This window comes from Sitophilus oryzae, unplaced genomic scaffold (assembly GCF_002938485.1).
Source record: "Sitophilus oryzae breed Bouriz unplaced genomic scaffold, Soryzae_2.0 scaffold_1840_pilon_pilon, whole genome shotgun sequence".
Taxonomy (NCBI): domain Eukaryota; kingdom Metazoa; phylum Arthropoda; class Insecta; order Coleoptera; family Curculionidae; genus Sitophilus; species Sitophilus oryzae.
This window is the reverse complement of record NW_022146547.1, coordinates 110,652-213,161: the sequence shown is the minus strand read 5'-3', so window position 1 is coordinate 213,161 and position 102,510 is coordinate 110,652. Positions and strand designations below refer to the sequence as shown.

The following is a 102,510-nucleotide window of genomic DNA, read 5'->3' as shown; positions in this document are numbered from 1 at the left end:
GCAGAATATGCAGCCGAAGTTTCCGGAATACAGTTTGGACCACCCTGTATTTGCTATAGTTAGTATCAGAGTAAGTAAATCGACGAGTAGCGACAGTCCCGTTTTCAATTTTCTTTGCGGCTGCGCGAAATAAGTAGGTTATGTGTCATATGAAGAAGTTGCCACTGTTGCCATTTATCAAATATCTCTATATACTTTATTTCAAGTATACCTCAGGCAACGAATCGTTTTTTTAATTATTTATTAGCTGTAAGATATTTTATACATTCAAATTTAGAAATAAGGATAAAACAAAACAAAAAAATATGTATAAAACTTTAATTAATTCCACTTCAAATTATGAGCAGTGTATACCATGTTTATAGGACCACTTCATAAGTTGAGCAGTTAAATACGTAGTCTATCTGTCAAACACGTCAAAAGAGAGAAAGAAAATTTGGTCCCACCACATCAAAAGAGCCGACGGTTTCTGTCGCTACTCGGCGATCTACTTACTCTGTTAGTATAATGAAAATTGTATGTAAAAAAAGTTATAATCAATATTATTACAAATATCTTTTAAGAGCAGAAGTAGAATGAGTATCATCGCGACCTTAAAGATCTATTGTGTCCCCCTTCCTTGAGTTATAACTCATCACAGTCGTTACTCATCATACATGGGGAGTTTCCTGTTGTAGAGGGGACGGGGTATTTCCCATCCTCCTCTGACAACTGTTCATCCTCCGAAGAGTGGACATCCACCTCCTACGAGGGTATACACCCTTCCACGCTTGGGGTTGCGCCCTCCGTGCTTGTCTCCGGCTTCGGTACCCTTGAGGTATCCATTTTCTCCACACAGTCGATTAAAAAAAATAATTTATGGCGTTTTGCACCTAGGCACCTACCTTTGGTGTGGTATTAAGAAAAAAAAACTAGAAATAATATTTTTATTGAGTTCTGGTGCTCCGTATAAATAACCGATGCGGAAAATAATTTACAAATAAACAAAAGTACATAATCAATATCACGTTTGAAAACAATACTTAATAAAAAAGAAAGAGCACAAAGAACAAAAATGCGCGACGCTTAACTGGTATGTAGTTTAACAACCAATGCTAATAAAAATACTATATACGATATCTCAATATATATATACGCATACTGATTCCTAGTAACCTATATTTCATTACAAGTAATTAAAAGTACATTTTATCATAATATAAACTCTCAAATATACACAATTTTGATTTAAAAACGTCTTTTTCAATAAAAATCCGAACTTAAAGAACACGTTTATTTCACTGTGCACACATATTTTTTATTTTAAAACTGTGTTCTATGCAGTCTATGTCTGACCATAATGTACGCACCTCCTTAAACAGCTGAAACAATAAGAATTATAAGACAGTCCAACGACTTTAAATAACACTGAAAATATTTTTCAATAATATTTATCTATTTTTTATCATTAACACATTTACACAAAGTGTACTTGGATCAAGTCAACTAGATGAGAGCCATTCTTTGAGCCCAGCTCAACTAGAGTTGCCATTTTAATATACTTACGCTGTTTTATCAAAGCTTCTTAGTATCCAAGTAAGTTGCCAGCCACCTACAGTTATATGGAAGCATCCGAGTGTACTTGATCCAAATACAGGGTGTCCCAGAAAAAAGTGCAAGTATTTTAAGGGGTGGTAGATCTCGATAAAAGAAACATATTTTCTCTTTATCGTTTTTGAAATAAGTCCAAAATAACGGAATTATTTTACTTTGAAAATTTCCATTTTTTTGCTAAAATTTAAGAACCACTGGATCTTTTCTGGATTTTCTTTCTTGTAAATTTAATCTAATACCTATGTTGCCATATTATCAAGAAATTATGTTTTTTAACTAAAAACTAAAAAAAATTCCGAATATTATTTTTTCTGCGAAAAAAACCTCATAGGTGTGTTTCTGGGGTTGAACTATACTACCAGTTAAAATACTTGCACTTATTTCTGGGACACCCTGTATATTTCTTCTATTATCTAGTAATTCTTATAACATAATTCTTACCTGATTAAGCCAATTTTCGTCGGCTAAAAGTTCGTTTAATATACAAGTGGTATCCTTGGTCGGCTCCGACGTACGTTTCTCGCCGACCCGCTTTGCACATTCTATATACATAAGGTATTTCTGATGAATAACCTTGTTGGCAAGCTCTACGCGACTTGCACATATTCTACACAAAAAGAAGTCCTAAAACAAGAATATATTTCTGCATATACGTCAAACATGAACATTTCTAAAAAAAAACAATCGAAATATATAAAACTAGAACGTTGAACAAACTATAGATGTAAATTCCAATTCTGAACTTTTATCTTCGACTTTATTCAATATCTTGTCACCTAATCCAACTTTTTAATAATTTTTTAAGCTTGATTTTTCGTGCATCCGTTGTCCGACGATACGATAAGATATTACTTTTATTGGTTGCATTTAAGACTTCGATTGGTTAGAAAATTACGCAGTTTTTAAATTTATTACATTTTCATGCCTCCGTTCATCGGATATACGATTTGCTTGTGATTGGTGTCATTTTACATTTTCATTTCCATAACGATTTCGCTGTTTTACTTATAGTCTAAGACCTAGAAACGTTTTCGAGAGAGAATTTTAGGAAAGCTGATTCTTTTATAAGATCTTTTGCTATGCTCTCCTGAACACAGTGCGGACCGTCTGGCTGCCGTTAGACGTTGCGTTCACTACTGCGCATCATATCTGTAGTAAACATCAGTTCACTACTGCGCATCACAAATTCGCCCTGTATTTACGGAACTAAGGAGGCTAGGACAAACCCATGTGTAGTATATTTAGTTTCATATAAAAGTAGCTAAGTAATGTGAAAATCGCATCATTGTATCTCTACTCGTAAACGAGAAATCCCACAAAACACACGAAAATGGGATACCCTGTACAGATGTGATGCGCAGTAGTCTACCGGCAGTCAGACGGCCCGCACTTCGGTGAGTGAATGAAAAGTATCGTGAAAACTACACACATAGCCAAAATTATTGCATATAACGATATTTTTATTTTATTTTGGACCTAATATGATTCTTTTTATTTTTTTTTGGACATATTGGCTTACTACACGACTAACTAATATAAAATTAAAAATCTAAGTGCAACTAGGCTGTTATTACAATTTTATTTCATAATGAGTGAAAATCAACAAAAACAAATTTCATTTTAAAGAGAAAATATTGAAAACAATTTTAATTATTTCTCGCAACTAATAGTCTGTATTGCCTCCTCGAGCCTCAATGCAAGCGGGGAGACGACGTGGCATGCTCTCAATTAAGTTGTCCAGAAGATGTTGAGGAATGGCTTTCCATGTTTCGCGCGCAGCAATTTTCAATTCATTTAAGGTACGGGGGGGGGATCATTCCTTTTGGCAATATGGCGTTTTAGCATGTCCCAAGCATGCTCGATAACATTCATGTCTGGAGACATCGGTGGCCACCACAGTTTTCTTATACTCTCTTCCTCATAAAATTCGCGAATCGCTTAAGTGCGATGGGGAGGAGCATTATCGTCGCATAATTTTATACTGTAAATTAAGCTTCGGAACTCGTAGAGGCCTCCTTAAATGTAATCCTCTGACACGGAGTCTTCTTGCTTTTATACTCTCTTCCTCATAAAATTCGCGAATCGCTTAAGTGCGATGGGGAGGAGCATTATCGTCCATGTAAACAAATTCATCCCCCACTGCCCCTCAAAATGCGTCCATTTCAATAGGCTCTAAAATATCTCTAAGATATGAGGCACCTATCATTGTGCCATCAATAAAACAAGAGGAGTTCGAGCTCCGTGCTGCCCATACCATAATGCTTCCCCCTTGAAACGGGACACGGGGTTGAGCTGCATTCAAGCGTGCTCGTCTTCCAGATGCTCTCCAGACAGGTCGTCGCGAGTCTGACACTAGGCCTATTCTTGTTTCATCATTAAACATGACGAAATTCCAATTAGGTCCATTTGCTCTCATCTCCTCATCCCATTGTAGTCGCGTAATTTTATACTGTAAATTAAGCTTCGGAACTCGTAGAGGCCTCCTTAAATGTAATCCTCTGACATGGAGTCTTCTTGCTTTGGTCTTTCTTGAAACATTTACTCCTTCAAGGCGAGCTAACTCATTTTTAATAGCAGTACTAGAAAGCAGGGGATTGCGTCGTTTAATTAGGAATATTTGACGATCTTGCACAGCAGTAGTAATTATCTTTCATCTTTCTATCTCTTCCAAGCCGGTTTGTAGCCTCGTTTGTCTTCCTGAATTTTTTTAATATTCGCGAAACATCGCTTTGGTTAACTCCTACAATTTTAGCTATTGCAACTTGCCGGTAGCTCTGCTGAGACAGTTTTACTATTCTGACTATATTAAACTGTGAAATAATGTTTCTAGACATTTTAAGGCCAAAACAATGGTCAAATTTCTTCTGAAACCCAAGAGACTACAAATCGAAATGTGCAAGAATTTGTAATAATATTGGGTCTGAACGATAAACATTGTTTACTATATCCATTTTGACAAAAAAAAATTATTACAGATTATCAAAGTTATGTATAAAAAAAGATTCTTTAAATTCCTTTCTGTATATTTTTAAACAATATATGCAATAATTTTAGCCATGTGACCAATCAGAGCGCCGTCGGACCATCGTATCAAAGGATAACGGACGCATGAAAATCAAGCTTTATTAAGCCATAAAATAATATCTATTATATCTAGCTAAATAACTAGAAAAACTGTAGTTAACGCAACTGTTGTTGCATACCTTTTCGTTTATGGCATTGGGATCCGGCTGGCAACCCTCCAACGTGGTTGCGTTGTAGGGCTGGCCATACATAATCACTCGAACGGCAACGTTGCTCTTTCCGCAAGCCGAGCAACTCCGAGTCTGGCCGTCGGACGGGCCGATTTCTCGGAGCACGTTGAAGCAGGGCCACGTACACACCGCGGCCTGCAAGTTGGACGGCCACACGAGTAGATTTAGCAATTTCTGCTTTTTGCTATCCGTGATTTCGTCTATCGTTTGGACGTTGCTCAAGAAGTACTCATCTAGAAAATAAACGTATATCTGTTAGCTTCCTTATAGCTATATAGGGTAGAGGTAAGAAGAACCATATCTTATGGGACTATCTAATAGAAGGCGCTGGTTCTCTGAACTGTTGAAAAGCTGCTATAATTATTGTTCATTATTTCAGTTTAAAAAAGGTATGTGTTTTTTCTGTATTCCGGAAACTTCGGCAACATATTCCGCAGATAAAAATAAGTAAAAAAGTTTGTATAAATGTTGTCCTAAAATGCTTAGTTTCGAAGATACAGGGTGTAGAGTTTCATTTTTATTTCGATTTTTTCAAAATAATTTCTGAAGTAACGTCAATATCTGGATGAAAATTGGTGTCTGGGAATTTTTTGACATGAGAAATTTGATTTTGATGTCAATAGGACTCTTACTTGTAGAGGGCGCCAGCCAAATATTTTTAACTGGTTTTAAGAGAATAACTTATCGTCCGTACCTGTATAAAACTACTGCGTGAAAAAATATACATTTGCGTGATTTTTTACGTAAAAAATGTCTCTTGGTAAAAATCGCTACGAGCAATGGTTCTCGAGATATTTGGAATCGAAATTATCAATTTTGCGAAAAAAATTATGACTAATTTAAAAAAATAAAAAGTTCTTAAATTTAACATTTCAGTCAAATAACTATCTACTCAACATATGTTTATTTTTTGTCAATATCGACTATCGAAAAAAATTTAAATATCTTGAGAATGGTTGAATGTAGCGATTTTTACAAAGACATTTTTTACATAGAAAATCACAAAATGTATATTTTTTCACTCAGTAGTTTCATATAGGTACAGACAAAAAAATAGTTATTACTCTTCAAAACAGTTAAAACACACGTAGGTGGTGCCCCGTACAAAATTAAACGCGTAACATTGACATTAAAATCTAATTTCTCATGTCAAAAAGCTCCCAGACACCAAATTTCATCCAAATATGAATTAAAAATAAAACTTCTACACCCTGTATCTCTAAAATTAAGCATTTTAGGACATACATTTATACGAACTTTTTTACTTATTTTTATCTGCAGAATATGCTACTAGAGTTTCCGGAATACAGTTCGGACCACCCTGTATAGTAGACGTATACAACACCATACTTAATAGTAATCTACAACGATTAAAAAATCTACAGGGAATAAAATTAATTTAAGTATTTATCTTTGTAGAAATTTAAAATTCTTGCTCTCCAAGCACTATAAACAAATTTCCGAAAACCGAAAAAGTTAGTTAAGTTATCTAATATTTTCCGAAAACTGTCAAGAAAAATATAAAATTTTCAACATTTTTTTTAGCAAAAAACCTTCTGGTTTTGAACTATACTACCAGTTAAAATACTTATAACTTTGTTTACCTTTTTCCTGGAATATTTCTTGTAAGAAATTGCTGTCGAGTGCCTGTGAGATCAGGGTCTGTATATACACTTCAAAATTGTCCTGATAACTTTCGTACTGCTTGACGAACTGTTCATGAACTTTCGGATCGATTATCGTCATCTCTTCTTTTAGGAATTCAACGACAGTTTCTAACTGACTCTGAGACTTGTATTTCACCGGGACAGATACATATTGCTTTTTATTTTCACTAGTCCATGATGTATACTATAATAAAATTATTATAAGTTCAATAAACAAAAAAAAGTATAATAATATACCGTAGAAATGTTCCTATAAAGCGTAACGCCGTTTTGTTCAAACGGTTCATATCTTTGCAAGAGAGTTTTTCCATCCACTCGCCAGATTGCTGGCCAGTCATGCACCAGTTCAGATTTGATAGCAACAAACTCGCCAGTCTAAAAATATCGTTATAAACAAACGTTATTAGTATCTACAAAAAAAAATAACTACTGCCTGTTCAGCGACTGTTCAACGCTACGTCATCATTACTTGTCAAATACCTAGATCGTATATACTTACGTGGATAAATCAACGCTATAAGTTTAGCATTAAAAAATATGTCTCCAACATCACATGCCATTTTCAAACCTTCTTTATTGCACTTATGAAACGTTCAATAGGTTTGTCTTTTCCGAGGACCTTACTTTGCGCATGCGCTTTAAAAGTAGCCACGTATTTCCAATATAATCATAATTTTATATGGTTTAGAGAGTACAATACTTGTTATTGAAACCAACTTTTCATTGTCATAATCATATATCAATCTTATTTCCATTGTGTAACGACGCTGGTTTTTTGCGTTTTTTATTTTAAAAATTGTATTAACAACTCTTTTATCGACCGCTTTTATATAAAGGTTCCCGAATTATCTTTTCATAGACAAGTAAAGTATTCAATTGTTCTTTTATTTATATTAAACCACATGGATACTTTCTGGTTATATTTCCTAAAAATATTGATATTTGTATGGAGTGTCTAAATGTATTTTTTATATAATTTAATTTTTGTTACAGTAAACATTCAATTTATTGTTCAAATATAAGCATTTTACAAATTAAATTTTTAAAATTAATGTTCAAATTTAGCGCGTAGACGATAGGCCCTCGACAAGGATAGATAGAGTAGAAGCACAGCGTGTGCAACAAAAAAGAAGATAAATGGAAGTTGTTATGTTTGCGACAGTTTCCGTAGTGATTTACTTATCCACGTAAGTATATATGATCTAGAGTCAAATATGCGTTTTAGGGTGTGTCTGAGATCAGTTCATATTTAGAAAATTTTAAGTACGTTCCGAAATTTTTAATTGAGCGAGTTCCGTTTTTATTAAAATGTTAGGGCATTATTTTAACTGTCTTTAAATTTACATCTTAACCGCCTATACCAGTTTTTTTCAGGTAAATTGTAACTATTTTATAAATAAACTTATGAAAAAAAAATGAGATTCTATGCAATAATTTGATACTTTAGAAGTTCAAAATGTCTAAAATAATTAAATATACAGGATGTTCCTTAATGACATGCTAATATTTAAGGAGACGATTCTTGAACCTATTCTAAGAAAAAAAAAACCTCATATGAATATATGCCCTAAACAGCTTAACTTTTTAGATACAGGGTGGTAAAAACCAAACCAAAGCAAAAAAAATGTTTCATTTCTTAATTTCCTTCCAGCCGACGCAGAAATTATTTCCACATAACAGCCACCGCATCATATTTTCAGCGATTTGACCCTGAAATAAACTGACTTTAATTTTTTAAGCAAAAACTATGCGTCGCGTCGGACGAAAAAGTCAAGAGACAAAAAATGTTTAGAAATGAATGGAGATTTTGAAAATAATTTTTATTTTAAGAGAAGCTGAGAGAGTTCGACAATATATGACGTGACGCTGAACGATTGTTGAACATTCTATATAATTTTTACTTTGAAAGGATTGTCATCAATAGCCGTGGAAAAGCTGTTTTGCATCGAGGCCGCTATGTTATCCTCTAACGTGGGTACCGCTTGTTTATTCTTGTGATTCGACTTCTTTTTGCTGTGATGTTCCACGGGCATCGGTCCCAGACCATCTGCGTCATTAATACCTGCCCCCTGAGCCGCGGCCGCTATCAGGTTCTTCATGGATTTTTTGTTTTTGGTACCTCCTTGAAAAATAAAGTTCCCTTGTATGAAAAAATTTAATAAACATAGGTTTGGTGCATTTCAGTGTTGATTTCAACAAATTTCGACCGCAGCGTTTCAACGACAAAAATCAGAAATGATCAGTATATAGTTCACGCAGCCGTCATGTTGATCGCATTAAAATAATATTGAAATCGTCGTTTTGTCATAATATTTAAGTATTTTAGTTTTTTGCTGGTGTAGGTATTGAGACTATAAAATACTCAGGTACGAGGTTTGTGCGATGTAAAGGTGTTTCGGGTAGTAAAAAATATGTGAAAAAGAATTCGAACTAGGCGTCGTGTTGTGTTGTGACAATTTCAAATGTTAATAAAATCGCCTAAAAAAATGGTAACGCGTAAATGAGAGCGTAATTAAGGAATTGTTAGGTGCAATAACATTCAATAACTTTCCCGGATATTCAGCTCTCCCGAAACAACATTTTATAGCTTTATAGTTTCTCACACCGATTTGATCAATAGTAATAATGGATTCAAGCAGTTCGACGAAACAAGTGAGTAAACAAAGTGCTCATTACATAATCAAAAAATTAAATAGACATATACTATGAGAGGATAAAATATAATTTGCAATATTAATGGTATACTTTTTTTAATCAACTAAAAAATATTTTATGAACATCTTCAAAAATTATAATTATGTATATTTAAAAAATTTCGTTATAACCGAAATAGTCCCAATTATGCTCCACTAGCAAAACCGGTGATTAAAACCATGCTCGCTACCGTAGTTGAACTCATCTAAAAAGTTTTTTTAACTGGAATAATAAATTATAATATAAGTTAGATCTTCTAAAGATATCATAATATTTATTTTTTATTTCTATTTTTAGAATTTTCACAAATTATACTTCATAACACTTTTAGAACAATTAAATAATAAGTTTTTCGTATAATACTCGCTATTTAAACCTGTGTATTTGTAAGTACGAGTTGTTTGCGATATTCTCCGATGGTGGCAGCACCGGCGGAGAATGCACCAAGCCTGTAACTAAGCCGACATACCTGGTCGCCCTCTGCTTTTTTTCTTCATAGGTAGCAAGTCTTCTTCGTCGACGCTGGCAGCTGGGGTCCAGGCCGGATCGGAGTCTTCCGAGTCCTGGAATTCGGGCGGTTCTTCGGGCTCGTTTTCGTCCTTGATGATGTCGGACAGGTTGTTCTTCCCTTTCGCGGCCCGCTTAGTTTGTTCGCGTTTAGGTACGTCTTCTAATTTTACTGAAAAAAAAAAATAAAATCTACATATATAAAATGCTAATGTTTATCTGTGTCGTCTCTACTGAAGTAACGGCTTGCTCTAAAAAGTTGCTTTTTATTGCTTACTAAAAGATAGCTAATTGGCTCTTCTAAAAACTGCCATCGCCGGATTTTTTGTTTTTCATTTAATTAAAAAAAAAATAAAAAGTATTTTTTTCCTTACGTCGCGTCGCGTCGTGGCGGATGCGCCAGGCTTCAGCTATTAAGTTTGAAATGGCTTAGAAATTATAAATTTTATATTAAAAATCACTAATCAGTTTTAACAATAAGCTGAACCGACTTGTAACAAATAATGCTGATGCGAGATTGATAATATACAGGGTGGTCCGATCTGTATTCCGGAAACTTCGACAGCATATTCTGCAGATAAAAATAGGTAGGTAATAATAGTATGTCCTAAAATGCTTAGTTTCGGAGATACAGGACGTAGAAGTTTCATTTTTATTTTCGATTTTTTCCAAATAATTTATGAAGTAACGTAGTATATTTAGACGAAAATTGATGTCTGGGAGTTTTTTGACATGAGAAATTTGATTTTGATGTCAATGTGACTCCTACTTGCAGAGGACGCCACCTATATATTTTTTCACTGGTTTGAAGAGTAATAACTTTTCGTCCGTACCTGTATAAAACTACTGAGTGAAAAAATATACATTTACGACGTTTTTTACGTAAAAAAGATCTCTTGGTAAAAATCGCTACGAGTAATGGTTCTCAAGACATTTGGAATCGAAATTATCAATACCTTAATAATATAGATAATTTTAAAGTATGGGGACTCATGTTATGTATGTGGATATCATTATTGTATTCAATTATTGTAGGTTAAGAAGATTCAGAAATCACACTTTCATATGAGCTTTTAAATTGAAACTCTGCGAGGGACTGATACTATATTGGCGAAATTGGGTAGTGCAGATACGTAAATATTACACTTACTTTAACTGTATCTACAGGAAGAAATGATGTAGATTATCATCGCAATATACAACTTCAGGGAACCAGACCTCAAATGCTAATGCCTCAAATGTTTCGTGCTACTTTAACATAAGAAAAATCTACTGCAGGCGGGAATAGAAATATTCAACTCTGAACAATCATTGACCATAAACCATGATTCTTGGTTTTCATCATCACTGATATAAATTAAATATGTTGACTAACAGTTTAATAACTATTCAGTCTAATGACTAAAATCAAATAAAAAATTGAAATGTTTTTGTGTCAACCAAAGTTTAACAGAAATTGTTTTTGTGAAACATCATTTTTTCACAGAAAAATTGATGATTAAATTAAAAAATAAAAATTTCCCAAATTTATAATTTCAGTCAAATAACTATCTACTCAACGTGTTTATTTTTCTGTCAATAATGACATGTATTGACTATTTTCATTCTTAATATCTTCAGAACAGTTGCTCGTAGCGATTTTTACCAAGACAAATTTTTTACATAAAAAGTCACGGAAATGTATATTTTTTCACTCAGTAGTTTTATACAGGTACGGATGAAAAGTTATTACCCTTCAAAAAATTAACACACATGTATGTGGCACCCCCTACAAACAGGAGTCATATTGACATCAAAATCAAATCATGTCAAAAAAACTCCTCATCCACATATTGACATTACTTGAAATTATTTAGAAAAAAAAAACGAAATAAAAGTGAAACTTCTACACCCTGTATCTCCGAAACTAAGCATTTTAGGGCATATATTTATACAAACTTTTGTACTTATTTTTAACTGCAGAATATGTTGCCGAAGTTTCTCGAATACAGTTTGGACCACCCTGTAAAAAGTGTAATATTTATTACAGCACCTAGTGGCTATATCTGAAATGTCCTATTACAGTTGTAATTGATAGTCCATGAATAAAGATAGTCGTCTGACAAACTTTAATCCAACAGTAGGTTATTTTATTGCTACGCTGGTATTTATCTTTTTATGATATCTTTATAAATTATAGCTTATATGTTATTCTGATGTATAAGCTATATTATTGCAAAGTTTCATTAAAATACATTCAGTAGTTTTTGCTTGAAAGAGAAACTAAAATGTACACACCAATTCATACATCCACACATTCAAACAAACTTTCGTCTTTATAATATGTATCAGATTAATAATCTTACCTTTAGGCTTTCTCTCTTTGCCTTCTTTTGGCACCTTTTCTCTCTCTAATATTTTCTGCCTCTTCCTCTCCGTTGGTCCGACAGCTTTAGGAGGCCTGCTCTGTTTCTGTTTTCTCTCTATCCTTTCTCGCTCCTTTTCTTTGCTTGAACTGATAAAAATCACACTTAAAAATATATTCTATCGACAATAAAGTAGTTAGTCACCTTTCTTTCACGATAGGTTCCATGGGTTTCTGACTTTGCTTTCGAGGTCCAAAGAAATCGTCCTCCGAACTAAATCCGTCATCCGAACTGTCAAAGGAATCCTTTTTTCTCTCTTTTGGAAGAGGAAAATACCTGGAAAATACGGGTATTATTGGGAAACCCTATATTTCTGATATAGCTTTAGTTTAAGAGTCGATTTTACTAGTCCGAAAAAGTAGCAAAATAAGCGTTCGGCTTTTAACGTTTTATGTCAAACTGGCTAGGTATTCTTACACAAATGAAGAAGGAAATTAAAGATAAAGGATTATACTATATCTGTATTGTCTAAAAATGTGTTTTTAGAAAACTTTTTTATTTTTAAGATTTTGATTGTCAAACATCAACCAAATGTTCCTTAGGTTTGGACTAAATTTTCTCGAAAAAGAGACATAATTTAAAATACCGTTACAATACGGACATAGATTGAAGTTTTGTGATTATAGTGATATGTAATTTATATGGTTTTGTAACAAATTGCTCGCTATTTTATGACAAATGCTGAAGCTCTGCAAACCCTAATCGAGCCTTAATCAAAGCACGTATGATTGGAATTTTGGGTGCGGCTTAACACGACAGGATCGGGCTAAGCCTAAAAACTACATAAACTACATTAGATGTAGTTAATGTAGTTTATGTAGAGGGTGTAGTTTATGTAACATATGTATGTAACTTTCAAATATCAAAGGTTTGAGGTGAGGCGATAATAACTTGAAGCTTTAGAAAACACATAATGTATTTAAGAAAACAGAAGAAATATGGCTTTAAATATAACCATTCACATCATATTATTTAGACTCCTCATACAAAGCAAAATTATTCATATCAATAGGTAGTTTATTAACGTAGTTAATAAAAGGGAATAGACGTAGTTTTTGAAGAAAAACTACACGTAGTTAATCAGGTAAATTACGTCTTAATTAACTACTTCCGAACCCTGCCTAGTTATTGTTTTTTTCTCACCTTGGATCGTCTTGCGGATCGCCGCTGGTCGTTAATCTAGTGACACCTGGCGGTGGTCCGGTCAAGTTAGGTAGGACGGTACCCCCCGTAGCCGCGCCGTTGGTATCGGGGGGGCCAACGGCAGCCGCCCCTCCAGGTTGTGGAGGGGGTTTTAGATTGGCGTCTTCCGTTGGCCGTCGCGTCCAAGTGTTCGTTGATTGTTTCCTGCCAGGTCCTCCTGTAATTCAGATCAAAATTAGGATGTAAAGCACTTTCGTAATTTAGTAAAATTAGTCAAAAAGAGAGCGATCTTCATTTCCAAGCCAATACCGACGCTCTTTTTAGGGTTCCGTACCCAAAGGGTAAAAACGGGAACCCTATTACTAAGACTTCGCTGTCCGTCCGTCACAAAGGTCTATCTTATGAACCATTATAGCTAGACAGTGGAAATTTTTACAGATATGTTGTCGCTATAAGAACAAATACTAAAAACAGAATTAAATAAATGTTTATAAATAAAAAAGTACTTTCACTAAACATTATCTTTTTAGTAAGAATTTTACATAGAATCTTTCAAGTCCTCGGTGGCCGCGTGGTTAAACCGTTAGGACTTTACGCTGCTATGATATTGGAGCCGTAGTAAGGCAGGTTCGAATCCTAATCAAGGCGACTTTTTTTAATCTTTTTTTTTTAATTTTTACATATCTATTTTTACTTTTTACATATTTATTATTTATTAATACAATTTTTAGTAATGTGTTTCATTTTTTTTTAAATTACTTATACGCGCATTCAAAATTTCAGCTAAATCAAAGGCTAAATCGGAAAAAACCTTTATAATAATATAGTGTCTAATGTTGTATAGATAATGAATGGTACGGAACCCTTCGTGCGCGAGTCCGACTCGCACTTGACCAATTTTTTTTTTCTGGCACTTGACCCAGTTTTTTAAAATGTTTAAATGGGAAAACAAACAAACCTATCGTTTTTTTCTTAAACATCTCTTAAAAGATCCAAACTTCAAAATAAAAAAAAGTTTCAATATCTAAAGTAGTTTTTGAGTTATCGCGTTATGTGTTAAAAAAAGTTGAGTTTTTAAATTATCGCGATTACTGACGTTTTCTCGTTATAAAAAAAATGAACACCCTAACGATATCCTTATAATTCCATTTCAGATGCTCAGAAACATATCTAATGATTTTATCTAGTCGATCTTTTCGAAAAAAATTATTTTAAAAATAAGCGGTTTGCGATCGTAATTTTACTCTGCTTGATAGGGAAGGCGTACCGGAAAATGTCGCAACGCTGCAACAGCACACCGTCGCATTTCTCTCACTCTGACTTAATAAGATCCCTATGCGATTTACTTCCACACATGTAAATTAAATACCGACCCAAAAGTAAAAGTTGCCAGCACGGTATGACAGTTGCAGTTGATTATCACTTTGATTTAAGGTGATTTTTGTAATTGTTTGTTGCCTTCTCTCGTTGAACAGGGTTTAAATATACTGTTTAATCTATATATTGTGTTTTATAATATTCTAAATATTACTTATTACCTCGCATCACAGGCGGCGGGGATGTATCCCTTTCCCCTTGGAGAAACTTAAGATAACTGCTCATAAATCCAGCCCCAGGCCCACTAACTTTATCCAGTGGTTTAGGAGGTGTGGCAACAGCGGGCTTGTTATGCATATTCAAATGATTCATCGGCCTTGGCGTATCTGGAAAAAAATGAAATTAAGCTCCTTGTATTATTATTAGTACAATAAAATACTACTATCAAAGTAGAAGAAAAAAATACACAATAAAGGGATACCTATATTTGATATCAATTAAACTTTTAGTTATGTAATCAATAGCCAAGTTCGGTAATCACATCCAGATGTCGACGGATTTTTTGTCACGTGATCACAGATTGGATGGAGTAACCTGAAATTACCGAACGGTTTGGAATGTTCGGATAGCTAAGGGAAAAGTGACAAGTTTGAAATCCCAATTCCCAATTGAAATCTTTCAACGTTCAAAGACAAAAGGACCAGTAATTTATTTTTTGAGTTTTGTACGTGGTTTTGCATTAAGCAACAAAATAGACAATTTAAAACTTGACATCAACTTGGAAATTTAACCTCACTAACAAATTAATCTGTTTGCTCCGTCAAAATTCTCCGAGCAAAAAGATCACCGTCCGATTGCTCCGATTTTATTTACCGAACGGTTGAGATTTACTTCCCCTATATCTGGATGTCATAAACGAACGATCGAGATCGATCCGAGCGGTCGGACGTGAATACCGAACGCGCCTAATGGCGCGATTTTTAAATTCATTGTTGCCAACAATGGAAATATTTGGCGCCAGGCTGACTAACTGGAATTTAAAATTCGCGCTGGGGATTCAAGTGGTAGCTCTGCTGTAAAAAATGTCATATTGTCAATCGCCATATTTATTTATTTACTTCCTGACATTGTCATTCGTTTTGATACTTTAGTTATTATATTTTTAGCTATTTATATTATTAGATTTGTATTACGAGTTTTTGGTTTAAATAGTGTTGTGATACTTTAAGCTTAAAAATGTTTACTAGCAGACCTTGCAGTCGAACATTGTTCTTTTTAGAACCTCTTTTAATGCGAAGTGCACAAGACAGCTTAATAACTGTAAAAAACTCATTGCAATTTTATTAGAATATGTTGAACGGGAAAGCGGTAGTAATGGCCCTTTAGGTTCCTTAAGTGCTGTTAAGAAGGTAAGTTTTGTTGATGTAAATAATAACTGTGTATATATTTATAATTAATTTATTTTTGTTTCCTAAAATATTTTGATTAAAAGAAAATATATAAAAGTGGACAAAGCTGTGCCGGTCAAGCATTAATATGTATTTAAAACTTTTACCTCCAGATAGAAAATTAAGTTCTTCTTCGATATTAGGCACCACCACTTTCGGCTGATCATCTGGTTGCTGATACTGTTGCGGCGGTTGCTGTTGCTGTTGTTGCTGCTGCTGCTGCTGTTGTTGTTGTTGAACAGAGGCATGTTGCTGGGCAGCCTGGTCATTATAATTGGTCAGAGGAGTTAATTCTACAGAGGACGAAAATTCGCTGGGATGATTCGCAAGGTGGAACGGCGCAAAATAGGGCAGTGGCGGCGGCGGGTGATGACCGTGAGGATGAGGAACCTTAAAACAATTGCGATTAAGCAAAAATCGGCTACGTTACATAACTTTGAAGTGCCTACCATCAGCCCTTGATGCTGCTGATGCAAGGCAGCCTGCGTGCTGAATATTTTCGACGAAGGGGGGGCCAGATTCCAACGATCGAATTCGAAATAAACGCCGTTCTGTTGCTGCTGGTTAGCCCCTGAACTGTGAGCTGGAGGAGGCACACGATCTTAAAATATATAACGATAAGCATATTCAATAAATCTTTGATTATGAAACACGGAGATACGGAATTCACATTAGCAATTTGAGTCCAACAAATAAATGTCTCTCCAAGTATGCACAATACGATAAAAAAATGGCGTCAAAGACGTCTAATAATGTTGGCTATGTTATTACTCTTGTTTATTTATGAATATAATAAAATATAATATAATAAAAAAAATGACTACAACTCTCCCAACAATATTTTTCTCTACTCACTTGCTGGAACGTGTACGTCTGCCGGCGGAGCTTTTTCTACACTTTTTCTCCTTTTAATGGGCGGTTTGGGCACTTCTTGCTTGATCTCAGGTTGCGGCACCTGACAACTTTGTTGCTGCTGCAAATTTTTAACAATACTCATTGGATCCCCTCGACAGCTGGATAAGTCTTGTAACGTTACCTATTAAAGATAATTTAGTAATATACCCCTTAAATTGTTTCCATTTCACTAGTTCGAAAAAGTAGCAAAATAAGCGTTCGGCATTTAACGTTTTATGTAAAACTGGCTAGGTATTTTTACACAAATGAAGAAGGAAATTAAAGATAAAGGATTATACTATATCCGTATTGTAGCACATTTTTAGACAAGTTCTTTATTTTTAAGATTTTGATGGTCAAACATCAACAAAATATTCCTTATGTTTGGAATAAATTTTCTCGAAAATAAAGACAATTTAAAGTTCCTTTACAATACGGAAATAAATTGAAGTTTTGTGATTACAGTGATATATAATTTATATGGTTTTGTAACAAGTTGCTCGCTATTTTATGAAAAATGCTTAAGCTCTGCAAACCTTAATCAAGCCTTAATAATTAAAGCACGTGTGTTTGTAATTTTAGGTGTGGCTTAACATGACAGGATCGGGCTAAGCCTTAGAGTTCGAACTCACTGACGACAAGGTCGCAACGACCTGGCCGTCGGTTGGCCGGATGTATTGCGTTTATAGCTGCGGCCAGATGAACGACCAGTTTCAACAGAGTTGTCAGATCTAACGATTTTGTGCGTTTTACCAATTAGAAAATATTGTTTCAGAAATGTTAAAATATCCGAGTTAACTAAAAAGCGAAGTTGCTATTCATGAGCTTATTAAATGTTCGAATATTAAATAATGCATTTAAAATTTTCTTGGATTTTTCGTTAATAAATACTGGTGTGGTAAATGGAGTAAGTAAAATCTCCAACGCCGACTACACGATAACGTCGTTATTTCCATGTTTTTCAAATCCGCGATGCCTGCTATTCCATCAGTCGTTTCAGGATGTAGAATTCCTACGTCTATGTAATTTAATATGTGTAGAGTGAAGACAAAAACAGTATTGTTCCTAAAGGTGCGTCCAGACTTTAGCATTTTAGCCCGAACGAACCGAGGGCGCACGAACAAGCAGAACATATAGGCCGAACAAAAAGCATTGTGTACGCGCGACGGACAAAAAGAGAGATATTCTGTTTCTTTTTTCTACTGATATGGACTTCTACTGATGGATGGACTCTTATCGACTTTAGAAGTAATCATATTGGAGACATCGTAAAAAAAGGTCGTCAGACACTAGCTCTAAATATAAGCAGGTAGAAACTTTAGCTTCCAGTTATTTCAATGTTTACAATATATATTCCTCTTTTTTATTGTTACTGAGAATCTACAACAGTAAATACTTCTATTTTTATGAATGTTTAAGTTGCTTTTACTCATTTTTTTAAAATAATGTACCTAGTAGAAATATGCCTAATGGACCCTGTTTGAAAAGCGTTAAATTAAAAACATATAATATTTAAAATACAGTTATCCTCCTTGCACATGACTACAATACAACTAAAAAAACTAATTTAATAAAAAAAACAAGTGGTTGTAAAAACTTTAAATATGATTTTTTTTAATTTTTTACATTGAAACTCGAAGGTATAATAACAGGTATAATACCAAATACCAACCATAAATAGAGCATGTCATATAAAAATGTTTTGCATTTTTACTAGAATCGACCCTTGATAAAAAAAAGGGACTAGATTTAAGTTTCCCTTTGATCCAGTCTGTATACTATTTCTTTGGATTTTCTGCACGTGTGCAAAAACTACACTAAAACACTATATCTTATAGAAAATAAAATATGTTGCGTTGAATTTGAGGGATTTCATCTGAAAAATTATTTATTTGGAAGAAAATTGGTAACAAGCGGCAGAAAATAATAAATATTTTAGTGCAGTCTACTGGTCGCAATGACCAACCGACGCGACGCGACGACTAGGGGCGCTATTCTGTACAATCGTCGGTATCGATAAGTTACCGACAGCTATCGGTACGTATTTGTATATAGTAAACATGTGTTGATTGTTGTTGTCATAGTTACCGATCGGCCCTATGGCAGATATCGCAAATTTGTACCGACGACTCTCGGTATCTCTACCGTGAGGTTAACAAGGGCATGGTAGAGATACCGATTTTCGTCGGTACAAATTTGCGATATCTGCCATAGGGCCGATCGGTAACTATGTAAACAACGATTAACACATTTTTACTATATACAAATACGTATCGAGAGCTGTCGTAACTTACCGATACAGACGATTGTCGATGCCGTGTACAGAATAGCGCCCCAGGACGTTAGTGTGCGCTGTATCATTTGATTTAATGGTCTTAGATGTAGCAGCGGCCTGGCTGGTGCGACTTGGTCGTCAGTGTGTTCGAGCTCTTGGGCAGATTTCTAAAATATAATATATATCTCCTTTGGCCACAGTTTACAGCGTAATAAACTCTGAAGGAAACGTAAAATCACCTGATGGCCACTATTCGAATCGAAATATTGCTGCCTTTGCCCCTCGCCCTGCCTGGAACTAATCTCAATCGAAGTATTCGAATTGCTATACGTAGTCTGAGTATTGGATTGTCCGCTTTGAAACTTTCTTTGCTGTTGCTGATTCTGCCGATCGTCCCAACACTGCTAAGTAGAAAAAAATTAGATAAACTATTTAGTCTTGGCACACGTACATACTTGAGTAGGTTGAGCAGCTTGAGGTCCGTGTTCGTAACGTTCTGGAAAGTTTTTCTCGGAATTCAAAGCTCGCGTAATGACAGATGGATATGCTACATTTCCCCCTGCTTGTGAATTAGGACGTGGTACTGATACATCTAAAGGTGATGGCGGTGCAACCTGAAAAAAATATTTAATTATAATCAAATCGATTGTAAAAAAAACGACGTCAAAAACGGCTGGGCAATAACTATCGATGAAAATTTTGCCGAGGTTAAGCCCTTGACGCCATTACTTGGCCAGTACTCCTCTTTATTGTTTTGATAGCGCTTACTGTCAGTTGGCCTTAAGAAGCTCCTTATTTAGTTTTATATCGACGCCTAGAGATTGACCTCACCAAAATTATCATTGATTGTCGTTCCCCAGCCGTCTTTGACGCTGAATTTTTTCGATCATATGATAGTTATGTATTTTAGTAAAGAAATATTTATTTTTCTTGATTATAAGTGAACGAAAATCTATATTTGATATCAATTAAACTTTTAGTTACGTAATAGAAGGCGGGATTTTTAAATTCATTGTTACCAATCATAAGATATACTCGGCGCAGGGCTGACTAACTTTAATTTAAGTTTCGCCTTGGGGATTCAGGTGGTAGCTCTGCTGTAAAAAAGGTCAAGTTGTCGCATTTATTTATTTATTTCCTGACACTGTCGTTCGTTTTGACACTTTAGATTTGTATTACGAGTTTTTGGTTTAAATAAATAGTGTTGTGATACTTTAAGCTTAAAAATGTTTAGTAGCAGACCTTGCAGTCGAACACTGTTCTTTTTAGAACCTCTTTTAGTGTGAAGTGTACAAGATAGCTTAAGAGCATTAAAAAATTCATTGCAACATTATTAGAATATTTTGAAAGGGAAAGGGGTAGTGAATGCCCCTTTATGAACATTTAAGTGCTGTTGAGAAGGTGAGTTTTGTTGATGTAAATAATAACTGTTTATAGATAATTAATTTATTTTTGTTTCCTAAAATATTTTGATTAAAAGAAAATATGTAAAAGTGGGCAACGCTGTGCCGGTCAGGCTTAATCACGTGACTAAAAGTTTATTAAAAAAAAATCTAAGGATAGACTACAACTTAAAAATACTAACCTGTTGACTGCTTGAGTTCTGTTGAGGTGATGACATTGAATTCATGGGACTATTATACATAGGATATGCCGGGCTCTGAGCGTGGCCTAGAGGAGATGCTTGGGAATGTGCTTGCAAAGGACTGGGCCTTCTTGGTACCACCACATTACTACAATCCGCGCCATTTGAACTAGAAGAAAACATTTATAAAATATGTAATAAAAATTACAAGTCTCTTTCTTATTACCTTGTTTGATAGTCGGGACCGCTCTTAGGCCGTTGGAAATCTTCCGAATTAGGCGCTTGGGCCTGCTGTTGCTGGTAATGTCTGTAATTATGCTGAAAATGAGCCGCCCGTTTGCCAGAGGCGTTGCTTCCAGAGTAGTTCAAACGGCCCGGCGTGTCCATAATTGAAAAACTGATAGGCGACGATTGACTCTGAGTTTCCTCGGTACTTCTACAATAATTATAAGTTATTTGTAAAAACTAAAAATGCTTTTAGCCGAAAAAAAAATTAACCTTTGTTGTTGTTCCCGTTGGTTTCCAAGTTCGGAATATATTTTCGTTTGGGCCTTGGTTTGAATCTGAGGAGCATTTTGTTGCTTGACCGGGGGAGATGTAAACGGTTTTTCCACGGCACGCGCAGGGTTGGGCGAACTGCAAAATATTCATGAAAATCAACAGAACCAGGGTCGGGTAGGTAGAAAATTTTATATTTTCTACACGTAGAAAATTAATTTTCTACGCCAACTAATTTTCTACATTTTTTACATGTCCAGACGTAGAATGGATTCTAGTTTATAAAATACCTTAAAAAAGACCGATTGGGGGCCTGCGGTACTCGATACTCTTTAGTTGTCGAGGGAGATGAGACAATACAAGACTGCTGAAGGTTGGAAGTGTTGGTGGAAGCGAATGTTTTCGACGTGGCGCTTTCCGACAGCGTTACTGGCACCTAGAAAATCACAAAACCCGCATTTATTAAAAAGCCTCAAAAAAACTGATACTACCTGAAAAAATACATTAGAATTTGGTTGAGAAGAGTTAGATTTTATTGGTGCTGTAGTTACTTGTGGGCTACGGGACCTATTGACAGCGCTCTCTTTAGAACTGACAGCTAATTGCGAATTAATATGGTTATTTATGGATTGCTGAGCCGCCGCAAAATGCGCGTTGATATTTTCGTAAGCCACCTAAAAAAAAGATAAAAAACCTATCTACCTATGAGACGAAACTTTCAATTTTGAATTATGAAAAGTTAGGTACCTAAAAACTAGTTTATAGCTATCGTTAGATAAATAATAACAAAGTTTCAGCACATCTAACTCATCCTAACTCAAAAAAACAAGTAGAGCTAGATGAAAAACTTACGGCTTTACTAGTGGAGGAAGTGGCAACCACACTCTCATGGGGCAAGATACCAAACGGACCATTGGGCTGCCACGTTGAGCCTCCTTGATCGAAAAAAGCTTGAGCTTGGGGGTGGAATTCGCCCGACTCACCCGCTTGCTTCGAAGCTGCCGCTTGAGCTAATGCCCTATGTTGAGTTACCTACAGAAAAAAAATTAAGGTAAATAAATAAATAAATAAATGCCTTTATTGTCAAAAAATCTTACAATTTGTAGACAAAGGTAAAGTAAACAAACAAAGTAAGCAAACAAACAAACAAAAGAGAATACAAAACATTATACAAATGACATTGTCCTTATTCTTTAAAATAAACATCATAATAAACATTTATAAATGTTTACAATGTCAAAGAATAAAAAAAAATAAAAATAAGATTCAAAAATATTTAGTAAGTTTATAGTAAATATGAATGAACTCATATAGTAATAGCAAACATTAGACCAGTGTTTACAAGATCAAATTCGATTGTCAAAATATAAGTCATTTGCGGCGTAGAAAGCCTTGTCTAGTAAAAAAGATTTCAATGCTTTGCGAAATAAAGAAAATGATGTTATGGATTTGATTTCAAATGGCAAGTGATTGTACATTTTTTTCGAGTTGTATAATATTGAACTTTTAACTAACTCTGAGCGTGGGGTAGGTAGATAAAGATCTTGCTCCGCGTTCCTGAGTGGATAAATGTGAGATGGCCTTTCTTGAAAAGCTGATACATGCTTACGTATTAAGCCCCGTTCTCAGAACAACGTCGTGTCAGTTTGACATTTCAAACAACCAATGGGAGCTGTACTAAATTTAAAATTGACAGCTGTTTCAATTTTGTACAAATCTGATTGGTTCTTTTGTCGTGTCGCTGGCGACAGTCGCAGTTCTGAGAACAGGGGTTTAGGCAAACGGATTCAAATATAAATAAGGAAGGAAGACTTAATATTTTTAATTTTTTAAAAAAGTCCTGGCAATGAGTTCTGCTGTTTGTCCCAGTGAATATCGAACAGATCTCTTCTGAAGCTTAAAAATGCGGTCAAATTGAGTCGCACAACACGTACCCCAGAATGGAAGGGTATATCTGAGATGCGACTCAATAAGTGTATAATAAACAGTTCTAGTCACTGACAAGTTAAGCTCCTTAGAAACAGATCTTAATGCAAAACAGGCAGAGCTTAATTTTTTCGACAAAGCGTCGATATGCATGTCCCATTTCAGAGAATTGTCTACAACAAGCCCTAAGAATTTTACAGAGTTCAATGGTGGTGTTTAAGCTCTGCGACTATTCAGTTATGCATGCATTCTGCGAGTACTAAGCAGTTCTAAGTCCCAATAAATACTGTGCATTTCAAGAAAATGTGATGACATTTCAAATTTGCGGCTAGTTTTTTTTTCTTGATTATAAGCTTTGAATAAGAAGACTAAGGAAGGAGCATAATGCTATCCATGTATTCATGCATGGTGGGCGGAAAAAGCGCCATAAAAGCACTCTAGGGTGGGTATCCTTGACAGTTCTGTTTGGAGATTCATTTGACACATTTGAATTTGATTTGAAATTTTGTGGATTTTTCAGTCTTTACGGAGCTTATTTTATATTATTTATTATTTATTCTACTACTGATAGTTGTATAAAGGTAGTAATTCTAGATGGAAATTGTGGCAGAACTTAAATTAACAGTGACACTATCGCAATTTATCGAAAAAGACTCTAAAATAGTTACTAAAATAGGTTGTGTAGCGTGGCGGTAGATCTCGGCAAAAATTGAGTGAAATAATAGTAAGTGACTATATAATATACATACGTGTAGTAAACCGATCATTTATGAAATTCACTTAAATTAACTAAATTATATATTTTTCTTGCATTTTAGCTTTTATTTATTACTTGTCAAAGATTAGATGTCAAAGAATTTAGATACGTTAGAATTTTAGAATTATTAAATTAGAAAAAAAAATTCTAGATAAGCTAATTTGACTTACCTGCTTCAGTAGCGTATCGGATGTTTGTGGTAATAAATACTTATTATAACTTATCTATTTTTATTAGAATTATATATTTTTATAACAATTTTAATAACTACCAACATTTATTCACAACGTAAAATAAAACAACAAATTATTGAGTCTACCCTACATCATAGTTTTACATTTTTTAAATAAAATTAGAACGACACTGATAAACCGGAATTTAAGTCGGCCATATTTGAGGCCCATCGCGGTGTACCTAAGATTTTTAATATGCTCCTTCCTTATTCTTCTTATTCAAAGATTATAAGGTTAATGTTAGGTTTGTTATTGCTATCTTGTGAGTTTAATTTAAATTTTATTTACTGAAACCAGTAATAATTATTGTGAAAAAGTGGCATTAAAAATTTAAAAACGTGTGTGAACTGTGAATTGCAAAAACCATCGTGGATCGTGGCATAACGTCGGTTTCCAATGTTTCATAGGTATTTCATACATGTCCTTATATAAAATAAAGTTTCTTGTATGCAACACACTGTATTTTAATTAGCGATGGGAACAATCGAATGAATTAGACTATCGAATGGTTAATGAATGAATGATTTCAACTATCGAATGGTTTTATTCGAATAAAATCATTCATTCATTTGTATACTAAAGCATATGTGACAACCTCGCCGTGCGACTAAATGGTTATCGTTGAGCCACGACTATCGACTGCTTTTGATAAATGAAATTTAGTATTGTTTGATTTTTGTATGCGTCAGTGCATAGTTCTTCCATATTTTTATAACTTCGCCGTATAAATACTGTGCTATTTTTACGTTTATTAAAATAGTTAAAATACTAAAATAGTAGTTATTTTTTAATTTTATTTATTGACGATTGTGTGCATGTGCAGGTGGTCAAATTTTTTCCGAAAATTTGTGTGGTTTTCCGTAGTCCGATCTTTCAATTATTTAATTTTATATGGTATATGGTCTATTTTTTAATGGGAAATTTTGAGAAGTAGCAATTTTTAAGAGAGATGAGATGAACTTACAATTAATTTTAAAAATGCATATTTGTATTTTAGATGTTTTAATAATATGAATTAGTTGAACTTAATAATCATATTTAAGAAATGTGGTTAAGTAAATGGTTATCGAACTCAAACTATGGGGTGAGAAAATTAAAATAAAACTTTTACACGCGCCAATTTTAAAAAAAAGTTAACGATGTTTGTATTTTGTTTATGCTAATTCTCTTACATGTAGTTTTTTGCGAAGAAATATTTCATTTATTTTTTAAAGTAAATGCCAGTAAAAGTAAATATAATTTTTAAATAGAAATATAAACCACCTAATATAAATAATTTTGATTTCTAATTTTTTATTTATATTTTCGTTCCATTACACTGCATGCTTAGAAAATTATTAAATGTTTATATTTCATGATTTTAAAATTTGTTGTTAATATAACAAATTAGTTCTGTAATTATTATTATTTAATAAACCAACGTTGCCAAAAAATTTAGAGACTATTATTTTTAAATAGGATCTAATATAAATAATTTTGACATCTAATTTGTTGTTTATATTTTGCTACTACTTAAAAAAATATTTATATTAAATCATTTTAAATTTTGTTGTTAATAGGTATAACAAATTATTACTGTTATTATTATTTATTAAACCAGTCTTTGCTTAAAAACATTAAAAATCATTTTCTTACATCCAAAATAACAAGTATTATTGTAGTGTAACAACAGAATATTAATAAAAAAAATTCAGAATATATAGACATACTATCCCTAACTAACTAAAGCCAAACAATAATATTCTTTGCTAATATCAACTAATAGCAAAATATGGCAACAGCGCCCTTCATAATGTATTTTCTGTGTAAATACTAGCACCTCAATAAAAAAAATAATGTGTCCTTATCTATATCTGACTCCGCAAAAAATCAAAGATGCCGGCTTCTTTCATAGCATTGCCACCGACCGCTGTCTGGTTTCTCGGAAAGAAACCTACGTCGCCGGGCGACAACTAAAATTCAGTTAATATTTTATTATAATCGATCCTGACGAATAAATGAATTTCATAAATGAATGAATTTTATAAATGAATGGTTTTTGCTGCCGAATTACTAGAATACAATATTTCAAGACAGATGACGGATCTATTCGATAATTTTTATTCGAATAGTTTTCAACGAATGTTTTCTTACTAACCATCGAATTATTCGAGTGAATTACAACTATCGAATGTTTCGATAGTATTCATTCGATAGTTCCCACTACTAATTTTAATTACAAAATTAAAAAAAAATAATAATAAATTTGGATAAATAATATTTGGCGATATAATTCCGGAAAAAGCCGAACGGCTCCGAAATTTTCAAAAGCTTTGGGTCGCGACCGTTGCAAGAATAGCGCCAAATAGTGTCTATATTGTCCTTATGGGCACTTTCCAATCTAAACTTGTTTCATTTATTTATGGTCCAACCCCCGACTGTAATATAAGATCTGAGTTGATAAAACAATGGTTTTTCCCATTACCTGTGCAACATAATGCGACTTGGCTCCACTAGCCGCCACGGCTCCATGAAAGAGCGGCGTAAATACAGTCTCATAGCCTCCAACGGATGGAGACAGAAACCCTCCCGGTAGAACGGCGGTCGGAGGCGCAGGGGGTGCTGCTGAGGCTGTTGTGGTGGCGGAAGCGGCGGCCGCCGCAGCAGCAGCAGCCGCGGCCAAAGAGTGGTGTTCCCCCGCGGCGGCCTGCACGGCCAACCGATTATAGGAGGTGTACCAAGGGCCTACTGGGTCCATTGGATAACTGGTCGAGAAAGCGATGACGGCCTAATAGGTGTGGTGGTGGGTTCAGTTGGCGCTTGCCCATCCCATCTGAAAATATATCATATATTTAAGATGAGGTTATGCAACTGAAAACCATTAAAAACTTTTATTAAACCAGTTACACATAAAAGTATTAGTTTTTTTCATTTTAACGCCTAGCATAAACAAGTGGCTTTACTCCTTGTCAAATCCTTTGTTCTTTTTCTGCCACTTTATATGACCTTGTTCTCGCGTCCCGTGACCACTGACCTAGCTGTATATATAGTCTAGGTCTATAACTAGACAAAGTATAGTCGTGGCACTCGCCATAGTTTCAGAGATGTATTTGGGAAAATATGAGTTCACAACAAAATAAAATAAAAAAAATGATCATCGAGTAAAAATTTGCTTGAAAACAGAATATTTTCACATTTCATGTAAGTAACAATTCTTCTGTATCTGAAAATCTTCTGATGGGAAGAAATGCGGAGAAAATATTAAATGACATATTTTTATATTATTATCTATTTCAAAGATTTTCTACAATTTTTTTTTAGTTTAAAACAAGTTTAACTTTAACATTAATGTGTTTGATTTGTAGTAATATATTGGTTAGGTGATTTTCACTGGATACCTAACTAATACATTTAACAACACATCGTACTAAATATTAAAATATCATATTTAAACTTCAATAATTGCTAATAAACATTACAGAAATTTCAAAAGAGATAAGAAGCAAGAACAATAAGAAATAGCATCACTACTTTCTCACGTTATAAAAGAATAATTTTTTAGTTATTGTTACCGAGTCCCGAAGGTACCGAAAGAACCGGGAATTAATAATTTCGAGTTCCGGTTCTTTGATATCCCAAAAGTTGCTCGATATATAATTACAAAGTACCTATTACTTTTTATATTATATGGAGTAAAAATGTACTTTATGTGCCTCCCTGTAACGTCGGACTAGTTTTACCCTGGTCCATTAAACGTACAGCCTCATAAAAAAAAGATAATTTTACTCCTAATAAAACAATACACTATTGTTCAAAAATAGTCGAGAATGACTATTAAACATCGTCGAATGAATATTATCTAATGTCAAAGTGTAAAATACTTATTAATGACTGGATATGTCAGTAGAAATTTAGAAAGAACTAGAAGATAAATTGGTGAAGGCAAAAGTTATCTTCATTACCACACAGCTGTTTCAAAAAAGATATAAAACAGCATATTTTCTGACAACGATTATAGATTCTCGGGAATGAAGATATAGTCAGAAGAACCTAGTTCTGTACTAGAGTTTGCGAATGGAATGTATTCGAACAGCGAATTTTTGTCACCGGTATATAAATTTCAAAATAAATCACTGCTGTTTAGGGATCAGTCCAACATTTTAATTGATGAATAGATATGAAGTAGGTAGGTATATGTGTTATGCAAATAATTTTTTACATAGTTTTATAACATTTACAATTATTTTTCGATTTATTAAAAGCATTTTAACGTTACAATAGCAAGTGTAACATTTTATTTGATGAATAGATATAGGGTATATCTGTTATAGAAATATTTTTATAGTTTTCTAGGACATATTTTTGTCAGTTGTTTCAGTTACCTTTTTTTTATTTAAATTGCATGATTAAAATAAAAAAAATCACTTGATTTAAATCATGCCAATCCTGCTCGCATGGCAGTGACAATTGTGTCTGTCCTTTTAATGTACATTCAAATAATTATTGTATTTTCTGTTATTTTTTTGGATATCTGTCAAAATCTTCCCTGATTCATGGAACAGACTTTTTTCAGGGTCTTGGCTTAATCACTCGGACCAAGAGGATACAACCTTACCAAAAACCTGAATCCTACAATCGCAGAAACAGGCCAAAGGGATGCGTGGCTTGATAGAAAACAAGCCCCTGCTGGTCTCAATCATCTTTATGCACCAGGAGACACCCCGTTGTATATACTTCTTAGTTCTACATGCAAGGCTCTGTAGAAGTGCACCGACTAAGTGGGAACACTATGAGATTAAGTATAAAAACAGAAAAACACCACTTGTGAAGCTGTGAAGAAACCTCATCACTGGGAATATCAACGCAAGTTCAAAGAGACCAATCCCAATCGAATACCTTGTTGTGTGCGTAATTAGATCTATACTATTTATTTAATACTCTGTTCAACAAGGAAATATAATTTTGACAAACAGTATCCAACAAAACACAGAAAATCACCTTACTACAACTATAATAACAAATATAGAACACCAGAGAAGAAATATACAACACCTTTTACAGCAAAAAATTTTCTACTTTCTATTAATATTATTTGAATGGCACATCTATACATAGATAAAAGAAAATAATCTACTATTCATCTATATAATATTATATTTGAAGTCTATCAAATTGAAACAAAAATTGATTGTTATATGACAGCAATTATAAACATAAGAAATCTAACCTAAGAAAAAACTGTCTAAAAATAAAATATAGATAAATTGTCAACTTTAAACTGGAAATGACTATAATGTTTACCTTAAAATCTTGATGTATATTATGCCAAAATAATATTATCAATAGAAATGTGTGAAATTATCCCTTAAATGTATATTTAGCCTTTGGCAGCGACAGGTCGACGGTTTTGAAACGTAAAACCGGTTTTTAACAATGAATTGATGACTTACCACCCCCGAAAAAGCTCATGAGATATTGAGAAAATAATAGAGATGATTTACTAGAGTTTTGTTATTATACTACTCTCTAGCTGCCTTCAATCTCGATAAAATCGTAATAATTACAAGCTACTATATGAAAATTATTTCGGGTAACCTTGAACACTCTTATTACATCAATACTGGCTTATCCTTTTGTTTTCAGGTCCCTTTTGAGTTAACCATAAAATTAACAAATGCTAAAGGCATAATGTAAGTTCAGACTCAACTATTCATGTTACGTGAGAAAATTTTCACTGAAAAACTACCGAAATTAATCATACAAACAATGTTTTGAGCTAAGAAAAATCAGACCAATCGTGACCTCTGGCATGGTAGAAACGCGGATCCACTTCAAAACAAGTCTTCTCCAAAAAGATTGGTCGTTTAAAAACGTCCTAATTAATGCAAAATGTTTATTTTGTTTACAGGTGAACAACATACTCACTTCTCATTTGAAAAAGAAGTTATAATAACAGTTCTTTTATTCGGAAATTTATAAATATGGCTCCATGAATCCTATGGAGAATGTCTCATTCACGAGTTTTTTAGGCACTTTATCGTCATTAAAACACACATTTAAGGCCGATATTATTTACGGCGAAGATTTATTATCGACAGTTCAAAATTCTATGCGATTTTTTAGAAAAGAAACACTCCATGGAACGAATTTCAACTCGAATTTCTAAAACACTTCGTTCACAAACTTTCAGACGCCATTTTAAAATTTTACTAACAATAGCAGGCGCCATCTTTTGGCGACTGCGTTTTTTGGCGGGGAAATCAAATTAAATTAAAAGGCTCGAAACAAAAATACCAATATAATTAGTGTTTTTTAAATGATTTGATATTTCATCCTATTTAAAAGGAACGCGTACGTGTTTTTGTACGTTTTTAGATTCAGGTGAGATAAAACAAAAAACAGAAATCAAATATTTTATTATACATAATAGGATAAATATAATTTTAATACACCTACTAAAAACATAAATAAAGTATTTGTTAAAAATATATCAGCTCCGTCAAAAATAAATGTTAATAGATGCCAATTTTACATTTATAATATGCTATACATATGCCTTCAAAATACACCAACTTTATAATTATTATTCACAGAATATCTAAACAATTAATATTGTTTTGAAACTTTTAAATACATATATCTAACATATCTATAACACTTATCATTGATAATATAGATATGTTTTCGACATTTTTTTTTGAAAATTTTTGTATAAAACTTTCACTTGGCTAGAAAATGATCTCCATAAAAAATCTATGATTTATACAGTCTGTCCAGCCAGTCTGAATAAAGACTGGACAGATTTTGACAGATGACATCAAAAAAATTACAGAAAATACGATTATTGAATCATTTATTTGAGAAACCCTATAAGTGAGTGTGGAGACCTGAAATTGACATGAATTGGAGTGGACACAATGTATACAGGGTGGTCAGAACTGTTTTGATCCGTTTGTGGTCAGAACGGAAACTTCAGCAGCATATTCTGCAGATGAAAATAAGTAAAAAAAGTTCGTATAAATGTACGTCCTAAAATTCTTAGTTTCTGAGATACAGGGTGTATAAGTTTCATTTTCATTTCAATTTTTTTCAAATAATTTCTGAAGTAACCTCAATATTTGGATGAAAATTGGTGTCCGGAAGTTTTTTGATATGAGAAATTTGATTTTTATGTCAATATGACTCCTACTTGTAGAGGGCGCCACCTACATATTTTTAACTGCTTTGAAGGGTAATAATTTTTCGTTCGTACCTGTAAAAAACTACTGAACAAAAAAATATACATTTACGACATTTTTTACGCAAAAAAGGTGTCTTGGTAAAAATCGCTACGAGTTTTGGTTCTCCAGATATTTGGAATCTAAATTATTAATATTCTGTCATCATTGACATAAATTAAACATGTTGACTAAATAGTTATTAGACTGAAATCATATATTTGAAACGTTTTTGTGCCAAAAGTTTAACAAAAACTGTTTTATCATAATTTTTTCCAAGAAAATTTTATGATTAATTTAAAAAAAAATAAAGTTCCCAAATTTATCATTTCAATCAAATAACTATCTACTCAACGCGTGTTTATTTTTTGTCAATAATGACATGTATTGACTATTTCCATTCTAAATATCTTGAGAACGGTTGCTCGTAGCAATTTTTACCAAATAATATATTTTGCGTAAAAAATCCAAAAAAATCACGAAAATGTATATTTTATCACTCGGTAGTTTTATACGGGTAAGGACGAAAAGTTATTACTCTTCAAAACAGTTAAAACACATGTAGGTAGCGCCCCGTACAAATAAGAGTCATATTGACATCAAAATCAAATTTCTCATGTTAAAAAACTCCGAGACACCAATTTTCATCCAAATATTGACGTTACTTCAGAAATTATTTGGAAAAAACTTATTTCTATCTGCAGAATATGTTGCCGAAGTTTCAGGAATACAATTCGGACCACCCTGTATAGAGTACTTACTCTAAAAACACAATATATTTTTGTTTCTTCATTACAGGATTTTGTTAACATTCATAACATTTTTTTGAAAACGAAATACTTGATTTTACAATGGGACTATTTTAATGCCCCGGAGGAATATGAGAGGGGAGACCACAAAACACATATACAGAGAGGGGGAGACGCTACTACAGTGGCGGCTCGTGACCCGTGTAACTGGGTAGGCGACAAAATTTTAGTTGTGTCTATTTGCCCCCACCTTTAAATTTCGGATCCGCAAGAGATACAATGATTAAAATTTTCCTTGAGCTAATGTAAATTAATCCACTTAAATGTATGTACGTATGTTGTAGTAAACTTACACCTCGCAAATCCGTAACCTAATTTTTATTTTTCTACGGATAATTTTGTAGTAAGTGAATTTGGCTGCGTTAAGGACCTGCGCATTGTTTATGCTACCTGTGAAATGTTACTCCAGTGAGTTTCTTCGAGACGATACCTTTCCTGCACCTACAATTGCGTACAGCACATGATACCATGGGTTTTAAGTTTTTTTTTAATAGAAAACACTCAAATTATCAATGTAAAACATTAAATTTTAATAAAAATGGACCAATGACACAAACGTATTCTACAAAATGGCTGGCTTTTCTCCCCAGCTGTAGCGCCTCCCTTGGCTTATTCCTCCGTGGCAAAATTGGTATAAACATCCAAAAACATATCCAATATATTAATCTATTTGTTTTACTAGAATATTAGGGAATAAACATTTCACATAATTTCTCTACCTGTCACATAATTTCTCTACCTGTCACATAATTTCTCTACCTGTGTCTTTAGAGCTTTCAGAATATAAAGTGTGCCAAATGAGCTATACAGGGTGAGTCTTAAATAAGTGCAAATATTTTCAGGGCCGGTAGATCTCGATAAAAGAAACATATTTTCTCTTTACCATTTTCAAATAACTCCAAAATAACCGAGTTATTTAAGTTTGAAAATTTTTAGTGCCGTAACCATAGAGATAAGCTGTAACTATGGTAATATCAGAGAAAGAGAATAACGGCCTACGGATGCCTACCGTCGAGTCGTCCGCTGTTGGCACGTATACGTAAACGTAAAGAATCTTTTACGTGTATAAAAAATAAAAAATATAAGAAATGCGCATGCGTACGTAAACGTTTACGTGTTTTTAGTCTGTGCCGTTGTTCTCTATTAAGAAATTATAACGTGGGAAAATTTGCGGTGAACAGGCAGTTCTAAAAAGTTTTCGAAAAAATACAGGGAAATTTCATCATTTTTTTGCGAAAAAACCTCATAGACGTGTTCCTGGGGTCGATAATAATAGAAAGAAAATTAGTAACCTAACCTCAGTTTTTGCGTATGGATTAGTAAAGAGGATTTTTGTAATTTACCGCCAGTTTTTTACATGACATACCGGGTGCGTCTCGAAAGTGGCTCACCTCTATAACTTTTTTTTCAGATAAAAAAAAACGAGATTTGGTATGTTAGTGTATGACATAAATTAGGATTTATTGACGTATTCAATTGTTATTGGTCACTTCCTGTTTCACCGGAAATGACTACAACTTTTGATTTTTAAATGACAACCTCGGTATATTTATATTTTATTCGATAGAAAATGACACTCTGAGGGTGCAGCCACACTATCCTAAAAACGGCGTATCGGCGTAACGGCGTAATGACCTTGAATAGATTTCCAGTAATTCTATTGGCTGAAACATTCTGTCAGAAATTTTATCTGTCAAATTCATCTGTCAAAAATTTCAGCCAATAGAATTACTGGAAATCGATTCAAGGTCGTTACGCCGTTTTTAGGATAGTGTGGCTGCACCCTGAATAGAATGACATGACATATGTCAACTTTTTCACATTTTCGCTTAAAAACAAATCGCATTTTAAATTTCAATCTAGAGTGTCATGTCCGTGTTAAAAACACTATTTTTTAATCAAGGGGCTTTGGAAAAATAGTTTTGATTGTCTATTGTTTTTCGTATCTTGTCCTGGCCAGTTAAAAGATGCCGAAATCGTATTTTTAATCATATCTCAATTTTTTCAAATGGAACGACGGTGGCTCATTAGAATATCTAGAAAAGGCATTTTTTTACGAATAATTTTGTACCACACACTTGGTATTTCGAGTGTTATTTTCTATCGAATATCTATCGAAGTAAAAAATACCGTTATAGGGGTGAGCCACTTTTGAGACGCACCCGGTATATCAAAATGTGTGTTTGTGTTGCAAACTTTTTCGTACACCCTTTATGCAATGAAACAAAAAATAAAATATTATCCACTATAAATAAAAAAATATATCCTTTGGGTCTAATATACATAATATGATAACTTAAATACACTAAAATACTAGAAAAAAGAAAACTAAAAAAAAATAAAATAGGAATAATGTAAAAATTCAAATAGGAATATCATACTATAATACACACAATAAACTAATTTTGGTTTGAAACAAGGCAAGTAATATATTTGGCAAAATTTATCTGTTAGTCTTCATAGCAAAAACTTAAAAATGTTTCTCCAAAAACGAGTATTTGTACTAATATCTTAAACTAAAAATGTAAAAAACAATAACTGAAATTCAATAAAAACGAATAAAAATTTGATCGCTATTTACAAAATATACATAGAGTTTCTTAAAAAAATAGATATATCTTCAATTTTTAAAACTTAACTTAATAATATCAAAAAATGGTAAGAAATTGAACATCTAGACTAGAAAAAAAGCTAGAGTAACTAAATCACAATAACAAAAAATTAAATAAGATATATCAAGGTATTTAAAATTCTAAATTTGTATGGCCCAATTTGTTTGACTTATCTGATCCTTTAATAACTTTTTTCATACGCATTTAGCTACCTATGATTTGTTCATACATACAGGGTGGCGCACCTTATTCGCCTCGGTTGATTATACGAAAACGGAAAGATGTAGAAACATAATTTTTTATGGGTATATGTAGAGAGGCAATGCGCATAATTTAAAATTATTTTCAAATGTACAGGGTGTGTCAGAACTAAGATCCATACCAAAGTTATATTTTTTCTTATGAAACACACCCGGTATTTTATTTCATTTTTGGATTCTTGGACATAAAATAAGGCATTTATTATAAGGGTTTAATACGTTTAAAAGCTTTGGTTTTTTAGATATTTAAAGATATTTAAATATGCATGCTATAATAAAAAAGTTTGTCAACACCCTGTTAATTACTTTTCAGAGTGAATTCTAGTGCTGACTTTAAAGCCAGGGAAATCACAACTTTACTAAAAAAATGTATTGCTTCCTTAAATGTATACAGAGGTATCAAAAATTGCTGGTCTATTTTAAATATTTATTTTACATAAAAACTTTGTTATTTCAAATACAACACCCCGTATTTTTTAAAATAAATTGAAGCAGATTTAAATGCTCTTTTAAACTATATTAGAGTTTCCTATACCTATCTAGCTCAGATTTTGAATAAAAAGCGATTTTTCAATAAAATGGCAATCAAGATGGTTGGTGTCGCCATGGCAATTTGCTAGTGACAGTTAGTAGCTATTTTCAAAATCGACATTAGTTTATAGACTTTATTTAAATTTATAACAGAGTTTACTTTTATTCAATTTACCTACAATAGTTTAATAAGTATTTATTATTTTATCAAGAAAAATAAAGAAGTAGTTCTTTTTTATTTATATTACGATGACTTGTAGATATATTGGATTTTCAATAAAAGAACCAATTAAGGCAAATTAATTTTCTTCATTTCCAATGACAGGTTTCTGCCTAATATTCATATACCACACTACCAGCTCTGCGAAATAGGAAAAGTTGTTTTTCAAAGGAACGCTTGAGCACAAACCCTTCACTAACAAGCAATAATTGTCCTCACAAAATAAAATCACTAGTAACATATCCATTCTTTCCGTCAGCAGATACTGCTTCATTTTTCTTGATAAAATAATAAATACTTACTTAATAACCTTATTGTAGATAAATTAAATAAAAATAACTTGTTATAAATTTAAAAAAAAAAAATAGTCCATAAACTAATGTCGATTTTGAAAATAGCTACTAAGTGTCACTAGAAAATTGCCATGGCGACACCAGCCATCTTGATTACAATTTTATTGAAAAATCGCTTTTTATTCAAAATTTAAGCCAAGTAAGTATAGGAAACTCTAATATAGTTTGAAAGAGCATTTAAATCTGCTTCGACTTATTTAAAAAAATACAGAGTGTTGCATTTGAAATAACGAAGTTTTTATGTAAAATAAATATTTAAAATAGACCAACAATTTTTGATACCCCTGTATACATTTGAGGAAGCAATCAAGTTTATTAGTAAAGTTTATTTCTCTGGCTTGAAAGTCAGCACAAAAATGAATTCTGAAAAGTAATGTACGAGATGTTGACAAACTTTTTTATTATAGCATGCATATTTAAATATCTTTAAATACCTCAAAAACCAAAGCTTTTAAACATATTAAACCCTTATAATAAAAGCCTTATTTTATGCTCAAGAATCCAAAAATGAAATAAAATACCGGGTGTTCCATAAGAAAAAATATAACTTTTGTATGGGTCTTAGTTCTGACACACCCTGTACATTTCAAAATAGTTTTAAATTGTGCACATTGCCTTCCCACATGTACCCATAAAATATTTTGTTTCTACATCTTTGCGTTTTCGTATAATCAACCGAGGCGGATGAGGTGCGCCACCCTGTATATTATTACTCTACTTAATTCTTTTCAGACTATTTTAGCTGATAGTACCAAACAATTTGGGATTAAAAAAAATGGTAAAATTTGGAATCGCTGTCAGCGCCATGATATTTATTGTTTAATTATGATTGGAAGCAGAAGGTATGCCATGGGTAACTGAGTTCTCTAAGACGACGTCCAGTTCGTCTAAAGGCCACAGAATTTGGGTTAAAAAAGTCAATAGGCCTCTTTCTCTTAAGAATGAATTATCCTCGTACATTTCTTGAGTTACCCTACTCGAAGACATGGGTACCAGCATTCTGTGAAGGAGGTGCTCCCTAAAAGTACATAAAAATTTATTGTTCTTAAACTAATAAAATAGCCATTTATAAATCAATACAAGTAACACATTAAAAATAAAAGATATAATAACAATTTAACAAAAGCAATACCAGATACATATCAGTTTCCTATTAAAGTGCAATAGAAGTTTCTAGATAATTACAATATCTAGATCAGAGATTTTTTGCACGTCATTGTTTCACAACGAGATCTATTGATTAAAAATATTTTTAATATGGCGGCACTTCCGGAAATATCGAATGTCGACAGCAACTTCTTATTTTAAACGGGCACCCCCAGTTTTATATCATATTTGAATTCTCTAGAAAATTTTATGAATTTTTATATTAAACATATAAAGGCCACAGAATTTGTTCATCTAACATCTATATCTAACATTAACCGTTTTTGAGAAAAAAAATATTTAAATTTTTGGCGGAAAAAAACTGCCTGTCAAAAAAAATTGTATAGTCTAAACGTCAAATTTAGTGATTATCACAGCCACTGTGACATAAAGAGAAGACATGTGTCTATCTATTTCAAATATTTTCGATTTTTGAAAGAAATCAGTACATGTATATTATTTCGTATATTTTTCATTTTATTGATTTTATGAAAAGCACTGTTCATTAAAATGTTGTATCCTATGTTATAGGGCTTGTTTCTCTCCACAATTTCCTGTTTCACAATGTACCGTTTGTGTCCAGGAAGGGTTCATAGTTTCATAGTTGTCGATTTTCGAAAGAAATCAGTACATGTATATTATTTCGTATATTTTTCATTTTATTGATTTTATGGAAAGCACTGTTCATTAAAATGTTGTATCCTATGTTATAGGGTTTATTTCTCTCCACAATTTCCTGTTTCACAATGTACCGTTTGTGTCCAGGAAGGGTTCATAGTTTCATAGTTGTCGATTTTCGAAAGAAATCAGTACATGTATATTAATTCGTAATTTTTCATTTTATTGATTTTATGGAAAGTACCGTTCATTAAAATGTTGTATCCTATGTTATAGGGCTTGTTTCTCTCCACAATTTCATGTTTCACAATGTACCGTTTGTGTCCAGGAAGGGTTCATAGTTTTATAGTTGTCGATTTTCGAAAGAAATCAGTACATGTATATTATTTCGTATATTTTTCATTTTATGGAAAGCACTGTTCATTAAAATTTTGTATCCTATGTTATAGGGCTTGTTTCTCTCTACAATTTCCTGTCTCACAATGTACCGTTTGTGTCGGGGAAGGGATCATAGTTTCATAGTTGTCGAAAATTTTAAATATTTTTTTCTCAAAATGGGTTAATGTTAGGTATAGTGTTTGATACCAAAATTCATAAAATTTTACAAGGAATTTAAGTATGTACCATTTAAAATATACTGCATTGGATTTGATTAAAATATACAAGAATGGAGTTATTTGTTGTAGCTGAAAATGAAAAAGACAAAACAATATTAAATTCAATTTACCGATCTGGGAGGATTCTAAATTATTGTTTTATTATCTATGGATTTTTAAAAATAGATATTTTCAGTGGCTAAGTCTTACCTGACGCCTAAACAAATAAAAAGCTGGAATTTCCCATCCTTTCCCAAATTTTTACTGGAATGCTTGATTTCATCGATTAGATGACAATAACATCTCCAAACGGCTACCGTTTCCTGATGATTCTTCTCCAACGACGTGGTTCTGGTTTCCGATAATTCGTCTATCAATTCTTGTTCAAACTGGTCTTTAACGCGAACTACAAGACTTGTATTAATATATTTTGTTTTCTAGAAATATTCGAGTAAAATACCGAAATAATCCCACAGGTAATTTTTTCCCATGAATAATCTGGCAGACTTAAAACCCAACAGAAAGATGTTTTCGAGGCAATGGACCAGACCACCTTCACCACAGAGTAATGCTGCGAGAGTTGTGTGTCTTTCGGAGTTTCTCGTGTATTTCCATTTTACAATGTTATTAACACAATCACCTAAAGAGAAAAAATAATTATTTTAGTACTATTATATCTGTGTTACATGAAATCATGTATTGTAAGGAAGAAAATTAACATCAAACAATATTAAACTGCATGATTACTAATAATTAATAATTTAATTCGGTTACCAGACGTGTAAGTACTACCACAGATCATACAGATTATAAACTTTGTTTTTTCTTTATAGTTTTTCGTGGTTCCAATTTTCGGAATCGGGCACTAGTTAGGATACTAGTTTGCGCACATAGCACGCCCACTTATGGCCTCTAAAACTGTGCTCAGCGCCTGACCGGCACAGTTTTTAGAGAGATATCGGAAAACCGAATAGCGTCATGCAGTATTTACGCGTACCTTATCATGGTTACGATATGCGCGAGTCAATTTTTAACGCAACACCCACTAATAACGTTACCGCCTGACATAATTTGCGGATCAATTATATCAAGCGCTATTTCTAAATAACATTCAAAAATTGCTTAAATGGGCATGTGCGGGTACATTTGACAACCGGGGGCGGCCGGCGAGCGGCGAGATCTTTAATTTTAGGTTATGTTTGAATTGTTTTGAATTATTACTTTAGTTTTATTAGGTAATTTGATATTTAAGTAGCTGGGATAAGTTTTAATTAAATAAATATGACCCAAAATATGGATTCCACCTCTTCCATTATTAAATAACCTATAAAGAGGCTTAGGTTTACAGCAGATGACGACTTTGCCCTTCTAAGAGAAATTGTTGCTTGTTGCCCTAAACCCACTGTCAGACGTTGAACAATGAAGCACTGGAAATAAGCACTTTAGCCCTTTGGTTTTAAAATACCTAGTAAACAAAACAATTTCAAAGTTTTAAATTCAAAGTTAGGTTAAGTTTAAATAGCGGACGTGACGAGAACAGAATTCTTTCCGATCTGATAACTATAAATGAAGAGAGTTAATACCACCTCACGTAAAGGAAATAACACCTGACCTTATTAACGTCCATGCACGCTATTCGGTTTAGCGATATCTCTCTATTACGCTGTTTATTGTTATTTTACGCGAGTTTATTTTTGCGCACAGGAAATTTTACTCGTTTGCACATCGTCATAAAAAACAATTTTCGTACCACGAATTAGGGATAAGATTTTTATCTGTATACATATAGTCAGGGTTGGCATGATTTAAATCGTGATTTAAATCAAGTGATTTTTTAATTTTAATCAGGCGATTTAAATCAAAAAATCAACTTTTTTAAAACTTTACAATAAATCGAAAAATAACTGTAAAAGTTATAAAAACTATAAAAAATATTTCTATAACATATATACCCTATATCTATTCGTTAAATAAAATGTTATAAAACTATATAAAAAATGATTTGTATAACACATATACCTACTACATATCTATTCATCAATTAAAATGTTGGACCGATTTTTGAAGTAATTTCGTGTGAATCCATTAGACTTCTAACCTCTGATGGGCAGAGATTTATTTTGAAATTTATGTACAAGTGACAAAAAAATGCTGTTCGAATACATTTCATTCGCAACCTCTAGTGCAGAAAAGGGTTCTTTTGATGTTAGACTATATGTTCAAATCGTTGTCAGAAAATATGCTGTTTTATATTTCTTTATTTTACACTTTGACAATAGATAATATTAATTTGATTCTCGACTTAAGACTATTTCCGAACAATAGTGTATTGTGTAAGGAGTAAAAATTAAAAATTATACTTTTTTGACGAGGTTGTACGTTTGACGGACCAGCGTAAACAGAGAGGCACAAAAGTACATTTTTACTCTGAGTAGAATATACTGTATTTTAACAAATTAAACATTACAAATAATATTTTGATCAATTTCAAACGTTGCAAATAATATAAAAAGTAATGCCTTATAAGTAATCGAGTAACAATTGTACACTCGTTGAAACTGACGCTTAATATCAGTTTAATAATATATTTTTGTACTTTTGTGCTTAGGCGTAAAAGTGCTTTACTTTTATGCCTAGACGTTGAAATGACAAAAATTAATACTCTTGTGGCATTTCAAAAAAAAATCCTTTTGATCTGATGCGAGCGACTTTTTTTGCGGAATATATTGGTGACCGATGAGAGAAAATGACACGCGACGTAGAATTGTTAATGTTGTCAGTATTGGGCAGAGTTATAAAGATTTAGCCATTTAGGATAGGACTTTAATTGGAATTAAGTCCTAATTATTTGGAAATCCGATTTAAATGTTTTCTATTAAAATCAAAAAAATCTGATTTAAATCAAAAAAATCTGATTTAAATTAAAAAAATCTGATTCTTTTATTTTTTTTAAAAAATCATGATTTTTTCCAACCCTGCATATAGTATACCTAATCTGTGGTACTACTATAAATCATACCAAATAAATTCTGGTCGCAACGACATGGCCTTCGCGTCGGCTAGCCGGATACATTGCGTACATAGGTGCGGCCAGATGAACGACCAGTTTCGGCAGGGCTGTCAGATCTAACGATTTTTTACGTTTTACTAATTAGAAAATATTAGAAAAAATTTACAAGAAATGTTAAAATATCCGAGTTAACTAAAAAGCAAAGTTCCTATTCATGAGCTTATTAAATGTTTTAATATCAAACAAAGTAATGTTTCTTCAAAGCCATACCGAGCGAAAATTACAAAAGAGCTACGATATACGGAGACAAAACCGAATAGAATATTTTTGAAGCAATTTAGCCCGTCTGGCCGTCACAGAGTGTTGCATCAGATATAAAAATAATAAATAAACACATTATATCAATAAAGGACAAAAATAGTATTGTTCATAAAAATTGAAAACAAATGATTTATTTATGACTTATTTATTACAAAAAAAACATAAATATTTAATTTTTTAACTCTATTTCTCGGTATTTGTGTTAGTACAGGGTAGTGAATTAGTCCTAGTAAAAATATAGTCTAATGGGCCCTGTTTGAAAAACATTAAATTAAATATAATATTTAAAATACAGTTGTCCCCCTTGTACATGACTACAACAACTAAAAAAACCAATTTAATCAAAAAATAACAAGTGGTTGTAGAAAAACTTTAAATATGATTTTTTTATTTTTTAACATCGAAACTCGAAGGTATAATAACATGTATCATACCAACCATAGAGTATGTCATATAAAATATGTTTTGAATTTTTACTAGAATCGACCCTTGATAAAAAAGGGACTAGATTTAAGTTTCCCTTTGATCCAGTCTGTATACTATTTCTTTGGATTTTCTGCACGTGTGCAAAAACTACACTAAAACACTATATCTTATAGAAAATAAAATATTTTGCGTTGAATTTGAGGGATTCCATCTGAAAAATTATTAATTTGGAAGAAAACCGGCAACAAGAGGCGGAAAATAATAATATCTTAGTGCAGTCTACTGGTCGCAACGACCAGCCAACGGCCAGGTCGTTCGTGTGCGTTGAATCATTTGATTTAATGCTTTTAGAGGTAGCAGCGGCCTGGGGCGCTATTCTGTACACGGCATCGACAATCGTCGGTATCGGTAAGTTACGACAGCTCTCGATACGTATTTGTATATAGTAAAAATGTGTTAATTGTTGTTGTCATAGTTACCGATCGGCCCTATGACAGATATCGCAAATTCGTACCGACGAGCGACGAGGATCGGTATCTCTACCGTGCCCTTGTTAACGTCACGGTAGAGATACCGATAGTTGTCGGTACAAATTTGCTATATGTCCTATTAATGACAGCTAAAACTATGATAACAACAATCAACACGACGCTCATTGGCCGTACGTACCGATAGCTGTCGGTAACTTACCGATACCGACGATTGTACAGAATAGCGCCCCTGGCCGGTGCGACCTGGCCGTCGCGTCAGTGTGTTCGAGCTCTTAAGGGACATAAAGGTCCATTACTACCCTTTTCCCGTTCAAAATATTCTAAAAAGCTTGAGTTTTTTTCAACGGCTATTAAGTTATCTTATACACTTCGCACTAAAAGAGGCTCTAAAAAGAACAATATTCGACTGCAAGGTCTGATAGTAAAAACATTTAAGCTTAAAATATCACAACACAATTCATTCAAACCAAAAACTCGTAATACAAAACTAAAGTATCAAAACGAATAAAAATGCCAGGAAATAAATAAATAAATGTGGCAACCTGACATTTTTTACCGCTACCACCTGAATTTCCAGCGGGAAATTTAAATTTCAGTTAGTCAGCCAGGCGCCGAATATGTCCAGGGTTGGCAACAATGAATTTAATCATTGCGCCCTCTATGACGTCACTAAAACTTTATTTGGTATCGCTTATAGGAAAAGAAGTTACTAAATATTAATCATTGGTTACATAATTCTGTTTTTTAGGGTTCCGTACCCAAAGGGTAAAAACGGGAACCCTATTACTAAGACCGTCTGTCCGTCCGTCTGTCACAAAGGTCTATCTTATGAACCGTTATAGCTAGACAGTTGAAATTTTTACAGATAATGTATCTACATATGTTGCCGCTATAAGAACAAATACTAGAAACAGAATTAAATAAATGTATATAATTAAAAAAGTACCGTATGATCGAAAAAAAATGGCGTCCAGTTGGCTGGGAAATGACGATCGATGACATTTCCCATATAAATTTACATATAAAATGACAGCGATCTTCATTTCATAGCCATCGCTGACGCCGTTTTTTCTCGATCATACGGTACTTTCATTAAACATTATCTTTTAAGTAAGAATTTTACATAGAATCTTTCAAGTCCTCGGTGGCCGCGTGGTTAAAGCGTTAGGACTTTACGCTGCTATGACGTTGGAGCCGTAGTAAGGCAGGTTCGAATCCTAGTCAAGGCGACTTTTTTTAATCGTTTTTTTTTATTTTTACATATTTATTTTTACTTTTTACATATTTATTATTGATTAATACAATTTTTAGTAATGTGTTTCTTATTTTTTTTTTAATTACTTATACGCGCATTCAAAATTTCCAGCTAAATCGGAAAAAAAGTTTATAATAATATTATTATAGTGGTCTAATGTTGTATAGATAATGAATGGCACAGAACCCTTCGTGCGCGAGTCCGACTCGCACTTGACCAATTTTTGTACTTTAAATGGCGCTAAACAAAAAATTAATTTACAATTTTTTTTTGTGATGCCACAAAAATTATGTTTCGGTTTTTCAAAATGTTGGCACACCGAGCTCAAAAAAGGTTCGTCATCACTGGTCTAGTACTCACCTAACATGCACTGTAATTCGGATACTTTAAAATCTTGTTTGGGCGAAGGTGCGGGTGATCTTGATCTTGGTGTACTCCTGCCTAAGCTGCCGATTGGTCGATTCTCATCCTCATCTTTTCTAAAAGACATCAAACTGCCCACTAAAAGTCTCTCTGTCGAACCATCATCTATGCCTCGACCTAACCATCTACCGCAAGTAAACCTAAAAGAATGTTTCAGAAAATTATATTCAAAAAACTTGATAATATGCACCTCTGGTTGAAATCATCTCATATAAATATACCATTAAAGCCTAATATTTTATATACCGGGTGCGTCTCAAAAGTGGCTCACCCTATAACTTTTTTATTTTAGCAGATAAAGAAACGAGATTTGCTATATTACTATATGACATAAATTAGGATCGATTGACGTATTCAATTCTTTTCGGCCACTTCCTGTTTCACCGGAATTGACTACAACTTTTGATTTTTAAAATGTTCAAATTAAAGATTGTCACAAATCTAAGGGCACAGAATAAATTTTAATAACAAAATTATAATGAAAGAAGCAGGGTTGGCATGATTTAAATCATGATTTAAATCGTGATTTAAATCAAGTGATTTTTTAAATTTAAATCATGTGATTTAAATCAAAAATCAACTTTTTTAAAACTTTACAATAAATTGAAAAATAACTGTAAAAGTTATAAAAATGTGTCCTAGAAAACTATAAAAAATATTTCTATAACATATATACCCTATATCTATTCATTAAATAAAATGTTACACTTGCTATTTTAACGTTTAAATACGTTGAATAAATCTAGAATAATTGTAAATGTTATAAAACTATATAAAAAATGATTTGTATAACACATATACCTATTACATATCTATTCGTCAATTAAAATGTTGGACCGATTTTTGAAGTAATCACGATTAGACTTCTAAAGGACAGGGATTTATTTTGAAATTTATGTATACAAGTGACAAAAAAATGCTGTTCGAATACATTTCATTCGCAACCTCTAGTGCAGAAAAAGGTTCTTTTGATGTTAGACTATGTCTTCAAATTGTTGTCAGAAAATATGCTGTTTTATATCTTTTTATTTTACACTTTGATAATGGATAATACTAATTTCATTCTCAACTTAAGACTATTTCCGAACAATAGTGTATTGTGTAAGGAGTAAAAATTATACTTTTTTGACAAGGTTGTACGTTTGGCGCATGATACAAAAGGGGGGCACAAAAGTACTTTTTTACTCCGAGTAGAATATACTATATTTTTACAAATTAAACATTACAAATAATTTTTTAATCAATTTCAAACGTTGCAAATAATATAAAAAGTAATGCCTTGTAAATAATTGAGTAACAGTTTGTACACTCGTTAAAATTAACGCTTACTCTCAGTTTAATGATATATTTTTGTACTTTTGTGCTTAGGCGTAAAAGTGCTTTACTTTTACGCCTAGGCGTTGAAATGACAAAAATTAATACTCTTGATCTTAAATCCTTTTGATCTGAAGCGAGGGACTTTTTTTGCGGAATATATTTGTGACCGATCTGGGAAAATAACACGCGCCGTAGAATTGTTGATGTTATCAGTATTGGGCAGAGTTATGAAGATTTAGCCATTTAGGATAGGACTCTAATTGGAATTAAGTCCTAATTTTTAATTTTTCAAAAAAATAAAAAAAAACTGATTTAAATAAAAAAATCTGATTTTTTATAATTTTTTTTAAGAAATCATGATTTTTTCCAACCGTGGAAAGAAGCGACAGCTTCTAAAAGAAAAATAAAAAAGGCTTTTTAATACAATCTAATAAAAATAAATGTATTGCTCATGCATCTGTAGATGTTAGTAATGTATGGCAATAGCTTCTTTGATTTTATAGAACATAAATAAACATAACATACGTAAAAATTAAAAATAATCATACAGAAAGTTTGGGGCTTTTTGGTTTTACCTTATTAAGTAATTGTTATCAGGTAGTAATTGTTAATTTTGAAGTTTAACTTGATATAATGTCATTTCATAGATAAATGCAACAAGTTTAGATTGGAAAGCCCGTAAAAATTTTGGGTCGCGAAATTATTTTGGGTCGCGACCGTTATACGCGATCTGGCGCTGCTATAGCGGTCGCTAAGAACAACGGCAAACAAAAACAGAAATAATTTTCTCTTGTCAAAGTCAGAATCTTCAAAAATCATAATAATCATAGATAAATGCAACAAGTTTAGATTGGAAAGCCCGTAAAAATTTTAGGTCGCGAAATTATTTCGGGTCGCGACCGTTATACGCGATCTGGCGCTGCTATAGCGGTCGCTAAGAACAACGGCAAACAAAAACAGAAATAATTTTCTCTTGTCAAAGTCAGAATCTTCAAAAATCATAATAATCTTTCAAAATCTAAACCGCTCTCATTAAAGAAATTCCGAAAAATGTTTATAGCGTTCATTTTCAAAGTAATTATTGCTATCTTGTGAGTTTAATTCAAGTTTTATTTACTCCAACCGGTGATAATTGTGAAAAAGTGGCATTAAAAACTTAAAAAGCTGTGCTGTGAACTGTGAACTGCAAAAATCATCGTGGATCGTGGCATAACGTCGGTTTCCAATGTTTCATAGGTATTTCATACATGCGTCCTTATATAAAATAAAGTTTCTTGTATGCAACACACTGTCCTTTATTTTAAAATTAAACGAAAATAATAATAAATTTGAATAAACAATATTTGGCGATATAATTCCGGAAAAAGCCGAACCGCTCCGAAATTTTCTAAAGTTTTGGGTCGCGATCGTTGCAAAAATAGCGCCAAATAGTGTTTACATTGTCCTTATGGGCACTTTCCAATCTAAACTTGTTTCATTTATCTATGTGTCATTTTAACAGAACGTCAACGGTTTTTGTAGACGTATCTGTTTTAAAAAACTAAAGTGTTCTCGATTAGTTGAATTTAAATATTTTAAATAGTTTTTTTTCTTTATTCTTTGTATTTTTTTTGCTTCCGACGACGGAAAGAGATAAACTTTCCGAAACGTTAAGCATTTTTTTGTTATTACAGTTGAGGGTTGGAACCTTTGGTGTTACACAGCAAAATAAAACACTGAATCACCACAATACACCGAAACACTTTTACTTTTACACTGGACGCGCGTTTCGCTAACCATGTTAGCATCACGCATTAGCGAAACGCGCGTCCAGTGTAAAAGTAAAAGTGTTTTGGTGTATTGTGGTGATTTAGTGTTTTATTTTGATTTTTTTGTTCGTCAGGCAAATTTGTATTGTTTGTATCTGTAAACAAAATTGTTATTTGTATCTGTAAACCTAACTTCTGACAAGTAGTTTCCGTTTGGATTAACGCAGAAGTGTTTACAAAAAATAACTATTTTATTTTGTAGATTTTCTTGCAGTGGCGAAATATCCATATAGGATTTTTTGGAGAGATGAATCCGCCACATAGGTATAGACATTTTTTACTTACTTATAGGTGTGTCCTGTAATATCGTTCCTAACCAATATATAATCCACCATAAGTTTCGTGTATAGTCCGGAATTATCGTGACCTATTCTCAACGTAGTCAAAACTCCAATATTTCGATGCCTGCATTCGAAGTCATAGGTATTCTTCGGCACTGCGATCCTCTGAGTTTCCGACAAAGTTCCAGATAGTACCACCCAAACATTGGCAGAAGTATAAGCCCCTTTCTTATTGGTAATGATGACAATCCTGTACGGTACTACCGTCGTAGGGTAGGTACTGGTAAAACAGAAATAATCGACGGCATTCAAAGAGAGCAAGTGGTACAAAAATTGTTCTTTCTCTTCTTCGCAACGTAAAAAAGCGGAGCGTTTGTAAAGGTCTTTTAGGAGTTGTTGGTCGGTGAGCAAAGTTCTGAAATGTCGCGACAGTAGTTTTTTCTCGAGAACCAATCGGACCCAGGCCCTGGCAAAGCCGATGCCCGTCTTGACTTCGGGCATCGATTGCACGTTGGCAATATCGAAAAATATGGTGTTGGATAGGCTGGGTAACTCTGACTTTGATCCCGGGCTGGGCCAACTGTCTAGGCTCGTTGATAACCGAGAAACGTCTGAAAAAAAGTATATTTGCCAATCGATGTTGTCCAGTGTGTCCCATTTTCGTGTTCTTTACGAAATATTTCTGGAAATATTTCGTAAAACATTTCTGGAAATAGTACAATAAATATAAGTCCGTGTTATAAAAATTAGTTCCCACGTTTCCTGAAAATCACGGCGGGTCTCGATCTATTTCAGGAAACGTGGGAAACTAATTTTTGGGTTCCGTACCCAAAGGGTAAAAACGGGAACCCTATTACTAAGACTTCGCTGTCCGTCCGTTCGTCTGTCACAAAGCTCTATCTTATGAACCGTTATAGCTAGACAGTTGAAATTTTTAAAGATAATGTATCTATGTTGCCGCTATAAGAACAAATACTAAAAACAGAATTAAATAAATGTTTATAAATAAAAAAGTACTTTCACTTGTAACCCCTAAAAGATTCAAGGCAAAATTTATGTAGTTTGGCGAAGACGCTGGGAAATACCGAAAATAAGAAAATAATAAGGAAGCCACGCTAGAGTTTTGGGGGTTAGGTTAGATTGGTTTTGGCGCTGATACGCATAGAGTCTTTTGTATTTTTCTAATAAAAATTGATAAAATTTAGGTGGTGAAGTTTGAATTTTGTGTATTCTTACACACTAAACATTATCTTTTAAGTAAGAATTTTACATAGAATCTTTCAAGTCCTCGGTGGCCTCGTGGTTAAAGAGTTAGGACTTTACGCTGCTATGACGTTGGAGCCGTAGTGAGGCATTTTTCTCTGTACCACGGCAGTAAGGCAGGTTCGAATTCTAGTCAAGGCGACTTTTTTTTAATCGTTTTTTTTTTATTTTTACATATTTATTTTTACTTTTTACATATTTATTATTGATTAATACAATTTTTAGTAATGGGTTTCTTCATTTTTTTTAAGTTACTTATATGCGCATTCAAAATTTCAGCTAAATCGGAAAAAAAGTTTATAATAATATAGTGTCTAATGTTGTATAGATAATGAATGGTACGGAACCCTTTGTGCGCGAGTCTGTATGGCACTTGACCAATTTTTTTATAACACGGACTTATATTTATATTTATTGTACTATTTTGTAAAATAGCACGTGCAATCAAGGTCAAACCTGAGATGGCTTCAGGAAGATAAGTAAACATGGAAAACCTGATATGAAAACAGTTACCGATGGTAAATTAAATTGGCTATTCCTCGAAGGTTACACAAGAATATTTACTTTTAATCATTGTCTAATATTATTAATTACAATATAGGAAAAAAATATAAAACAGTGACTAACTAGCAGTCTACCAATTATCGCTTTATAATCCACGGTATTGCGCCTCATGAACAAAATATAGACAAAATTTTTGACTATATTATTATATAAAAAATTGTCTAATTATTTACTATTTCTGGTTATGGTAAAGTAACATTTATACTGTAGTCTGCAGCAAAGTTTAGTTTACGAATTTGGTTTGGTTTTTCTAGTTTTAATTGTCTAAATCCCTGCCTAATAAATACTAGTTGAATGAATTTATATCAAACCATGCTGGGTGCTAATAAAAGTATCGTTTACAGGTTTCTCTTAAGAACAATAAAAGAACAAAATTTGCTTTTAAATAATTTCCGTGGACCATACTTTTGTTTACATCAGGTCGATTAATAATTTTCCCAAGCGGATATATTGATAATGTTACCAGTATTACTCATCAAGCAATACTACTCTTATATTAATCAATTAAGGCCGTAAACAAACATATTGTCAATGTGTATGTGGCTCCATCTGTCGGAGAAGCGAGCAACTAAAACCGCAATAGAATGTACTAGTAGATGGCGGACCCGTCCCGATAATTTTGGATTGTTCGCGAAACACTGACCACAGCTATATAAAAGGAGCGCTTACGACAGTTGGACAGTCTGAAGATAGTCTGAAGTTTGATAATACCGCGAAATACCGTTAGAATAATAGTAGTTGCATAAATTGTGTTGTTAATAGTATAAGTTGTGTGTACAGAGTGAGACAAATAAATTCGTTAAGTATTTTATCGTGAGTTTAAATAGTGGACCCACGGAATCCGTAACAATATCATATACAATTTTATATACTAATTCATTATAATAAAATTAAAAAATCATAAAAATATTGTAATTATATTCCTGCAGTTTAAGTGAAAAGTTTTGTTCCTAAATATCTACTATACATATAATAAACGCCTGTTCAAATATTAATTTTGTAGAATACATATCAATATAATATAAAACGAGATGTAATTAACGAAATATCATTGTAACAGCTATTTTAGAAACGTCTAGGATTACTTATTTCACTGAGATTTATGAAAAAAAATCCTTTGCCTCGGGTACAGATACCGCCACGTTTTGGAAATAGCTCAAAACAAAACAAGATTGAACGAGGCAATAAAAAACGCCCAAAAAAATCCCCCCATGCCCTTCTCATGAGTAATTTTCAGGCGCTTTTAAGAATCGAAAGTAGGTCGAGGCAAACCGAAGTGGGTTAAGACAACTGGAAATAAATCGAAATTGGGCGACGAAATGCGACTTTGACATGTTTCGAACAGTTTTTCGCATAGTGTAGGGGCTGGTTTATATTTTATAGGCAATCATTTTTTTACCTGCCGTTAAATAATTGTTGTCCTTTTTGTTCATGTCCTGATATTTTTCCTGGTAAATTAACAAGTGCGACCACAAAGCCGACTTTCCTCGTTTTTTCTGCAGACCGTGCGACCACACGCGCTCCAAAAAATCACACAGAGCTGCCACCAAAGTATTTTCTTCGACAGCACCAAAACTGTCCGACGAGAGATTACTAGATAATGTCACACCTTCGGCACCCAGTTTAGCTAGAAGCATGCGCTTTGTTTTCGCCTTACAATCCTAAAAACACATAAAATAAATTGCACAAATAAACAATTATTATATTATAAAAAAATTGGCGCCGGGAGACACGTATAGCCGCCCATACTAAAATATGTTAATAAAAATTTAGTAGGCAGTTCTTTTTGTTTCGTAAGTAAAGGAATTTTTCCAATTTTGGTCGGCGGTTATTTCCCCTAACCGCCACCTGGGGTCGCGTCCGATGGGAGTTTGGAGTTCCCCACACGGATTTTCTCAAAAACGGACTAAGGAAACACGGAATATCTCAAAAACTGCGACTTTGACTGATTTTGATGTTATTACAAATTTTGTTGCAAATATTATTCCTAATCTTAAATTGAAAACTGCGTTTCGCTAGCTACTGTAATTTTGGAGTTACGACTTTTTTAAATTTTAAACCCCCTCCCATACCCCCTTACCAACCCCCCACACCCACCAAAAACTAATGGTCAGATTCTCGGGTGCCACAGTATTTTTGTGCCAAATTTGGTTAAAATCGGTTTAGCGGTTTTTGAGTTATCGTGTTACGGATAGACGGACAGACAGACAGACAGACACCATAAAAATATTTTGTATTTAGGTCATTTATGTTATGACCCAAATAATTCATTTTGAGTGAAATAAAAAAAAACCTTTTTTTTTGTCGATCTTAATAGCAACCTATTGGTATGGTCGGCTAAAAAGTAGTAGTCGTTTATATTATTACTAGAGATGTGTAGTTTGTGAACCGATTATTTCCAATGAACTATTCCGACCCCGGAATGAAAGGAATTAGTTCCCGGTTTCTCAAAGAACTAGTTCCTCAGGACCTATTACGAGATCAAGACTGTGACCGATATAAATAACATGCGACAGCGACGGATCAGCCAGCGCGATCGTAGCTCGAGGCAGGAGTGGGGAGTGCCAGGCGTATATTACCGGATCCGGACCTAGAGGAACTAAATATGGTAATCGAAAACAATTTCCGATGCACGTGATCAATTTTGAGTGACAAGCGATGGCGACAGCGCTGCCAGATTGTGATGGATTTATGAGATGAATCTTAATTTAAAAGTGGCTTTGTTTTATAGTTTATTTCACTAATTACAAATTGGCAAAAACTAGTCCATTATGAAGATTATTCTAAGCGTCATTATGTGTTATTTATTTATTTATTGGTGTACATTTTATAACGCCATAGGTAGTAATAACAAGTAAGAGGACGCTATTAATGCACAAACTAATAATCACAGAATTTAATAAAAACTATGGGCTCTAACTCACTGACGACCAGGTCGCAACGACCTGGCTGTCGGCTGGCCGGATGTATTGCGTTTATAGCTGCGGCCAGATGAACGACCAGTTTCAACAGAGTTGTCAGATCTAACGATTTTTTACGTTTTACCAATTAGAAAATATTGTTTCAGAAAGAATTAAGTTTCAAAAATGTTAAAATATCCGAGTTAACTAAAAAGCGAAGTTGCTATTCATGAGCTTATTAAATGTTCTAATATTAAATAATGCATTTAAAATATTCTTGGATTTTTCGTTAATAAATACTGGTGTGGTATATAAATGGAGTAAGTAAAATCTCCAACCCCGACTATAGGATAACGTCGTTATTTCCATGTTTTTCAAATCCTGATGATTCCATCAGTCGTTTCATAACAGAATATTCTACATCCTACGTCTATGAAATTTAATATGTCGTGTAGAGTGAGACATGTAACTCGTGAGATTTTCAGCATTATATCAATAAAGGACAAAAACAGTATTGTTCCTAAAGGCGCGTCCAGACTTTGGCATTTTAGCCCGAACGAACCGAGCGCGCAGGAACAAGCAGAACAAATAGGTCGAACAAAAAGCATTGTGTACGCGCGACCGACAAAAAGGGAGATATTCTGTTTCTTTTTTCTACTGATATGGACTTCTACTGATGGCTCTTATCGACTTTAGAAGTAAACATATTAGGGCCATCGTAAAAAAAATCGTCAGACACTGGCTCTAAATATAAGCAGGTAGAAAGTTTAGCTTCCAGTTATTTCAATGTTTACAATATAAATTCGTCTTTTTTATTAAATATTTCTATTTTTATGAATGTTTAAGTTACTTTTACTCTTAATTTTTTTTCAAATAATGTACCTAGTAGAAATATAGTCTGATGAACCCTGTTTGAAAAACGTTAAATTAAATATAATATTTAAAATACAGTTGTCCTCCTTGTACAGGGTGGGTCAAATTCGACGCTTTTAAATGGAAACACCCTTTTCTATAGGTGATAGACAAAAACTAATATCGGTGTCTGGAGCTCAATTTTTGTCAAAAACATGATGGTGAAGACCGTGTATCGATGTCTGTTACCGTTTCGGAGTTACGGGGTGTTTTTCAAAAATATGCATTTTTAACAAATCGCTGTAACTTTTTTACTATGGAAAATTTTGTATTTTTATGAAAACATTTCCAAAGCACCTTTTTACGCAGAATTTAATGGTTTAAGTATAATTTTTTTAAAATTAATAATTTAAGAATTATCAATAGAAAATTTGTTTTTTTATATGGGACACCCTGTATATTTTTAATTTATCGAAAAGAATTTAAAATTACCTTTCCAAAAATATAACACACTTGATATTTTGCTCGATTCCTCTTCGAGATATAGAGTATATAAAAATTCGCCCGCTTTAAATAAGTAGGCTTTGAACGGTACCGGCTGTAATGCAAAAAAAATCTAGCTGTGAGCATCAATTAAAAGGAAAATAATATTTGCTATGAGAGATACAGAGTTTTATAACAATTTAAAATATATTTAACCAACATCAACACATTTAAACTATATCTAATAACAATAAAAATAAATAGCAAACCGCAAACCAAGACATGAGATTTTGCTACAGGTGTTCGACATATCGACCGTCTTCTGTTATGGACAGACGAGGCAGTTTTAAAACACTTCTCGCGGAATTCATTAACACAGTGGTGGTGAAAGATACCCTCTCATAACTGCTAAGTATTTCTAATTCTTGTGTAGATTATACGGAAGAATAAGGAACCTTTATTCTTCCGCAAATATATCCATAGGATTAGATCCATGGGCACTAAGTCAGGTGACCTCGACGGTCAACGGCTGGGATCTTGGTTAGCTATTCAATTATTCTTGAAATTGGCTGCAAAAATTTGCTGATAACTTCAGCGTTCTTAGGCGGTGCGTCGTCTTGCTGATATAAAGAAATATGTTTTCCAGTTCCATTAAGGGCATATCATCAATGAGGGGTCCAAAGCCTACTAGTTAAAAGTGGCGAACTTTTAAAAATTCTGTATTTTGAAGGGGATTATAACAAAATATCAAGTGTGCTATATTTTTGGAAAGGTAATTTTAAATTCTTTTCAGTTAATTAAAAATATAGAGGGTGTCTCAAATAAAAAATCAATTTTTCTGTTGGTAACTCTTAAATTATTAATTTTAAAAAAATTATACTTAAGCCATTAAATTCTACGTAAAAAGGTGCTTTGGAAATGTTTTCATAGAAATACAAAATTTTCCATAGCAAAAAAGTTATAGCGATTTGTTAAAAATGCACATTTTTGAAAAAAAAACCGTAATTCCGAAACGGTAACAGATATTGATGTGCGGTTTTCACCATCATGTTTTTGATGAAAATTGAGCTTCAGACACCGATATTAGTTGTCGTCTATCTCCTATAGAAAAGTCTATCTCCTACACATTTAAAAGTGTCGAATTTGACCCACCCTGTATATGACTATGCATACAACTAAAAAAATAATTTAATAAAAAAAACAAGTGGTTGTAGAAAAACTTTAAATATGATTTTTTTATTTTTTAACATTGTAACTCGAATGTATAGTAACAGGTATCATACCAACCATAAATAGAGTATGTCAGATAAAAATGTTTTAAATTTTTACTAGAATCGACCCTTGATAAAAAAGGGACTAGATTTAAGTTTCCCTTTGATCCAGTCTGTATACTATTTCTTTAGATTTTCTGCACGTGTGCAAAAACTACACTAAAACACTATATCATATAGAAAATAAAATATTGTGCGTTGATTTTGAGCAACCGGCAACAAGCGGCAGAAAATTATAATATTTTAGTGGAGTCTACTGGTCGCAACGACCAACGGACGGCCAGGACGTTAGTGTGCGCGGTATCATTTGATTTGGTTTGATGATAGTTTCACCCCCTTAGAATTCGAGTTTCGAAAAATCCCTTCTTATCGAACCTCTGCACCCTAAAGTCAATCTGTTTTCCAAAAATCAGTTTTTTACGTCAAGCGCTTTAAGCATGATCGTGATTAATCAATGACCAGATTTTTCGAAACACCCTGTATACATTTTTTAAAAATCTTAAAATATGGCAAAAAACAAAATAAAATATACGTGTTTAAGCGTTTTTTCGGAAACTTGATCGTTTTTTAAATAAAAAAATATTGTAATATTTGAGGGGTGGTTTCACCCTCTTGGAACTGGAATTTCGAAAAATCCCTTCTTATCGAACCTCTACACCTTAGAATCAACCTGCATGCGAAAATTGAGCTTCTTACGTTGAGTGGTTTGAGCAGGATCATGATTAATCAGTATGTCAGTCACTTAAGGATTTTATATATTATAGTATAGATTATCGATCGTTATTCATAAGCCAACTAAGGCGCAATTTTTTTTCAATCAGACGGTATTATAATTACAATCAAAAGTTATTTATGCTGATTTAGATTTTTTCAGAAAGTAGTATTTGTTTCCTAATTTCATTGTACCGGGTGGTCAACTAAGAATGGACGCCGGCTGTATCTCAGAAACTACTTATCGTACAACTTTGGGTAAAAAATTCTAATATGTAAATCGATCAAGAGAAATCGCTGGAAATTATTTTCAAATTCGAAAAATGTCCGCTAGAGGGCGTTTCTCTGATAGCCAATCAGAAAACAGAGGTTTTCTCAAAAATATGCAGGTGAACAGGTATTTTAAATATTACTATTGTAATCATCGAGAAATTTGTAATTTTTTTGATATAGAGTATTTTGCTCTATCTCATAAAATAAAGTGGTGGGGGGAGTTTAAATTTGCTTTTATTAAAATAAGGATAACTCTGTGGGGTGTTTGGGTTACCCGATTTAAACAAACTAGGGCTCGTTTAAAAGAGCTTTTCTTTCTTAATGATCTCCAGTATAAATTTTGTTTCCATAATTTTTTTCGTGGTAGCTACAGGGCGCTGTTTGACATCATAACAGATATTGCGCTTTTGCACAAAAAAATTAAATAGGAGGCTATATTTCTCTTTGCGCAGTTAAATAGAGCACAAAATTTCCAAAATATCAGCGCAAACCACAACTTTCTATCTTCTCTCTAACCGGAGATAATAAGAGAACAAATTATGTTAGGCTGCCGCTTAGGATTATATAGTCTAAAAATTATAGTAGTAGGCTAGGAAACAAACAGAGGTAACTTGGTTACGTCAAAATATCAAAACATGAATTTCATTTTAATATCATTTAAGTGTTATTTATCCATGTTCGTTCTTGATTCGACCCCATAAATTAAAACCCAGGCATATTGAATCCGATGACCTAGTTGGCCATGGAAATATGCCGCTCCAGCATCTCTATCTACTAAAGTAAGTGGTATCCAAGAAGCCCTACACATTCATAGCAAAATAAGCGGCACAACTGCACCAACTACATCAACTACACCAACTGCATTCATGCTGATAAAATTGCAACAAATGCAATTTCATCATGATGAATCCCCTAACAAAATTGTCAATTCATTTCTTAGAAATTATGGATAGTTCATTTCATTCAGACAATTAAAAAGGTCCAATCATTCGCCGTCCTAGAAATCCTGCCTAAACATTTACCGACCAACGGTCTTGGTGCTGAACTACTTGCACCGTTATTTGGACCAGTAGTGCATATTGTTAAGATTCGCACCTTCGGCTTCGGTGCTATATGAAAGGTGATCCAAATGACATAAACGTTATGATATAATAATAAGTAACACAAAACAACAGGTAAAACACGAAAACAAGTGAAATCAAGGACTAACTTGGATTAATACTAACTAAAATTAAACTAACCTGTAATGACGTTACATTAAATAAACTCCTAGTTTTCGGCCATACGAAATTCGGCCGTTTTCTGTTAAAAGCAATACGGCGCGGCGGCACAAAATTCCTAGAAATTTTATTAAAATTATTGATTGTCCGACTTTCGGACATTTTAATTTGAGAACTACCTACTACCTACGTATAATTAACAAAGAAATTCGTAAAAATTATATGGATGGATGATAATGTTACATAAACACGTTTAAATATTTATGACGTCAATTTTTTTTTAAGAAAACGCCCGAAATTCGCATGCATGAAAACTGAACTTAAACGTTTTGATATTTTGACATAACTAATTAACCTCTTTTTGTTTCTTAGCCTACTACTATAATTTTAAGACTATATAATCCTAAGCGGCAACCTAACATGATTTGTTCTCTTATTATCTCCGGTTAGAGAGAAGATAGAAAGTTGCGGTTTGCGCTAATATTTTGGAAATGTTGTGCTCTATTTAACTGTGCAAAGAGAAATATAGCCTCCTATTTATTTTTTTTATGAAAAAGCGCAATATCTGTTATGATGTCAAACAGCGCCCTTTAGCTACCACGAAGAAAATTATGGAAACAAAATTTATACTGGAGATCATTAAGGAAGAAAAGCGCTTTTAAACGAGCCCTAGTTTGTTTAAATCGGGCAACCCAAACCACAGAGTTATCCTTATTTTAATAAAAACGAATTTAAACTTCCCCCAACATTTTATTTTATGAGGTAGAGCAAAATACTCTATATCAAAAAAATTACAAATTTCTCGATGATTACAATAGTAATATTTAAAATACCTGTTCACCTGCATATTTTGGAGAAAAACCCTGTTTTCTGATTGAGTATCAGAAAAACGCCCTCTAGCGGACATTTTTCGAAATTGAAAATAATTTCCAGCGATTTCTCTTGGTCGATTTACTCTGTAGAATTTTTTTCCCAAAGTTATACGATAAGTAGTTTCTGAGATACAGCTCTCCTATTTTTTAAAGATTCTATTAACTACGATTGACTACAAACTTCAACAAACCATAAAAAGTATACAATAAACTGAGAAAATTAAACTTATTATTATTATTTTATATACATTAGTTGACCATAGATAAGGAAATAGATTAAGGCTGACTTATCTCAGCCTAAATATTTACCGCTGAGCGGCTGACTGTTGCTGTTCGTCAGAATAGACCGTTTAGGGAAATCGCTTACTCAGCCACTCAGCCGCTGACCGTCCCTGAACGCGCACAATGTTAGTCGGGACCTATTGTGAACTAAAGATCTAGTTCAAGGAACTACTCCACTGGAGGAACTAGAATTCCTACCTCTAATTATTACTTACCGCTAGTAACTTTTCTACGAATGTCCAATTGGCTTGAGCAAGCAAAGCAGGCGACACATCTTGCTTGTTTTGCGCTTTTACATTTCTATCTAAGGTAGGGATGGGCGGCTTCCCGAACGTGTAACCCTTCTTCAGCTCTCTCGCCCTAGGAATGCTCCCCTTACTAACAACCGGAGTCTTATTCAAGACATCCTTGTTCAACACCGGAAACTGCCGACTTAGGTTCGGCCTGACGTTCATTATTTCCCTCGGCAACTGGGACTCGAAATCCGGATGATGGAACCTGCGTTCCAGGAGTTTTTGAGTGTCGTGAATGATAGTGCACGGTTCGTAGGTGACCGATCTTAATAAATTTTCACCTCCGTAACGTTGTCTTAGAAATTTGATTCTGTTGTCGAATATGAGGAGGTTATTGTCCAGTTCGCCCCACTGGGATAGAATTTTGTTGTCTATTAACGTGGCGAACATTTGAGATTCCAGAAACCTCCAGAGGAACAAGCGATCTTGCTCGGGTTGATCGGACAAAAACGAAGCTTTGTCGAAATTCTGCATTTCGTCTCTATTATTAAACCAGTCTTCTTTGTTCTAAACGAAAAAAAAATCGATAAATATGTTGATACATACAGGGTGTCCTAATATTCTGTGGATATTAGAGTGGGTCAAGTGGTACTTTGAAAAAAAAAGCTTGGTAGACACCTCAAAAAAATTCTCTCCTTGTTTGAATGTCATACTTGGAGAGAATTTTTTTGAAGTGTCTTCCAACCTTTTTTTTAGAGTATAAAATAAAAAAAAAATAGTAAATTTTTTTAAACCACCCTAGTGGACATAAAACTACTACGTATTTTTGGAATCGAAATAATTTTGGACACAATTTACCTCTATTACCACATTGCACAGTGGTTCCCCTTAATTAGCTGCGCGGTCATTACTGTTAGATATCTAGATATAGCTTGACTGTACTTATTTTAATAGAAATTGATAACAAATGTTAAATAAATTTATATAAAAACTTAATGTAATATGTATTAAAAAAATTCGGCCCAGTTCGTGTGATTTGCATTTTAAGCACTATTCGGAAAGTCTGTTGAAAAAAACTATTTGGATTATGTTTGCACATATGGACATGTATTTTCATATTGAAGAGGTCAAATTTATTTTAAATGTTGAAAAAATAAAAGAGACACAGTTGTTTCATTTTATATAAATACAATTTTATTTTCAATTGATATACAGTGTGTCCACGAAATAAATTGACACGAAGAGGAAAAAATAAGTTACTTTTATTTTAAGACATAAATAACCACCCGGATTAAGATCCGGCGGCAATTCGCGGCAGCCAGTGGCAATTAATTTATATGCAATATACTTTAAGCAACAAGTATTATCATGCCGTTTAAGAGGATTTGAAAGGGAAAGTAGTTAAAAATCTTAAAGAGTGACAAGCAAAAATGTAAAAATACTATTTTTGTTGCCTTCAAATAAATTGCCATAAACTAATATTACTTAGGTTTAATTAAGTGCAAAAAAGAAAAAAACAGTTCTTTTTACCTTCTTTTCGAATGTCCATTACAGAAAAGGCAACAGCTTTTATCAATTTTAATAAAATAAGTAATTAATTAGCGTTATCTGAAAATTGTTTATGTCAGCTTGATACCAGTAGCAAAAATGTGACATTTCTAATAAAAAAAGCGCTACACTAGGCTTATTTGACTTTGTTATTTATTATGTATCGTTTACAGGGGAATATAAGAAAAGTATTAGCAACAGTTTCATGCAAACATTTTGAAATTAATATTTCTAAGTAATGACCTATCTGGGAACCACTGTGCATTGGACACAATTTACCTCTACGGGGTGTCCCAGGCTGAGCGTGCATTAGAAGTTTCTAGAGAACCATAATATCTAGATCGGAGATTTTTTGCCCCTCAATGTTTTGCAATGAGATCTATCGATTAAAAATATTTTCAATATGGCAGCACTTCCGGAAATAACGGAAGTTGACAACAACTTCCTTATTTTAAATGGGTGCCCCCATTTTTGATTGCATACTTAAATTCTCTGTAAAATTCTATGAATATTGATGTTAAACACTCTATATCTAGTATTAGCCGTTTTTGAGAAAAAAATATTAAAAAAACTACCTGTCAAAAAAATGTGTATAGCCTAACAGTCAGATTTAGTGATTTCCAGAACCACTGTGACATAAAGAGAAGACATGTGGCTATCTATTTCAAAAATTAAATTGTTCAAATGTCATATAATAATGGCGGTAGCCGTCATGCAATTGAACGATTAAAAATTTAGCATAAATCATTTTTTTCAAATGGAAACCCACTTTTTTTATTTCACTAATGAAAAGGTTTTTCAATTCGTTACTTTTTAACTATACATGTTCCTATACCTAAAATAAATCGTTTTATAGTTATTTAAGATTTAATTTGAAAACGTATATTTTTCTTCATTTTATCTAGCTTCCTTTGACATTAAATGTCAAACGGTCAGACAATTTATTTCCCTCTGCCAAAAAACGAATTATTTGAATTTCCTATAATATTAAAAAGTGTACTTATAAAAATATATCTCGTATTTAATAGTTGATATTATTAATAATATTCCATATGATCGAAAAAAAAACAGCGCAAAGTTGGCTCGGAAATGATGCTGCTTTTTGAACAAAGCGTCACAATATAATATGGCCAGATCTATTGTTTTACATCACTTGACGTTTAAAGTCATAGGTTACTGGTTAAAATCAAGAAAAATATCCGCTTTAAAACTAAATCTTAAATAACTTAAAAACGATTTATTTCGTATTAGGTATAGGAACATGTATAGTCAAAAAGTAACGAATTGAAAAGCCTTTTCACTAGTGAAAAAAATGGGTTTCCATTTGAAAAAAATAATTTTTTAATCGCTCAATTCTATGACAGCTGCAGCCATTATTATATGACATTCAAACAATTTAATCTTTGAACAAGATAGCCACATCTTTTCTCTTTATGGCACGGTGGCTGTGGTAATCACTAAATTTGACGTTTAGGCTATACACATATTTTTGACGGGCAGTTTTTTTCGTTCAAAAATTTTAAATATTTTTTTTTCTCAAAAACGGTCAATTTCAGATATAGAGTGTTTATATCAAAATTCATAAAATTTTACAGAGAATTTAAGTATGTAATAAAAAATGGGGGCACCTATTTAAAATGAGAAAGTTGCTGTCAACTTCCGGTATTTCCGGAAGTGCCGCCATATTGAAAATATTTTTAATCGATAGATCTCATTGCAAAACAATGATCTCCGATGAAAAACTCTCTGATCTAGATATTGTAGTTCTCTAGAAACTTCTAATGCACGCTCAGCCTGGTACTCCCTGTATACAGAAGTTCTTCGTTTGTCCGATAGAGGCCATCAAACTTTAAAAAATTGTGATTGGGACACCCTGTATTTCAAAATATTAACCCTCAACTGGCGTGGTAGGGTCCAGCGGACCCCAAGCACTATTTCAACCTCTGTAAAATGTTTACGTTTAAGAATTAGGCCTCGCCGCGCCATTTACCTTTAAGTTAGGGTACCGATATACAACTGTCAATTATTAGGATGGTGGGTAGTCTAAAAAGTGGGCCTCACTGGGACGCTAATTTTGAGGAAGCATTAATTGAGTGGTTTGATGAACTTAAAGAGGCTTAAGTGAGATGAAAACCATCGAGACATAGATTTTTCTCCGAAGAGTAACCATAACTACGATTCTGAATCTCTTGCTTAAAGAAGAGAGAAAATTGAATTATCAATACCAGAAAAGAAAGAGATGTGGTATATGGCAACCATATATCAATGAAGAAATGACAAAAAAAACCTCATGAATCAAATGTGCACGATCCATATGCGGCAAATGCAGATCCTATATTAGCATGAACTGTATTTGAAAAAGTATGTACATTCAAGGTTTGTAGTTTTGTTGAAAATAACTTATGTTTATTACTTTAGCTTCACATTTCAGTTGTTTGTACTTTTAATAATATGGTAAAACCATAAAATATATGTTTTTAATTTCTATGGGTTTCTTAGTCAAGTTATATTTCTGTTGTCAAAAATTGCCCTAAAAATGCGTTTTACTTTATTTTTGTGTCCGTTCTTATTAATTTGTTGAAAATTAATGAAATTGTTTGTTCACAAGTTTGAATATATTGTAAATAGTGTTAAAATAACAAGCTTTTTATAAAATCTCTTCATCATGTATTGTAAACTGAAAAAAAAAATGAGGTCCGTCGGACCCCACCACGCCATAAGCGTTACAAAAATTCACCACGCCAGTTGAGGGTTAATAAGAAAGAAAGAAAGAAATTGCTTTATTGTCATAAAAAAATTTTTACAATTTTGTTGACAAAGCTTAAAAAAAAGAATATAAAAAACATACAAAACTTCACTTAACAATAGAAAAACATATAAAACTAACAGCAAACATACAAAACTAAAACAATACTTTATACAATTATAGAAATTGTACTTTGTCAAAAATTTATTTAATTAAATATAAATAAAATATAAACTTATACATGTAAAATAAGCAACTGTAGCTATAGTGTCAATACTAAATTTAAATGGATAGAGAAAATAAAATCATTTTCTTAAATTTGGTAGATGTGTATTCAAATTTAGAACCCTAGATATTAATACAAAATCGTTAACCGCGGCCAAGGCTTTCTCCAGTGGAAGGTATGATCCTCTCAAGGCTCTGCGAAATGCAGGAAAGGGATGAAATGGAATTAATTTCAGATGGCAGATGATTGTGCATTTTTGCGTGTACAATGGAACTCTTTACTAACTCAGGTGAGGGTTGCAGATACATGTTATGCTCTGCGTTCCCTAATTGGATAGCCATGAACTAGCCTAAGAGAAATACTCGATACGATGCTTGCAGACTAAGCGGACGGATTCAGTATGAATAGAGGAAGGAAAGAGTTAATATTTTATATCTTTTAAACAGAGTCCGGCAATTAGGCACGACTGGTTAGCTCTCAGTGAATATCGCACAGCTTCCTTTTGTAATTTGAAGATACGCTCAAATTGGGTCGCACAACACGCACCCCAGAATGGAAGTTCAAATCGGAGATGCGACTCAAAAAGGGCATAATAGACTTGTCCTAGATGTTGACAAATTAAGCACATTAGCAACTGATCTAGGGTGCGAAACAACAGGCAGAACTTGAATTTATTAGCTAAAGCATCGATGTGCAAATAACCATTTTAATAAAAAATGTCCACAACAAGTATTAAAAATTTCAAAAAATGAACGACGTCGGACCCCAACCATTATCATAAGCGTGACAAAAAATTCACCACGTACTTTTATATGATAAGACTAATAATACTCGTGTTATGTTGTGATAATTTCTTGTGCGCTTTTTATTTAATGCGCAAAATCGGTATGTATTCTAACTTTAGCTAACTCACATGATTGGTAGGAAATATCACAAAGTTCTCGTAGGCCTGGAATATATGTACGAATCTGTTCAAGAACGTCTCCCTTATGGCGTTATTGAATCGCATATCCTCCAGATAACTATCTGGCGGTTGGAAGGCGTCGTTCTTATCTAAAGCCACCCCCGTACGTCTAACTATGTCGGCTATCCTTTGGAGCGCCTCGGACCTGGCCGACCCGGGCGGCGACGGCGGCCTATCACAGTCTAAAGCGTTGTGTATGGAGAGTTTTCTTTGGTGCTGAGGTCGTCCGGGTAGCGTACAACTTCTCGGGCTCGAATCCTAAAAAATATCATAATTTAATGCCATACCTACCATAGCAACAGGTATGGTAATTTCACTCAAAATGAGTTATTTGGGTCATAAATACAAAATATTTTCATGGTGTCTGTCTGTCTGTCCGTCTGTAACACGATAACTCAAGAACCGCTAAACCGATTTTAACCAAATTTGGCACAAAGATACTGTGGCACCTAAGAATCCAGCCATTAGTTTTTGGTGGGGGTGGAGGTTGGTAAGGGGGTATGGGAGGGGGTTAAAAATTTTAAAAAAACCAAACCAAACTCCAAAATTACAGTAGCTAGCGAAACGCGGTTTTCAATTTAAGATTAGGAATAATATTTGCAACAAAATTTGTAATAACATCAAAATCAGTCAAAGTCGCAGTTTTTGAGATAAAAAAAATTGGAAAAATTCCTTTACTTTGAAACTAAAAGAACTGCCTAGAAACTTTTTAGTAACATATTTTAGTATGGGCGGCTATACGTGCCTCCCGGCGCCAATTTTTTTTACTTTATTCAATAGAAAATGCCACTCTGAATAGAATAACATATCATATTATGTCAACTTTTGACATTTTCGAATATGATTTATTTGAAACTGTAACATGTGGTTCATGACAACAATTTGAGTCAAAATGCCAAGTGCGTGATAAATTATTCGTAAAAAAATGCTTTTTCCAAATATGCCACTTAATGAACAACCCTCGTTCCATTTGAAAAAATTGAGATATGATTAAAAATACGATTTGGGCATCTTTTAACCGGGACAAGACACTAAAAACATTAGACAATCAAATCTATTTTTCCAAGGCTTCTTGATTAAACATTAGTGTTTTTAACATAGCCATGGCACTCTATTGAATATTAAAATATAATTTTTTATTAAGTGAGAATGTGAAAAGTTGACATATGATATGGCATTCTATTCAGAGTGTCATTTTCTATCAAATAAAGTAAAAAGATACCGAGGGTGCCATTTAAAAATCAAAAGTTCAGTAGTCATTTCCGGTGAAACAGGAAGTGGGCAAAAAAAATTGAATACGTCAATCAATCCTAATTTATGTCATATACTAACATACCAAATCTCGCTTTTTTACCTGAAAAAATAAAAAAGTTATAGGAGTGAGCCATTTTTGAGACGCACCCAGTATATTAACTAGTTATTCAGTGACAGTTAGTTCTGGGAGTTCACTAATAGATGATAGATGGCTACGAGAATTGCATCGCAGGTCTTCCAAAAATTTTAATTTCTAATTAAGTGGGACAATTGCAAGAATGGCAAACTAATAATTATTGATGATAAAATGTCTTTTTATTAACCTTATTAAGAATTAATAACCTTATTAAAATAAGTTTACCGTTCTTGCTGAATAACTAGTTAATATATAAAAAAGGTTATTAGTTTATCCAATGATAGTGTTGCGGGCCGGTGTGGACTCGACCTAACCTCACAATATGGCCCGCCCTCGGATGACCTTAACATCGCATAGACACCGCAATGATTCATTCGTTCGAGAAGAATCGAGTCCCACTGGAATGGACTAGTACATACGAGAACATTCGAAAACCTTCTCTACGCACCTAACGATCTATGGACAATTCTAGAGTTCTTTACCTGTCGGTATAAAAGCCGGCGGCGGTGGCCTACAGGGGGCAGTTATAAATATACAGTTGACGCGCTAAAATTCAAAATAAATTCTTAGTTATAAATCGTTTGTAAATAGTTCTATAAGTCGTTTATCGTTATTAGTTTTGATAATTAGTGTTAAATAAATAGTGTTTAAATAAATTGTGACTTTCTATCCACACGGAACCGACGAAAAACGTAACAATAGAATTGTAATAATTTTAATTCTATTATTGGACTATGGAGAGATATTGGATATCATAATTTTAATTCTTTCATGCTATCACTTCCTGTTTCACCGGAAATGTCTACAACATTTGATTTTTAAATGGCATCTTCAATAGAAAACCACACTCTGAATAGAATGACATATTATATGTCAAATTTTGACAATCTCGCTTAAAAAATCGTATTTTAAATTGCAACCTAGTGCCATGGCTGTGCTAAAAAAGTATTTTTAATCAAGGAGACTTGGAAAAATACATTTGATTGTCTAATGTTTTTCGTGCCTTGTCCGGGCTGGTTAAAAGATGCCCAAATCGTATTTTTAGTTATAACTCAATTTTTTCAAATGGAACAAAGGTGGCTCATTAGCATATTTGAAAAAAGCATTTTTTACGAATCTGGTACCATACACTCGGTATTTCGAGTCAAATTGTTGTTATATTTATGGCCATGTATGTCACTCTTAATTGAAATTTAAAAGTATATTTTTTTTAATTGAAAATGCCAAAATTTGACATATAATATGTCATTCTATTCAGAATGTCATTTTCTATCAAATGAAGGAATTTTAACGTAGTTCATATTGTTCTATATGTTTTATTTAATAACTTATTTCTTTCATTCTGCATAATCTGCTTATTATGAAAGTTGAAGATTTTTCAACGATATCATTGGCAAACCGGCATCGCCGCGCATGGCCGCCTATTCATCGAACATGATTGGCGAGAGTACGTCACAGGATTTGTTACCACGCGGTTGCCATGGCTTTTACGCCTTTCCTATTCGCTTGCTTTATCCCCAACTTCACGATCTCTTCTGAAAAGAGTAGGAATATTGAATACTATTGAAATATCCAGTGGCGGTGTCATTTTTTTGATCATTATTACTTTATTTCATTATTTTATACTGGTTATCCTAAACTTTATTCCTATATTTTTCGTATATTTGATAGTTAAGTTGTGTTTTATTATTTTGTTATCTTGTTATAATGTTTTTCGTTCGTAGTTTTTAATTATTAATATCAAGTTTGATCGTATATTTGTGTTTTAAAATGAATAAATTTGTTAAGGGTAAGACGCTACATAGTCGGACAAGAAAAATAATAGCTAATTTATATAGGTAAGTTAATAATAACGTGAATGAAATCTCATTTGGTTTATTTCCTTGTGTTCATAATAGGGTTTGCGATGAAGAAGCTACAGAGAGTTCGCTTAAGTTGCCGCTTAAACGTAAACTTGAGCGGGTATTTCTTTATACCGGAGTTAGCGTATCGGCTATAAAAAAAATTCACACAGAAGATAAAAAAAGGCTGAAAACTAACCACGATAAAATTATATCCAGATCTGGAAAGAAATGACCACGTGAGACTGCTGTCGAAAGGCTCGACTACTTTTTCGAAGTGGTCAGGAATTTGATAAATAGATTTTATCTCGAATTCAAACTTGCCCCCACAATTAGAAAGCTTTTGCAAAAATTGCAGGAAGAATCGAATTTTCCTTTTGCAGGGAAACGCTTAGGGGGTTATTAAAATCAAATGAATTTTTTTGGCGTAAATGTCAAAATAACAGATAAATATTAATGGAGCGGCCTATTATATTGCAGAGAAAGATATAAATATATACGCGAAATTCGAAAATATAGCCAAGTATTATCTATTTCGATGAAACATATGGGTAGATAATGACCTAACCTTTAAAAACTGCTGGCGGAGAGATACCATATCTGGTGTAATAGGCAATATTGGATCTACTGGTGAGTAAAACTATGTTTTGTTTGCGCTTCCAAAGTTAACTATTTTCAAGACTTTTTTTGCTGGAAATAGTTATATCTAAAATTATGTATTATAGAAAAAAAATATAGTTAGTACAGATAAACAGGGTGTTTCAAAACAAATGCGAAAAACTTTAGGGGGTGATTCCTTGTTCAAAATAAAGGGTAGTTTGCTTTATAAACGTTGGGTCAAAAGTCAACCATTAGGGAGATATCGCGGTACAAAGATGGCGGAAAATTAATGTTTTTATTTTTTATCTTGAAAACAAAAAGAGATACACTAATGAAATTTTATGAAAGCATTACTGTTATGAAAACACACTTTCTGGTAATTTTTTCACTTTTTAAAATGAGTGGAAGGGGTTGAAATAAACTACCCCTATCATTCTTGTTAACGAAATTTAAAGAAAAATCTTATCAAACACATGCAAATGCTTTAATTTGGATAGTTTAGTTTGTTTAGAAACTTTTTTATTTCTTGTGTTCTTTTGATAAAACTCACCGATTTGAAATTAAAAAATAAAATGTAAAGCATTACATGTCAGGACAAAGAACATTTTTAGATTAAGAATCTAGTGATAATAACGATAATAATAATCATCTAGATAATAACGTATTGCAGTAGAGTAATGTCAAATAAAATAATATTAGGAACATCCTAAAAAGTAACAGCGGCCGACTAGATTTTTTCCTAAAAAAATTACAGCTGCCCACTTTGGGTATTTCATATGTACGCCCATGCCTATTTTATGAATGAAATTGGGCGGGTTTTGTTTACAATTGCGTTCCCCTGCCGATACCCCGTAGCTACAGATCCGTTGGTCAAACTATACTAACATACCAAATATCGTTTTTTTATTTAAAAAAATAAAAAAGTTATAGGGGTGAGCCACTTCTGAGAAACATCCGGTATAATATAATAAATTAGAAATTTAACAACCAATTTTGGAGAGTTAAATAATAATGTTTAAATAAAAATAATAATAAAAGAAACGTTTAATAGACTTACCCAAGTTCTAGAATTTTCAGAATTTGGCACGTGTATTCCATATTTATCCAACATAGCTGCCACTTCGGTAACAAATTCTTTTAAGTGCGGGAAAACCGGTAGTTCTTCTGGCAGCTGCACTTTACATTTATCAATGTCAACGTAGCATAAACTAGCCTCGGATGCTACTTTTATGCTTTCCGATGCCGCATACAGCCCTGTTTCAAATTTAACACAGATAAATATAAAAACAATAAACCATACGCACAAACAACACATTTTATCATCAATTTAAGACCCTGTATAGGCTTGGTGCATTTCAGTTGATTTCAACAAATTCCGACCGCAGCGCACTCTACGGCAGAAATCAGAAAATATCAATATATAGTTCACGCCGCCGTCATGTCGATCGCATTAAAATAATATTGAAATCGGAGTTTTGTCATAATATTTAAGTATCTTAGTTTTTTGCTAGTGCAGTTATTGAAACTATAAAACACTAAGGTACGAGATTTGTGTGATGTAACCCTGTTTCGGGTAGTAAAATAAGTGAAAAAGAATTCGAACTAGGCGGCTTGTTGTGTTGTGACAATTTTAAATGTTAATAAAACTGTCTAAAAAAAGATTAACGTGTAAATGAGAGCGTAATTAGGGCCTTGTTGGGTGCAATAACATTCAATAACTCAACTTTCCCGAATATTCAACTCTGCCGAAACAACATTTTATAGCTTCATAATTTCTTACACCGATTTGATCAAGAGCAAAAACCGATTCAAGCAGTTCGACGAAACAAGTGAGTAAACAAAGTGCTCGGTACATAACCAAAAAATTAAATAGACATATTATACTATGAGAGGATAAAATATAATTTGCAATATTAATGGTATACTTTTTTTTAAATCAACTAGTGATTAAATGTTTTATGAACATCTTCTAAAAATATAATTATGTACCTTTAAAAAATTTCGTTATAGCCGAAATAGCCCCAATTATGCTCCACTAGCAAAACCGGTGAATAAAACTATGCTCGCTACCTGGTTGAACTCATGTAAAAAGCTTTTTTAACTGGAATAATAAATTATAATGCAAGTTAGACCTTTTGAAGATATCAAAATATTTACTTTTTTATTTTTATTTTTAGAATTTTCACAAATTATACCGTATGATCGAATAAAAACGGCGTCAGCGATGGCTATGAAATGAAGATCGCTGTCATTTTATATGTAAAATTATATGGGAAATGTCATCGATCGTCATTTCCAAGCCAACTGGACGCCATTTTTTTTCGATCATACGGTACTTCCTAACAATTTTTGGAATAATTAAATAATACATTTTTGTATACTCGCTATTTAAACCCGCGTATTTGTATATACTAGTTGTTTACGATATTCTCCGATGGTGGCAGCACCGGCGGAGAATGTACCAAGCCTATAGTGAGATAACGAATATACGCATATCAATCAATACTTCGGTTATTTTGCTATAACACAGATTAGGTATTCTATAAGTATACAGATAAAAATCTTGTCCCTAATTCGTGGTACGAAAATGGTTTTTTATGACGATGTGCAAACGAGTAAAATTTCCTGTGCACAAAAATAAACTCGCGTAAAATAACAATAAACAGCGTAATAGAGAGATATCGCTAAACCGAATAGCGTGCATGGACGTTAATAAGATCAGGTGTTATTTCCTTTACGTGAGGTGGTATTAACTCTTTTCATTTATAGTTATCGGATCGGAAAGAATTCTGTTCACGTCGCGTCCGCTATTTAATCTAACTTTGAATTTAAAACTTTGAAATTGTTTTGTTTACTAGGTATTTTAAAACTAAAGGGCTAAAGTGCTTATTTCCAGAGCTTTATTGTTCAACGTCTGCCAGTGGGTTTAGGGCAACAAGCAACAAATTCTCTTAGAAGGGCTAAGTCGTCATCTGCTGTAAACCTAAGCCTCTTTATAGGTTCTTTAATATTGGAAGAGGTGGAATCCATATTTTGGGTCATATTTATTCAATTAAAACTAATCCCAGCTACTTAAATATCAAATTACCTAATAAAACTAAAGTAATAATTCAAAACAATTCAAACATAACCTAAAATAAAAGATCTCGCCGGTCGGCCCTGGTTATCAAATACCCGCACATGCCCATTTAAGCAATTTTTAAACGTTATTTAGAAATAGCGCTTGGTGTAATTGATCCGCAAATTACGTCAGGCGGTAACGTTATTAGCGGGTGTTGCGTTAAAAATTGACTCGCGCATATCGTAACCATGATAAGGTACGCGTAAATACTGCATGACGCTATTCGGTTTTCCGATATCTCTCTAATAACTCTGCCGGTCAGGCGCTGTGCACAATTTTAGAGGCCATAAGTGGGCGTGCTATGTGCGCAAACTAGTAACCTAACTAGTACCCGATTCCGAAAATTGAAACCACGAAAAACAATAAAGAAAAAACAAAGTTTATAATCTGTATAATCTGTGCTATAATAACCCCGCCACAAAAGTTACTTATTTTAATATACTCGTATTAATACACATTTTCCTTATAAATATTTAATGCTTACCCATTAGAAACGGCACAGGAGCATCAAGAAAATGATGTAATTCGGCTGGTAAAATAGGAACATAAACATGAGGCCAACTAAACGGAAAAAGTAGAGATGTCATTCCTTCGGCTACCACCATCAGTTTTTGGCAATCTGTCAAATACAACGACATTAGGCACCAGCTAAACAAACAAAATCTACATCAACTTATACCTGCACTCTTTAATAAAATCTGATTTTCTAAGAGAAGACAAGTGAATAGTTGAACAATAATATCCACACTAATCCAGCTAAACATTAACCTTAATGAGTAATCTAGGTGAGGCAACTCCAAAGGAGGAGTGGGATTTTGTAAAATTGCTGTCGTTGGAGGCAAATGGGGATCAGAGGGAGGTAAATGAATCAAAATACTTTTCCCATACGGAGGTAATTCAATCTGAAACATAATTATGATCAAGCGTGCATTGTATGATGACAGACAGAGCTGCAAGTCAGTTTTAAAAAGACTTAAGTTTGATTTTCGTGCATCCGTTATACGTTGATACGATGGTCCGACGGTGCTCTGATTGGTCATAGCATTTTCGCGCCACTTTTCATCCGTAAATATTTTACTTCAGACCGTCAACGGACCCGTTCATACGATAACGGACGTTTTGACACTTTCTTGACAAATTTAATCTAACCTTAATAAAAATATAAGTAAAATAGCAAAATCGTTATGGAAACGAAAATATAAAATAACACCAACGTATATCCGATAAACGGATGCATGAAAATGCAATAAATTTAAAAACTGCGTTATTTTCTAACCAATCAAAGTCTTTAAATTCTACCAATGAAATTAATATCGTATCAACGTATCGTCGGACAACGGATGCATGAAAATCAAGCTTAAAGTCTTAAGTAATTTCTAAAATCAAAATGATTTAAGTCTTAAGGCTGTATTCCGTTGCAAAACCAGGCGAACCAGACCGGTAAACTACGGTTAAGAGCGGTTCCTGAAAAACATCGGTTTGATACGGAACGGTTTGGTAAAATACTGGAAACGTTTGCTTCTTCTTTTCAATGGAGTTTAATATTGAAAAGTACTTTATTAATAAACTGTTAAACTCGTTAGACAGCTGAAGTGAAGATTTGCAGGTCCAATATTAAAACAGATCAATAATAAATAAACAAATCTAATCAATATTTATACTTTTATAGCTTACAAAACATTCACAATTACTTGTCTTGTTTTTAATGTTTTCTTTAAATGTTCCTTTAATGACTTTAAGAAACAATGGCTGCATGATAAGTTTAAATGGTCCTAAAAAGTCATTCTATTTAGTAAATGAAATTTATTTACCTTTACTGCCTACCACCATTGCTTTTGGATGTAAATACAAAAATATTATTACAAATTTTAGAAATAAAATGAGAATTTCACTCGAACTTCCAATATTTGCTTGATTTCTGTCACATAAATGATATTGATTGACAAACAAAACCAGAAAAACTAACCTTCTCGCGCTAGTTAGTTTGATGACAGTTATAACTATGGTTAAAACCGAATTTTTCAGGAACCGTGTTCCTTAATAAGAAAACTTTCGGGAAACCTCAGGAAAATACTACATCGTCTACCTACTTGTAAAATTTTGAAATAAAAATAATTAATACAAGATTGTGAGGACACTGTGTCTTTATTCCCTCATTAGAGGACATTCATTAATATGAACTCACACTGGATCAATAGACACTTGTTAACAAATATATTGTGTGAAACATATTTTGAATTAAAGATGTTATTAATTGGTTATTAAATAACTTACTTTGAATTATGAATCTGAATTTTTTTTGTTATTGTTCGAACACTGTACAAAATAAACAAAAAGGAACAACACAAAACCTATAAACATTATAATAAACAGCCACATCTTTATAAAACCACTGTTGTTTATGAACTGACCAAGCTGAATTAGGCAGTTGCAAAAATAGAAATAACCTTATAAAGGTTATTAAATTCTAATAAATACATACATGCCTTATCTGGAAACATTTATTTAATATAAACAACTTAACTCCTGATTAAATGACTAAATTAGATGTATATTGTTAAATACACTTACCTCATACAAAAGATTAAATACATAACTTTCTAACGTAAGACCAGCTATCGAGGTAGATTTTCTAGGTGCACATCTAGAAATTCTAGAATTAAAATGGTAATTGCTCAGTTAAAAATGCATATACGGACCTGTATAGATTTTCCAAAAATATTTTAGCTGACTGAACGTAGGCAACTTGACAAATAATGCCAATACTTTTAGACACAAATAGTTTATCTTTGGTAATATCATAGTATGTGAGAGCTGCCCCATTAGGGTTTTGAGTGCTTAGTTTAAAATGCCTAGGTAATGATCGAGACTGGGGGCCTTGATTTTGTATTTGTTGAATCGGTCGATCAGTTTTTACACCGCTTGATAATTCTGTTATATACATAGCCTAAAATTGTTTCGATATAAAATACATATATTAAAAAAAAGCTCTAATATACCTGTAACGTTTGCATTGCTGTACAAATGTCTCTATTACGAACCTCTTCATAAAATGTGAGACTGAATCCATAAAGTCTTTTGCTATCTTCTCTTGTAATGAGAAATGAATGAAAAATAGGAGCCTGAGTGACCGAATGCTTCTGTGTCCGAAACTTCAAACCACTTGGCAATGCTAACTAAAAACAAACCTTTATGAGAAATAATACCTAAATTAGTTTGTTAAATCTTACCATACATACGGCAGATTCATCAAATGGATTGGTTTTATTCGTCTCAGGATAGTGAGCTAATACTTTACATTTATAGGATCTTTCCAGAGGAGATACATGTAAATTATCTGCAAGAAAAAGTACATAATGAGAAACATATGGAGTAATATATGTATAAAGTATCCAAATTAATAATAAACATATTATATTGTATTGAAAATGAAACATAAATAAGTAAACATTAAAGTAACTTCTTTATTTACCTGAATATTTATCCGGTTCTAAACCAGAGTTAAAATCTAATCCACAAATCATAAAATAATCAGCAAATTTTGCCATTTTTTCCTATTTCGAGTAAACAAATACCCTTTTCTTATTGAACTCGTCTTAAAAGCTATTCTCCCTACCCATTTTCTTGATAAATTTGAAATAACAATCCATATTTGCGTGATAATTTAATGTTATTTATATGTTTTTAATAATTTTTCTTAGGGTTTTGACATTACTTTCTCCACGATTTTCTGTTTTTCTGATATAATTGATAATTGATGCAATTTTTTTATTTATATTTTCATAATGGCCTTGATAGACATTGACAGGAGACATTTGAAAATAGCCATAGATAAATAATTTAACAGATTTTCATCTGTCACCGATAGGTGGCTCTTATTTAAAATTTGTATTTACAGAAAACTATAAGGAGATAAATATCTTATAACGATTGAGGCTAGATGGCGCTTAACTATATTTTAAAAATATTAAGAAAAGAACATATTTTATCAAAAAGGTGAATAATTAGGTAAATGCAAATCAGACAGCTAAATTACACTAAAAACGTATCTTTAATTGTCACCTGATAATTCTAACGTGCTAACACATTTACTTAATAAATACATAACTAATTTTATTGTAATTTGTAGTCCACACATTCCAGAAAGTCGGGATGGAAATTCACACAGGCACTTTTTTTAATACCATACACGTCTATATCAGTCCACTTCCAGTTGAGACATCCACCTTCTGCACAAACTATATAATACGGCATCGAGGTGTTCAAAACTGACCCTTTGATGTTCTCAAATTGCAGATTTTCTATAAGGATATTGCTACTTGGTTTGGTTCCTATTACAGATGTGAGAGTGTTGGTATAGTTTTGTTCAATTGCAATTCCATATTGGTAACTACCTAAAAAATATCGGTCATGTAATTTCCAGTTTTTTTAATGTCGAATGATGTTCATTTCCAAGTCAACTGGCCGCCGTTTTTTTTTTTGATCATACAATATATTATAGTAAGAATATGTTTATTCTGATGTATAAGCTATATTATTGTAAAGTTTCATTAAAATCCATTGAGTAGTTTTTGCGCGAAAGAGTAACAAAGATCTATATATTCTTACATCCAAACAAATTTTCGCGTATACAGGGTGGTCCGAACTATATTCCGGAAACTTCGGCAGCACATCTTGCAGATAAAAATAATAGTGCTAGCGGTACAACCAAATTTTTAAGAAAAAGCTGCACTTAATGATAAAAACAAGCCACTTTGCAGAGGTGTTCTAGGGACTTAATAGAATGATTTAACCCGTAGTTCCTAAATTTTTATCCCTATTAGGATTCGAGTTTAAGGGGGGGGGGGGGGAATTTCGGGGGTAAAATACCGAAATGTGTAAATAAAGCTCAAAAGGCGCATTTAAACGTAATATACTATCTCATGAACTTAATGCTTATGTTAAAATACACAAATATCCCTCGGAAGTCGAGCTAAACCAAACCTAACGCAATAGCAGAGGTTCTGGAGTTCGTCGTCAAGATCTTCCAACGAAAGGTAAGTTTCACATTCGAATGTTCTCCTTTATTTAAATTTATGTAATAAAATAATTTATCTGTCTAGGGACTCTGCCAAGTAATTGGGACCTTCGTAATGATCTGAACAAAGGGGAATTGTTCAGTTATCTAACCAAATCACTTTTGGACAGTTCTGATATCCATATTGTGACAAACGTAGGCGATAAAATATTATCGTCGAAACAAGGTTCCAGCAATTTACACGATTTCCTATGTACCCATATAGAGGAAGCAGATGACACACGAAGGATATGGTGTCGTACGGTGCTGAACGTGTGGTGATTCAGAGCAACGATACTGATGTTGAAGTACTAGCAATTTCATTCTTTTTCGAACTAAAAGAGAAGGGATTGCGGGAATTGTATATACTTTTCGGGTTTGGAAGTCATCGCCGATAAATAGTGTCCATTCCATTGCCGAAAGTTTAGGAGAAGCAAAGTCAGTTGCCCTGAGAGGTTTCCACGCTTACACTGGCTGCGACACGGCTTCTTACTTTGCAACCAAAGGCAATCGTTCGGCATGGGCTGCGTGGCAAAAAGATTCCGCCACGAATGCGTTTAAAAGGCTTGCCTTGCCATTGGAGGTAGAACTACTTGAAGACCTTGTGGTCGCGTTGGAAGAATACACAATAGCCTTGTATGGTGTACGGGATGAAAACAACTGCAGAAGTGTTCATCAAGCAAGGAAACATTTATTCGCAACTGAAAGCAAACACATAAATGCAATTCCTCCAACAAGCGCTGTGCACCGTTTCAACACATTAAAAGATCTGCGTACCAGGCAGGTCACATCTGGGGCAGATCTATTCAGGACAGGCCGGATAGCCCTCCTTCTCCAACAATGTGGGGTTGGGTCAAAGAAAAGGACCAGTTAAAACCATTTTGGACTCTTCTTCCAGAGGTTTGGAGTGAATGTAGGGCTCTAGGCAGCTGTGGCTGCACCAAAGGTGTGAAAAGCCAACGTTGTGAAAGCCAACGTCGGTATCAACTATCCTGCACCTTGGCACGCAAGAAGTGCAAAGGACAATGCTCTAATCAGAGGTGCGTGAACATTATCAATATTCTTAAAAATATATGTTACCTATTTGTTTTTTTTTATTTCTAGGTACAGCGCTCCAGAGCAGTGGCGAATACAGAGGGGGCCCATGGGGCCCGCCCCCCCTAAAATCTGTAAATTGGGTTAAATATTAAGCTTTTGGCTTAAAAATGACGCCCTAAATAGCATATTCTACATTACTTTTTATTTGGGCCCCGCCTAAAATAAATTCATGTATTCGCCCCTGCTCCAGAGTCTGAATTAGATAATGACCGAGATTTAGACGAAGTTTAGAATTACCTTTTATGTTAATAAATAATAAATAATACATATGTACCTACAGTAAAATTCATTGCCTTCTAACTTATACTCACCAATTTTTTCTTACCCATATTTCACATACTAACAGCTAGATAACTGGAGAAGTATCTAATCGTATTTTTATGGCTACGAACATATTCAGCGACCTCAAAAACCTATAACATGATACCCAACACATCAATATTTGGAATTATCAAAAATGTTGCTTTGTCAGTCGCCATTTTGAAAAATGGCAGCTTGGATCGTCTTACAAGGGATGTTTATGTATTCTAACATTAGCATTTCGTTCATGAGAAAGCATTATTACGTCTAAACGCTCCTTCTTAGCATTATTTACGCGTTTCAGTATTTCCCTCAAACCGGAATCCTAAGGGATGAAAATTTAGGAACTACGGGCCAAATCGTTTTATTAGGTCCATAGACCATCTCTGCAAAGTGGCTTGCTTGTATCATTAAGTGCAGTTTTTTTTGTATACCGCTAGCACTATAAGTAAAAAAGTTCGTATAAATGTATGTCCTAAAATGCCTAGTTTCGGAGATACAGGGTGTGGAAGTTTCATTTTTATTTCGATTTTTTCCAAATAATTTATGAAGTAATGTCAATATTTGGATGAAAATTGGTGTCTTGAAGTTTTTTGACATGAGGAATTTGATTTTGATGTTAATATCACTCCTACTTGTAGTGGGCGCCATCTACATGTGATTTAACTGTTTTGAAAAGTAATAATTTTTCGTCCGTACCTGTATAAAACTATGGAGTGAAAAAATATACATTTCTATGTATGCAACGACAATTTCCACGAGCAACCGTTCTCAAGATATTTCGAATGAAAATAGTCAATACATGTCATTATTGACAAAAAATAAACACGCGTTGAGTAGATAATTATTGAGTTGATAATTTCGATTCCAAATATCTCAAGAACCATTGTTCGTAGCGATTTTCGCCAAGAGACATTTTTTACGTAAAAAACTTCGTAAATGTATATTTTTTTACTCAGTAGTTTTATACAGGTATGGACGAAAAGTTATTACTTTTCAAACCAGTTAAAAAATATGTAGGTGGCGTCCTCTAGAAGTAGGAATCATATTGACATCAAAATCAAATTTCTCATATCAAAAAACTCCCAGGCACCAATCTACATCCAAATATTGACGTCACTTCAGAAATTATTTGGAAAAAATCGAAATAAAAAAGAAACTTCTACACCCTGTATTTCCGAAACTAAGCATTTTAGGACATACATTTATAGGAACTTTTTTACTTATTTTTATCTGCCGAATATGTTACCGAAATTTCCGGAATGCAATTCGGACCACCCTGTATAATATCTATTAGTAAGGATTATAAAAATGTAGGTTTCTTAAAGGGGGGTTAGGTTAGGTTAGGTTAGATTTGGTTTGGTCCATTAACAAAAAAATATACATACCAACCATCAAGATGTTTCTGTAGGTAATATTTCTGATGCTTCCTTTTGCAGCGTTGGGGTGGGTCTTTATATGAATACCGTCCATTGCATCTATAATGACAGAGTTTTCTATAATGACATCTGTTAATGTATTCGCTTCTCTAGAGTAGTTGCTCTGTCCCACAGAAAGACTAAGTCCATGACTGCCATGGCATAATAAGTTGGTGACATGGATATTCCTACCTGGGAAAATAAAATACTTCATTCAATCAATTGAAATTTTATAATGTAAAGCTTGATTTTCATGCATCCGATATCCGACGATACGATGATACGATATTAATTTTATTGGTTAAATTTAAAGACTTCGATTCGTTGGAAAATTACGCAGTTTTTAAATTTATTGCATTTTCATGCGTCCGTTCATCGGATAGGTATACAATTTGCTTGTGATTGGTGTCATTTTATATTTTTATTTTCATAACGATTTTGCTGTTTTCTTATAGTCTAAGCAGATCTTGCAACGTTTTTGAGGGAGAATTTTAAGCAAGCTGGTTTATTAATATATCCCTTTCTTTTGTTATGCTCTCCTGAGCAGAGTGCGGACCGTCTGGTTGCCGGTAGACGTTGCGTTCACTACTGCGCATCATATCTGAATTCAACATCCGTTCACTAGGTACTGCGCATCACAAATTCGCCCTGTATTTCAGGAACTAAAGGGGCTAGGACAAACATATGTGTAGCATATTTAGTTTCATGAAAAAGTAGCAAGGTAATGAGATTAGAATCGCATCATTGTATCTCTACTAATAAACGAAAAATCCCATGAAACAAACGAAAATAGGATACCCTGTGATATGATGCGCAGTACTGAACCGCAGTGGTCTACCGGTAGACAGACGGCCCGCACTTTGGTCAGGAGAGCATAGCAAAAGATATATTACAGAACCAGCTTTCATAAAATTCTCGTTTTTCCAACATTATTAGGTTTTGTACTATTATATTTTTATTAAGGTTAGATTAAAATTGTAAAAAAGTTTCTCCGTTGACGGGCTAGAATAAAAAAATTTCGGATGAAAACTGGCGCGAAAACGTTATAACCAATCAGAGCGCCACGCCGTCGCGTCGGACCATCGTATCAACGGATAACGAACGCATGAAAATCAAGCCACATGGCAAATTTTTATTAAAATATATTTTATAAGAGATCTTTGATAGTGTAAATTCGTTACATCACGTAGTAGGTACCTGAGTTTAAAACTACGCAGTCATCTTGATTATAAATTGTAGAATCTTGTATGGTGATATTGTGGGAGTGTTGAACACCAAAACCATCAGTGTTGTGCCCCTCATGACCTACTGGAGCGACGCCCTATATAAATGCGGTATATCAATTTGATGTTATTATAGCTTTAATTAATGGTTAGAGTACTGAGTTCGTGGTTAGTTCTTTGCGAAACATCGTTGCAATATTATTTTATAAAACACACGCTTTTAGATGTATCTAATTTAATGAGAGTAACTTTATTTCTACATAATATGTGTTTCGGCTTTTTAGCCCTTTTTCAAGAGTTTTTTAAAACTACCAGTCTGACTACATGGCAAGGATTATACATGGTGTCCCAGAAATAAGTGCAAGTATTTTACGGGATGGTAGACCTCGATAAAAGAAACATATTTTCTCAAGATTTTTTGCTAAAATTTTGAGAACCACTAGATCTTTTCTGGATTTGTTTCTTACAAATTTAATGTACTACCTATGTTGCTACATTATCAAGAGATTAGTTTTTTAAGTAAAGACTAAAAAAATTTCCAAAAGGAAGAGTTTTTAACTAAAAAGTAAAAAAAACTTTCAAAAAATTTTTCAAAAAATTCCGAATTTTCAAATTTTTTTTTCGCGAAAAAACTGTTTCTGGGGTTGAACTATACTACCAGTTAAAATACTTGCACTTATTTTTGGGACACCCTATATAAACGATACCAATTAAACTTTTAGGGAATTCAGGTGACGAGTGATCAGGTAAAAAATGTCAAGTTGCCACATTTATTTATTTGTTTCCTGACATTGTCATTCGTTTTGACACTTTAATTTTGTATTACGAGTCTTTGGTTAAAATTGTGTTGTCGTGATCATGTCGTGATATCGTATGATCGAAAAGAACGGCGTCCAGTTGGCTGGGAAATGACGATCGATGACATTTCTTATATAAATTTACATATAAAATGACAGCGATCTTCATTCCATATAGCCATCGCTGCCGCCGTTTTTTCGATCATACGGTACTTTAAGCTTAAAATTTTTTACTAGCAGACCTATTCGGAAATAACATATATGAATCTCCATGTTCTAATTTTCCAACATTATATGTTATTAGATTATACAATACGATCGAAAAAAAGGCGTCAGCAGTGGCGCAACTAGACACAGACTTTTAAAGGGGGGCTTAGGTCACTATAAGCCTTGCTATAAGATAATATTGGTTTGTCTTTAAACGATGGAAAGATCAGCACAAGGAAACTTGAGGATGAAATAGGAATAAATCACACTACAGCGTTTCGAATTCTGAAACGACATAAATACTATTCCTTCAAATATGAAAAGTACCAAGAGCCATAACCAAGAGCTACGAGATGGGGACGAAATACGGCGCGGCGGCAGCCGTTTTGTTTTGATATGATGGAAAGAGCAAACACGGAGAGGGAATTTTTAAAAAACATATGTTTCACTGACGAATGCACGTTTACCTTAAATAATGAACCCAATGTTCAAAATTATCGATATTGGAACAAAGAAAACCAACATAGGTTTGTCGAAACAAGGACGCAATATCGACAGAAAGTAAATGTTTGGGCAGGGATATTCGGACACAATATTATCGGGCCATTATTTCTTACGCGAAATTTAAATGCAGAATATTATTTGGAACTACTCGAAAATCATATTTTACCTGCATTACATGATGCCGCTAGGGAAAATCAGGGAGTTTGATACCAAATGGATGGCTGCCCGGCACATAGCACCCCGGCTGTTCGGGAATATTTAGACAATAGTTTTAACGGAAACGTTATTGGCCTAAATCATACAGTAAATTGGCCAGCAAGGTCTCCTGATATTTCGCCAAATGATTTCTTTCTCTGCGAACGTAATGTAAGAAACAATTAAGTAACTACAAACGAATGTAAGAAGAGAATTTTATGATCGCCTGGGTTATTGTCTAGCAGTCGATGGAGGAATATTTGAACATTTTCTTAAATCCTAAAGTTCTAACAATTTAATAGTACCTAAATTAATAAGTTATTGAATATTGTAATAATACTATAATTAACCTTGTAATTGGTTACCTTATTTTACTTTCATTCATATTAATTTGTATTTATAAATGCATCTTTAAGATTTCCGATGTAGGAATGAGTTTTCAAATGGTTTTCAATAATAATAAAGCACTAAATAGGTAAATTTCTGAAATGACAACTTCATTTGACAGTTATCTTTTACCTTGACTGGCGCTCATAAGTAAATACAGGGCCATAAGAAAGGAGAAATATTTAAAAAGAAATCGGCGATAACTCGTAAACGAGCTAATCAAAAATATCTAAAGTTATTCTTTTGAATGTGGGTTTTAGTGCTCTTCAATAAACCTAAATAGAATTATTCTCTAAAATAATTAGGGAAGCCAATAATTGACCCCATTAAAATTTACATAGGATTTCCTATGTCCCGCTCGACGGTGCAACACCCGGTATGTAAAATTGTATGGGAAATGTCATTTGCAAGCCAAGTGGACGCCGTTTTTTTAGATCATACGGTATTTTATACCATGTTTTTATACTTACAACATTTGCGGCCGCATTATCGATAAATATGTGACTAAAGGTTACATTGGTGGAGTTTGTAATTCGTATAGCGTGCACAGGAGTATGACGAAAGTGAAGATGCTCGAATAAAGAGTTATTTGCTTGAACAAATAATAACCTGGGTTTGATAGAGCCCCAACTACCCAGTCCATCCCAGTAGAGTTCACCATGGCCGTTTATAATATGGCCTAAAATTAAAAACATTAATGAAACTTATCTAATAATATGATGGGGTTTCATAGTACACGAAACCTCGTCAAAATAAAATGAAAAGTAAAACTACTTACTCATTGAGCTTAGGAAAAAATTATATATAAAATAGGCTTACCATGTGTTCCAGAAACAGTTAAGTTATTTCCAGTAATTCTGATTAAAGGACCTTCCCAATTTTTAAATTCAAACGTTACATTTCCTTGGAAAGTCAAAATTGATCCTTCTAGCAAAGTCAGATTTAAAGTACGTCCACCGGGTACCACAAAATTATTTAGCACAATATTTTTACAAAATTTCGTAGCATTTTCAACACTCTCATATTTATCGATTAAACATACTTTATTTGCGTTTATGAAAATACTATTGTATATTAAAAAAAATACCAGAAGCAGTCTGTCAGTCATTTTTACTATGTATGAGGTTGTCGCTATCGGGATTGACGATAAAATAAGGTTTGCGATTGTGTTTCATAATACATTTCTATTGGTTAATGAGGAAATATGGACGTGGATAACTAAGTGGCTTATTTTTTTAATGGGTGTTTTTGTACTGGGGAGCGAGCTTCCACACCAGTATCAGATCAAGGGGAAACATTAAATCTATTTTAGGCAAAATTCATAATTAGAGTGTATACAGGGTGGCGCCTCTTATACGCCGTAGAGGCTCCAAGGAGAACGACGGTTTTGTGAGCATATGTAGGTTAATTCAGAGCACTTTTTAAAAATATGGGAGAAAGTTATCCTAGCTGCTTTTCGAGGTAGAACTCCACATATGCCTTTTAAAATGAAAGGGTCCTTTTGAAAAGACAATCATTTTATGAAGTTAACAGGAAAGGAAGCATTTTGAGCATTTGATTTCATCCAGCTAATTTTTGTCACATAATTATAGGTTTATATCTAGTTTTAATTCTGTAATAATTAAAATATGTTTTAAACTTGTATCTTTTTATTAATTTTTGTTAAATTAACAAAAGGTATATCACGCAGCCACCTAGATTTTTTCAAATAATAAAGAATCACTGAAGCAAAATCATAAAAATTAAAATATCTAGGAAAATCTTTGTCTGAGGGGTAGACAACCTTAATAATATTTTAAAGATATATAAATTCCCCATTCAATACTGGAAAAATATACTGGGTGTTCCATTTAAAATAAAGGAGTAACTTGCTTTTAAAAGTGACTAATGTTTCATATTAATTTTGTCTCACCCTGTATAACTTTTCGGGTCAAATTTCCATTTGGTATAAAAAACAATGGTTACTGTAATTAAATCTCAGGCTATACAAGGTCAACTAAAATTTAGCTAGCTGTTATCGAAATTTAAAATTTACTCTTCATTTTCACAAAATGTGAAATATGTCAAAATCCTTAAGGTGCGTATTCATTATCCGCACGAACGAACGAACGAACGAACGAACGTACGCTAGTGGTATGGACGGGGACCGCACGATAGGACCGCACGAGAAGACCGCACGCATTTCTTCATTCGCGCGCCAGTTCAAATCGTCAAGATATTGTTATAAACCTGTTTTTTTTTGTTTATATACCGTCATTGAATTATCGCTAAGCAAGTTACTATGGAGCAGTGCACAAGGAGTCGGGCTAGGAAGCGAGAGACCGGAGTTCGAATCTCGGCCCGAACATCACTTTTTATTTTTTTTTAAATACTGTTGTATTCTATAGTTTATTTTTGTAGTATAAGAAAAAGAACTATTTATTCTGTTATTTTTTAATCTCCGTTATTAATATAAATTGATTGTTAGTACAATACCTCATTTAATATAAAATAATATTCTACTTTTTGAAATGTATCGGGCCCTAATTGTACCTAAAAGTAATATATTTTTAGTGATATACCATATTGTAAACTATTTAATATTTTAGTCACTTAAAAAGTTAATTTGCATTGAATAATTGCCTACCATTAAAGGAAATTTGAGCTATATAATCCTTGATGGGCATATTCTGGGTATGCAAATACTTCCTTTAAATTTTGGGTGTCGTTCAACCGATTTATTCTCAAAACCAGAAACTTCTACATATAAAAAGAAGCAGAAGTCACTAATTATAATAAACTTCACCCTTGGTATTACTTCCACTAATTATAATAAACTTCACCCTTAGAATTACTTCTATCACAATTACAATACGTTCATCTGCATTGGCATTTTCTACTTCTCGATGGGAAACAATAAACTTCCCAACATTTTTTAAATGATGTAACAATTCCTCTTGTGGTTACTTTTCCATAGATATCCTCAACTCTGTCCTCATGTGAATTCAGAGGCAATGAAAATGAAAATTATTTACCATGAACATCACAAACTAAAAACCTAATAAACAATTTTATACCGAATATAGAAATAAATTTAGTATTCTTACGTATCGTCCAAATCCGTGTTAATAGATAATTATTATTTTTAAATATATTTTTAGAACTGCTGGTTTTAGTAATTATTAAATTAAACGAACTAAAAAGTCTTAAAAATAAACAATTCTTAACCATAACCCCAAAAAATGCAGATCTCCTGTCAACTTTCTTTATTTTTTTTTACTCATTATTTTCCTAGTGACGTCACAGGTGGTATGCGGCAACTGAACGAAATTGGAGCCACTATCGATCATACCTTGTATTCTTTGTACCATGACGTCTAAACGCCTTTGATGTACCGACTCGAAGCGGATGGTCGAGCGCACGAACGAACGAACGGCCGCATGCGTTCGGTCCCCGTCTAAATATACCGCACTTTCATTCGTTCGTTCGTTCGTTCGTTCGTTCGGTCGTTCGTTCGGATAATGAATACGCACCTTAAATCTGAAAGCGCACGCAGGCGAACGCCTTTGATGTACGGACTCGAAGCGGATGGTCGAGCGCACGACCGAACGAACGGCCGCATGCGTTCGGTCCCCGTCTAAATATACCGCACTTTCATTCGTTCGTTCGTTCGTTCGTTCGTTCGTGCGGATAATGAATACGCACCTTTAGATTTTCGGTATATGATTCTTTAATAAAACTCACCTTTATTTTTTTCTTAGAATCCAAAAATCAATTAATATATAGGGTGTTCCATTAGAAAAAACAAAACTTTGATTTGTAACTTTTTTTGGGGACACCCTGTATAATTCTATATATTTTTATAAAATGCTTTCAGTTAACTTACATATGCTGCCAAAATTTCATTTCGATACAAACTACCGTTCTCCTTGGAGTTTCCGCGGCGTATGAGAGGCGCCACCCTGTATGAAGCACAGGGTGTTCCATTTTCGTGCAATTTATGGGGTTTCTCGTTTATAAGTTGAGACACAAACATGCGATTTTCATATCACTGTGCGACTTTTTTATGAAACTAAAGATGCTCAATTCTTTCAATCAACGGTAGTACGGTGCTGTGAAAACCGTATCTTTGTATCTGTACTCGTAAACGAGAAACATACGAAAATGGGACACCCTGTACATGAAAAATAAGAGACAAATAAAGTATACAATAAGGTATATTTAGGAGAACAGATAATTGGTACTTTGTTTTTTTTGCAATAAAATTTTTATTACACAGAAAATATTTTTACGCCATAGAAATTGAAATAACTCATTGTATTTATTATTTTCTTAGTAATTATGGTTGTTTATTTATTCAAAAAAGGCGATGTCAAATACATTGCGGTGGACAATAATAATCTAGTTACAATTTCCAACAGCAATAATTTTTATTTCAGTTGAACCAAAAAGCCTAGTTGAAAAAAGTCTAGGGCTTGACCTCGCTAAAATTATCATCGATTGTCATTCTCCAGCTACCTTTGACACCGTTTTTTCTCTGTGGTATGGATGGGTATACCGTGTGATCTAAAAAAAATGGCGTCAGCGATGGCTATGAAATGAAGATCGCTGTCATTTTATATGTAAAATTTATGGGGAATATCATTGACGTTCTTTTCCAAGCCAACAGGACGATTTTTTTTTCGATTATACGGTACAATAACGTAAAACAAAGGATATATTATCTTATTTTATGTTTACTTATAACATCCAGTGTATACTAAAATATAATTTATTAAATAAATAATTTTACATTTGAATCTTTTACTTCAATTTATTTTTCTAGATTTTAGTATTGGATTTGCCGAATATTTATCTTCTGGTACTATAGATCTTCTTTTTCTGCCATTGACTACACCAAGTTGTAATAAGACTGGATTCGTAGAAGCTACAGCTGCTGCGCCTAGTATAGCCAATCCAGCTAGTGGAATTAGTATTTTCTTCAAAGCTAATGCCTAAAATTTTAACGTATAAATTAGTAGAATGTAAAATGTTTGGAGGAAATTACAACGAGTTATAACTCATCATACAGTTTCAGGGATCAGCCGCAGCCGTACCAAAATTTATTTTATTTTTATTTTTTTTTTAAATTTATTTTAGAAGGATGGACAACAGTTGGATCACAAAAATTACAGCATGGTACCAAAGAGTATTTTAATAAAATTATAATATCCACGAGGAATTAAGACTGAGACTACAGACCTGAGATGGGACCATGATATTAGGATATGGACCCAAATAGGTACTACAAAGAGGGTATCTAAATATAATATGTGATGGAGTTTCCACACTAATTGGAAAGTCCATTGTAATTCTAGAGTACTGTAGAGGAGAGAAAAATGTTTAAATAAAAGAACCCCAACTAAGGTAGTACCAAAATTAAAGGTAGAAATAATACATAATATACACACAACCAAACTTATATGGAATCATCTATTATTTTTCTAACTAAGTTTTGAGACGTATGAAAATTTTGTGTTTATGAATAAAACTCATTTCTTACCAATGACTTTTAATGAAAAATAATCCATATAGCAATAAAAAAAATAATCAGTTCCCAAAATAAACAAAATGGTATTTTTTTGGTTTCTGAAACGAAATTAAAATCTAAATTTTTAATGGCCAAAAAGCAAAAACAAAAAGAAAATTGACAATTTTAATATTCCTTGTTGCCACCTTTACATACATACATACATACCGCCATTACTCGCTGACGAGTATTTGACACGCATCAGAAGATGGTCACGCAAGGCGTTTTCTTTCATGAGCTTTTCTGTGACTGAAAAGCCCGATACGTGATGTTATCTGTCTACCGCACTCCAGACATTCAAAAATCTCATTGCTTTGTTGCCTCTTTACTTTTTTGTTGTCGCTCTTAACTGACTTTACAATTCTTCTCCATTCCATTCTATTGTGAGCTGCCTCTTTCCACTCATTCTGCTTGTTAATTCCTTTTAAGTTTTCGTGGAAAATATCCTTGAACCTTGTGAGTTGTCCACCCGGCCTCCTCTTACCGTCTACAAGCTCAACGTAAAGCAGAGATTTTGGTATGCGGTTTTCTTGCATTCTGCATACGTGATCAGCCCATCTTAAGCGGGACTTTGTAATCATGACTTCAATACTCTTGCAGTTAGCTTTTAGATACGTTTGAGACGTGATGGAACCATTTTATTCTTAAGAGTTGTCTAAGATGTCCCTGCTGCAACTTGTTTAATGCGTTCATGTGTCGGCGGTACGGCACCCAGGTTTCGCTTCCATATAACATGGTGGGAATTATTATCGCTCGGTACACCGCAAGTTTCGTTTTTGTGCTCAAGTCATGATTGTAGAAAACCCTGTCTTTTAATTTCCAGAATGCTCTTGAGGCGCTGCTAATCCTGTGCTGAATATCAGAGTCGATATTGGCCTTTTCCGAAATCAAACTGCCGAGGTAATTAAATTCCGCTACATATTCCAACAGTTCATCTCCGATCTTTATAGCATTGTTGTGATCTTCCGGGGGAGTGCATATGATTTTAGTTTTATCGATGTTCAGCTTAAGTCCCAAAGCCTCGTATGCCCATGTATATGTGTTCCACATTTCTTGCAATTGCTGTAACGTATTTGCAACTAGAGCACAGTCATCAGCGTATTGAAGTTCTGTGATGACTTTTGTACGTGTTTTTGCCCTGAGTCTTTTTATGTTGAACAGACCGCCGTCGTATCTGTATCTAATTTTTTAATTTTTTCTATATGTGGGTGCAGGCGGTTTGACATAATTTTTGCAAGAATTTTTCCTCCGATAGCCAGTAGTGAAATTTCTCGGTAGTTTCCAGTCTGATGCACTTCCTTTGTTCTTAAATATATTCACTATATTCGCGTTGCAAAAGTCCTGAGGTGCCTCTCCGCTTTCCCATATGACATCGAAGAGAGCCCTAAGATGACCAATAAGTTCTTATAAGTTCTTTGTGTTCTTGTGTTCTTATTCTTATAAGTTTTATAAGTTGCCACCTTTAGCCTTTATGCAAGCTTCTATTCGCGCTGGCATGCTTCCTATTAAATTCTCAACGTTTTCTTGGGGTATGTTTTCCCATTCTGCTAATGCTGCATCAATAAGCTGTGCAAGATTTCCTGGATAGTTTTGACGAGCTATAACCCTTCTTTTGAGCTAGTCCCACAAGTGTTCGATAGGGTTTAGATCTGGTAAACATGCAGGCCAGTCCAAAACTATGAAACCTTCCGTTTCAAGACATTCTCTAGTCACTCTGCTGGTATGGGGAGGTGCACTATCGTACAAGAAGTTAAAATTATAACCAATTGCAGCTCTCCGAAGACTAACGATTGGGTCTAGCACCAAGTCAACATATCTCCGACCCGTTAAAATTTGTTGAAGTGGTAACAAAGTCGCGCTCGTCTTTCTGGAGCTCTGAGAACCCGAATTCGATGGTTATCTGATCTTAGGCCAATTCTGATCTCATCCGAAAAAAGAATATTTTGCCAATTCTCAGTTGTCCAGTTTTGATGTTGAAGGCATCAATTTAGCCGGTCAATTTTATTTTGCCGAGATAACTGTGGGATCCGTAACTCTCTCCTACTGTAAAATCCTCGAGCACGAAGCCTTTTTGTTATGGTTTCAACTAAAACGTTCACACCGGTAGCTGCCAGAAGTTGTCTTTGTAGCTGTAGGATGAGAAACATTGGGATTTATTCTAGCAATTTGGCCCACAAGGCGGTCTTGTTGTTCAGTTGTGAGTCTTTGACGACTTTGCCTATCCTTGTGTGTTCCTAATTCCAAGCACCTTGCATATGTTTTCGATACAACACCCTGGGTAACACCTACTATCTCTGCTACGTCTCTTTGGAGCATTTCTTGTTCGGTGAGAGCAATAATTCTTCCCCTCTATACAGGGTGTCCCACTAAGAATAGCTCTCGGCTGTATCTCGGAAAGTATTAGCCATAGCGGCTGCGGAAAAAATATTTATAACTAAAGAGGCTATGGGAAATTGCTGGAAATTATTTTCAAGTTTATAGAACGACCGCTGCAAGAAAAAATAAGAAAATGGAGTTTTTACACAATTTTGCCTAGATAAGGTGTACTATAAGTAACAGCTTCATAATCTTCAGTAAATTTTGAATATTTTTTGTTAGAGCCATTTTCCCCTATCTAGTGGTGGGGGAAGGTTAGATCTGTTTTATTTGAATATTAATAACTCAGGACTGGATGATCGGAATCCAACAAGCGAGGGCTCGTTTAAAAGAGCGTTTCTTACTCTATATTGTACCATGTAAACAATAATAATAAGCTTTTGAACGTAGACGCTAGGGGGCGTTGTCTTACAATTTAACAAACATTGCGCATTTTTTCAAAAACATTAAATGCAATAGTATATGTAATTTTAGCTGATAGTAAAGAGTAGTAAAAGCTTAAAATCCAGCGAAAACCGCAACATGATATCTTCTTTCAAACCGAAGATATTAGCAAAATTATAATAAATACCAAAAAATAAGCCCTTAATTACCTTACTTTTACAACACGGTATCAGTAGCCTTCTTGATTATGCCCATTCTAACCTAAAAATAAGATAGAAACAGTTAGTTTATTTTAAAATAGACGATATACCAGAATACCATAATACCAGATGTATTAATATCTAATAATTCAGATATTAATAATAGTGAACAAGAAACGATGATTCAGTGAAGTCATGTTTGTTAAATTGTAAGAAAGCGCCCTCTAGCGTCTACGTTCAAAACCTTATTATTATTATTATGGTATAATATAGAGTAAGAAACACTCTTTTAAACGAGCCCTCGTTTGTTGGATTCTGATCATCCAGTCCGGAGTTATTAACATTTAAATAAATATAGATCTAACCTTCCCCCACCAGTTTATTTTAGCAGATATGGGAAAATAGTTCTAACAAAAAAAATCCAAAATTTACTGAAGATTATGAAGCTATTATTTATAGTACCCATTATCTAGGTAAAATTGTGTAAAAGATCTATTTTCTTATTTTCCATAGCAGTTGCGTCACCTAGCGGCCGTTTTACAAACTTGAAAATAATTTCCAGCAATTTCTCATAGCCCCTTTAGTTATAAATATTTTTTCCCTATAAATAAGCCCTACGACTAATACTTTCCCAGATACAGCCGAGAGCTATTCTTAGTGGGACACCCGGTACATCTGTTAATCCAACATAAGGCATTAATTTATTTTTTGGATCGAATGAAAATTACCGGACAATCGTGATTTTACTACTGAATACAAAATTCAAAAGAAAATAAATCGCAGTAGTCGTTTATTCTTTATTATCATGTTTATTTACAACAAAAAGCCTTATCTTAAAGTCGTATGCCAATTTTTATCCTTGCAAGAAATTTAGTCAGAAATAAAGAGTGATTCCATATAAGTTTGGTGGTGTGTATATTTTAGTGTACCTACCTTTTGAATACCACCTCCTTGATGACCTTCGTGTTCGGGAATGTAGCTATGATGGGGTTCTATGTAACCTCCTTCTGAGGAGGGGCCATATGAAGGACCATAGTGGGATCCGTAACTAGAACCGTAACTACTTGGCCTATAAAGGTTTCCACCGTATAGGCCATCGTAGTTTCCTGAAATTTTCAGTATAATTAAAAAAAAAATAGGATATAAGTATTATAATTATTATTATTTTATGCTTTAGGAATTGCGTTCTCACCTGAGTGTCCGTATCCACTCGGTCCTGAAGGAATATATCCGCCATGCCCGTTGGCTAAACCAGGGTCGTATTCTGAAAATATTTTAAAATTATTATGCAGTTTTAGATGCATATTCCTAAAAACAAAATATTTAAATGAACAAAACACTATACTATACTACTTTTTTTTGTATAAATAAACGACATTTTTTGAAAAAATATTGTACTTTTATTATACACTGTATTTTATAATAAAATCCATAGTATGAAATTTTTATTGTTAAATTTTAATTAAACGTAGGTAGATTCTGTGTTCTGTGGGGAAAATGGGGAAACACTAGAACACCTAATCACTATGTGCGCCGAGACGACAACCATAAACTTTGGTACGATTGATATAGGATGTAAAACCGTCTGAGATACTAGCTTTTGTCAAAGCCCTGAGACTGTATGATGAGTTATAACTCAAGAAAAGGGGACAGAGTAGATCTACAGGGTGTTTCAAAAAATATGTGCCATCTCTCGTGGGGAAATTCCTTACGTAAAAATAAGATTTATTTTCCATATCAACATAGGTCCGATTCTGAGCTCCGTCACGTTGGAACCCGCTTTCAAGTAAAGTTTTCGATTTTTGGCTTATTATTAACCACAAACGATGCAATTGTTTGTAGTAAATTCAATTTTTTTGTAGTACTAATAATTAGCCAGAAAAAGTAAACAATGTAATAAAGAGAAAAAATATTGTTTTAACAAATGTCTAAAAACCTTCAAAATCGTTTGTAGTTTTATGTAGTAGCAAAAAAAACAATAAAAGATTCTTGGAATTAGTAAATTATAGTAAAATTTGAAAATTAACATAGTTTGACATAATGTCTTTAGTTGTACACAAACTACAAACGATGCAATTGATTGTAGTAAATTCAATTTCTCCGATTCTGCTTTGTTTCCTAGCTACAGGGTGATAAAGTCTTAATAATCTTTCGATTTATTATAATTTTCTTCCAAGTACTTTTAGCGATTTGAATGAAATTTCGAGGGTAAAAATTACTATATTTTAATGCTAAAAAAGTGGCGACAAATTCATCAGGGACGTGCATATGGGTTATCACTGGAATATTTTTAAAAAAAAACATGTGCGCCACTGACTTTTTTTCTTTCGATATCAAAATTGTGTAGGCCGTTTAATGCCAATTAAAAGTTATCTCTTGATATTTTGTCGAATTCGGCCTCCTTGATGAGATAAATACAATTTTATTAATCAAAATTAATAAAATTAAAATAAAATTAATAAATTATAATATATTTTACCTAATAATATTATTAAATATTATTACTATTAGTCCAACTTACAGCAATTTCAAATAAAAAATAATGGCATTTAAAAGAACTACAAAAAAACATCCTGTAACTCTAAAACTATGCATTTTCATATCCATGTTTATAGGAACTTTTTTTCATATTTTTTGTGGAGGAATAAATGACTACTTATTTAAAACTTATTAAACGCAAGTTAATGATATTAAAATTTTTTAAAGGTTGCTATTAGACTTGGATCAAGGCATATTAATAAAATTGCGTTTATCTCATCAAGGAGGCCGAAATCGACAAAATATCAAGAGACAACTTTTAATCGGCATTAAGCTGCTTAAACTCTTTCACTAATAAGAGAAAAAAAAGTCAGTGGCGTACATGCCTTTTTTAGAAAGATATTCCAGTGATACCCGATATGCACGTACCTGGTGAATATGTCGACACTTTTTTAGCGTTAAAATATGTCGCATATATAGAAATGTTTACCCTCAAATTTAATTCGAAACGCTAAAAGTACTTTTAGTAAATTATAATAAATCGAAAAAATATTAAGATTTTAACACCCTGTAGCTACAAAACAAAGCAGAATCGGACCTATGCTGATATGAAATATAATCCTTATTTTAAAGTGAGCCCTACAAGAGATGGCACATGTTTTTTTGAACACCCTGTATAAGGTCGTAGTGATTAACTTTCCTCCTCCCATAGAATCTACATCTAAAAATTTATTAAAAAAATACAGTTCTAACCAGGGTAGGGTGGCCCAGGTCTACCATCCGCATAGTACCGATCACTCGAACCTCTGTTCCAAAATCCTCTTCTTCTAGTTTCGGCAGAAGATTCGTTTTCTTGGAAAGATGACTTGTGTTGGGTTGTTCCTCTTTTATCTTTTTCGGTAAGCAGTGTCTGAAAAGTATTACAATACGATTAGTTTTGAAAAAAGCTAGTAATTTTTTTTATACATAAAACAAGATTTTTCTTAATTATGGGTCGATTGGGACCAAACTCATCTTAATACAAAGGGTATAGCCGGATTAATATGGGAAATCTGCCACCGCGGCTTTTTTAAGCTTGAATCCCTACCTATAAAAAGTAAATTAATTTTGTGTGGCGACCTGAATATTGACTTTTCCAGTGTGTGTGCAGCTAAGGAGTCTCTCCAGTCCATTTTTCATTCTTTTGGTATACTCATGCATGTTGACTCACCAACTACAATAACTAAAACTGGCTCTAGTACTATAGACTATGTCGTGTCGTCTTTTGACCCGGAATTCGTTGACTGTAGAGTCCTTTACTCAGGTTTCTCTGATCATGAGGCAGTATTGACAAAGTTTTTGCTAAAATCCAAATGCAAAAATACCTCGCGCAAATTGGGCCGTATTTTTTCGGATGAAAATTTTCTAAATTTTCACCACCTATGTCTAACAACAGAGTGGGTTGTCCTCTCGGCTGACGTCGATTCCGAATTTTCTAGATTTATGGATACCTTGTCTAATCTGGCGTACAAGGCGTTTCCTCTTAGGCCTATCAAAAGTAAACAAGGTATACCCTGGTCTACTACAGGCTTGCGTATATCTGCAAAGAACTTAGCGCTCATTATCTCACCTTAAGAAATTCACGAACAGCGTCTTCTTTCATAATTACGTGAAACTTTATAGAAAGGTTTATCGTAAGACTATGAAAGCTGCCAAAGACATTTATTATAATGCGAGGCTAGCCAAAGCCGGTAATGTCGCTAAGGAGACTTGGGCTATTGTAAATGACTTAAGGAATAAGACTTCTTCGTCTGGCACAGTCTTTAATTCACCTGAAGATTTAAACACTTATTTTGTTAATGTGGCTAAAAATTTAGTGAACACCATAACTCCTTCCCATGATTCACTTTCATATCTCCCTAAAGCAAATGAGAATTTACACAGTTTCTTCCTCACGCCCGTAGTATTAGATGAGCTCCGTAGTACAATTAATAGTATTAAAAACAAATCCTCATCTGGGACTGATGGGCTTACTCTCAAAATGTTCTCTGAACTTCCTGAATGCACATTAAACCATCTTACTACTTTAATTAACGAGTCATTCCAAAAAGGAGTTTTTCCAAACTGTCTTAAGACAGCAATAATTATTCCTCTGTATAAAGGAGGTGATAAAGATGAAGCTTCGAACTATCGCCCAATTGCACTCCTGCCCACATTATCTAAGATCATTGAAAGATTGGTTAAAAAAAGGTTTCTATCTTTTCTCCTTAAATATAAAATACTTACTACCCATCAATTTGGATTTCTAAGTAACAGTTGCACAAATGATGCTATGTTCGACCTTTTTAATAATGTATACTCTAGCCTGAATAACCATCACTCTACAGATACAATTTTCTGTGATTTCTCTAAGGCTTTCGATTGTGTAAATCATAATATCTTAATTAACAAATTGCAATACCATGGTTTCAGGGGAGTGCCGCTCGAATGGCTTAAGTCATATCTTGGCAACAGAAGGCAGCTTGTGAGGATTGATACGTCTATGTCTTCTTTGTAAGCCTATAGAATGTGGTGTCCCTCAGGGTTCAGTACTTGGCCCTATTTTATTTCTGGTGTTTATCAACGACATTGCAAATCTAGACATTAGCGGTAAAATCTGCCTCTTTGCGGACGATACTAGTTTCACTTGGAGCGGCCCAGATGTTGCGGCACTATATGATACTATATCCAGTGACTTACGCACCATTAAGTCTTGGTGCGATTCTAATCTCCTATGCCTCAACCTATCAAAAACTAAAGTTTTGTCATATAAAAGTACTATACCAACCTTTTGTACTTAATAACACTACTATTGACGTCGTGGACTCTGTGAAATTCTTAGGACTTCTTGTAGACAACTCGTTAAAATGGGACTTTCACATTGAAGCTCTATCAAAGAAACTAAGCGCTGCCTGTTTTGCGCTAAGAACAGTTTCTAAGGAACTTAACTTCTCAACCTCTAGAATAGCCTATTATGCCCTTTTTGAGTCACATCTTCGTTATGCCCTTCCATTCTGGGGTACTTGCTGCGCAACAAAATTTGATCGTGTTTTCAGACTTCAAAAGAGAGCAGTTCGATATTTATTTGGACTGAACAGTAGAACTCACTGCCAGAATTTCTTTAAAAATTTGAAAATACTGACTCTTTCTTCTTTATTCATTTTTGAATCCGTTTGCTTAATCCGCAAGCACATATCTGCTATTCCCGAAAGGCCATCTCATAACTATCCACTTAGGAATGCAGAGCACGATCTTTATCTGCCAACCCCGAGCTCAGAACTAGTTAAAGGTTCAATACTGTACAATGCCAAAAAAATGTACAATCATCTGCCTTTGAATATCAAATCGCTTTCATTCTTTCCCGCATTTCGCAAAGCTCTAAAATCATACCTACTGGAGAGAGCCCTATATGCGGTAAACGACTTTTTGTTGATGTTTAATTATGAACAATTTTGAATTTTAAAATTTTGATTATCTCACACACTGGTCAAAGGTCAAGTATTTAATATTTTATAACTTTAAAATTATATCTATTTACTGCGTACTGTTCTAAAATTGTCCATGTATATTCTTTTTGTAATTTTAAAGACTTAAATTTTTTTGAATTGTATTATTTGTATTGTGTATTTTTTGTTGTTTGTATTTTTTGTGATTTTGTTGTTTGTGAGTGCTTTGTCGATGAAGCTGTTTTGGCTTTTTGCACAATAAAGCGTTGTTTGTTTGTTTGTTTGTTTTGGTGTCGAATCAAAATAATTCACCTAAAATTTTAGCTTTTTAACTCAAACGGTTTTCGAGATTCTCAAAAAAAACTGTTTTTTCAATTTTATTTTTATAAAAATATGAAGGCTTCAAAAGTAATTAATGATTATTTTTTTTCTGATTCTTAGAAGTCTAAGACATGCAAAAATAATATGATCATGATGCTTAAGCGAAAAGCCGATTTTTAGTGGAGGCAAGAAAAATAAAATCTTAATTTTTTTAACTTTTGTTAAATATGTCACTCACTAAAAATCGTCAGAAAATGTCTTTTATACTCCTTTACATTCAGGATTTTTTAGAATTTTTTGAAGTGATGGAACAATATGAAAAAAATTAAAAACTCGTTTTTTTCTAAAATCTTCTGTTTTAACTAACACATATTTTTCTTTTTTTTAAAGTGCGTTATCCTTGCCAGAAATAGACGTAAAGATTATTATAAAAAAATTGGCGCCGGGAGGCACGTATAGCCGCCCATACTAAAATATGTTAATAAAAAGTTGGTAGGGAGTTCTTTTGTTTCAAAGTAAAGGAATTTTTCCAATATTTTTTTTATCTCAAAAACTGCGACTTTGACTGATTTTTGATGTTATTACAAATTTTGTTGCAAATATTATTTCTAATCTTAAATTGAAAACCGCGTTTCACTAGCTACTGTAATTTTGGAGTTTCCTCTCCCATACCTCCTTACCAACCCCCCACCCCCACCAAAAACTAATGGCCAGATTCTCGGATGCCACAGTATTTTTGTGCCAAATTTGGTTAAAATCGGTTTAGCGGTTTTTGGTTTGGACGGACGGACGGACGGACGGACACCATGAAAATATTTTGTATTTAGGTCATTTATGACCCAAATAACTAATTTTGAGTGAAATTAAAAAAACTTTTTTTTGCCGATCTTAATAGCCTACCATATCTGTTGGTATGGTCGGCTAAAAATGAGTCCGACTTTTGACACATATCAGCCCAAGTCTAGAGGAATCGTTTAAAACCATTTTCAAAACAGTGGGAATTTTTTCCACCAATAGACCTTTTTTTAACTAATTTGACTGGGGTCTGGGGTAATGTGTAAAGCTTCATTCAGAACCTCGCGATTAGTGGAATAAATTAGTGGTTTCAATTATTACACTTTATACTTTTTAGTTTACGATCATTCACAATGTCTAAAAACACAATTAAAATTAATAGAATATCCTAGCAACAGCTTGCTGTAGTCAGTTGTATCCATAGAGAAATCGTAATATTTAGCTTATAAAACAATCAACTTTTGATTTCTAACCACCAATTCCCTTGATGGATGATAGTCAAAGGCCAAATAATGATATTTCTCGCAAATTTTGAAGTATAATTAGTGCAAAAGTTAAAAGGTTATTAACTTTTTCTACTAATTGAAAATTCCTAACACTAATTTTGACGTTCTGAATTCTCTTACATTGAAATTAGAGGAACAAACTTAACGCTAGCTTAAACGCTAATTGAAACCACTAATTTATTCCACTAATTGCGAGGTTCTGAATGAAGCTTAAATACTAATATTACCTTTTTTTCTATCGTATTTGACACACTGTAACTTTCACTGATAGTCATTACAATAAACATGGAAACTATAAAACACTTCATTTTTATTTTCTACTGCAGCTCGCACTACGCTAGTTGCCAGCCATGGACTGAAACAAAAAATAACGAGTTATAATAATAATTTCAGTTTTATATGACCTGGATGTGCAAATCTTTTCCGATAACATATTTTTATTGTCTTTTTTGTTCAATTTTGTCGTTTTCGTCGACTCTTCGAAGGTGACATTTTCTCTATTATATATCGCCAACGAGCCGTAATGCCGAGGACTTCCAGCTTATTTTCGAGCAATTTTCGTTTATTCCGTTCCTTTTCCGAGTCAAATGTGTATACGTTGTGCTAAGCGTCAAGATCATTTTCTTTATTTTCTTTAGGAAGCGGTGAGAGCGTAGATAATTCTGCATATACCGATGTGGTCATCTAAATTGCGTGGTTTGGATTTTAACGGGTAAGATAGTGACATAGACGGCTTAACAGGGTTGCCACAAGAAAATTTTTGATTGTGCAGAACTTGACCATAAGAATGTGTTGCATTGTGTAGCCATTCATGACCAATAACTGTAAACTTTACAACAAGACGTACGTTCGTCAAATTTTAAAGCATGATTACTAGTCTTAAACAACGCTTTATTGTACAAAAAGCCAAAATAGCTTAATCGACAAAGCATTTACTGAACAAACAAAAGCACAAAAAGAAATTTCAATCAAAGAAGGAAGAGTCAGTATTTTAAAATTTTTAAAGAAATTCTGGCAGCGAGTTCTACTGTTCAGTCCTAATAAATATCGAACTGGTCTCTTTTGAAGTTTGAAAATACGATCAAACCTTGTTGCGCAGCAAGTACCCCAGAAAGGAAGGGCATAACGAAGATGCGACTCAAAAAGGGCATAATAGACCATTCTAGAGAGGGTTTCTAGATAGGGCATAATAGACCATTCTAGAGAGGGTTTCTAGATAGGGCATAATAGACCATTCTAGAGAAGTATTCTTAGAAACTGATCTTAGCACAAAACAGGCAGCGCTTAGTTTCTTCGATAAAGCTTCGATGTGCAAGTCCCATTTTAACAAGTTGTCTACAACAAGTCCTAAGAATTTCATAGAAACCACGACGTCAATAGTGGTGTTATTAAGTACAAAAAGTTATATAGTACTTTTATATAACAAAACTTTAGTTTTTGAAAGGATGAGGCATAAGAAATTAGAATCGCACCAAGATTTAATGGTGCGTCACTGGATATAGTATTATATAGTGCCGTAACATCTGGGCCGCTCCAAGTGAAACTAGTATCGTCCGCAAAGAGGCAGATTTTACCGCTAATGTCTAGAATTGCAATGTTGTTGATTAACACCAGAAACAAAATAGGGTCAAGTACTGAACCCTGGGGGACACCACATTCTATAGGTTTACAAGAAGACATAGACGTATCAATTCTCACAAGCTGCCTTCTGTTGCCAAGATATGACTTAAGCCATTCGAGCGGCACTCCCCTGAATCCATAGTATTGCAATTTGTTAATTAAGGTATTATGATTTACACAGTCTTACTTACGACTTACTACGACTTGTTTGTATACGTCAATATATTCATTTCCCATTTCATTTCCTCTCATGCCAGCAAGGATTGCAGTGACGTCAAAATTGATGCCGCGAAACTAACAATTTTATGGATAAAGTAAGAAAATCAGCTTTTGTCAGCTGATTTACTGTTCTGGTATTATTTTTTATACGAAATATGTAAATTCTCAAAATGTGTAGCTCGGGCGATTGTTGTGTAGCTGTGCAATATTGAAACAAATGTATAGCAAAGTTATTTGGTCACACATTCATATTTTTATTAAATTTAATAAAACTCAATCTATTTAAAATATTTTTTACCGAGCCTGTTATTTTTTAGGCCATCTAAAATTACTCGGAATTGATATTTTATTGCGTTGAAAGAAAACATGATATACAATGTACCAAAAGGGAGCAAGCTTAAAAGCTTACCGTATCTTGATATCCTACAGATCCTTTGGGAGTGCCAATATCATCCTTTTAAGACCTAAAGAGATACAGTGTTGATAAAATTGAGTTTGTCGTCCATCGCTTGTCAACTACTGTCATGCATATCCATAATATTTCTTGCCTCGTATAAAAAGGCCAAGGGAAGGGTCAACTACTATTTTAATATTCGAACATTATCGACTGAATATTAACTTCACTTCTTTTCTTCATTTCTATATCGATATAATAAATAAAAAAAGAGCTATAATTATATTTTACATAAAAATATTGTATCTTATTTCTATATATTATAAAATATTATATAAAATATATTTACTACAATAAATATCAAAAATACTTAATCATAAGTATCTATGGTTGGTACCCCTACCCGATAAGTCGAAAATCCTAGGGAAATAAACGAATTTTTCGTTCATTTTCCACGGCGTCTTTTTCTGGAGTGTGTAATATTCATTCCATAGGTACATGTGGGAATGTGGGATACGATAGTCTTCCTAATTCGGTAGGGAAGAACGAGAAAAAAGGGGCGCAAATTTGATTTCGAAATGGTTATTTTTTCTACGTTTTTTACTACGTTTTGATTTGGGGAAGGGGATGTTATTACAATATGCGACGTCGTTTACAAAAATTGTTTGGCGTTATGCGTTATTGTAGATGGCAACCCTATGTGTTTTTTATGTTTCGGGAAAATATGTTCTATTTCATGCAGTTTAGGAGGGCCAAAAGATCGTCATCGTCTAGTCTGTACATGTGGATATTTAAATATGGGATACAGTAACTAGGGTTCAGAACCGGGGAAGTCCGGTACCTAAAGAACTGAGAATTCCCGGTTCTTTTGAGACATCAAAGAACCGAGATTCGAAATTATTAATTCCCGGTTCTTTAGGTACTTTCGGAACTCGGTGATAATAATTAAAAACATGTTTTTTGTTACGTGCGAAAGACTTTTGATACTGTCTAGCGGTCGAAATCAAACTGTTCTAAATAAGTAGTGATGCTGTCTCTTACTGTTCTTCTAAAGTTATTTTGAAGTTTCTATAATGTTTATTAGCAATTATTGAAGTTTAAATAAGTTATTTTATTTTTTAGTATAATATTGCTGATTGCTGAATGTATTAGTTATGTTTTTTTTGTGTTGTTTTTATAGGCATTTGCATCTTTAATTGAAAATTGAAAAAGTTAAGTTTTTTTTCTAATTTAGTTGGTTTCGAGGTTGGTTGATGTTGTTTAATGTAATTTTTAAGCTACCTTTGTGTTTTCCTTTTTTTTTCGCTTGTGTTCATGTTTACTTTCTCATGATTGAATAATTATATATTATTTTCATCTAAAACTCAATTATTTATCGGTTTTACTTTTGAGAAACCATCCCTTGCTTGCTAATAATTGACGAACTCCACAATCATTGAACGAAAATATTTCAGCACGGTTCCGGAAACTCTAATTAATACTACAGGATACTACCAATTAGGGTTCAGATCTTTTTGGCCATCACAGAACCGGGCCTCGGAAACAATAATTAAAAAATTACTTCTTTTTGTTACGTGAGAAAGTCCTTTAATACTTTCTAGCAATCGAAATCACACTCTTCTAAATAAGTAATGATGCTATTTCTTATTGTTCTTGCTTCTTTTCTCTTTTGAAGTTCCTGTAATATTTATTATGTTAGGTTTTAATAGATATTTGCATTTTTAATTCAATATTTTAGGGCTTTTGTCATAAATTCAATTAAGTTGGTTTATTTTGTTTGATGTGAAATTT

General features: G+C 33.4%; 4 protein-coding genes across 9 annotated transcripts; all 4 read right to left on the bottom strand.

The window, feature by feature from the left end:
• Positions 1-912: 912 nt before the first annotated feature.
• On the bottom strand, positions 913-30,402 carry LOC115883229. Of its 6 annotated transcripts, none has more exons than XM_030901558.1 (24): positions 30,101-30,402; positions 26,661-27,008; positions 22,133-22,312; positions 21,772-21,954; positions 21,571-21,716; positions 21,281-21,418; positions 21,009-21,218; positions 20,783-20,951; positions 19,653-19,811; positions 19,437-19,601; positions 16,884-17,064; positions 16,478-16,629; positions 16,136-16,418; positions 14,802-14,966; positions 13,264-13,480; positions 12,265-12,396; positions 12,061-12,209; positions 9,678-9,887; positions 8,416-8,636; positions 6,752-6,889; positions 6,452-6,698; positions 4,797-5,080; positions 2,035-2,217; positions 913-1,361 (listed from the first exon to the last, which is right to left on the bottom strand). In XM_030901558.1, exons 2-24 carry the CDS (start codon positions 26,931-26,933, stop codon positions 1,278-1,280), a joined length of 4,269 nt encoding a protein of 1,422 aa, XP_030757418.1. In that variant the 5' UTR covers positions 26,934-27,008; positions 30,101-30,402; the 3' UTR covers positions 913-1,277. The 6 variants fall into 6 exon arrangements, with proteins under 6 accessions (XP_030757418.1, XP_030757421.1, XP_030757419.1 ...); XM_030901561.1 differs by having other exon boundaries at positions 16,478-16,611; XM_030901559.1 differs by having other exon boundaries at positions 19,437-19,598.
• Positions 30,403-36,860: 6,458 nt separating this feature from the next.
• Positions 36,861-75,006, bottom strand: LOC115883235 (DENN domain-containing protein 5B). Its single transcript, XM_030901572.1, has 16 exons — positions 74,702-75,006; positions 74,460-74,566; positions 74,229-74,405; positions 73,929-74,176; positions 73,801-73,873; positions 71,909-72,131; positions 71,714-71,848; positions 69,166-69,362; positions 64,227-64,535; positions 58,776-59,360; positions 51,096-51,357; positions 47,874-48,480; positions 44,401-44,603; positions 38,998-39,177; positions 38,748-38,943; positions 36,861-37,195 (listed from the first exon to the last, which is right to left on the bottom strand). Exons 1-16 carry the CDS (start codon positions 74,775-74,777, stop codon positions 36,997-36,999), a joined length of 3,777 nt encoding a protein of 1,258 aa, XP_030757432.1. The 5' UTR covers positions 74,778-75,006; the 3' UTR covers positions 36,861-36,996.
• Positions 75,007-75,261: 255 nt separating this feature from the next.
• Positions 75,262-83,639, bottom strand: LOC115883243 (polygalacturonase-like). Its single transcript, XM_030901579.1, has 5 exons — positions 83,234-83,639; positions 82,885-83,093; positions 80,299-80,422; positions 79,072-79,293; positions 75,262-75,623 (listed from the first exon to the last, which is right to left on the bottom strand). The coding sequence occupies exons 1-5, from the start codon at positions 83,520-83,522 to the stop codon at positions 75,343-75,345; spliced, it is 1,125 nt and encodes a 374-aa protein (XP_030757439.1). The 5' UTR covers positions 83,523-83,639; the 3' UTR covers positions 75,262-75,342.
• A 3,562-nt stretch (positions 83,640-87,201) lies between these two features.
• LOC115883244 lies at positions 87,202-100,830 on the bottom strand. The gene is made up of 6 exons (XM_030901580.1): positions 100,735-100,830; positions 98,714-98,841; positions 94,154-94,310; positions 92,115-92,186; positions 91,856-92,028; positions 87,202-87,387 (listed from the first exon to the last, which is right to left on the bottom strand). The coding sequence occupies exons 2-6, from the start codon at positions 98,792-98,794 to the stop codon at positions 87,202-87,204; spliced, it is 669 nt and encodes a 222-aa protein (XP_030757440.1). The 5' UTR covers positions 98,795-98,841; positions 100,735-100,830.
• Positions 100,831-102,510: the final 1,680 nt, after the last annotated feature.

Bases quoted from the DNA above. Each gene is read 5' to 3' on its own strand.
- LOC115883229 (XM_030901558.1), bottom strand. From the start codon at position 26,933: ATGGACCCAGTAGGCCCTTGGTACACCTCCTATAATCGGTTGGCCGTG. The intron at 13,481-14,801 runs GTAATAAGTAAT...TCTGAATTACAG, and splicing joins CCCGCCGCCTGTGATGCGAG to GAGGACCTGGCAGGAAACAA. The intron at 6,890-8,415 runs GTAAAAATTATA...CGATATTTTTAG, and splicing joins TTGATGACAATCCTTTCAAA to ACTGGCGAGTTTGTTGCTAT.
- LOC115883235 (XM_030901572.1), bottom strand. From the start codon at position 74,777: ATGGCAAAATTTGCTGATTATTTTATGATTTGTGGATTAGATTTTAAC. The intron at 38,944-38,997 runs GTATTTTACTCG...CAAGTCTTGTAG, and splicing joins TTACCTGTGGGATTATTTCG to TTCGCGTTAAAGACCAGTTT. The intron at 37,196-38,747 runs GTAAGACTTAGC...ATGTACTTTTAG, and splicing joins TTTATTTGTTTAGGCGTCAG to GGAGCACCTCCTTCACAGAA.
- LOC115883243 (XM_030901579.1), bottom strand. From the start codon at position 83,522: ATGACTGACAGACTGCTTCTGGTATTTTTTTTAATATACAATAGTATT. The intron at 83,094-83,233 runs GTAAGCCTATTT...TTTTAATTTTAG, and splicing joins AACTGTTTCTGGAACACATG to GCCATATTATAAACGGCCAT. The intron at 75,624-79,071 runs GTATGTATATTT...GATATTTTTTAG, and splicing joins CAGAAACATCTTGATGGTTG to GTAGTTACCAATATGGAATT.
- LOC115883244 (XM_030901580.1), bottom strand. From the start codon at position 98,794: ATGAAGTGTTTTATAGTTTCCATGTTTATTGTAATGACTATCAGTGAA. The intron at 94,311-98,713 runs GTAATATTAGTA...AATACTTTTCAG, and splicing joins CAAATACGATAGAAAAAAAG to ACACTGCTTACCGAAAAAGA. The intron at 92,187-94,153 runs GTTAGAACTGTA...AAATATTTTCAG, and splicing joins ACCTGGGCCACCCTACCCTG to AATACGACCCTGGTTTAGCC.